This window comes from Vulpes vulpes, chromosome 2, assembly GCF_048418805.1.
Source record: "Vulpes vulpes isolate BD-2025 chromosome 2, VulVul3, whole genome shotgun sequence".
NCBI classification, from domain to species: Eukaryota; Metazoa; Chordata; class Mammalia; order Carnivora; family Canidae; genus Vulpes; species Vulpes vulpes.
This window is the reverse complement of record NC_132781.1, coordinates 124617335-124761513: the sequence shown is the minus strand read 5'-3', so window position 1 is coordinate 124761513 and position 144179 is coordinate 124617335. Positions and strand designations below refer to the sequence as shown.

General features: G+C 37.3%; 2 protein-coding genes across 5 annotated transcripts in view; one reads left to right on the top strand and one right to left on the bottom strand.

Annotated features, from left to right (window-relative positions):
- RBM27 (RNA binding motif protein 27) overlaps nucleotides 1-53864 on the bottom strand; it is a 73548-nt gene extending 19684 nt beyond the window's left edge. The window contains exons 1-14 of one of the 4 annotated variants that reach the window (XM_026018497.2): nucleotides 53533-53864; nucleotides 41350-41468; nucleotides 39676-39800; nucleotides 31679-31770; nucleotides 30832-31025; nucleotides 29810-30073; nucleotides 27317-27610; nucleotides 24972-25106; nucleotides 16365-16529; nucleotides 14549-14698; nucleotides 11483-11627; nucleotides 10513-10666; nucleotides 7524-7820; nucleotides 5807-5947 (exon numbers count right to left, since the gene is read on the bottom strand). In XM_026018497.2, coding sequence (XP_025874282.1) covers nucleotides 5807-5947; nucleotides 7524-7820; nucleotides 10513-10666; nucleotides 11483-11627; nucleotides 14549-14698; nucleotides 16365-16529; nucleotides 24972-25106; nucleotides 27317-27610; nucleotides 29810-30073; nucleotides 30832-31025; nucleotides 31679-31770; nucleotides 39676-39800; nucleotides 41350-41468; nucleotides 53533-53591 — 2334 coding nt within the window. In that variant the 5' untranslated portion in view covers nucleotides 53592-53864. The remainder of the gene's footprint in view (nucleotides 1-5806; nucleotides 5948-7523; nucleotides 7821-10512; nucleotides 10667-11482; nucleotides 11628-14548; nucleotides 14699-16364; nucleotides 16530-24971; nucleotides 25107-27316; nucleotides 27611-29809; nucleotides 30074-30831; nucleotides 31026-31678; nucleotides 31771-39675; nucleotides 39801-41349; nucleotides 41469-53532) is intronic. The other 3 variants (XM_026018500.2, XM_072749907.1, XM_072749908.1) reach the window with 3 other exon arrangements.
- A 14461-nt stretch (nucleotides 53865-68325) lies between these two features.
- Nucleotides 68326-143899, top strand: LARS1 (leucyl-tRNA synthetase 1). The gene is made up of 32 exons (XM_026018482.2): nucleotides 68326-68522; nucleotides 76752-76870; nucleotides 79723-79810; nucleotides 80201-80281; nucleotides 82571-82708; nucleotides 86169-86330; nucleotides 86888-87000; nucleotides 87832-87895; nucleotides 90055-90122; nucleotides 90228-90453; nucleotides 93418-93505; nucleotides 93588-93664; nucleotides 96189-96242; nucleotides 97187-97327; nucleotides 99107-99184; nucleotides 102112-102197; nucleotides 102299-102364; nucleotides 102466-102548; nucleotides 102962-103100; nucleotides 103441-103653; nucleotides 105549-105606; nucleotides 108326-108389; nucleotides 118363-118546; nucleotides 119571-119661; nucleotides 120629-120769; nucleotides 121836-121976; nucleotides 122232-122342; nucleotides 130030-130140; nucleotides 132401-132505; nucleotides 134043-134138; nucleotides 138803-138935; nucleotides 143504-143899. The coding sequence occupies exons 1-32, from the start codon at nucleotides 68517-68519 to the stop codon at nucleotides 143707-143709; spliced, it is 3531 nt and encodes a 1176-aa protein (XP_025874267.1). The 5' UTR covers nucleotides 68326-68516; the 3' UTR covers nucleotides 143710-143899.
- The last annotated feature ends 280 nt before the right edge of the window (nucleotides 143900-144179 follow it).

Below are 144179 nucleotides of genomic sequence, written 5' to 3'. Positions count from 1 at the left end.
AATGTTGTGTTTCAGGATATGATCACATTATTCCTCTTCTAGTTACATTTTTTTAATTAAGAGAAAAAGAATGCGGCCCCTTATATCTAGGAGCAGCCAGCCAACTACCCAGAGTCAGTCCTTACTGTCCTCCTGTTAAACAAAAACAATTTCATAAAAAAATCTCCAACAAGGCCACTCTTGAGACCAGGATGGGTCAAGGCATAAACAAGACCACAAGATCACTCCATAATCATGACCGAAGAGACAAAAAAGAGGAATCCTGTCTAAACAGTAAAACTGATTAAATCTCTCTCTAACCCGGCTAACAGGGATGACTGTAGCTTCTTTACCAATTATAGCTCTAGCCTCATCCTAGTTTTCCATCCTTTTAGGTTAAGACTAATTAAGACATCTGATCACAGAATTACTCATTTCCTTAAACCCTCCTCCAAATCAACTAACTCAGGATTAAGGTACTTTGTAATCATAATCTTACTGTATTTAATCAAGTGCTATATGAGTTTATAATCAAACCTACAACAAGCAGTTAGCTCACAGATCTGAGTAAAGTACTGGCCATCTCTACTGTGCTAGTTTTGTTATTTAGATTGCTTTCTCCTTCTGAACAGACCGTTCTCCAGTTAGTCTTCCCTTAAGGCACAGCAGAACTACATGATACAGTACTATCTCTCAGGTTCAAGTCTTTCCTAACACATTCTCCTCTTTTATTTTTTAATTAACTTTAAATATGTGATATAAGGGGCACAATATATAATATTGAGAAATTCACAGAAAACTCAATTGTGTGAATTCTATTAAATATCCATAATAAAATACAAAACTTCTCTCAAACAATAGTTAATTGTCCTCAAAATTAAGCTACTTTAACTACACAAGCGTCTGAAATACTGTAGGAACACTACACAGCTGAAATTCATATTATTTACTAACATACAAATGGCAATACCTACAATTTACTGAGCACTTAGTATGTATTAAATACCCCTGTTCCATGCTTTATGAATATGAAATTTTTCAATCCCACAGCAACTCAATTTATAGAAAAGGAAATCAATACTCTTGAGTTATCTAATATATCCAGTAAGAGGCAGGTCAAGTCAGTCACGTCTGTCTGACTTCCAAATCTACAATGTCTTTGTTTTGGTATCTTTTTATAATGGAATTTTTGAAACAAAAGAGTTATTACCAATTTGATGTATCCATTACCAAGCACCAACAGTTATCACGACATAAAATATAGTAGTTCCCCCTTATCTACAGTTTGGATTTCCATGGTTTCAGTTACCAGAGGTCAAGCGCGGTCTAGAAATAGATAACCTTCATCTGGCTCATCAGAAGGTCATGGGTAACCTAATACTACATCATAATGCTTGAATCATTCACTTCACTTTACCTCATTATGTAGGCATTTTATCATGTCACATCATCACATGAACAAGGATGAGTATCGTACAATATTTTGAGAATGACCTCTCATTTATTAAAGCATATTGTTGTAAATGTTCCATTTTATTATTGTTGTTTTTCCTTTCATTGTGCCTAATTTATAAGTTAAACTTTATTATGGGCAGGTATATACAGGAAAAAAGATAGTACACATAGGGTTTGGTATTATCTATGGTGTCAGGCATCCACTGTGGATCTTGGAAAATATCCCCCGCAGATAAGGGGAGACTATATAATCTTGTTTTACTTAAATCCCCAACTCCACACTCATACCAAACACCACGTTGTTTTATCTGTAAATATTACAGTTATACCTTTAAAAGATAACGCCCCCTTCCTTTTGTAAATATAACCCTATACCATCATCACACTTAAAAGATAGTAACTACTTAATATGATTAGATAGTCACATTCTAAACATTTCTTATCACTTGAATTGGGATCTATACAGTCCATCTACTGTCACTGGTTGTATTTCTTTTAAGTGTCCTGTGTCCTTTAATACCATTTCATTCCCCCCCCCCCTTTTTTGCAAATTGTTTATTGAAGAAACCACATCACTCATCGTGCAATATTTGCCACAGAATTCTAGAATACCCTGGTAACATGTTCCACTGTCCTTTGAATTTCCTTTAAATTTGTGAATAGATCTAGAGCCTTTATGACTACAGCTCATTCTCTGACAGGATTCCAGAATCTTTGACAACTTCATTTTCTGGTTGGATAAAAATATTCCAGGGTCATCTAGAACACTGTTAGACCCAGATCTGGGGTTCTTTCCTTGGACTGATTATTACTTCCAGACCTTTTCAGTGAGTAGAATTTAAGAAATGTCTTAGAGCTTTTTATTGCTTGTTTTTAAAGATAAAACAGTATCTGAAATTGTTATCAATACAGTTGATCCTTAAATAACTCAAGACTGACCCCACCCCCACCCCACAGTACAAAAATCCACATATTTAACTTTTGACTCCTCTAAAACTTAATAGCCTACTGTTGACCAGAAGCCTTACTGATAAAATAAACACATACTTGGTATATCATATAACTGTATTCTTATGATAATAAGCTATAGATAAGAAAATATTTTGAAAATCATATGAGAAAATAATACATTTACAGTAATTTACTGTACTAATCTTAAAAATCTATGTTTAAAAGGAGCAGGTGTCCACTGACGGATGGATAAAGAAGATGTGGTATTATGTATAAAGCAGAGTATTACTCAGTCATCAAAAAGAATGAAATCTTGCCATTGGCAATGATGTGGCTAGAACTAGAATGTATTTTGCTAAACAAATTCAGTCAGAGAAAGACAACCATATGATTTTACTCATGTGGAATTTAAGAAACAAAACAGATAAATAGAGGGGACAGCAAGGGAAAATAAAATAATCTAAAGACAAAGAGGGAGACAAATCATAAGAGGGTCTTAACTACAGAGAACAAACTGAGGGTTGCTGGAGGGGAGGAAGGTGAGTAGTGTGGGGTAATTGGGTGATTGGCATTAAGGAGGGCACTTGGTATAATAAGTAACAGGTGTTATATGCAACTGATAAATCACTAAAGTCTACCTCGAGGGTGTGTAGATGGCTCAGTAAGTTAAGTGTCTACCTTCGGCTCAAGTCATGGTCCCAAAGTCCTACTCTACTCCCTCTACTGCTCCCTCCCCCATGCTCTTTTGCACTCTCTCAAATAAATAAAATCTTTAAAATTCTACCCTGAAATTAATAATAGATTATGTTAACTAACTTGAATTTAAATAAAACCATAAATAAATAAATTGATTGACTGATCCATGTTCATGTGGACCTGGCACAATTCAAACCACGATTGTTCAAGGATCAACCATACTTTGAATTCAAAGCAGACTACGGTGTTTTTACTTTATCTCATCTACTGTATGCCTCTTTTCAACTGCACTAAATATATCAGTTGTGATTGACAATATTAATTCTTCATTTGATTTACCCTACAATGCTCACAAACTAGTTTCAGAATACCAACACTGCCAAAATCATGATTACTGAAAAATACTTTTTAAAATTGCTTTTTGGGGTTCCCCAGCAGGGAGCTTGCTTCTCCCTCTGCCTATGTTTCTGTCTCTCTGTGTGTCTCTCCTGAATAAATAAATAAAAATCTTTAGAGAAATAGAATTGCTTTTTGTGGGGCGCCTTGTGGTATAGCTTATTAAGCATTCACTCTTGGTTTCAGCTTAAGTTGTGATCTCAGGGTCACTGGAATTCAGCCCCAAGTCAGGCTCTAGGCTCAGTGTAGAGGGTGCTTGGGTTTCTCTCTTCCTCTCTCTACTCCTCCCCCACACATTTCTTTCTCTTTCTCAAATAAATACTTTTTTTTAAGATTTTATTTATTTATTCATGGGGGGGGGGGGGCAGGCACATTCAAAAGGGAGAAGCAGGCTCCATGCAGGAAGCCCTATGTGGGACTCAATCCCAGGACTCCAGGATCAGGCTCTGGGCTGAAGGCGGTGCTACACCGCTGAGCCACCCAGGCTGCCCTAAATAAATCTTTTTTTAAAAATTGCTTTTTGCCTCAGGCTTCATCTCATTAGGAATATATAGTCAAATAACTGTGTTTTTATTTTTTTTATTTTTTTTTTTTTTATGATAGTCATACAGAGAGAGAGGCAGAGACACAGGCAGAGGGAGAAGCAGGCTCCATGCACCAGGAGTCTGATGTGGGATTCGATCCCGGGTCTCCAGGATCACGCCCTGGGCCAAAGGCAGGCGCCAAACCGCTGCGCCACCCAGGGATCCCAAATAACTGTGTTTTTAAAGTACTCTCTAAGCAAACATGAATTCGTTTCACTTGTCTTTTTAATTTTTAGAGATTATTTTTTTTTCATTTTATCTTTTAAGTATATTTCACCATTTATATGGTTCCAAGACAAATCTACAAAGCAAGACATAGTCAAAGTTGTCTAGTTTTTTCGGTCCCTGCTGTAAACACCAAGATTTAAGTTTTAGGAATTAAAAGATTTTTTTAAATTAATTTTAGGAATTTTCATTTCTTCTAATTAGCAAATACATTATATGCAATCATTGGCCCTACTTGCTTACACTGACAGTTGCTTACTATACATGTTTTGTTCCATTTTACCTTTTTTTTTACCTAATATATCCTGATGATCACCTCATGGTACATATGAAAATATTCATTTCATTCTAAAGTTGCATATACACTGTTCTATGGATGTATTACTACTACATTTTACTAGTCCCCTACTGACAGACATCTGGGCTGTTTCCAGTCTTTTGCTATTAAAGAGTCTACAATTACCAGCTTTATACATACATTTTTTCATAGTTTGACAAATGTACTTTTAGCATACATTCTGAAAAGGAGGGTTACTGGTTTAGAATAAATGCATACATAATTGTGAGACTTTGCCAAATTTGCTTTCATCGGGGTTGTACAATTTAGCATTTCCATTGGCATCTAAATCTCAGATCTTTTTGGAAATTATCTTAATTATCATGTAACTTTAAAAATGGATCTAATTTTATCTTTTCTATAGGGCTATTCAGTTATCTAAACACCATTTATCAAAAAGTCTGTAGTTTCCCCACTGACCTAAGATACTGTTTTGACATCTAATAAATTCCTATTTGCAAGTGAGTCTTTCCGTCTGTTCCACTGGTTTCTCCAAGCGCCAGTCTCAACTGACTTGGTTATACAAACTTCATAATATTTTTTAATGTCTAGTAGGGCTAGTCTTCTTCCTTACTCTCTTTCAGAATTTTCCAGGCTCTCTTTGAAATAATCACCATTGTGTAAAGTCACTATGCAGATAAATTCCTTAACATAAAAAAACTACTTAAAATATATTTCAAGGGACGCCTGGGTGGCTCAGCGGTTGAGTACCTGCCTTTGGCCCAGGGCATGATCCTGGAATCCAGGGATCCAGTCCTGCATCGGGCTCCCTGCAGGGAACCTGCTTCTCCCTCTGCCTGTGTCTCTGCTTCTCTCTGTGTCTCTCATGAATAAATAAATAAAATCTTAAAAAAAAAATTTCAAAGTTTGACTTCTGATTATGAGAGAATCTTCATTATGTTCTTACTTAGGAAAAGAAATGGACTAAGAAAGACATTTATCTATTAATAAATGGTTAAAATTCTCAAATTCCTACTTAGCTTTAATAGGGAAAAAAATTTAATAGCCAGTTTCTGGCAGAATCCTGGAAATTAGCGAAGTATACCTGCCACACTTAGGTTAGCAGTCACATTTACCTTTAATAAAGAAATAAGACATTACAAATTTGGATGACTATCAATTTCTTAATTTCTCTGTGTCACTGAACAGCTTTAGATATATTTGAGGATGCAGAAATGCATACCTGGCAATCCTCTCCAGCACCACCTGACTGATTCAGTAAGTGTGATGTATCACTCTGGTTACCACTTGTATGTCCAAGACGATGTTTAACAGGAACTTTGTTAAGAACGTAGGTGCCTGATGTCTGTGGTTTACTCATCATCTGCACACACAAAATAAACACGCATGTGATAAAAGTTTTTAAAATGCAAATAAACACGCATGTGATAAAAGTTTTTAAAATGCCCATACAAATTCAGAGATTTTTAGAGATTATTTTTAGTGATTACCCTGGGGAAGAAAATAAAGAAATGAGAAGGGAGGGTGCTTCAATTATCTGTTAAGGCTTCCTTTTTTTAAGTTGTAGACATATAAATGACTGCTATTATCTATGCTTTAATGGATGTCTAAAAACTGTCTCAACATAATACATGATATATATACATATACTCAGATAAAATTTCTGATATTTTAAATGTTCCCTTTAAGGGATTTGGGGGTTTTAACTGCTAGTAGCTTATATCAATATGGACACACCAAAAATCAATGCAACCTTGGACTCCATTAACAGAATAGGGTCTAATAGATCACAAAGGTGACAGTACCACCTTTATACAACATTTGACCAACATCTACAGAAGCATTTGCCTTTGGGCTCTATCATGAAGTGGGACATAGACAAAAGAAATTCAGGCTTACGTGCAAATAAAAAGGATGATGACTGGAGTTAAGACTATGTACAGTAAAAAAAATCCCTTTTAAAAATCTGAATGCAGGGCAACTGGGTGGCTCAGTCTGTTAAAACAGCTGCCTTTGGCTCAGGTCATAATCCCAGAGTCCCAGGATCAAGCTCTGTGTAGTCAAGCTCTCTGCTTGGCAGAGAGTCTGCTTTTTTCTCTGCCCCTCCCTGCTGCTCTCTCTCTCACATCCTATCTCTCAAATAAACAGAAATCTTTAAAATAAATTTAAAAATCTGAATGCATTTAGTTGAAACAAGAGAACACCTAGGAAAAGGTTATCATTATCATCAATGTTAGAATGGCTCTAATGAATAGTAATTTGTTTATTCTTTCCTCCCTTCATCTATTCATTCAAGAAAATTGTGAGCAATATATGCCAGGCATTGTTTTAGGCACGGGACAGAATGAATAAAAGAAACAAAATTCCCATTTTCTTGGAGCTTATATTTCAGTTTTAAAAGCTTTTTAGAAGAGTTTTCTACATGGAAAAATTAAGACAAAAGAGTGGGTACAAGGATGACTGATTCTAACACAAAACAAAGGAAAAGTTAGGATTCAGAGTTGTTTGGAAGTGGATAGTTATTACATTTTAGTGTTGAGAAGAATCACTAGAGTATTTTTTTAAACATGTAGATTTATGGGCCTCATATCTAGAGACTGATTGTTTAAGTTTGGGGAGATAAGGCCCAGGAATTTGTACTCAGGTACTTAATTCCAGGAGAACAGCACTTATCAAACTTTATAATTCATAAAAATCACCTGGAGAGCTTATTAAAAAACTGATGCTTAGGCCCCAACCACAGTGATTCTGACTAAGGTGGGGTGAGGTCCATGAAACTGCATGTCTAATAAATTCTCAGGAGATGAGATGCTTCTGGTCTGCAGATCAAACTGAGTGGCTTTCCTATAGAAGACCTAAGGATCGCAAACTGAGAAATGATGGTCTAGATAGAGGGTGGGATTACAGGACCTCTCATTGCTTGTGAACCAGTGGATTACCTTCTGGATACCCCCATGTACTGTTGAGGGAGGAGACTGGGCCACCAGCACCTGCTGTTGATGAAGGTGCTGTGGCAGATGATGGTGCTGCTGTGAAAGGTGACTAAGTGTTTGCTGTTGTTGCAGGAGTAGCTGTGTTGGAGACTGTAATGCTGACTGCTCATTATTTTCTCTATGCCACAGAACTCGAATGAATCGGTTGTTTAGAACTGCTTCAGTGCTGGAAATGGCTTTCCTGGCCTCCTCATTGGTAAGATACTGGATGAGGGCTGCCTCTGGATCTCCCTTAAAAGCAACCTGTAAGAAAAAACAAAAGCATCAACAATTGGGACACCTGGGTGGCTCAGCGGTTGAGTGTCTGCCTTTGGCTCAGGGCGTGATCCCAGGATCTGGGATTGAGTCCTCCATCAGGCTTCTTCCAGGAACCCTGCTTCTCCCTCTGCCTGTGTCTCTGCCTCTCTCTCTCCCCACCCCCACCCCCGTGTCTCTCATGAATAAATACAATCTTTAAAAAAAAAAAAAAAAAGCAAGTAAATTATTGGTAAAGAATTCAGAATCATGGAGTGCCTGAGTGGCTCAGCTGATTAAGTGTCTACCTTCAGCTCAGGTCATGACCCAGGGTCCTGGGATCAAGCCCTGCATAGGGCTCCCGGATCAGTGGGGAGCCCGCTTCTCCCTCTCACTCTGTTTGCCTCTCTTCTTGCTTGTGTTTGCTCTCTCTGTCAAATAAACAAAATCTTTAAAAAATAAAAAATAATAATTCAGAAGTAGAAAACAGCCTGCTGAAATCCATTCTGAATGCTTTATAAAGTTCTCTCTCTAAAATATAATATGTATACTTTCTAAAATTATATCTAAAAGAGTATTAGACCATTCAATAAATAATCCTAGTAATGTTACCTAACCACTTGGGGAAAAGTTGTTAGATCCCTCTTGGATATCTTACATTCAAATAAACTCCAGACAAAGAAACTACTTTACAACAACAACAACAAAACAATAAAAACACGGAAGAAAAAAAAGGTAGATATCCGTATAATCTGTTTGGAAAATCTTTTTATGCATACCTATAAAAGTAGGATCCATAGAGACAAAGAGCAGTTAAGTTCTACCACATAAAACTTTACAATCTGTCAGTCCAAATACGCCCTAAGCTAAATGATGAATGGAAAAAATATTTTTTATATATATGATAAGCAATGGCGTGGAAAAGCACTACTGTAAATGCCTTCATAAAAAATGGGCAAAGACAACAGGCATATCCAAAAAAATCCCTGCAAAAGATCTATACACACTTGAATCCTATTTTAAAAAGTGTAAATTAAAACAAGCACAATTTTTCACTTATGAAACTGGCTAAAAAAATGTTAATGGATTCATATTACACTGTTGATGAGCTTCACACAGTGCATTTCAGAGTATTAATTGGCACAACCTTTTTGGAGAACAATTTGGCAGCTCAAATTAAGAGTCCTAAAATTCCCTTTAATTCAGCAATGCATCATAAAAAAAATAACGAAACGTTCAGAACAAGGAGGTTCACCACAGCATTGTTTTTATATAAAGTGACAGAAAGAAGAGAAATTCCCAACAACAAAAAACAGTAAATAAATTATGGCCTATCGCTACCCCTTTCCCAAATTTTTACATTGAAATCCTAACCAAATGTAGTGTGACTACATTTGGAAACAGGGCTTTTAGGAAGTAATTAAGGTTAAATGAGGTCATATCGGTGGGGCCCTAGTCAGATGGTACCCAAGGCCTTATAGAAAGAGAAAGATCTCTCTACCCTTCCACAATTCGAGGACACAGCAAGAAAGTGACCATCTGCAAGCAGAAGGAAAATCCTCATCAGGAACCAAACTGGCCACCTTGACTTTGGACTTTGCCCAAAATTTTTGTTGTTTAAACCACCCAGTCCCTGGTATGTGTCATGGAAACTGGAGGAGTCTCATCTACCAAACTACATTAAGCCATCCTTTTTTTCTAAATGCCATAAACAATAACGACCTAGGAAACATGTAAGAGAACAAAGGTAGTCAGAGACATACGGAATGATTTTGTCTTTTGTGTGTAGGTTACTTTTTTTTTTTTGATGTTTTAAAAGAGAACATGTATATATGTGCATATGTGTTCTTCCATATAAACAAACACAGGTCTTTTCATTAAAGTATTAGTAATTGTTACTGCAAAGTGGTGAGATCTAGGTGATTTGGTTTTGTTACTTTTGTTGAATGTATATCAAATTATAAAATTAAACATGTACTACATTCAGAGACAAAAGACTGCTTAAAAATCTCTCAAAAAAAAAATCTTTCAAAAAGAGTATTTTGGTTGAGTTCTTTGAAACATCAAATTTCCTACCACTAGTTTCTTAAACTCAGTTATATAAATCGTATTTTAGTTTGATGACAACACTAACCATCAGGGTGACTGACTGAAAGTAAAATTAATGAAACCTCAAGTACTGTCAATTACAGCGTAACATCCAACCACAAATTCATAAAGTGGAATATCTAGCAAGCAGAATACAAAAGCTACAATTTATGAAATATTAGATAATATGTTACACTGCATAAAATTCTCAAGATTAGAACCATCCTTAGCCAATTACTACTTGACTACAATAGAAGAGTCATTCAGCAAACAAAATTACAATCTTAGAAATTACCAAAAATCTCACCTACCTAGTTAGAATACTAAAGCAGATAAAGGAGTCATTTGTCCAGAAATAGCATCATGAACACAAATATACTAACTAGCCTCTGTGTCTTTCAGTAAGAAGTTGTGGATAAGAAACAAATCAATTTAAAAAAACAAATTCAGCCTAACAATTTCATCATAAAGTTAGGTATAGAGCTCTATAGTGGAGCCTAAAACACTTAGCAGAGATAATCAGACTAATTACTGGCTCATTTAAGCCAAGTGAACTGATTTTCAAAGATGCATAAAACAACATTAATTCTGTCACCAACCTAGCCACATTTACCTGGATGTTTACAATAGTTCCAAATTTGCTGAAATGTTCATTGAGCTTGGTAATGTTGTTCAATTCCTGAGGGATTTTCTTGACTTCTAATTTGGTGTTTGTATACTGATTCTTTCTCAAAAATCCTGGTTTACTCTGACTGTTATTTCCTTGCCTGAAAAGAATATTAATAGATATTGATTAATTCTCCCACCTTATGCCTAGACATGAGACAAATCAACAAATAATTTTTTACATGTATTAAAATGTCATCTGTAAGACATTCTTATATTCTTTAGAAATTACTATTTAATTTTCACATCATCCTTGTTACATGGGAACAGAACAAGTAGAAAGAAAGACTGAATGGCAAAATACTGCAAAATGAAAGAGGCCCAAATGAGACTAAAAATCATATGTTAAGGGGGCCCAGTTGGCTCAGTCAGTTAGGCATCTGCAATCAGTCAGGTCATGATCCAAGAGTTCTGTGATCAAACCCAGCATCAGGCTCCCTGTCAGCAAGGAGTCTCCTTCTCCTCTGCCTCTCACCCCATTTGTGCTCTTTCTCTCTCACACTCTCTCTCAAATAAATAGAACCTTGAAAAAAAAATCATATGCTAAAAAGATCCACTACAACTACCAAGGAGTCTAACTTTAAAGGAAAGAACATCACTGTTTTTATGGTGTGTTCTTCAACTTATGCAAAAGTACGTAATTTTTTCTTCTTTTCTATTCATTTCCAGTGTCTTGATAATTCTTAATATTGGGCTAGGCCTATGTATAATAAATATAAATTACTAATATCTACTATTGATACTGTTCACTCTTCCATTTTTAAGATGTTTTAATGATGCTTCTGGGAACCCTAACTTTCAGACACATAGTTTGAAAATCACTGATTAATAACAACTCTTAATTTTACAAATTTACTAATGCACACAAAAATAACAGAAACACCAATCAGATGTTACTAAGCAGCAAATTATCTTACTTTCCCAGCCAAGGTTTCTTTGTGAGTGGCCCTTCCAAACCACTTATAGCTCTCTTCCGGCTATCTGGTTCAAGAACTACTCTGGTTATGTTGCTATTAATTGAAACAGGAACTGGCGGTTCAGTCTGGATGACAATGTTAGCAGCTGTTGAAAACAAAAATTAACATTACTAACAATGTAGTATTTGGGGAATTTCAAATGATTAAAATATTTAACCTAAAAGCTAAAAAAGCACAGCAAATAGCACCCAACTCCCATTTCCTTTACTGAAATGCTTAATAGCAAGAAAAAATATCAATTGCCTTTTTCTCCTTTCTTAAAAATACAATACCCAAATTTAAGAAGTCATAGGCAACTGCAATGTAATAACTGATTCATGCAAGGATCATCAATTGATGGGGGAAAAAAAAAACCGACAAAAGACTATCAGAGAACAAGATATTTACATGGCGCCAAAGTAACACTCCACAAATGATTACATTACAATGGAGAGATCTAACAATTATCATCTCAGACAAGCAATCAAACTTAGCTCCATAAATAAAATGAAATTATTTAGATTCTGATGTTATTCAACAAAAAGTCCACCCGGGCAGGATATTCTCATGGAATTATGATTTTCTTATGTGTAGCAAAGATACTGTGTTTTTATAGGTCATCTTATTCTTGGATGTAAAATAAAGGCTCTAAGGTGCACAATCTATACAAATACTTGCAAGTAGTTCAAGAAAAAAATGAGAAGGGAAGAAGGATGAGAAGAATGTGCACTCACACCCAAAGGCAACCAAACATTAACAAATGGTGAACCTAAGTGAAGGTATTCAGTTTACTGTACTTCTTTTGATTTTTTTGGTAGGTTTAAAATTTTTCAAACTCATAAGTTGGGGGGAAAATCCAAAGAAAATACTATAAATTCGTATATTTTTTTCACAATAGTTAAGACTAAAATACTTAAAGAAACTGACCTTACAATGGCCTGTGTGTGGGAAGAGGTGTGTTGAATAAAAAAGTAACACCAATCTATGCTTGATATACTCTGAATATTCTCCTTAACTTTAGTGATTCCACCAAAAGTAAAACTAGCAGCAAAGAATAACATGTAGGGTTAGATGATAGGGTAGGTATGTCACTGTATGGAGGTATGTCACTGTATGACAGGAAAATTGTGAAGCAAGTTCACTCATTTAACATATATTTCTTCAGCAGCTGCTACAGCTCCAACAATTCTATTAGACCTTAAGGGTAAATTAGTGAATAAAGTAACTATGATCTTTGCCCTGTTAATGGCCTTTATTTTCAGAAGGCTAACGGAGGAGACAGCAATTATGATGGCATAAAGCATTCTAGAATTTGCCATGTCATTTCATCTTCCCTACAACAATTTTTACCTCCTAACATTGCCTAGTGCTTTTCTTTACTGAAGGGCTTTATAAGAAAAGGAGAGATACATAGCTAGAGCTTCAATGACTTGCCAACGTGACAAATCAAGCCTACTGTACAAAACCACATGATTTCTACCTGAATAAGATTATCCATGAACTGTATATGAATACACAGAAAGTCCAGACTAGTGGCAAAGGGAAAACATAAATTTCTGAGAATATGATCTTCCCATTAACTTCAAGTAATCTGGTAATAATTTATGCATTATAGCACAGAAGATAATAGCATATTGTTCAGATTCTAAATCTATGCCTAGGTTCAAATTGCAGTTCTGCCATTAATAATTATATGACCTTGGGCAAGGTCTTTAACTTCTCTCTAACCCTTAATGTGTTTATCTGTGAGAAGAGAATAAAAATAGTACCACTTTTAAGGAGCTATAAGAAAGGAATACAAGATATAATAATACATGTAAAAGCATTTGGTTCATCTCATCACAAAACTGTTAATATGTGTGATTAATATTTGTTATTACTACTATCAATGGTAACAATGATATTAATGGCTGTAAAGAAAAGTTAATAAAAGCAAGATAGGAAGAAAGGTAAGAACAAGAAAATGGTCACCACAGAATGAAATCAAAAAAATATTGTCAGGACGACCCATGGCCAGTCAACCAAATTAAAACTAAGTATTACAAATCCCAGGCACCTGGGTGGTTTAGTCAGTTAAGCATCTTCCTTTGGCTCAGGTCATGATCCCAGGGTCCAGGAATCAACCCTGAGTGCCAAGTATCCCTGCTCAGTGGGAGCCTGCTCTTCCCTCTCCTCCCCACTTGTGCTCTTTCTCTCAAATAAATAAAATCTTTTTTAAAATATTAGAAGTCAAACTGTAGTAAGAAAGAAGAACTGGTATGTCATCAAACTTTCTAACCCACCACTTTTGAGGGGAGGAGTATAGGAGGACATCAACCCATATTAAAGGTAAATGCTGGGGCACCTGGGTGGCTCAGTGGTTGAGCATCTGCTTTTGGCTCAGGTCATGATCTCGGGATCCTGGGATGGAGTCCCACTATAGGCTCCTCATAGAGACCCTGCTTCTCCCTCTGCCTATGTCTCTGCCTCCCTTTCTCTGCCTTTCATGAATAAAATACTTAAAAAAATAAAAAATAAAGGTAAATGCTTGCATTTTAGTCTTTAAAGGTTTGTGACTATGCTTTGTAAAGGTCCTAACATGACTGTAATCATAAATACTAAAAAAGATCAAATGATAATTTTATTCCAGTTTTTCAGAGTCTCAGTTATTAGTGTGAAGCACAGCACTTACGATACAAAGTAAGCCCTTAAGTGATCAGTTCTTTCAGGGCCAGGGACCATGTCATTTCATCTTTCTTTACCTAATACCTAATACAGTACCGAGTAAACAGCTAAAAGAGCCTAAAGGTCTAACAAAAATAGCAACTAAAAAATATAAGTATTGTTTCTTATTTTAAAATAAATATATTCTAATTATAGCTTTAAAATAAAATTTGGAGATACAGTTTATTTAAACACATTTATTTGAGATGATTATATGGCATTATTCAAAAAGATAATGTGTAAGTAATTTTGGTCTTAGTGAGGTCTAAACTGCTAAACTGAACTCCTGTGTAACAACAGCATCAAAGTATGAGGGAGTCTCACCTCTTGGATTTGCATCCATATCTCCAGATGTTAGGCCAATCAGGTTAGGGCGCTGTGTCTGTGTTCTTGAAAAGAACTGTCTGTACTGAGATCTACCAGAACTGGTAATACTAGGAGCTTCTGGATTATAACCATCTGGTTCATATGTATCTGGGGAGAAACAAAACAACAAAACACACAGCAAGTCAGAGAGAAGTTAAGTAATTTCTCATATATGAAACAAACAATTGCAAAAAATTAATTTTTTCTTTAACAAATATATCAACCTACACATACATATCTAATTTACAGTATATAGATATACCTGTTAGAAGTGAAAGAAATGAAAATGCTCCTGTCCCAAAACACAGATATACACATCAATTCTTCATTACAGAAATATTTCCAGATTCATTTACCTAGCCATTTTCATCCTCTATATTAATCACCTAATCCAAACGTCAATAAATATTTTTAAAAGAAACATGCACATACACTAATACTACACAGAAAGGACTGATTGAGTTTCCTCAGTTATCATGTCTCATCAATTTCCAGTACTCTTTTAATTAGGGGGAAAATCTATCTACTAATTTGGTTATCTAGACTTTAAAATGGAAATATAACAGCTGGTTTCATACAAAAAATATTTCAAATGTTTTATTTCAAATGGCTAAATAAGATAAATTTTATATTTCTAAACATAATCATGATCTTACTACCAACCACCTCATCAATGCTGCTTTTATCACGTTTCCTTTGTTTTCTCTAAAACTAAATACTTTTTAAAACTCTAATGCTAAATAACTATTTTGTTAGTGTTGAAGAAATTCTGTGTGTTCATCTCTAAATGGTATATATCCTCTTCATCCTATATAAAATGAAAGAACAGTTAAAATTAAATGAAGACACCAGTTTTTGCCACTGTGATTTAGAAGTCCTTGTATCTTTTTTTTCTTAGGGAAAAATTTTCTATGGCATTCATATTAAATTTCAGCTACAAGGTTAGGGACATTCAGATCCTTATTAATGGCCAATCAGTTCTATGATTCAAAGTATTAAGATCAGCAAATTATTATTAAAAAATTTTTCAGTTACCAGTTGGTAGTCTTGACAGATTTCCTATAATTAAATCTCCTATAGCTGCAGAAAGTTTTAAAGAAGTTGTATAATCAAATGACCTTGTTCTATAATTCCTGAGAAAACACAGAACCCCTAGAAACTTAAAAGTCCTTTAGTCAATTATGATGAACTCATATCTAAAGGCAAAGTAAGAAATGTTAAAAACCTCCTGAGATACCCACGAAGCACTTCAAATAGGTTATCAACATGTACATGTAGGTAGGAGGGAAGAGTTTTCAAGAAATCGCTACATTATACACAGCCAGTCCATACATGTTCATCCATTATCAGCAAGAAATCAGATGTTTTTGTTTTGTTTAAAAAAAAAATTAACCAAAAAATAAAAAATAAAAATAAATAAAAATAAAAAATTAACCTAGTTTTTCTTGAAATGTATAAATGATTAGAAAACATTCAAGTAGATACTCTCCTTCTATTTACTGGATTAGAAATTAGTTCAAAGAACTAACACAACTTTTGTTCCTAAGAAACTCAAAGTCAATATAGAGGACACCAGAGATGACAGACACACAGGAGGCCTCATCATCTAGCAACCACAAGGGACAAATCAAAGAAGCAGGGAAACAGAAAAGAAAACTAAGAGGGAATTAATGGGAATTTGTGACAGCAGATCAAGATGCCAGTCACCACTTAGGCTGGCAAGCTGTGGTACAAAAGATCAGAGAGGTGGATGGCCATTTGTAGCAAAGCTTACCTGGGACCAGAGGGGTGGGGCTGGAGACTGAGGTATGGTACCCAATGGAGGTTCCCATGAGGTTTCGAGGTGGCACCAAACGAGCTGCCAACAGAGGAGGCGGTGTCCCCAACTGAAGTCGCTCAGATGCAGCAGCACCATGTTCACGAGAGTACATGGGCTGTCCTACAGAGGAAAGAATAGGAGGGCAGCTGGGAATGAGAGTCACAAGCTTCTCAGGTAATGATGTACTTCCTGAGACTTGAGCCAAGAACAGAGAAAGTACACCAATGGGAATGGCAGTCGAGAAAGGTATTACTGAGATTCTTTCTAACTCAAGAAACAGTCATACAACTGGTTAGGATGCACTGAAGTATAAAGAAAGAGTAAGAATTAGGTAGTATGACTGTATAATCTCAATCTTTCATAACCTTAAATGAATAACTATGTGCCAACTGTACCCAAAAGTGAACAGTCAACCATAATCACACTATCAGACAAAGGTACCCTGAGCTATTATCCATGTAGTCTTGTATCCAATAAAAATCATGTAGTTTTGAAGACTCACACCCATTAAAAACAAAACCTCTTCTTTTCAAACTCACATAATTTCAGGTTCACACAAAACATATGCTCATACCTGAGAGCAGAAAAAAGAATAAAGAAATAAAAAAAAAAAAGGGAAACACCATAAGCATACCCTCACAGAGAATAAGAAATGTTCAAAAGAAAACAACTAAACGAGATTGAAAACTTGTTACTTGTTACCTACTTAGCAGATGGATAACAAGTACTGACAAAGAAAAAAAGGACAACACTACAGATATATAGATCAATCACGGTACATATGAAATTACTTCAGATATTAAAGAACCACTTTTTGAAAGAAAGAACATTTAGTGTTTACGTATATTAACACAAAAATGTCTGAAACAATGAAGTCAAATTTGGTAGAATAGGATTTAAAAAGAAGTATCAAGGAACAGGTTTTTTTCTTTTGTTGATCACTTAATAGTATCTGTTTTACCCCATGAGACCTATTTATAAGATTTACTCAATATTTTCTAAAGTCAGACATTCACTATGTGGCACAAGATAAAGTGAATTTAGAATTTTTTTTACACTCAATGAATGTCCTTAAAAGTTATACATTTCCAAAAGACTTTTTAAAATACACTTTAACAGAACAAGCCACAAAGCAACCACCTGATTTCATAGTAAATGTAGAAGAGAAATAGATGTACTAAATTTTACTATCCTTCTCTTCCTATATATGAAGCAAAGAAGCAAGTGACAAATCATATTGTACAGCAGACTGCAAAACTGCACTTAGCACCAATTCTTTCAATATTTACATTAAAACAAGGCTCTTTTAATTATTATGTTACAAAAACAATCAAAATATCATCAACAACCTAAAAATAGTTGTAAGAATGACCTATTGCGCAGGATTTCTTGAATGAAGGAGTATGCTAAAGAGAAAAATGGAGAAGTGCATTCTCAGTCCATATGACTGGTTTAAGTTTTTAAGACTGCACTCAATGTACCCAGTATATTTAACTAATAATTGTCTCAAAGTGAATTGAAAAGCTAAAGGCTTATTTGCACAATGTCCTTTCAAAATGAATGACAAAGAACAGGCATTTAATTTCTGAAAGATGGCTGTTTATTCAAATGAAGCCGGATGTTCAACAACATGCACTGAGATCTCTAAATACTATTTAAAAACAAAAGCTTCTTTAGATAAAAGGCTGATACTAGGCCTGAGCAGAAAATTAAGATGAATCTGGTTGGTATACTTTCATATATAACCTTGTTCTTCCAGAAACTATAAAACACTAGGTGTGTCAAAAACAAAATAATCTGCAGGAGCCAACAAGAAGAGGCTCCCACGGTCAAAGACAAAACAGTGTGAACACCAAAAAGGATGTAATGGGGTGAAACAAATCAAACATGTTAAAAATCCATGAGTTCATAATGATCCCCTCTGGAAGATACCAGGAAAGAAGGCCATTATTCTGAAAACTGATAAATAAAAGGAAACAAGCATATATCCTGTCTTTCCCATAAGAAAGACATTTCAAGTTAACCAAATGGTTAACACTACAGTTTCACTTTGTGGAATGCCAGGCAAGAAACGTAGAAGAAATTACAGAATTAGGATATCACACTTTTTATAACCTGTAATGAAACAGCAAATCTAAGGAGTGATCACACATGGCTGCTGAAACCATTTTAAAAGTTGATAAGATCAAATGGACAAATCAGAATGAAAACACCTGTAGACACTGATCAATATTTATAACAAAGGAAAAAACTCGACATTATGTACATCATGAAATATTACAGTAAGTACATCAATAAAATATTCATGACAAAAAAAACCCCACACCAAAAGCGTGAATCTAAAGTCTCCAAATTTAGCCCCCAAATTACAGGAAATAGAGGACTGAAGAATGTATTAAATGACATAAGGAGATGCAATATGCCAAGTCCAGAATGTGAAAAACTTCTCTAGGAAAATAATGTTTCTTAAATAAATGTCAAAGAAAAAAAAAGTAGGGGAAATTATTACATATTTAAAGACTTAAGAAAGGTATCTCCTAAGTGTAATATATAACACATACATATTACGTTACATTATTGTTTGGATGCAGCTGTAAATGATCCAGCTGTAAAAGGACAACTATGATACAATTTGGAAATAGGAACACTAAGTGGATATTTGACAATAGTAAATATAAATATTTTAGGAGTGTGATAAAGTATTTATTTAATCCTTATCTTTTAGAGATACATACTGAAGGTGTTATTGATGAATGTTATAAATGGAGGTTGTTCTAAAATAATCAAGTCAGGGATGAGTTACAGCTGAAGCAAGGTTAACCATATATATGTCGAGGTGTGCTGAAGCCTGTGAGTACCTGGAGAGTCCTGAAGAATTTGCTTTCTTTTTGTGCATATTTGAAATTTTTCATAAGTTTTTCCTAAATCAAACAGGTTACAATAATGGTGAAGGTGAGCTGGTCACAATTTATATTCATTTGGTTTAGTTCTCATTGGCATAGTGACTAGAGAATTCCAAACTAGAACCATCCCAAGTTCATGCTCCTATTTTATGTGTCTCATACATCTTACATGTCTGACAGCAAAATTTTCACATTCTTAATGTTAACTCTACTCAGGGGAAGAGTCTTTATGCAACTGACATTTTAGCTACTCTTTGGAACTTCCTGATTTTGTCATTAAGAATATTCCCAGGATGGGTCGCCTGGGTGGCTCAGCAGGTAAGCGTCTGCTTTCGGCTCAGGGCATGATCCTGGAGTCCCCGGATCAAGTCCCACATCGGGTTCCCTGCATGGAGCCTGCTTCTCTTTCTGCCTATGTCTCTGCCTCTCTTTGTGTGTGTCTCTCATGAATAAATAAATAAAATCTCTTAAAAAAATATAAAAGAATATTCCCAGGATAAAAATCTTAAGTTTTAAACTAAAAGTTCAAGTGGAAAACAAAAAAGCTACACCACCTTCCAATAATTAGCCGTATTTATCATGTATCTTCTGTATTATAATCCAAGGTCCCTGGCATACAATTTGAAGTTCCAGGGCCTAAATGATGCCTGGTACATAGTAGGAACCCTAAATAGTCACTTAAAGAAAGGATGAAAGCTTATGTATTAAAAATATCCCAACAACAAGTATTTTGGAGGAAAATTTGTATGTTGAAATGGGCAATAAGATAATGAATTTAAGACAAACCAAAGTAAAACACAAGGCAGAAGAAACCCAGACAATATTCAATGACTCTACTGGATATCGATATACTTTTCTAGACATCAAAATCCATGATTCTGCATTAAGAAATGTTATATATTACACAAAATTAAATGAGGAATCTCAAGTTTAGTAGGAATAGTGTTTCAATAATTTTTCATAATTGATAACAGGAAATATATTTTCAGAAAGATAAAGATTATTTACATAAATACATTTGAAGACGAACAACTGTCTTCAACCTAAAAAATCAGTCTGTAGAATAAAGAATGCTATATTCTACTATCACTTTTTCACACTTAACTAGAGTAGACTTAACAATCATAAAATATTTCTACTATGTTTTCTTCAAAGAAACTTAAGGGAACTTAAGGGGATGAAAGGATATACTTGAAAATGGTACTGTGCAACAAAAAAATTATACAGTGAGTTGGTTAACTCAAATTTGGGTAAAATATTTTAAGTACTTCAGAGGAAACAGTTGATTTTAAAAGGTGTTACGATATTACTCTCTTTGCATACAATTCTACCTATTAAGTCCTTTTCAGAGTATCTGTGACATTTTTAATTCAAGAAACAACAAAATATCAGTTTTTTTTTTCTAAACTATATCCATTTGACATCACCTTTTAAATAGCATTACCAGGAGCCACATATATTCTACCCACTTATACAGTGAGGATAATTACTTTTCTTCTGTTAATATTCAATTGTCCTATTCCAAAACAAGTAACCACAGCCGAGAGAATGGTTTTATTTTCATCAGAATCAGTTCCTTTCTCAACTGTATTTCTGAGCCACTCTATTCATCTAGTTATAATAGCAAAAAATACACCGTACTTGTTTTTTTGTTTTTTTAAACACATTTCTTTTCCACTATTAGATTTTTAGCTTCTTAGAAGAATCATTTATTCTTCTGTATATTCCTAGTATCTAGCACTGAGCAGACCCCCGTTTTTACCTCTAAAATTCCAGATTTCGTTTTTCTCTGTATATTCCAGGTCTCTACTGACATAATTTTCACAACCAAATACCATCTGATATGCTATACTCCATTTTAAACATTTTCTATGTTATGAATTTTATTTTTTTAAAAGCTTTTATTTATGAGAGAGAGAGGCGGGGGGGGGGGGGGCGCGGCGGGCAGAGACACAGGCAGAGGGAGAAGCAGACTCCATGCAGGGAGCCCGACATGGGACTTGATCCTGGTTCTCCAGGATCACACCCTGGGCTGAAGGCGGCGCTAAACCGCTGAGCCACCAGGGCTGCCCTATGTTATGAATTTTAAAGATAATTTTGACAATAAAATATCCACAATTTAAACTTTCCCAATTTAGGGCAGCCCGGGTGGCTCAGCAGTTTAGTGCTGCCTTCAGCCCAGCGTGTAATCCTGGAGACCTGGGATCGAGTCCCACATTGGGTTCCCTGCATGGAGCCTGCTTCTCCCTCTCCCTGTGTCTCTGCCTGTGTGTGTGTGTGTGTGTGTGTGTGTGTCATGAATAAATAAATAAAATCTTTTAAAAAATAAATAAACTTTCCCAATTTATTAAACTTTAAGAGCTCAAGTTCTCTAATACATGGTAAACACAGTTTTTTACTTTGTTTGAAGTTCTAATTTTTTTGGAAATTACCAATTACACTATTGAAGAAAGTATACTTGAACAATTTGATTCAATTTATCTGTCTAGAACAAAATTTAAAAACAAAAGAAACTTTATAAATCAAGTGAATAGAAAGATACAAAAAATTTATCACTAACAAACTACATTACACCAGTAATGTAGTTTTTAAACAGTAAAAGTTTTACTGTTTACACTGTGATCAGAAACTATCTCCTATGTTTTCAAAATTCTCTATAATTTTTAGAATCAAATTTTAACTTTTAAAAAAAGAAGAAAGGAAAATAAAAATAAAAATAAAAATAAAAAAAGAAAAAGAAAGAAAGAAAGAAAGAAAGAAAAAGAAAAGAAAAGAAAAGAAAAGAAAAGAAAAGAAAAGAAAAAAGGAAGAAAGGAAGAAAGAAAGGGAAGACTGGGTGGCTCAGTCGGCTAAGTGTCCAACTCTTGATTTCAGCTCAGGTCTTGATCTCATGAATGGTGGGATCCAGCCACAGCCACACATGAGGCTCCATGCTCAGCAGGAGAACTGCTTGATATTCTCTCTCTCCCTCTGCCCCTACCATTGTGTGTGTGCTCTTGCTCTCTAAAATGAATCTTTAAAATAAATAAGGAAGAGAGTACTTTGCATAAAAAACTTTGAATTGTTTGAAACAAATAATTCTGTAATATTTAAAACATTCAGTTGCCAGCCAAATAAATCTCTTTAAACTACTGATGCAACATCTGAGACTATCCTCTAAAGCAGGAATTCACAAATGCCAAAAGGACGTTATCATCTTTCACTGGTCTGAGACAAACAGAGGGAAAAAATGTAATTAGTATTTCATAAAACTAAATATAAAAGGATAGTCCTTTATCCTGGTGCTGTCTTTTTTTAAAGTAAAAATATATTTTTTAAATTGAAATGACCCTATATATTTTCATATACAATTCCTTAATGTGGCAAATAAAAAGTAGCTAACTGTACTGCTCCCCCAAATTTTCTTAAAAATGTTACCACCTTCTGAAAAAGAAATTTGGCACTGGTATTCTAAAAGGTCTTTACTAATACATCACAAGATATTTTTGCTTTTAAAAAGAGAAAAATGGTTTTCAAGTAAAATGAAGATTACCTTTTTCATCTTGGCTCTCAAGCATGTAGCACAATGCCTGGCACATATCAGGCATTCAATAAATATTTGCTCCATTAACGAATATGAAGCTAAGACACTAAAATAAATGGCAACTGTCAGGTTTTTACAAATTAAAATCAAAATGTAATTTTTATAGAGTGAGTCACGATGTTAAATTTAACAATATTAAAATAAATGGTAATTGCCAGACTTTTTAAAAAATTAAAAACAAAATAGAATTTTTATCGTGAGTTACAACGCTAAATTTGACGGTAAGAAAATGTGCCATCTGCAATAGTCTCAGATAAATAATCCATTTTTTGTACTTGTACATGTTCTCCATGTACTCAGAAGATTTGGACCTTGAAAGAAGAGAAGAGAGAGAGAGCAAATTATTAGAAGGGAAGACAGGAAAATAAAATTGAGTCACAACAGGGGAACTGACAAGGTATAATTGGCCTAACCAGAGGAGATATATGTGGGAGTATAGTGAAGAGATGACCAAGAAAGGCAGGGTAGATTATAGAAAGAAAAGCTTTAGAGAGGGATTCATCGATAGTTTAGAAGAGACTACTGAGTGGTTCAATCATTGAGACTCTTGATCTCAGCTCAGGTCTTATTTCATGTTAATGAGTTCACCTCTGTGTTGGGCTTCATGTTGGGTGTGGAGCCTACTTAATAAAAAATTATATATTTATAATTTAGGAGGAAATTGTGGCCACTGCAAAGTTCTGAGGTATGGTTGTGATTCGTTTTGTCAGGAAAATTAGCTCAGCAGCATTATATGGTGTGACTTAGGCGCAGTGAAACATAACAGAGTCAAGAAGATTACAGCAATAACCCAAATGTGAAGTGACCGAAGTGTCACAGTAGCAACAGAAAGGGCAGAAACCACAGTAGCAATAGAAAGGGATATTTCAAAGAGAGGATTTTTTTATTAACTAGATATAAATTAAGCAAAGCAATGATTCAATCACGTCAAGGTTTCAATTCTAGGTGATTAGATGGAGGTTATTTCAATTTATAAAGCCAGGGATAGTGGAGGTAGATACTTAAAGAGAAGGTAATTGTTTTATTTCAGAAAAGCTGAAATTTAAGGAGATAAGAATAACTACAGTATTATAAAAAACTAACCTTTATATTTAGCTTACTAGATGCCAGGTTCTATTCTAGATGCCTTAGATAGATGTATTAATGCATTAACTCCTCAAATACGCTTTTGAGGTGAGCAACATTATTCCCATTTTATAGAAGAGAAAACTGAGATACAAGGAGGTTAAGTAACTTGTTTAAAATCATAATGACAGTAAGTAATGAAATAAGGATTTAAACCTGGGCTTCATTATATTACCAAACTGCCTTACCGTGACATGATAAAGATGAAGAAGTGTTTATGATAAATACACTGCATAAAAGATGATTTTATCTATAAAGCTACATAGCTCTATAAAAAATTCATAATTTGACATTTTTAACAACCAATTATCTTATTTTTATGTTTTTGGAGAAAGGAATATTTTTAAAAGCCTTAAATAAGCAAAAATAACAAACACACCTAAGAAATCAGAGAGAAGTAGGATTTAAGAACAAATTATTATAAACACAAATGCTGTAAATAACACAGCCACTAAATATTATGGTTTAAATGATGCTATCATCACTCCAGTATACAAGCTAAATAATTATTTGGCATGCTTTATCCAACCTTTTGTATACTCTTAGAAGATAACCTTATGTTTTGGAAATTCAATCAGAAGAACAATTTTGAACAGAAGCTTCAAAATAAATTCCCTTTGGAGAGACAAAAGCTTCAAAATTTCCTTAAAAAGAGCCTAATGCTTCAAAATAAATTCCCTTTGGAAGATACTAAATGCTGCTACTTCATCTATAGCAGACGAGCCTTCAACATAGAAAGCCCTACCCTTCTCTTTCACTTTCACTAGCACACAACTTAAACTACAGCCATTTAGCATAATCAATAATCACACAGCAAGTTGTCTTGTGAATACACATATTTTTATACGGCACAGTGCCTAAGAAGAAAAATTATAGTTTTTAAAATTATGACACTGAAACTTAGCTTTTCTATACTCTAGCCATTTTAAAAGTCAAGCAATATTTACTTACGCTCTGATACTGTATAAAGGAGGTTCTGGGGTAAAGGAGGAGGTAGTCTTGCTCCCACTGGTGCAAGATTGGGCACTGCACTTGTCCCAGGCTGGTCACGGTTGTTTATCAAGCTTGACTGTGTTATGGGTGGTCCTAAAAATTTTAAATAAAGAAGAAGAAAAAAGGTTTGTTTCCTAACTAATAAAAATACTATACTAGAACTAATTTGTATAGTCATAATCAAAGTATCTACTTTGGCATAGAACAGAATTAAGGAATTTGATATATGCAGGTTTCAACACTATGAGATGCATAATTAATTAGGATGACATTTTAGTTCTACAACAGAAAAAACAATTCTAGGGTGGAAAAAAAGGCAGGATGCTTAGTTCTGGGGAACGGGAGTAAAAAATGGCTGAGAAGGAACTTGAGCAAACTTTCTGGGATAAAGTAAGTTCCTTTAAAAGAAAAAGATTCATGTATTTATTTATTTGAAAGAGAAAAAAAAAACGAGAGCGGGGGAGGGTGCCCTCGGGATAATAGAACTCTTAAGTTCTGCATTATGAATATGTTTAGATGTAGTGATGTCTGCAACATGCTAGGAAATGCATTAAAAATAATAATGAGGGGTGCCTGGCTGGCTCAGTCAGGTAAGTGTCTGCCTTTGGCCCAGGTCGTGATCCCAGGGTCCTAGGATCGAGCCCCGCTGAGCAGGAGTCTGCTTCTCCCTCTTCCTTAGCCCCTCCCCTCCTGCTTGTGTGCTTGTTCTGTCAAATAAATAAAGTCTTAGAGAGAGAAAGACACGTGATAATAGAAATATGGTAAAATATTAATCACAGAATCTAGATGGTGAATATATGGGAGTTTGGTGTACAATTATTTCAACTTTTCAGTATGCTTGAAATTTTTCATTGCAAAATGTTGGGAGAAAATGACATTCTTGGATTTCACTTTTAAACAGAAATGTTCCCACATATCACATCTTTTATAGTGGAAATTTCTATATATGAAGATGCTTCTTTATTTGGGGAATAAAACCTCAAGTTGAGCTTCACAGTTATACTATCTACATGACTACTAAATCTATGTATCCAATGTCTCCAAACCTTTATCAACTTTAATGTTGTCTATAAAGAACATTAATGCAGGAAAGCTAGGTGATTAGGTACATGGGTTCATCTTAAAGTATTTCTGCAAAGTTGTGAGTGTACAATAATTTCAAAAACAAAAAGTTTAAAATAAAAAAACTGAAAAAGTATCACTTAGTAAACTGAATAGCAATCATTTTAAAAATAACGAGTTGCCATCTCTTAACAATGTTAAATGTTTTCTTTTTTTTAAGATTTTATTTATTTATTGGTGAGAGACACAGAGAGACAGAGGCAGTGACGTAGGCAGAGGGAGAAACAGGCTCCATGCAAGAAACCCAATGGGGGACTCAATCCCGGGACTCCAGGATCACGCCCTGAGCCAAAGGCAGACACTCAACCGCTGAGCCACCCAGGCATCCCTGTTAAATGTTTTCAAGTAGATATTTTCTTCTATCTTTGCACACAAGTGAACTATTCACCAATTTTTTTTCTAATTATGAGAAAAATATAGTCTTACTTTTTCTGCTAAGCTGGTGAAATGATATGGCTTCTGGAATTTACTACAGCAAAAACAAACTCAAAGTATCTGTGTGCACATGCAGATACGATAGGGAAGGTCAGAAGAAATAAGTAAGACAAGAACAGGAGAATACTGATAATCACTGAAGTTGAGCGACAGTACATATGGTACACACATATTATTCTACTGTATATATCTGAAATTTTCCATAATAAAAGACTTTAAAAAAATTACTTTAATATTCCTGAAGAGCTTTTAAAAAGACTTATTTATTTGAGAGAGAGCATGCACAAGAGGGGCTGAGAGAGAATTTCAAGCAGACTGCCCTGAGTGTGGAGCCCGTTGCAGGGCTCAATATCAAAACCCTCAGATCATGACCTAAGCTGAAATCAAGAGTCGAAGACTTAACTGAGCGAGCCAGCCAGATGCCTCAAAGAGATTTTAAAGACTAGGAAATTTCATTAAACTACTGGCACGTTCCTTTTTCTGACATCTTCGTAACACTGGATTTCTTAAGATGTCATCAACTAGCAAGACATGACTCCCAAAATTTCTTAAAGGTACTATAAATAATGCAGTGCAACAATGGATAGAATAAAAAGAGCAACATTTTAATTATAAGAATATATTCTAAATTCTATATTAATTTATCTTTAAAAAACTTTAAATCTATTATCAAGTTAGTGAAGAAGTAGGTTCTTCTAAATAAAATTCTTTGCTAAAAATGAAATACTTAATGAACATATACTTACTTGGTATGGGAAGCACAACAGAAGGCGGAGGCTGGCCATGTCCCTGGGGAACAGGAAGTCTCATACTGTGGCCAGGACCTGGACCTGGACCTGGGCCTGGGCCTGGGCCAGGGCCTGGGCCTGGGCCTGGACCTGGCATTGGAGGCATTAACATTCCAGGAGGTGGTGGAGGAGGAAGCCCAGGAGGAGGTGGAGGGAAAGGAATCATGCTTGGCAGAGCAACTTCATCAACAACCAGGGGATCATTTCCATGATCAAACTGACAAAGGTCACCAAGTACACAAAATCCTCTTTCTGTAAGAATACAAGAAGAATCTTATTATGATCTAGAGTTCAGAAAACAAATAAAACAAGACCCTGAAAAGTCTACCAATCTGATTTATAAAGTAATTTTTCTCCAAAGAATTTAAAAGCCTTCTCAGTATTATTCTATTAATCGTCACATATCCCTGAGGTAAGGAGAGATGGAAATACTCTTTACTTTTTGAGACTATGCTTTGTTGAGGTAGCAAGTAACAGTTCCAAAACAGGCTATTAGCCACTATTAACCTATTTGCCATACATTCATTCTCATATTCAATCTCAATTCAGATTCAGGGGACCTGGCTGGCTCAGCTGGTAAAACATGTGACTCTTGGGGATCCCTGGGTGGCGCAGCGGTTTGGCGCCTGCCTTTGGCCCGGGGCGCGATCCTGGAGACCCGGGATCGAATCCCACATCAGGCTTCCGGTGCATGGAGCCTGCTTTTCCCTCTGCCTATGTCTCTGCCTCTCTCTCTCTCTCTGTGACTATCATAAATAAATAAAAATTAAAAAAAAAAAAAACATGTGACTCTTGATCTTGGGATCATGAGTTCAAGTCTTACATTGGTCACAGAGATTAAGGAAATTAAAAAAAAAAATTCAGCTTCAATTCAGCAAAGACAGGGTATGGGAGTAAGGGACTTAACTAGACAATCTAATTTCAGTTAACTATTTTCATGGTATTGTTCTAAATTCCACATTCTTGCTATACCTGCAATTAGAAACTCTAGTTTAAAATATTCAAGTGGGGGGGGTGGCAGGGTGGTTCTGTGGGTTAAGCTTTTGACTTTCTTTTTTTTTTTAAAGATTTATTTATTTGAGAGCAAGGGAGCGAGCACGCATGCGGGGGTAAGGGGCAGGCAGAGAGGCAGAGAGAGGGAGAGAGAATCCCAAGCCAACTCTGCACTGAGCATGGAGCCTGAAGCAGAGCTTGATCTCAACATGGGTCGTGATCTCAGGGTTGTGGGATCAAGTCCCACATTGGGTTCCACACCCATCTCCCTCTGTCCCTCCCCACTTAAAAATAAATAAAATATTCAAGTGGGAAGGGGTGCCTGGCTAGTTCAGTTGGTGGAGCAGGCAACCCTTAATCTCGAGGTTTTAAGTTCAAGCCCCACATTGTGTATAGAGACTACTTATAAATAAAATTAAAAAAAAAAAGAAAGAAAATATCCAAGTGCACATTATTTACTAGGTTATTCATGGCATCACTGTTTATAACAAAATATAAGAAACACCCCAAAAGAGCAATAGAGTTCAGTTAAACACATTTTTCTTCATACAGAATATTAAGAAACTAAAAAAAAGTATTAAGGAAACCCTCATGTATTAATATAGGATAACTGCTAGAAAATATTACTAAGTGAAAAACAACATCCAGGAGTATGAAGAGTATAGTAACATTTCCACAGAATACAAAATAGGGGAGACTATACATATTTGTTTCCATAACATATACACAGACTGTATTTGGAAGGATACACAAGAAATTAATAACATTAAATTGGCCTTGGAAACAAGAACTCTGTAACCAGGAGACCAGGGTAAGAAAGAGATAATGCTTGAATTATGATTTGATTGTATTTCCTACTTAAAAATACATAAAATGTAAAAAATATATATTCTACACTTATAGAGAAAACATTACAATGTCTGCAATTTACTTCAAATAATATAGGCCCAGGAGAAGCAGCAGAGAAGTACAGATGGAAACAAAATTGACCATGAGCTCCTAACTACTGATGGAAGACCATGGATACACTAGGGTTAATTATATTGTTTTGTCAACTTTTATTAATATTTAAATATTTCCATAATAAAAAATTAAAACACACACAGATTAAGTGGAATATCAGCATATTAATATTTTAAATAGGTTATAATGCTTAACAAATTCCTTGCACCAAACACTACACACAAAAAAACATAATTCCTAGCGTCTACCAAATTTTGTGGTATACTTATAGTGTCTAAGGAAACAAGAACAACAAAAAACAAATGAGTGGGTCAAATTTGAACATTCTCTTAACCAGAGCCAATCTACTAAATCAAGAAAGTAAATAAGCATAAACCAAAGGAGATTTTCCTCTCACTCATTCCTTTTAAAAAATCTGGACTATAATGAAAAGGTATGCAATATTAACATGTGCTTACTAATACTTTTGAATACAATATAAAAGAGGATTTTTACCATCATAATCTCTGCATCGCCTCTTTGGTGGTGGGTTTCGACCAAAAGAATTGGAAGAGCTATGATTGTTATAGTAATTGGACCAACTCTCTGTTGTGTTTTCTGAGTGGTGCGCAGGTGCAATCACAGTAACAGTGCTGGGAATAGACTGTGCCCCAGAGGAGTACTGCTCAGAAGAGCTCGGAGGTGGTGCAGACACAGGCACATAAGAACTCTCCAAGTCATTCCTCTCACTCTTAAACTTTGATCTTTCCCTGTGCTCTGCTTCAGAGGCAAAATAAAAACAAGAAACAAGATTAGACATTTTTGTTCTCCAACTATGTTTATCTTCTCACAGAAAAGGGAAGAGACTATTGCAATAAACTCACTGAGCTGTCCATATTTCAAAGTGCTCTCATTATTAATATACCCTAAAAGCAGGAACATCAACAACGTGACATATCTTGACCTATCTTGATATCTTGATATCTTGACATATCTTGACATATCTTGTGGAAAATAATTTCTATAACATCAACATCAATATATAATGAAGAGAGCCCAGCTTCTCCACTGATACTTGGTAAGAAAGCTATCCAAGAACTGACTTCCAAACAGATATCCTGATACATCAGTGGTTGGGATCCCAGTTATCTACCTAACTAAACTCTAGTCAACCTTAAAGCAAGTCCACTATTTTTAGTGAGGGTGTGACGGAGGGAGGGAACAGATAGTCCTCCTTCTCCAATGATAGCTTTCTTGATTAAAAGACCTTAGTTTCGATTGTACAAAAATGACTTTAAATCTAGACATGTACTATGAAATACATACAGCTTCTTTTTCGCCAAACTCATTTGACTTCATCCTAACAACAGAGCCCTGTCTTTGTAACAAATTAGCATTAGGTTTTTTAGACAATTCTAGATTTTACGTTGCTCAGACATGTTAAAGGTACACGTGGTGTTTAAGGGAAGTTCTGGTACCCTTATGACAAAGGAAGATAAGCAATATGGAGTTTTTAGGAGGAAGCCTCATCTACTCACCAACATTCCTATTTGGATCCCGGTCTTTGCTGCGCCCTCTACTTCGGCTTCGACTTCGACTCAGGCCTCGGCTCTTACTCCGACTCTTACTCCTGCCTCTTCTCCAGTCATATTTCTCACGGTACAGTTCATTCCGCTCATAGTACCGGTCATAGTCTCTCCACTTGCCATCCTCTCTTTTTTTCTCACGTGTCCTATAATACACAGATATAAAAGCCATACGTATGCTACAGAAACAAAGTATGCAAATAAATCAGGAGTATGAAATACCCTCCTTGATTCAGCAAAATTCATAATGTCTGTGCTTTTTCAGAAAGCCATATAACCACAACATAATTTCTCTGATCCATTATATAAAAAGAAAAAACATTCCCTCAAGTACACTGGGTGGGGAGAAATGAAAAAAGGAGGTGAATCCAAAGTATGAAGAGGGGTAGGAGAAAAACAAAAATTTAAAACTAGAAAAGAAAAAAGGCAGAAACAAAGTTTCCTAAACAAAAAACTAATTTTTTAATGGCAGCCTGATGAATCAACATATAAACTGAACTATTTGTAGTATAAAATACTACACATGATTTTAATAGTGAGCACCCCTAACCAAATGGAACATTTCATTAATATCCTCTAAGGAGACTACTCCCACCCCTTTGCTCTTGGGAAAGCACATAATGATGATTGTTTATAAGAGAAAGTATGACAAAGACAAAAAACACAGAATGGAGGAAGATAACCTTCTCTTTCTTTAATCAGTTTAGAGAGAGGCATCAGTACATGTTAAAAATTCCATAATGCCCTTACAGTAACTAAAAAGTGACTTATCAGAGTCTAATTAAATATACACACACACCTTCGTTCACTAGATTCTGAACGAGTCTTCTGGGGACTAGGATACTTCTTTTTTCTACCATCTCGTTCTTCTTCCGCTGGCTCCTGAAATACCTATATGAAAGCATTCATTAGGAACAAGATCAGCCCTTCTATTAATTATGAGACACATCTATCTGATAATCTTTTTAGTCAAGAGAGGGCACAAATATACTGAAATACTGAAGTCAAATTACATCCAAAAAAGGTAAGCCACAGGGAGGAGTAAAAAAGATGTGGAAATCATTTCAATAGTAATATGCTAATTTTTAAATGTTAATTTTTCTTTAAGATTTATTTATTTGAGAAAGAGAGAGAACACATAAACAGGAGGGATAGAGGGAGAGAATCTCAAGCAGAAACCATGCTGAGCATGGAGTCTCACATTGGGCTCTATCTCACGACTCTAAGATTACAGCTGAGCTGAAAACAAGAGTTGGACACTCAACTGACTGCACCACCGAGGCACCCCAAATGTTAATGTAAGGTAAGAATAGCAATGCAGGAGGAAAACAGCAATTCATCCCTTATAATGAAACCATAGAAAGAACAAGTCTCTGATTTAGAGATGATGATTTATGTTTTCCTAATCATAAAACATAATTTGAGGACTATAGATTTAAGAACAAATGTTACAGTTAACAAGCACCATGAACTCAGATTTCACAAGATTTACAGAAAAATGGTACTGGAATTAATGTCATAACAGTTAATACTGAACAGAAATAACCTGCAGTCTTATTTTTTTAAACAAAAGTTAATCTCAAAACCTATATAGTCTCTACTAGAGAAAGGCAAAATAAAGTCATTTGTTAAGAGCTAAACAACTATCCCTCTAATGGAGAAGCTCATTTAACAAACAGGAGTCAGTGCAAAAAACAGATAACAATTTAGTAAAATTTGGGCAACATAAAATGGTAGCCACCATATGGCAAGCATATGGCACTAGCTAAAACACTATACATTTGTTAAGACTATATTTAAAAATCATTTCCTTTACCTATTTACAGGAAATACAGAGCATATATTACTCCTCTGGGATGCAATCAACAAATCTACACAGTAAAAATCTCTATAGGACAAAACACTGAGTTCCTTCAATAAAATAAAATTTAAGGAAAATAAAGGGGTGAGGAAAAGACCAAGAGAAAGATATGGGTAGATTTAAAGAGTGATTTAAAGATTAAAAGAAATTTTTTTTTTTTAATTAAAAGAAACTTAAAAGACATTAGCTTAGAAATCTGTTTTCTTTTCTGTATTTTGCAAGGATTTTTTTTTTTTAACTTCTAATGGAAAAAAATATTTTCAAAAAGTTAAAGGATCCAAGGTGCCTGGGTGGTTCAGTCCGTTGAGTATCCCACTCTTGATTTCCATTCAGGTCACGATCTCAGGGTCATGGGACTGAGGTCTGCATTCTCTCTCTCTCAAATAAATAAATAAATAAAATCTTAAAAAAAAAAAAAAAAGCGAACACTTGGTACAACCAAATGAACCTTAAAAGCATTATGATAAATTAAAGAAAGGTGCCAGTCACAAAAGACTATGAATTGTAGAACTCTATTTATACGAAATATCCAGAACAGGCAAATCCATAGAGAAATAAAGTAGATTAGTGGTTGCCTAAAGAAGCGGGGAGGGGTGGGGGTGGGGGGGGTGGGGGTGGGGGTGCTGGAGGAGAAGGGTTGGAGGGGGATAGGTTAATGGGTACAGTGTTTTTTTTTATTTTGGATGATGAAAATGATCTCAAATGGATCATAGTAATGGTTGTACAACTCTGAATACAATAAAAACCAAAAAAAAAAAAAAATCACATTTGTACACTGTAAATAGAGGAGTGGTACAGTAGAGAAATTGTATTTCAATAAAGCTATTGAAAATACTCAAATGTACATTATTTTCTAGGTTATTCATAACAGCACCATTTTTAACAAAATATTAGAAACACCCTAAAAGACCATTAATAAAGAATTCAGTTAAACACATTTTTCTAGGGATGCCTGTGTGGCTCAGTGGTTGAGCATCTGTCTGGCTCAGGTCGTGGCCCCAGGGTCCTAGGATGGCGTCCTGCATCAGGCTCCCAGCAGGGAGCCTGCTTCTTCCTCTGCTTATGTCTCTGCTCTTCTCTCTGTGTCTCTCATGAATAAATACATTAAATCTTTAAGAAAATAAACCCCACATTTTTCTACATATAGAATACTAAGTCAGAGGGCATACACAACATGGCTAAAACTCACATAAAGAGTTAATGGGGTATGTAAGCAGCTCAGTTGGTGGAGCATGCAACTCTTTATCTTGGGGTTGTGAGTTCAAGCCCCACGTTGGGTATAGGGATTACTTTTAAAAAAAAAATCTTTAAAAAAAGGAAAAAAGGCAAAAACTGAAGGGATTCCTTTGACATAAAATGGAAAAAACAGGAGAAACTAGTACACGGTATTAAAGGAGAGAGTACTGGTTACACTGGAGAGAGGAAAATGAGAGTGAATAGAAAGAGGAAATTTAAAAAAAAATTTTTTTCAGGGCGCCTGGCTAGCTCAGTCGGTTGAGCATTTGACTCTAGGTTTCAGTTCAGGTCATGATCCCAGTGTCCTAAGATGGAGCCTGTTGGAGGCTCCACACTCCAGCACAGTCTGTCTGTCCCTCTCCTTCCCCTTCTACTCCTTACATCTCTTGCACGCGTGTATGCGCATGCACTCTCTCTCTCAAATAAATAAAGATCTTAGAAAAAAAAGAGATTTCAAACTGGTTATTTAGATCTCAGCTAAAATAAATGGGGGAAAATGGACATTTATGAACAATTAGAAATTTATTTAAGAGAGAAAGACCATGAATGTGTGGGGGTGAGGGGCAGAGATAGAAAGAATCGCACGCAGACTCCAGAATAAAAACTAAATTTCCTAAAACTCCCTGGTGGTAAGGATGTGTTTTTCCATAATTATTTCTAACCTAATCTAAAATGAGTTACTTGGCATTTTAATGGTCTACATACTGAGTTCATATTATATATGAAGACTTCAGAGCACCTGGCTGGCTCAGTCAGGAAGAATATGTGACTCTTGATCTCAGGGTCATTAGTTCGAGCCCCATGCTGGGTGTAGAGATAACTAAAAAAATAATCTTAAGACCATTAAGATTTCAATCTTACTATTCTAAGAATATGATAAGTAGACTTCTTTATAGAATCATGTTATGACCAGGCATGGTAATTTTTAGTTTTTCCTCTATGTTGTTCATCTGACTTAAAGTTTCTACTTCATATCCTCTATGAGAAATCTGATCATTACACACATATCTAAGTAGTTTTAATTATTCATTATCTTGGTCTATCATAACTACACAAGTCTGAGAGCCTCTATTCCACTGTGCCATCTTTGATAAAGTATACCAAAAAAACAGGGGATATGTGGGTGGTCCGGTCAGTTGAGCACTAACTCTTAATCTCAGCTCAGGTCTTGACCTTAGGGTCCTGAGTTCAAGTCCCAAGTTGGGCTCCATGCTGCGCATGAAGCCTACTGTAAAAAAATATATATATATACTAAACATTTGGTATTTGGTTGGGGAAGGACTAGCCACGGACTGATGGTTTGCTAGGGCTAAGTGACAAATACATAACAATTCATTATACTACTATTCCCTTTTGATGATGCTGCAAATTCTCTACATTATTTTTTTTCAGTATTTTTAATTAAAATGAAATAAAGATATTTTCAGACAAACCAAAGGAAGGAAAAACTGCTACATGTTCTCACAGTCTAGTCATAAATTCAAATGTAAGAAAAATTACCTTTAACATTTCAGATGATCATGGCCTAGTGTAAATCAGGAGTTACAGGATCAAAGATCTATTATCATAATGGAGGATTCTTTTGCTTGTTCATGAACTTAGGGTAAAGGGTTATTATAACAGCCAATTGTAACTACAGTAAATTAACAAGTAACTTTCCAACTACAGGTAAAATACATTGTGCTTCATAAATCATGGCACATATATATCAAGGGTTTTTCCTGCATCAGAATGATTTGTGCCAATGATTCAAATTCTTACCTGATTCTCCATGTGACCAGTAATCTGTTAAACAACTGATGGTACAATGTAACTGGGGATCAAGGAAGAAAGTTATAATGGCTAGTCCTTAGATGGATTTACATCTCTGTACACTGTCCTGAGCAACTACATCAATTTAGCACAGACCAGAAACAGAGCCAATTAGCCAAAGGTATGTGTTACCTCAAACCCCTTTCATTCCACATTATCTAAAAGAATTACTATACTTTGTTTATACACTATCACATGAGATATTACTTAAGTCAGTGATGACAATTAAGCTGTGTATAAAAATATTAGAAAACAAGAGAAATGCCAGAGAGTGTCATTTGGAGTATTTGCACACAGAAGCTGATACCCACTTTTCACAATTTTCAAAATCAGGAACTACTACAAGGATACAAAATGACATAATGCAAGAATTCGGGTTTTTTTTTTAAACTGTCCTTTCAAAACTCAAAATAATGCAATTTTTCTCTTATGTTCAAATCAGCTATCTTTCAAATGTACTTCTAGTCCACTGAACTTCAAGGACTTTAGAAAAGGACATATGGCACAAAAAAATTTAACTTTTAAAGATCTGGCCTAGGGGATGCGTGGGTGGCTCAGTGGTTGAGCATCTGCCTTTGGCTCAGGTCATGGTCCTGGGATTGAGTCCCACATCAGGCATCCCGCAGGGAACCTGCTTCTCCCTCTGCCTCTCCGCCTATATCTCTGCCTCTCTCTGTGTGTCTCTCATTAATAACTAAATAAAATCTTAAACAAAAAAATTAAATACAATAAAAGATTTGGCCTATACACATAGACCAAAAATTATACACTATGAAGTATGGTAGAAAAGTTTCCTCTTGGGACACCTGGGTGGCTCAGTGGTTGAGCATCTACCTTTGGCCCAGGGTGTGATCCCACAGTCCCAGGATCGAGTCCCACGTTGGGATCCCTCCATGGAGCCTGCTTCTCCCTCTGCCTATGTCTCTGTGTCTCTCATGAATAAATAAATAAACTCTTCAAAAAAATATATAAACAAAAATTTATTAAAAAAAAAACAAGGGAAGCCTAGGTGGCTCAGCAGTTTAGCACCACCTTCGGCCTAGGGTGTGATCTTGGGACCTGGGATTGAGTCCCATGTCAGGCTCCCAATATGGAGCCTGCTTCTTCCTCTGCCTGTGTCTCTGCCCACCCCCCGCCCCTGTCTCTCATGAATACATAAATAAAATCTTTAAGAAAATAAATAAAAATAAAAAAATAAAAAGAAAGAAAAGTTTCCTCTTACTTCCATTACTTGAAGTAACATACTGAGAGCCTCTATTTTAGTAAGATTTAATGAAAGAATCACAGGGCATGAGCCAAAAACAAAAATGTGACAGTTTTGATTGATCTGAAGTATAATGATATTTTATTTTCTTTTAATGATGGATCAATTCAATTAGCCTAGCATTTTAAGATGGAGCAGAAATGACAGCTAAATGCAATACATGATCCTTGGATTGAATCTGTACTGGAGGAGAAAAAAAAAAAAGCTATTAAAAAAAGGGACTTTTTGGAGGGGCGGGGGGGGGAGTAAGCAGGGGGAGACGCAGGGAAGGCACTGTTGGGTCAACTGATAAAACAAATACAGATAGTAAAGTGTTTTATGAAAATTAAATTTACTGAAACTAATAATGATGCTATAGCCATCTACGAGAACATTCTTGGGGTGCCTGGGTGCCTTGGTCAGTTAAGCATCTGACTCTTAATTTCAGCAACGTGAGTTCAAGCCCCAAAATGGGCTCCACACTGGGAGTGGAGCCTACTTAAAAAAAAAAAAAAAAAAAAAGGCAAGAGACTTATTCTAATGAAACGCAGAGTATCATCAGGTCACAATGTATCTAACTTGCTCCCAGATTCAGAGCAGGATAGTCTTGGGTATAGATATATAAAGAGAAGAAATGGGGCAGATTTTCAATAGGTGAAAAAAGACAGTGCATGCATCTGGTTTTAGGTACTATTCTTATCATTTCTATGTAAGCTTAAAATTACTGCCAAATAAAAAGCTTACTTAAATAATCATAATAAAATAAACGTTGATAAGTATTTCTCTATAATAACCAATTTTTATATGCCAGGCAATTGATTAGGATGTGTGTGTACATAAAATCCCATTTAAACTTCAATGAGGGGCAGCCCGGGTGGCTCAGCGGTTTAGCGCCGCCTTCAGCCCAGGGCCTGATCCTGGATACCCGGGATTGAGTCCCACGTCGGGCTCCCTGTGTGGAGCCTGCTTCTCCCTCTGCCTGTGTCTCTGCCTCTCTCTCTCTCTCTCTCTCTCTCTCTCTGTCTCTCATGAATAAATAAATAAATAATCTTTAAAAAAATAAATAAAATAAATAAACTTCAGTGAGGGGGCAACCCCAGTGGTGCAGCAGTTTGGCGCCGCCTGCAGCCTGGGGTGTGATCCTGGAAACCCGCGATCGAGTCCCACATCGGGCTCCCTGCATGGAGCCTGCTTCTCCCTCTGCCTGTGTCTCTGCCCCTCTCTCTGTGTGTTTATGAATAAGTAAATAAAATTTAAAAATAAAATGAGGGCAGCCCCAGTGGCGCAGCAGTTTGGCGCCACCTGCAGCCCGGGGTGTGATCCTGGAGACCCGGGATCAAGTCCCGCATCGGGCTTCCTTCGTGGAGCCTGCTTCTCCCTCTGCCTGTGTCTCTACCTCTCTCTTGCTCTCTCTGAATGAATAAATAAATAAATCTTAAAAAAAATAAATAAAAATAAAAATAAAAATAAAATAAAATATCAAATTTTTAAAAAAATAAAAAAATAAAAAATAAACTTCAATGAGGGCAGCGCCACCTTCAGCCAGGGTGTGATCCTGGAGACCCAGGATCCAGTCCCACGTCGGGCTCCCTGCATGGAGCCTGCTCCTCCCTATCCCTGTGTCTCTGCCTCTCTCTCTCTCTCTCTCTGTCATGAATGAAGAAATAAAATCTTTAAAAATAAATAAATAAATAATTAATTAATTAATTAATAAACTTCAGTGAGATAAGTACTACTATGATCATCATTTTCCTGATGTGAAAATGAAGCAGACAGGTAACTTATTTTAGAGCTATAATTTTAACTCATGCAGCCTGATTTTATTTTTTTTAAGATTTTACTTATTTATTCATGAGAGATACACAGAGAGAAGCAGAGACATAGGTAGAGAGGAAGCAGGATCCTCGCAGGGAACCCGATGTGGGACTCGATCCCAGGACCCCGGGATCACACCCTGAGCCTAAGGCAGATGCTCAACCTCTGAGCCACCCAGGCATCCCATGCAGCCTGGTTTTAGAACCCATATTCATCATCCAACACTATTGTCTATACATAAAAAGTATTACAAATAAACTGAAAAATTTTCTCCTTGGTTCAAACAATTAGATTACCATATATAATCAGGTTTTTATACTTCAACATCGTAAAAACACTTTTTTTCTTTTTTCTTTCATTAACAATGATATTTTGAACTCCTTTTACTCTTGCTTGAAATGGAGTATAATGTATGGTTAACATACATTAACTATAAAAAATACTCTGGTTAAAAAAGAGAAATTTGTTTGTCTATTATATGAAAACATGTTATTAATGATTTCTCTTATTAAAGTTTCATCAATATTTTACTTTTAGTCAAACCTCTACATTTAACTAAGTTTTCTTTTTCTAAAGTCACTGAATAAGACTTCTCTGAATTCCTCAATATTACTAAAATACTTCTTGGAACACTAAACAATCTGAAATTCTTCCAACATTTCAAGTCCAAAGAACTTAAAAGCCCTGATAAAGAATTAGGTATCATGTGCCAAACACAGAAACTTCAATCAAAGGATAATTACTTTTAAAGAGGTCAATCTCCAACTAAGAATGACACTAGTAATAGGATCTAAGAAGCCCCCACAAGCAAAAGAAAACTTTGCATTACCTCTTCTTTAATTTCTTCTTTTTCTTGGACTGATGGTTTTGGCTCAGGCTTCACTGGTTCCAAAGGTGGAAGATAGTTCTTAGTATAGAGACTTTCAAACAATTTATCCACAAAACCTGAAGTTTCTAAGGAAAAGAAATAATATATAAGTGTTGCACAAACACAGATGTTTGAAAATACATTCTACAGCAAAGGTGAAAACCAGGACATCTCAAATACCAGTGGTGGAACTAAAAATGAGCCTAACCCTTATGAGGGAGAATCTCATTTCTGGGTCCTGAAACTACTAGAAACCAAGTAATACAAATTAATATTTTTAGGAAAGAAAATATTCATCTAATACTGAAGAAAGTATTAGATTTTTTGTGTGTTAAATAAAAGCCTTGAAATTCACCAAAAAATATGTAATCCTATCTTTTCAAGTGATAAGTCATATTTACTATCTCATTTCTTTCCCTTCTCAGGAGAATTTGAATTAAAGGATATCTTCTCACACCAACAGATGGATCATGATCAGTAAGTGTGCATTATTATCCATATTCTTTTCATATATTCAACAATATTTACTGAATACCTTCTATGTGCCAAGCACTCTAGGTTCCAAGTCAGCACTCTCAACAAAGGGAAAAACAAACAGGAGGGGGAGGGAGAGCAACACACATAAAGAGATAAATAAACATATAACATGGCAAGAAGTGACAAGTGCCATGAAAACCAAAACGAAACAAGACTGGGAGGAGGAGAGGATGATTGGGGGCATGAGGTATAATATAGTGTACATAGTGCACTCGGGGGAAACTACTCTGAGAAGGTAACATTTGAGAAAAGACCAGAAACTGTAAGAGAAGAAACCATTTCAAGCAAGAGTAAAATGAGTTCAAAAGCCCTGAGTTGGGAACATGTTTAACATGCTGAAAAAAAGGCAATGGGGTCACAATGGCTAGAATGGAACAAGTGAGGGAGGGTGGTAAGAGATGAGGGCAGAGATTCAGCAGGGGAGGCCCCCAGGAAGCTCTGCAGGTCATGGAAAGTACTTTGGTAAGAAGATGGGAAGGCATAAAGAGAAGAGGATTATGCCCATTCTTCCTGTATAGCAAGAAGCTCCAGCCAGGGCGGGGCGGGGCGGGGGATGGGGGGTGGCAGATAGCTTCATTGTCCTAATAAACAGTAAGCCTAAGCAGCTACATTCTCCTCAAACTGTTACCCCCAACCAGCAACTGGACTCTGCCACAAGCCATAGAGGGCCCATTCACCAAAAAAGCAATAGAATTACAACTGCTTCAACACAGGAAAACAGCAGAGAAGGAAAGGAAAGGGGGGGAAAAAGTCTTCCTAAATACATGATAAGGGGGATCCCTGGGTGGCTTAGGGGTTTAGTGCCTGCCTTTGGCCTAGGGTGTGATCCTGGAGTCCCGGGATCAAGTCCCACATCGGGCTCCTGCATGGAGCCTGCTTCTCCCTCTGCCTGTGTCTCTGCCTCTCTCTGTCTCTCATGAATAAATAAATAAAATCTTTATTAAAAAAAATACACGATAAATAATTAATAGGAATAGATATAGTCAAATGTTAAAGGATGCTGACTGAATTCTTTCCTTCCAAGCTTTTATTTCCAAGATTTCATAAAGTTTTAAATTTAAAATCTTAAATATGTGGCTGAAAGCCCATAATAATTACCTTTTTGTAAAAAGACGTCAAGTTGATCAGCACAAAAGGCTTTCAATTCTTTCTCAGGTTTGTCCTTCTTGACCAGTGCTACAACATAGTTGGCTAAGGCTGAAGGGTCAGCATCACATCTAGTTACACAAAGAGAAAACAAAAATTTTTAAACCTTTTTTCTTTTTTTTTTTCAAATAGCGATATCATAAATGAAGTCACCCCTTTTAGAAAGCTAAAGGTCTTTAAAGTGACTGCAAACAAAGGCAACTTGTAACAAATAGCATGTACACACTGCAAACAAGATTGTCCTTTTCTGCTTATTTTTATAAAATTGTATCTCCTATTTTCAATGTTTTAAGTAGACCCAGAATTTTGGACCAATTCTACATTTATTTGCTTTCTCAATGGTAACAGGGAAAGGGTGGCAATTAATCCCTGAGTTGTAGTGCTGTAGAAGCACTGTTGATATCCTCAGGAACTACCTGTTGTTCCATGTGACCAATGATGAAGAACCATGCCAAGTGATGAGACATCTTTCCCCATTCCCTATAACCCCAGACACCAGCAACCTAAAACAGTGATCGAGTCCACTAATAATCTTAGTATCTTAAGGATCTCTTTAAAGAATAAGAATACAGGAAGGCTGACACCTTAAACATTACAGGCAAACATCCTAGCAGCTATAAGCCAGAAAGAAAAGATCTGGGACCTACAACAGAAAGAGAAACAATAGAAGGGCAGCAGGGACAACCTCCATCTATGTCTTTTTTTTTTTTTTTCTCTAGTCAGTAGTAACTGTCTTTTGACATTCACAATCATCTATGCCAGGGTAGCATATGTTCCCTGAGTTGTCAAACTCTGTAGCAATTTTCAGACCTAACGTTTTATCTATACTACAAAAAATGGAAAGTTTTTGTGCTGTAAATATATATATATATATATATATATATGGGAAAAATATATTTTTAATAAAGCTAATTCTTTGAACATTAATGCACATTTATGAATCAAATCTAAGAAAGCAAATCTCAATGACTCAATTTTATAAAACTCAGACCTAATAAAATGAATTGTGAGCAAGAGTCAAAGTGCAAAGGAAAGAGTGTAAGTGTCCCAGATGAGGAGCTACACAATAAAAACATGCAATTTAAAAGAAAGCCAGAATTTCTTAAGTAAAAAATGTAAATTACATTTTCAAACAGATTACCTTGGTAAATCCAACTGCTAAATTCTAAAATGGATATAGAGATCAATAATAGAAAAACAAACGATCTGATTTTAAAAATGAGCAGAGGGCCAAAAAAAACCCAAAAAACAAAACACCTGTCAACTGCACTTTAATTAAACAAAGAAAAAATGAAAAAATGAAAAAAAAAAGAAAAAAACTGGCAGATGACCTCAATACACATTTTTCCAAAAAAGACATGCAAATGGCCAGGAGGCATTTAAAAAGATGTTCAACATTCCTAGCCATCAGGAAAATGCCAATCAAAACCACACTGAGATATCAACTCACACCTGTCAGAATGGCTATTATCACAAAGACAAGAGGGGTGCCTGGTGGGCTCAGTCAGTACAGCCTGTGACTCGATCTCGGGGTTTTGAGTTCAAGCCCCATTCCGGGTAAAGAGGTTACTTAAAAAAAAAAATATCTAAAAAAAAACAAACCCAATTGTTGGTAAGGATGTGGGGAAAAGGGAACCCTCATGCACTGGTTGATAGGAATGTAAACTGGTGCAGCTCCTATGGAAAACAGTATGAAAGTTCTTCAAAAAATTAAAAATAGAACTATCACATGATGCAATAATTCCACTTTTAGGTATTTACCTGAGGAAAATGAAAACACTAATTCAGATAGACATATGTACTCCATGTTCATCACGGCATAATTTACAATAGCCAAGATATGGAAACAACCAAAAAGTTCACTGATAGATGAATGAAGAAGACAACATGGAATACATACATACAATATATTAATATTACTGGGCCATAAAAAAAGAATGAAATCTTGCCATCTGCAACGACACGGATGAACCTAGAAGGTATATGCTAAGTGTGCTAAGTCAGAGGAAGACAAATACCATATGATTTCACTTACATGTGGAATCTAAAAAACAAAACAAAACAGAAACACTCATAGATACAGGAAACAAACTGATGGTTGCCAGAGGGAAAGGGAGTTGGGTGGGATGGATAAAACAGGTGAGGGGGATTAAGAGACATAATCTTCCAGTTATAAAGTAAGAAAGACATGGGGATGTAATGTATAGCACAGGGAATATAGTCAATAACAACTTTTTATGGTGACAGACTGTAATTTGACTTATTGTGGTGAGCACTCCACAGTGTATAAATCAAATCACCACGCTATATATATGAAACTAAAGATAACATTGTATGTAAATTACTTAATCTAAAAAGTAATATAAATAATAAAATGAATATATAGCATTTATACCTTCAAAAATGTTACACAGGCCATGCCCATCTTGGCTTATCTATAAACACCTTAAAACAGAAATACATAGATAGATTTAAACTCACTCCTGAAAACAGTTAAGATATTTGATCAATATATTTCTAATCAACAAATGGAAAATAGATGGTAAAAAAAAGAATCTATCACATTTTTACCTTTACTTAGAAAGTTCAGATCCTAGATAAAGAAGATATTCTAAACACAGAAAGAAAAGGTTTTTTAAAAAAGTTAAGAATGGCAGGGGGCATCTGGGTGGAGCAGTCGGTTAAGCGTCTGCCTTAGGCTCAGGTCATGATCCCCAGGTCCTGGGATAAAGCCTCATGGAGTCTGCTTCTCTCTTTCCCTCTGCCTTACCCCCCACCCCCCACCATGCTTGCTCACTCATTCCTTCTCTCACGCTCTAATAAATAATTAAAATCTTTAAAAATTAAAAAAAAAAGTAAGAATGGTAGAAAGAGGCAATGTCATTTTTTCTGCTGCTATGAGAACCTTTTAAGGAGACTCAGGAACCCCAACAGATAGAAAGGTGGGTAAGGGTATGAGGTTTCTAGTGAGAAGCAGGCAAAATTTTCAGATTATTGGATAAATGAGGGGAGTTAAACAAACCCAGGTATCTTACACATTAATCTAGTATTCAGATTCTGAAAAACAAATGCAGAGTAAGGTTGCTTCTGATGAAATACATTTTGATGTGATGGTGTTAAGCCTTAAGAGGAACAGTTACAAGGTAAAAGAGCAGAAAAAAAACTAGACACCAAGAAAAGAGAGTGATCACAGATTTTAAATATCTGTGCAATATGAGTGAACAAGTTATTGTTAATAATAACAGATAGTTAAAATTCCGTACCAAATACAAAAGCATGTTTATAGCCAAAAGAATGGGACCATTTAAATTTAACAGCTCCTAATGTGCACCCATAAAGTGTACTATGAAGGAAATTGCTGGTCTGAAATAATAAGTCACACCAATTCAATGGTGAAACTTAAATACACCAGGGAGTTTTATGCTGTAATTTTCTGTACCTTTATGATTGTTCTTATTTATTCTTTCATCACCCCAACTACATAATCTTTAAAAACTGACAATTACAATACTGCAGTAGCTATGGCACTGAGGCTAACAGTAGCCCAACTAGACTTCCAGAAGTGTGTCACAAAAATCTCAGCATGACTAAGATCCTTGATAATTTACAAGACAAATTCAAGACCACTTCTTACTTCTCTTACCCCGAAGTATTTAAAATCTTTTAGCTATTTATTTGTAATCAAAGCTTATGGAAATTCATTCTGGCTTAACTACAGGGACAAGACTGTTTGGGAATGAAAAGGGTTTTAAAATTGTGGACCCATGGCTATGTTACACACATTTCTAGATAGAAAGAGACTTCTACTATAACAATGAGATTAGGGGGATCCCTGGGTGGCGCAGCGGTTTAGCGCCTGTCTTTGGCCCAGGGTGCGATCCTGGAGACCTGGGATCGAATCCCACATCGGGCTCCCGGTGCATGGAGCCTGCTTCTCCCTCTGCCTGTGTCTCTGCCTCTCTCTCTCTCTCTCTCTCTCTCTGTGTGACTATCATAAATTAAAAAAAAAAAAAATGAGATTAGAAAACAGAATAATACCTATCTAAAATTACTATTCTACTATAGACTTTAAAAGGCCTTAACAGTACAATGAACTACTATTTATTTTATAGATATCTATAAAACTTATATATAAATTTGTAAATATGTAAGACAAATGAAGTGATCCACTCAAGATAAGAAAGCACACCTGTGGAACACTCAGCTGCAATTCCACAGAGTAAAATCTATTTTACACTACATACACTTTACTAGTTTTGTAAATCTGCATGAGAATACATTCTACAGCTCAACCAGTAGTTACCTTCCAATTAAAATAAAGAATGAACAAAAGAAATTTTTTTAAGTTTAATGGAAATTAGGGCAACCCCGGTGGCTCAGCGGTTTAGCGCCACCTTCAGCCCAGGGCCTGCTGAGTCCCACATCAGGCTCCCTGCATGCAGCCTGCTTCTCCCTCTGCCTGTGTCTCTGCCTCTCTCTCTCTCTCTCTCTCTCTCTCTTTCTGTGTCTCTCATGAATAAATAAAATCTTTAAAAATAATAATAAAAATAAAATAATGGAAATTAGAAATATGAGGACTCCTTATAATCTACATCTTGCATTATAATATTCTAAGAAAATATTTCAATTTTTTTTATTTAAAAAATAAAAATGAACTAGAATGAATTTTTATCAGGGCAAGTTAATAGAAATATTGCCTTAAAAAATTTATCCATAAAAATCTCAAATTTGTCTTTTTCCTCCTTAATGAAATATCCACTGCAGGTACATGACACATCTGTTATCCTGGAACATCAGCTTTACAGATTTTAGACATATATCCAATCCCAAGACCAAAGAGTAAAGGTCTTACCTTAGGCCCTAAGCCAAGAAACACTACTTAAAAGTTATCAGAGTCTATTTGTTTTAGGAAAACACCAACACTACTTAAACCTTTTCCACTTTCAGGAAAATCTACAGGTTTCTGAATACAGGCTCAATTTTAAGTTCTACCTTAGTGTGACACTTGTTTCAGAAGTGACACTATTCATGAATATGCTACTGAGCCAGAGAGGGAAAAAACCTCCTGATCTTAATGTGCATCAAAAGCCACTAAAAATGTTCATATTCTTGGGGCGCCTGGGTGGCTCAGTTGGTCAAGCATCCGATTCTTTGTTTCAGCTCTTGTGATTTCAGGGTCTGGGATGGAGCCCCAAGTAGGGCTCTGAATTCAGTGGGGAGGCTCCTCGAGTTTTTTTTTTTTTTTAAGATTTTATTTATTTATTCATGGGACACAGAGAGAGAGAGAGAGAGGCAGAAACATAGGTAGAGAGAGAAGCAGGCTCCATGCAGGGAGCCTGATGTGGGACTCGATCCCAATCCCGGGACTCCAGATCATGTCCTGAGCCAAAGGCAGACAGACACTCAACCGCTGAGCCACCCAGGCGTCCCACTCGAGCTTCCCTCTCTCCCTTCACACAGGCACGCACAGTTACACACGTTCCCTCTCTAAAATAAATCTTTAAAAAAAAAAAAAAAAGGTTCATATTCTCTAATCAGTAGTTGCTAGTTATAGGAAATCAGCCTCAGGAAATAAAGTCAAATATAGAAAATACTGATACCTAATTAACACTAAATATATATAATTAAATATATATGGTATAAAAACAGCATTATTTTTAACAGAAAAAGTAAAGTCAACATAACCATTTCACTGTTAAATGTTTATGAAACATTAGACATCCAAAGTGAAGGTTATAAAAATAACACACAAATATGAAAAATGTTTCCTTTTTTTTATTTTATTTTTTATTTATTTATGATAGTCACAGAGAGAGAGAGAGAGAGAGAGGCAGAGACACAGGCAGAGGAAGAAGCAGGCTCCATGCACCGGGAGCCCAATGTGAGATTCGATCCGGGTCTCCAGGATTGCGCCCTGGGCCAAAGGCAGGCGCCAAACCGCTGCGCCACCCAGGGATCCCTGAAAAATGTTTCTGATGTAAAGTCAAATGGAGAAATCCAGATAAAAAATTTTACCTTTGATTGTGATAACAGCTACCTGGAAGTTTACATATACACAAGAGAAACTAGAAATAAATACACGCAAGTAATTGTATTATTTTTCTTTCTGCATTTTCTGTAATGTAATAAATAGTAATTTTATTTTTACTTTATAAGAAAAAAAGTAAAAAAACCAAAAAGTCTGCTTTTGTTATTCCTTTGGTAAAACAAAACTGGACAAACAAGTAAAGAAGGGGACACCTGGCTGATTCAGTTGGTAGAGCATGCAATTCTCAATCTCAGGGTTGTAAGTTCAAAGCCCATGTTGGGTATTGGGGTTACTTAAAACAAAATCTTAGGGCAGCCCGGGTGGCTCAGTAGTTTAGCACCGCCTTCAGCCTTCAGCCCAGGGTGCGATCCTGGAGACCTGGGATTGAGTCCCACGTTAGGCTTGCTGCACAGAGCCTGCTTCTCCCTCACCCTGTGTGTCTCTGCCTATCTCTCTCTCTCTCTCTCTATCTCTCATGAATAAATAAAATCTTTAAAAAAAAAAAAAACTTAGAAAAAAAAGAAAATAAGTAAAACCTGAGGTGACATTTTCTAATTGTTCATGTGAATAACTATTAAGTTCTAAAAATCTGTTAACACATACTAAAGAGAAGGAAATAATGGCACTTCTACTTCTTTTCAAATGAAAGCTTTCATCTTCCCCTTAATTAATTAGAGGCTTTCATGAACAGAAAAAAATACCCCTAGGTTTATTTTGGGTAAAAAAAATAATATTTAAACATACATCTGTCAGTTGCAAATACCACTTTGATATGTGGACTATGGCTCACAGAGCAGTAGTTACCACCTAAGTATACCCTGAAAATTAGACTATTAAGAAAAATCTTCCTTTTTAATTGTCAACCAACCTATATGTACATATAAGGACACTGATTCATTTAAACATTTATTGAATGTTCACTAAATGCCAAGCATCCTGCTTGGTAATGGAATTACTCTGAGCAAGACAGACCTTGCCCTGCAGTATAGTGGCCAAGAAATGAAAATAAAAACAAATAATTACAGTACAAAATAACAAATGATTAAAAAAAATTAACAACAAAGTAAGTAATAACCCTGTGAGGGGATGAGGCAAGGCAGTGATAGGAAACAGGGCTATAAAAGAAACTTCTGGCTTTTAGCCTACAGCAATTGGGCCAGGAAGAATGAAGTCAGACATATTTAGGAGGCAGACCAAAGGACACAAGAGCAAATATGTCCTTAACTTAGTATACTAAAGCATGCCAAGAAGTCTTCTGGTCAAAATAAGTCCTTTACTGTGAAATAGTTAATGGTCTCCTTAAACAAGTCTCACAGCACTTTGGAAGCACCTTGATTCTTGAAGCCACAAATCACATTAGAACTTCTCAGTCTTAAGAACATACCTCCAAAATACTCATTTCACCTTTGCAGTTATCTGAGATGTGAGGTCTCAGAGTCGTTAGGTGACTATTTTTTGTCCCATTAGAGCAGCCCCAGACATTAGAGTCTAATGTGATAAGGACTGCAAATCTATGGCAGCATGTAAACTCTAGAGTTTGTCCAAAGTATAACCCCTCCGTGACCACTGAACCAATAAAATGATCTCAGTCTGTGAAACTTATTGCTGCCTTATCCATCATACTCAGAGATGACAATACATTCAATCTCCTAGTGCACTTAAAAAGACCTTGATAAGGACTGAACTCACAGAATCTGCACATCAAAGCCATAGCTTTCACTAGCAATTCCCAGTCCTACCTACAGGGCCCGTGGTGAGACTAGCTCTGGCATGCACTAGTCTGGTACTTTGTAAATGGCAGTAGAGCTTAACATTAATAAGTAAAATATTTTTGCAAAAACAGTTTAATATATTTTCCTATTTCAAAAACCATAAAATTTCATTTATATTTAATGATTCTAAGGTACACAGACCTTTTTTATAGACTGCATATTAATATTCATATCATATCTGTGAGGTAGGTAGAAGGCTAATATGATTAACTGTTTAGAGAAAATTCAGAGAATTTCTAAGTCACACAGTAAATCAGAGATAGAGAACTAGAAACTAAATGCTCTGATTCACATAATGATATTTTACTACAATAGACAGATGCAACTGTCCAAAAAGTATTACAAACCCTATCACTCTTTTTAAAACATATACCAAGGCAAATTTTTATAATAAGCCAAACAAGCAGCCTTGAATTATATATATGCTTATATATATTTAATATATCTAGTATAAATAACCTAAAACATTTCCTTAAAAACGTCGTTGGGTAGAAATCCATGTTATTGAAAAAATGCTCGCCTGAACTTTTCCTAAACTTTTAATCTTCAGTGATTAATATATTCCCTAGATTTACTTAAGACTTTACTCTTAAAGGGCTCACATACTGAAAATGAGAAGTTATTTCTAATGGAAAGAAACCATGACATCTCCCAATTGTGCATAATCCCTACGTAGTCTAAGATATCTAGGATATCTGGAAGTGAGGGGAGATAAAGACCTCAAACAAGACTTCTGAGTTCAGTCTGTGAATGTAGCAGTTAGAAAAGAGATATAAAATTCTTGAGTAAGATGTTTTTTTCCCCTTGACTGCACTGCCAACGAGAATGGTACTAGGTTTTGTTCTAGCCAGTTAAAGGAGTCATTTCTTCCATGTACCCTCCTTCTGTCTTTCCTCTAGTAAAAGTAGTAAGTAGGTCCCACATCTACAATAGGAGCAGGAAGTTAACAGATAAGCTCTAACAGCATATGATATTTCTATTTTGTCTATAGGGAATAATTACACATAAACTGGCTTGGTTTAGAAATACCCCATTGCATGCCTTTGTTTCACCAGTGACAAGACACAACATGCTTAAAAATCTTTTATAAATTTAGTTAAAAATGCAACAGTGGATCATGCACAGGGATAGTATGAATCCAACATATCCATGCAACTCCATTATCTGAAAACCTAACAACTGCTCTGAAATGCTATATTTTAACATGCCAATCTGCCATGAAAATCTTCTTCAATCTGGAATATGCAAAAAGTAAATTTACAAATATAATCCATTTTAGCATATCACTTATTACATTTTAGGGTGTCTAAACAAACAAAAAATAATCTCCCACAACAACATACCAAGAATGAAAATACGTATATCTGTATTTGCTATTTCTTTTTTTTTTACATTTGCTATTTCTTATTACCAATTCCATCCAAAGCCATTACTACTATGAGTCAAAAATGAGTACTTTTATTTTGTACTTCTAGGAAAGCCAACCATATTATCAAAGTCTAAGCACTGATTTTAGCTCTTTTTAACCCTAAAGAAGAAATGAATTTATTTTAAAGAAAACAAGCATGATGTGTTTTCAGTTGAACACGAAACTCAAAACAAATGGGAAAACCAAAATCAAATAATCACTTTAAAGAGAATTTTACCCATGAAAATTACAGAATATCTATAAACTTATCTCTATAGCCAAATAAAAATAAATAAATAAAAAGTAAAAACAAAACCCAAGAGAAAACAATATTGAGAGGTTTAAGTTCCTATCCAAACTAAATTTTCATATTAATAAAAAAAACCAGGGCAGCCTGGGTGGCTCAGCAGTTTAGCGCCGCCTTCATTCAGCTCAGGGTGTGATCCTGGAGACCCAGAATCGAGTCCCACATCAGACTCCCTGCATGGAGCCTGATTCTCCCTCTGCCTGTGTTTCTGCCTCTCTCTCTCTCTCTCTCTCTCTCTCATGAATAAATAAATAAAATATTTAGGAAAAAAAAAAAAAAACAGTGGCGCCTGTGTGGCTCAGTTAGCAGTCAACATCTGTCTTTGGCTCAGGTCAGGATCCCAGGCTCCTGAGACTGGGCCCCGGGCTCTGCTCTCCTGGGGTACGACCTCTATGACCTCTCCCTCTGCCCCTCCCCTCACTCATGTACACACTCTCAAATAAATAAATAAATAATCTTCAAAAAAGAAAAAAAAAAGAAAAAACCAAGACCACTACCCAGAAGAAAACATTTTAGGGAGCTTAATAAAGACGGGCAACTAACTTTAACATCAAAACTTGTCACCTTCTACCAAAGACATACACATTTAATCCTTTTAGAAGGATCTTTACCAACAAACTCGGAGCCCGTATGCAAAACTGTCACACACACACAAGGGTTTATATTAAATAACATGAAGGTAAAGAATATTTTAAACACAGACTTTTTTCTTTTTTTTCAGCCTGTTCCATATATGGTCAATTTCACTAAACCTATTTCATTTATTTCCCACCTTGGTCACAATCCATCTCCTTCTTTGTGTTCCAAAACTTTACTGTAGAAAAAGTATGATGCACACTCAAGAGGCCCATATTCTTCCACAAAACTTTTAAGGAAATCATCACTAACATAAAACCCAAAAGTCCTTAGCGTACTTTCATTCATACCTGTACTCTAATCACATACTCCTCATCTTAAGAATGTAAATAGCACCTCAGACATCAAAATTCCCCTAATGCTGCCTCCTTTAACCATCCTACCTGCACAAGGCTGACACATCGGACTACAGATGACTCTCTTCCTAGGTGTTTACATCCAAGACATCAAGTAGCAAAACAACAAACAACGTTATTTAACAACATTTCTCCAGAGGATCAGGAAATAGATAATGGGGGGAAGTAGCTGTCTCCCAAGAGCCCCAACTTTACCGATAGCTCCATGCGTCCCAAACTAGCCCTCATTTCCACCTCTGAAAAACTTTTTTTTTTTTTTCACTAAAACGATCTTATCTAATGAATCATGGCCTGCCCATCTCTTCCTCATCACCCCTTTACCTTGGGCCAGTACCTCATCTCTAATAGGATAACTAAGGAGTAGAAAATAGGAAAGAAAGCACAGGAAATGATCCCTTCCCTTCCCTTTCCATGCCTTCTTTCCCAAGGGAGTTAGATATCGTCTCTCTCCAACCCTCCCTTCAGCATTCCCTCTCTTCCCTGTATGGGATGTTTCAGAAACTTAGCTATACCCCAGTATCCCAAATAAACACGCCACAATCCGACCCTCCAAAAATGGTTATAAAACGAAAAAAGCTCATATCTCTGCTATCCCATTAAACTGTCCCAATATTTCTACAACTACTAGCCAATATATATATTTTTTAACAACCAGCCCTTCTCTCTCTTTTCAGTTCCTCAACAAAAATCCTACACCTCAGCAGCCTCAGTGGCCCACACAACCCTGCAACAGTATTTACAGAGCTCTTAAGTCTTCCTGCTACCCCTTTTATTCCTCCAGGAGCTGGAACTAAAATTGCTTACATGCTATAGGAAAACCCCTTTCAAATACTCCTCCAATACTACTAAACTCCAGGGTAGCCCTTTCAGCCCTTAAAATTTAAAACCTCAATTTTTTTCCAACCCCTAATGGTATTTAGAAGTTATTAGTTCTCCCAGCATTAACAACTCTCGGATAGTATTTTAAAATCCCCTCAATATCCTTGCTATCATACTTAACAGCTTTCCAGTAATTCCCCAAAACACCTCAATGCCCACATAGCCCTTTCAACTAGCCCCATGTTTCTCAAATCCTTCAAAATTCCTGAATCCTTAGAGCTCATCAATAATCGCTATAAAGCCCCCAAGGTCCCTACTATTCCTTTCTGCCCTCACGTTTCTAAGAGGCCCTCAGTACTCTGCTCCTGGATCGTTTAGTCCCGTACGAATATTGTTTAATAAAGCCCTCGACACCCTGCTACACCCTTGGAGAGCCCAATATTCACATTTAAAAATCCCTCGATAGCCTGGAGATCTCTCGCAGTTCTCAAATAGCAAAATTGTGAATTCCCTCTGAGCGCCTGCTGCCCCTTCCAGCACCCCAGAATCTATATTTAAAAAGCCCTCGCCGTCCTTGCCGCCCCCCCCCCCCCGGTCCCACAAGCCACACCGCCGCTACGCCCCTGGCTCTCCTCCCCCCGCCGCCGCCCCCCCCACGACGGTGCTAGTACTACCGCGAAGACGCCGCCGGGACCTCCCGGCCGCGGCCCCTCCGCCCCGCCCTCCCCCACGCCGCCTCCCCTCCCCCCACGCCCCCGCGGCCCCCAACGCCCACGTTCGCCGGCCCCGGCCCAGCCTGGCTCACTCACATCGGCTCCAGTAACTTGGCCAGCCAGGACTTGAGGGCATCCACATCCTCTATGAGCATGGTGCGGGGAAGGCGGGCTCGGCCGCCGCTCTTACTCGGGCCTGCCGCGGGTGCCCCCTCGCCGCCTCCTCACGCCCTCTTCACAGCTCCCGGTGCCCCAGCCCACCGGGCATCTTAGGAGACTTCAACCTACTCCCCCGGCCGGGGCCTAACAGGAACTAACCCAAGAGCCCTCACTCAACCTAGCCCGACGGCTCAGGCGGGCGGGAGATAGCGCCGAGTGGCGGGCGCAAGAGCCAATAGAAGCAAGAGGGCCGTGCGCGCCGAGCCAATGACAAGGCTCGCTCGCCCCGCCGGCCGGCCGTACCCAGTTAGGGAGGAGGGATGCAGCAAGGTAGGTGGAGAGCTTACGTGAACTCCTGGTGCAAGATGGTATCTTGGAGAAGGTGCTGTGCCTCTTAAAGGGGCCGCAGCACGTTTTTTGACCACGCCGCCGCCCGCCGCGGAACACCGGTGCCTGCTACTGGGAGTGCCTGGGGGAACCCAGCGAGCCCCTCAGCCTGCTTCCTTCCTCTCGTTTTTTTTTTTTTTCCTGGAAACACACTTGTGTCCCGAAATGACTCAGCTGTAGTAAATCTGCAACACAACGTGCAATACGTTCACGTTCGACACATTGCACAGAATGCAAAATTTTACTCCCCCCCCCCCCCTTACACAATCATTTTGCTCAGCACACATGCTTGCATTTTTCGCCGCTGTGCTTAAGTTACGCAGAAGGTTTCTGACAACCATGCCTCGGACTCCCAATAATCGTCATTTTTAAAACGTGGCGCACAGTTGTAAAAGGCTGAGGCCATTTCAATTTTACCAGTATTTTTAATACATGCTTCACTTACGAAGAAAAACGACTCATATTTTTTTAAATTCTGTTTTCACCTTCTCACCTGATACTAAAATTCAGTAAGGTTTGTTTTTTTGTTGTTGTTTTTTCTTTTTTGGGCAGGGAGAATTTGGTCAGCAAAAAAGTTTTTAGAAATATTTTTTTTTCACTCGAAATTACCAAAATAGGCAACTTAGTTTGTACTGGATGAGAAATTCCTTTTAAAGTTTTGAAATTGCTAGCTTGCAACTGGTCTTACAATGCTTATTCAACAACGAATACTGAGCACCTGCTCTATGCCAGCACTAGGTGAGGAACTAACCCTTGGATTCCAAAGGTGAGCAAAACAGAGTCTCTCCCAGAGAGTTGAACAGTTTATGGGATTATGCATTACAATAACATTTTGAAAAATACCTGATAAGCACACCCGTCCTATAAAAGAGATGGATCATCCTAAAATAATCAGGTATGCTATCTATACATAGAGCAGGAAAAAGCAAACTTTCTAAAAAGGGCTAAATAGTAAATACCTTTGGTTTTGTGGACCGTGAGGTCTCTGGCACCCACTCAACTCTGCTCTCTTGGCATGAAACTGGCTATAGGGAAATGATTAAGGCTGTGTCCACATAAAACATATAAAATTTCCAATTTTAGAAAATTTTCAAATGTCACAACATATTTTCTTGATTTTTTAAAAACCATTTAAAAATGTAAAAGCCATTGTTACCTTGAAGATGAACAGAAGCAGGTGCCAACAGGGTTTGGCTTGCTGGCTGCAGTATATAGACCCCTTAGATAGAGTAATATAGGCAAAATGCACTTAGAAATCATCTAACAAGCCCCCTTCAGTGATACCTTCTCCCCAACTTTGCAAATGAAAGAAGGAGGCCAGAGACTGAGTGGTTTACCCAGAAACACATATCTGCAGGTGGAGCAGAATTTGCATCTAGTTCTTAGCAAGCCCAGAGCTTTCTCATATCCAACTGTTGCCTCTTCTCTTTCTCCTCCTCCCTTTTATGCTTATCCATATTTCCTCCACTTCTTCCTACTATATAGATGAAGTGTTACCCAAAAATAACAAATTAAAAAAAGAGAAACGTAAGTGATGTGATTGGGCCTAAGGCTAGGAAAGAACTTGATGGTAGTGTGATAGAAATGGAACAGGAATTGCTTTTATCACAAAAGTTTGAAAAGTCATATCCATTTATATCGATCCAGCCTTTTGGGAGCTCAGATTCCAGTAGCCTAACCGTCAGGCATTGTAAATAATAATCCTAGCCTCGGTTGTTAAGTACATACTCTGTGCTGGCCCTGTGCTAAATATTTCAGTGTATTGTTGCTTCTCCTCTTCACAGTCCCCCTGTACAGTAAACAATATTCACAGATGAGAAAATGGCATTCCAGAGAGATCATGAAACTAATCAGTGGAAAGACCCAGCCTTGACCATGTGTGTTTGACCACAAAGTCCACACCTATAACCTTCACTGAAATATCTTGCTAGCAAACCTTGAAATATTAACCATGTGGTTCATTCAAAATTCATCCAACAAATATGTATTGAGCTCATTACCATCTATTAGACACTGTTCTTGGGATAGCAGAGAGTAAAGCTAGTATTAAATAAATGTTCTTTCCTTAGTTAAGGTGGATGTTAAGATGGGTACTTAACAAAGATTGGCTTTTCTCTCAGTTTTATCTTCATAAGAGGAGAAAAAGGTGTCAATCTACTTAAAGATTATTATTTTTTTAATTTTATTGATTTATTCATGAGATACAGAGAGAGGCAGAGACACAGGCAAAGGGAGAAGCAGGCTCAATGCAGGGAGCCTGACGTGGGACTCGATCCCGGGTCTCCAGGATCACTCCCTGGGCCGAAGACGGCACTAAACCACTGAGCCACCCATGCTGCCCAAGAGAGATTATTAATATAAGGCACTGAAAAGAGAGTGACTACAAGAAGAATATACATCTAAACAATCCTTGTTCAAACCAAATTCCCTTTCTTGGCTTGAAAGTAACTAGGCCTCAACCAGGAAGAACTGTTAACTCTGCGATTTCACACAAGTGTTGACAAAGGTGGATAGGCCTTCCATCCTCACAGTGTATTTGCCCACAGTTTTTTTGTCCTGTTCTCTAACTCGTGACCAAGAGCAATCCCAGATGTATGATAAAAAAAAAGGTTGAGAGTAATTTTTCAGAGTTATATTTCTGTGTAATTTATAATCACAATATGTCTCCATTAAATGCAATTAGACAAAACTTTGGTAGAATTTCAAACCAGGAACTTCATAGTTACCAACAGACTCTCTTACGTCTCTGCATTTATAGATGATCATCTATTTAAACAACACATACATCAAAATCTAGTCTCTGTTGAGTCTGGGTCACCAGTAGTAACCCATCTGACTCAGAGAAAAGTCACTTAGGGGCACCCGGCTGGCTCAGTCAGTGGAGCATGTGATGCTTGATCTTTGGGTCCCACATTGGTCATAGAGCCTACTTAAAAAAGAATAAAAATAGAGAGAAATAATAAAACAATTCTAAGAGTTAGAAAAATAAAAAAATAAAATAAAAATAAATAAAAGTCACTTGAATCTTGGCTATGCGAAAGCAAGGTGAGTTAGCAGATAAATAGGATATCAGTTGGAACTGTCTCTCTTCCTTATGGAAATGTAGATTTGTTTTCTTAGGAGAACTATGTTATGAGGAGTTTTTTACAAAATTCTGTCACACTACATACCTATAAGAATGACTAGTATTAAAAAAAAATAGAATGGCTAGTATAAATGGTAAAATGGTGCAGCCACTCTGAAAGAACAGTTTGGTATCTTCTCTCTAAAAACAAGGGCAGCTATCATATGACCCAACAATTACACTCCTGAGAATTTATCCCAGAGAAATGAAAACATGTTCATGGACAAAAACTTGCATACAAGTATTTATAGCAGTTTTGTTTATCACAGCCCCAAACTGGAATCATCCCAGATGACCTTAAACACGTGAGTGGTTAAACAAACTGTAAGACTTAGATACCATCATACCCTGGAATGCTACTCAGCAACAGAAAAGAAGGAGCTATTGATACATGCACCAATTTGGATGAATTAAGTTGAGTGAGAAAAGAAGCCAATCCTCAAAGGTTACATGTTGTATGGTTCCTTTTACATAACATTTTGAAAATGACACAATTTTAGGAGTAGAGGACAGAGATGGGGATGTGGAGGGAAAGTTGATGTGGTTATTAAAGGCAGCATGATGGATCCTTGTGATGTTGGAAGTGTTCTGTATCTTTTTAAAAAGATTTTATTTATTTGAGAGAATGAGAGAGAGAGAGCAAGCAAGCATATACACAAGTGGTGGAGAGGAGCAGAGGGAGAGAGAAGCAGACTCTTCACTGGGCAAGGAGTCCAACACAGGGCTCCATCCCAGGACACTGGGATCATGACTTGAGCTGAGGGCAGACGCCACCCAGGCGCCCCAGAAATGTTCTATATCTTGACTATGGGGGTAGACATAAGAATTACAAAAAAAAAAAAAAAAAGAATTACAGAGGTGAAAAAAAAAAGAATTACAGAGGTGATAACATCATATAGAATCTAATTTATATATATATATATATATATATATATATATATATATATATATATATAAAACGAATAAGCGTAAAACCAAACTCATACTGATGTCAGTATTCTGACCGATGTTATACTATGGTTTTGCAAATACTACCATTGGGGCAAATTGGGAAGTGTGCAAAAGGTCCCCCTGCATTATTTCTTACAGCTGCATATGACTATACAAATACCTCAATTAAAAATAAAAAGTTACTTCCCACATCGAGGCCAGTGTCAGTAGGGAGAAAAGGTTGAAAGTACCATATCTGGGTATACACATACCAGAAATAGTCTTCACCCCATTCTCTGAGAGCTTCATGGGTTCCCACTGGACCTGTGTTAAGGACCCAGGTCTAACATCCTTGCAGATTAGAAGGGCATCTAGAGGAGGTGTTCAAAGCTCTATTGCCATAGAGACTTTTTTTAAAAAGCAAGAAACAGCAACAACGAACTGACTAGACTTTGGTTCCCTCTGGTTATCCTGGTTATATTAGAAGTGAACTGCCCTCTTTTCTTTAGCTAGAATAAGCCCCTTGGGATTTGGACACATCAAATAATAATAACTCATACTCTTGTGCCAGGAACTCTGCCAAGCAACTTTCCATGGATTAGCTTCTTTAAGTTCCTGCATTGATTAATTGATTGATTGATGGGGGGAGGTACTGAGGGAGAGAGAGAATCTCAAGCAGGCTCCAAGCCTAGTGCATAGCCTGATGTGGTACTTGACCTCCTGATGTTGAGATCATAACCTAAGACAAAATCAACAGATGTTTAACTGACTAAGCCACCCAGGTGTCCTCCATTCTGCGTTTAGTTTTTTTTTTTTTAAGTTTGTTTATTTTTTAGTAATCTCTATAGCAATCATGGGACTCAAACTCATGACCCCAAAACCAAGAGTCACATGCTCTTCTAGCTGAGTCAAGCAGGCACCACTAGCCTTTCTTTCTTTCAAGCAATACTGGGGGCACCTGGCTGGCTCACTTCATAGACTGTGTGACTCTTGATCTCAGGATGGTGAGTTCAAGCCCCTTTGGGCATGGATCCTACTTAAAAAAAAAACTTATTGAAAAACCTATAATATGCAAAGCACTGTTAAAGTTCCTGGGGATATAGCAGTGAAGAAAATAGGTATTCTTTTGGAGATCTATTTTATAGGGAGGAGAACAATGACAACAGCCATATAATATGTCAGGTGGGAGACATCCTATAAGAAAAAAAAAGGATCAAGTGTGAGGATAGAGAGTGATAGAGAACTTAAAAGCACTCTCTGAGCAGTGGTCAGGAAGCAGGAAGGGTGTTAGTCACATGGATATCTGGGAGAAGAGCTTTCCAGGGAAATGCAAAGGCCTTGAGGCAGGAACTAGTTTCCACATTTAAGGAAGCAATGGGGCAGCAGTGGAGTGAGCCAGGAGAAAAATAATGGTAGAAGAGGTTATAAAAGTCATGAGAGACCAGGTCACAGAGGACTTTGTTGGTCATGGTAAGGACTTCAGGTTCTTTTTTTTTTTTTCTTAAGATTTTATTTATTTATTCATGAGAGACACAGGGAGAGGCAGAGACAGAGGGAGAAGCAGGCTCCATGCAGGGAACCAGATGTAGGACTCAATACTGGGAGTACAGGATCATGTCCTGGGCCAAATGCAGATGCCCAACCACTGAGCCACTCAGGGGTCCCAGGACTTCAGGTTCTTATTCTGAGTGAGACTGGAAGACACGGAAGGCTTTACGCAGACGAATAAAATTATCTGCTCTAGCTTTTAATTTTTAAAAACAGTATTGCTATGGCTGCCTTATGGTAATCAGGCTGGAAGGGATAAAAGTGGAGGTAGGAAAACCAGTGAGGAAGTAATGGTCCAAGCATGGGATGTTGGTGGCTTGACTAGAATAGCAGTGAAAGAGATGGTAAGAAGTTGGATTCTGGATATATTTTGAAGACAGAGTCAATGAGTTCTACTGAGAGATTAATTGTTGGTATGAAACACAGAGATGAGTCAAGGAGGACACCAAGGGGTTTGGCCTGAGTAACTGGCCTGAGGTGGGGAAAACAAGAAGCAGATTTTTATTTATTTATTTATTTATTTATTTATTTATTTATTTATTTATTTATTTATTTATTTATTTTTATGATAGTCACACACAGAGAGAGAGAGAGAGGCAGAGACATAGGCAGAGGGAGAAGCAGGCTCCATGCACCGGGAGCCTGACGTGGGATTCGATCCCGGGTCTCCAGGATCGCGCCCTGGGCCAAAGGCAGGCGCTAAACCCTGAAAACAAAACCGCCTTTAGCCTTTAGCACCTGCCTTTGGCCCAGGGTGTGATCCTGGATTCCCGGGATTGAGTCCCACATCAGGCTTCCTGCATGGAGCCTGTTTCTCCCTCTGCCTACGTCACTGCCTCTGTCTCTCTGTATCTCTCATGAATAAATAAATAAAATCTTAAAAAAAAAAGATGGAGTTTTCAACTGTGTTATATGTATAGTTCTTGGATCAAGTAAAATGAAGATAAGGAATTGACCATTGAATTTGGCAACATGGAAATCATTGATGACCTGGATAGTTCCATGGAGTGGAGGGAATAAACACCTGATTGGAACAGGTTCAGGAGAGGAATTAGAGACAGAAGGATAGTTCTCTTAAAGAGTTTTACTGCAAAAGGGAGTAGAGCAATGAGGATACTAGAAGGCATTGTGGGATAGAGAAGATAGGGTTAGCTTGCATTTGGTTCTGTTTTTCTTTATTACTTCTTGGTCTGCTTGCTTACATTAGGTGAGATGATATACATGAATTCAGATGAGTATGTAATGGAGAAAGAAAATCTGATGATGTGAAAGGCAAGGTGAGCAACTGCAACAATAAAATCTCCTAGTGGGAAAAAAGATGGGATTTAGTGTGCAAATGTCATGTAGGTCTTAATTGGAGTTCTGATTGTTCATGATACATGTTGATAGAGGTAATAAATGTAATTCATGGACGTTATTTACTGATTGCTTCTATATTTTTGGTGAATTAAGAAGAAGTCATCAGTTGAATGTGGGGAGGGGCTGCTGGATGTTTGGGGAGAGGGCAGAGAGGACAAAGCATCTTTGATTTCTCAACCATTTCAAGGATCTTCTCACCTCAGAGCCTTGCTGGTACTTTTTCCTGGAACTCTTTTCCATACATATCTCCATGGTTGAGTTTTTCTTGTCAGCTCAAATACCACCTCCTTAGGAAGGCCTTCCTGGACCATCACATTTAAATTAACACCTCACTTCCCTTCTCTGGTTATTTCCTATTACATATTTCTTCTTTTTTACAGATTTTATTTATTTACTCATGAAAGACACACATAGAGAGAGGCAGAGACATAGGCAGAGAGAGAAGCAGGCTCCATGCAGGGAGCTCGATGTGGGACTTGATCCTGGGACTCCAGGATCGCACCCTGAGCCGAAGGCAGATGCTCAACCACTGAGTCACCCAGGCATCCCTCTATTAGATATTTCTGTTTTATCTTCCTTAGAGCATTTTTCATGGTATGAATTTTTTAATTTGTTTTCTCTATCTCTTCCTAACCAGAATATAAATTTTCATGAGGTCATGATTTTTGTCCTCCTTGTTCTTTAGCCCTGAAAACAAAACCTGGTAGGTAATAGATGTTCAATAAATATTAACAAATGACTAATATAACATTACAACAATATTACCAAATAAGTACTTTTATCACCATGTTACTGTCACAAAGGGGTTAAATGATTTGCTCAGGGTCATACAAGTTTGGAATAGAGAGGGTGGAGGGTATCCATGATTCAGATCCAGGCAATCTAATGCTAGAACCCACATTCTCAGATACTGTATGGAAGACCATCTAGAAAAAGATACTGATTTCTGGCTATTAAGATTTTGAGAGTCCGGCCAATTAAAAAAGCAGGACTATTGTGCCCCCAATTTGTATAGTTTAGAACAGTCTCATTTTACTGATACTGTAAAAATAGGAATCTTAAATGTTGTAAATGCACAAAATAAATTTTAAAAATGTACTTCTTGAGGGACACCTGGGCGACTCAGTTGGTTAACTGTCTGACTCTTAATTTTGGTTCAGGTCATGATCTCGGGGTCATGAGATCAAGCCCTGCATTAGGCTAGTGCTAGGCATGGAGACTGCTTGAGATTCTCTTTCCCTCTCCCTCGGCCCCTCCTCGCATTCCCCAACTCACTCATGTGTTCCTTCTCTCTCTTTAAATAAATAAATTCCTCAAAATTGGAATCTTAGTAATATGTAATCAGTTGTCTTTGGCTGTTCCTTTGCTTTTTCTCCTCCCTTTCTTCTTTTCCCCCTTCCTTCCTTTCATTCCCTAAGGAGCCCGAGGACTGCTTCATGATGCTGATGGTAATGGTGGTGACAATTTGGAACAGATAGGCTATTTAGGAACTACAAGCAGTGTTTTGATGACTCAGGGGTCACGTTTCCTATATGAGCCCATGACATGGCTGGCAATGCTCTGTGGAATGTTGACAAGATGGCAGGCTGAAGCTTGTGTGGTTCCTGACTCTGGAGTCATATAGCACGAGTGAGTGATTGTTATTCCTGAGAATTATCAGTATCACTGCTGTAGGAGAAATCTAGGCAACAGAGGTTTCTTAAAATTTTAGTACCTATGAAGTGCAACTTCTCAAATTTGGTTACAATTGTCTTAATATCAAAGTGTCCCTAATTAACATGGTTACTTGTTCCTAGTTCACGTCAGTCAGATTTAGAATGTCCATTTATTATTTCCTTTTGGGCTTCTCTAACAAAATACCACAGCTGGGTGGCTTATAAAGAACAGAAATATATTTCTCATAGTTTTGGAAACTAGAAGCATGAGATCAGGGTGCCATCTCATACTGGGTGCGGGCAGTCTTCTGGGTGCCACATTTCCCTTTGTTTCACAAGGTAGAAGGGGGTGCTGAGCTTATAAATTCTCTTTTTGTTTGTTTGGTTGTTTTTTGTTTGGGTTCTTTTATTTTTTAAGATTTTATTTATTTATTTTAGAGAGAGAGTGTGGAGAGGGGCAGAGAAAGAGGGAATCTCAAGCAGACTGCCTGCCAAGCTTAGAGCCTCAAGTAGGGCTTGATCCCAAGACCCAAGACCCCAAGACCATGACCTGAACAGAAACCATGAGTCAGATGCTCAACCAACTGAGCCACCAGGTGCCCCTGGATTCTCTCTTTTTTAAAAGAGCACTAATCCCATTTGGAAGGGCTCCATCCTCTTGACCTAAGCACTTCCTTCAGATTGGCCATTGGGATTTCTACATATAAATTTGGTGGGGGGAACACAAACATTCAGACCCCAAAACTGATCAAACTGGCTTCCAGTATTCCCCACTTTTCTTCCTTCCTTCTTTCTCTTTAGCTTAATATTTCTTGAACATTCACTTACTATGAACCAGGCACTGGTCTAATTGCCTTGCTTGGTGTAGCTCCTTTTATTCTCACAGCAAACTGAAGAGGTAGATATTGTCATTATCCACATTTTACACACAAGGATCCAGGGGCCCAAGGTTGAAGGAACAGAGCTAGTATGGGACAGGGCCTCAATTTAGACCCAGGCATCATACTCCAAAGCCTTTGAGCACAACCATCACAGATTCTTCCTCTGCTGCCCATTCATTGTCAAAGGCTGCACACACAGCAACCTCAGGGTCAGCTAAGCTCAGAAGTCCTAGAAGGATCCTTCCTTCTTTTCTTTATACTCATTGTTTGTATCATTACAAAAAAAAAATCTGTTCTCCATTTAGAAAGAATAAAAGTAAATATAGAATACTAATGTAGCAAAAACAAAAACACCAATTTATTATTTTTTTTATTTTTTTAAATATTTTATTTATTTATTCATAGAGACACACACACACACACAGAGAGAGAGAGAGATGCAGAGACACAGGCAGAGGGAGAAGCAGGCTCCATGCAGAGAGCCTGACGTAGGACTCCATCCAGGGTCTCCAGGATCACACCCTGGTTGCAGGCAGCGCTAAACCGCTGGGCCACCAGGGCTGCCCAACACCAGACAATTTAAAAACAAAAGGTGTCAGGGCACCTGGGTGGCTCAGTTGGTTAAGCATCTGCCTTCGGATCAGGTCATGATCTCGGGGTCTTGGGATTGAGCCCCAGATCAGGGTGCCTGCTGGGCATGGAGCCTGCTTTGCCCTCTCCCTCTGCAGCTCCCCCTGGTTGTGCCCTCTCTTTGTCAAATAAATTTTTTTAAATCTCAAAAAAAAAAAAAAAAACCCAACCCCAAAACAAAAAAAACAAAAGGTGTCTAATAGGGTAGGGAAGTGACAACCATATTCATTGAGTGCTGCATACTTGTGGAACAGAAGTATCAAATGAGGTGCCCACAATTCTTTCCTCTGATTCCGTCATCTTAAGAGGGAAGTTAGGTAAATATGCATGAAAAACAAACACAAAGGGACTCAGAGACAAGCCAAAGCTAATTATAGCTTTATGTATCTAAATGGAGAAGTGGTGATTCAGTTGAATTTAGTAGAGTGACTGGTGGGGTGAGTTTGGAGGAAAAAAAAACAAGAGGAAGTGAGTTCTGTTGTGGAGTTTTGAAGAGTGAGCAGTATGGCCTGATACTTTGAGAAGGTGTATCACAATTATATGGTAAGAAGTAGCTCAAGTTAGGGAAGGCATTAATACGGGGCACAAGTAAGCTTTTATATTATTGCTTATTTTTTAAGTTTTTTAAAAAATATTTTATTTATTTATTTGAGAGAGAGAGAGGGAGCATAAGCAGGGTGAGGGGCAGAAGCAGAAGCAGGCTCTTCACTGAGCAGGGAGCCCAATGCAAGGCTCCATCCTGAGACTCCAGGATCATGACCTGAGCTGAAGGCAGACGCTTAACCAACTGAGCCACCCAGGTGCCCCAGATTTTCTATTTTTATTCAGACTAATGTTTATAGACTAATTTCCCTAACATAATAATAAAAATAGCTGACATCTTAAAGTTCTTACTCTATGCCAGGCTTATACATATATATGTATACATGGCTTACACACATATTCTTCTATATATATATATATAATATACATATTATTTCTTTAATCCTCATAGTGATCCTATGAGGTACTTACTTTTATGACCCTTATTTTACAAAGTGGTTAATTGAATTGCCTGAGGCCACCCAGCTAGTAAAATGATGAACTTGGTCTGTCTGATTCAGTGCTTGAATTCTCATCCACTGTGCTACCTTTCTAATTTCATTTATCTAGAAAGGCTATTCCATATGGCATAGCAAAGAATTGACAATTCTCAATTACAAAGCCATATTACTAAGACGCAATAAATTTCACTCTCTAAATATCTCTTGAATCTGTTTATCTTTCTCTACATTGACTGCCATCACCATAATCTAAACCGTCCTCACCTCTTACCTGGACAATTGCAATAACTTTCTTCTTCCACTTTTGCTTTCTTTCAATCCTTCTTCAGGATGAATTTTCTATTACACAAATTGGACCATGTCTCTTCCTTGCTTAAAACACTTCCACAGGTTTCTGTCTCTCCATTTGCTTCAGTGTTTGCCTCTTCCACTAGACTGCAAGCTCTATGTAGGTGGTGACTGCGTCAGTCTTGTTCAAATGTTGTATCTCCAGGAGCGCCTGGCTGGCTCAGTTGGAGGAGCAAGCAACTCTTGATCTCAGGGTAGTGGGTTGAAGCCCCATGTTGGATATAGAGATTACTTAAACAAATAGTATTGCTTCTCCAGCACGTAGCATAGTGCCTTGTATGTAGTAGAAGCTAACTTAATTTTTGTTGAATGAATGGAATCCAAATGATCCTTTAAAAAAAAATGAATATTACTCGGGCAGCCTGGGTAGCTCAGTGGTTTAGCACTGCCTTCGGCCCAGGGCGTGATCCTGGAGACCCGGGATCAAGTCCCACATTGGGCTCTCTGCATGGAGCCTGCTTCTTCTCCCTCTGCCTGTGTCTCTGCCTCTCTCTCTCTCTCTCTGTGTCTCTCATAAATAAATAAAATATTAAAAAAAGAATATCACTCACTTATAGGAAATAGGTTAGTAGGGGATGGGGATGAGGACATTTATTTATTTTTTTTTAATTTTTATTTATTTATGATAGTCACACAGAGAGAGAGAGAGAGAGGCAGAGACACAGGCAGAAGGAGAAGCAGGCTCCATGCACCGGGAGCCTGATGTGGGATTCGATCCCGGGTCTCCAGGATCGCGCCCTGGGCCAAAGGCAGGCGCCAAACCGCTGCGCCACCCAGGGATCCCGACATTTAAATAGGGGATAGGTTTTTCACAATTTGTAATCATGTAGTAACTTGTTTATTTTCTTTGATGTCTCATGCCCTTTAGCTTGTAGGCTCCATAAGGGCAGGAACCACGTCTGTCTTGTTCCTTACTATATCCTAGCTCTATGTTAAGTTCACAGGAGGTAACCAAGGAATATCTATTGCATGAATAATTTCAATTACCAATGTGAATTGGAAGCTGATGAATCAAAGGTGACAAATAGCACTGATAAGGGCAGAATTGGAACAGGAAACTATAATCATAGTTATGGGAGCTGTGGAGGATGAGGATTCTTTTATTCATTCAATAAATGTTTATAAGGCCCCTTTATGTGCCAGACTCTGCTAGGCAACCTCTCTGCTATCATGTAGCTTCCAGTCTAGTGATAAATAAATAGGCTACTAAAATTCAATGAGGGGTGTCTGGGTGGCTTGGTGGACTGAGTGTCTGACTCTTGATTTTGCCTCAGGTCAAGAATTCAGGGTGTTGAGACCAAGCCCCACCTCAGCCCCAAGCTCAGCAGGGTGCTTGAGATTCTTTCTCTCTCCCTATGGGTGCAGGTGCTCTCTTTCCGTCTCTCAAATAGATCAATCAATCAATCAACCTTTAAAAAAATTCAGAGAGAGAAATTTCCCAAGGGAAGGCAGTAAAGGTGTGCTTCACCTTAGGAGGGGACATTTAACCCAGACGTGGGCTGTCAGGAAGTATATGTCTAAACTGTTTGTAGCTAATGTAAGAAGGCATGGAAAGTGATGGAGAGTATTTGCATGTGTAATGAGCCCAGAGGCAGGAGAGTCACTGGTAGGTTCTCCATAGCCCAAGTTTCCTTGTTCACATCTTTCATGCAACACATTTTGTTGAGTCTATACCATGTGCTAGGCATCATTTGGATATTATTTTTATTATTATTTTTAAAGATTTTATTCATTTATTCATGAGAGACACAGAGAGAGAGAGAGGCAGAGACACAGGCAGAGGGAAAAGCAGGCTCCATGCAGGGAGCCTGACGTGGGACTCAGTCCTGGGACTCCAGGATCACGCCCTGGGTCCAAGCAGGGGCCTAATCACGGAGCCACCCAGGGATCCCCTCATTAGGATATTATTAAATTTTTATCTCAAAACTAGTTGTTGAAAATGTATACATATACATATATGATTTTAAATTCATTAAATTTATTAAACTTTTTATTTAAAAATTATTTTTTCTCCCCTCAGTCCTTTAGGAAGACACATTTCTGGGCTGGGTACCCCACCCCGAAAATGCTTTGTCGATGCTTTATAAATATTCACTGAATTAATAAACAAATGCAGGTGAGAGCACCTAATCTGACCTCAGAAAGTAAAAGCCCGGATCGTTGCTCGTCAATACATCTTTCTTCCTATGACGGAAATGTCCTACATGTGCACTGTCCGATGATACCGTAACCACCAGGCACACGGACTACCGAGCACCTGGAAGGTGGCTACTGCGATTAAAGAACTCAATTTTAGATTTTACTGAAATTTTAATTTAAACGTCAATAGCCACACGTGATTCGTGACTTCCTATCGGAGAGTTCAGCCTAGAGTGCTGGCACAGTTGAAATAGGGTGAGCGTGGCACTGCAACCCCGTAGGTTTCCTTAAAAACAGATTGTTAATAAATGGCTATAAAATGTCTGGATTCTGGGCTGTTGAATGCCACCGACAGCACTAAAAATCTGTGCACAGTCGCAAGCCATAATTAGCACCTCGGTCACTGAAGGCTAATAAACCTTGCATCCCGGCTCGCCGACCGACACCCAACCCAGCGACGCGGGGTGAAAAGGTTGAAGGTCGGGGAACTCCACCTCAGCAGGGGCGCGCACGCGGCAGCCATCCCGAGCAGCCTCACGGACTTTGTAGTTCAACCTTCCCGTGACATCACTACCTGTGTGTCACCACAGCGTGACCCTTTGGGTCAGCTTCCGGTGGCCTGTTGCTCTCTGGGAATTGTAGTCAATGGGTGCCTGCTGGCCTTGGGCTCTAGCAGTCTGGAAACTACAATTCCCGGCGGGCTACGAGACGCACAAGGCAGTAGTTAGCAGGGAGTGGGCGATTGCCTCATCAGGTGTCGAGTGTGTGCCCTAGTGTCGTGGGAGGCCTGTCTGCCCCCCGGAAGGAAGGGAGAGGAGGTGACCACTACTTTGAGAGGATAGCCGAGGTCACTGTCGTGGTTTGCAGACGCGGTGCCATGGCGGTGAGTTCTGGCGGGAGGAGAGTCCGCTCAGCCCGGCCCTAGAACCCGGCTGAACTGTCGGCTTTTGCCAGAATCCAGGGGCTCCATGTGGTAGTCGTTGTCCTGAAGGGAAAAACCCTATTTCAAAGGAAGGGAATGCCTTGACTAAAATTGTAGTTTTACAATTAGGTGTGGGTGTTGTGAGGATGTGCTTTTTCTCGCCGGCTGTTGAGCTAGGAACGGGTATCTTTAACTTTACACCCTACTTAATGTAACGTGTGTTAGTTTCACGCAAGTGTCCAAAACCTATTTGGAGAGAAGGGAGTGGGTAAACCTTGTTCCTCCTCTTAAACAATTATGAGCACTTCCCGGTAAAACACTCACAAATCTCTACACTCATGGTGTTTACATGTGTGTGTGAGAGAGTTACAGACTAAAATATTTGGTGAATATGTCAGTTGCCAGTAAGTGCTATGGAAAAAAAAAAAAAAAAAAAGAGCAGGAACGGGAGACTACCGATAGGGTTGCAGTTTTAAAAGGGCGATCCAGAAAGGGTTTGCTCGGGATGGGATGAGCCTTGGGTGTTATATGCAACTGATGAATTCTTAAACTCTGCATCCGAAACTAATGATGTTGGCTAAGTGACTCTTAAAAAAAAAAAAAAAAAAAAAAAAAAAAAGGAAAAAGGAAGGCTTTGCTAAGAAGTTGGCATTGTGGTAAAGAGAAGCAAGCCAGGCAGCCAAATGGACCCAAAGACTTGCAGGCAGAAGCAACAATGTGAGCTTACCAGACTGAGCCTCCAGGATGGACAATTCTTGAGGGATTTTATAAAGGAGAGCAAAGGAATGGGGTGATAGGAAGGTCAAAAGAGACTTTTTTCTTTTTTGAAAGGTAGAAATTACACAATGCTTGTATGCCTATGGGAATTACCCCATAGAGAGGAAAAATTGATGTCCTGTTACTGAAGAGAGTAGAGGAGATAAGATCAAGTGCATCAGTGGAGAGTCAAGCAGAACCACACTCGTCCAAGTAACAGGAAACTGAAGACAGACTATGGGTACACATGCACGTGGGTAGGCAGACATGATGAGGGAGGTTGTAAACATTTTCTGTTCATTTCTGTTTTCTCTTTGAATTAAGAGCCAAGATTGTCAGCTAAGAATAACGATGGAAGAGGAAATGTTGGAGGCTTGAGGAGAGAGTCTTGTTTAGGACATTGCTGTCAGTAGAACTTCCTGTGATGAAGATGTTCTGTATTTGCACCAATTTGGTGCCACTGGCCACTTGGCGGCTATTGGGCACTTGAAATGTGGCTGGTGCAATGAAAGGACTGGATTTTACAATAACTTTAAAATTTAAAAAGTCACATGTGGCTAGCTCGTGGCTACTGTACTGGGCAGTATACACATTAAAGTTTGAGAAGCACTAGTCTAGAAGGAGTAAGTTAACTGAGTGGATTTCAGAAATTAGTATTGCTAGGCATCTCTTGACCTTAGTGGACGTGAATTTAAATTGAGGCCAGTCAACGTGAATGGTTATCTCCCGCCACTTTCAGCTGCCTGGTGGAGGGAACAGAGCAGGTGCATAGGAGGGTTGGAGTTTTGGCAGGCAGGGATGGTGAAGAGAAAAGTGAAGGAGGATGGATTTAAGGAATGGAAATAAGGACTTGGGGTAGGAGGGGCCTAAGGATTAGCGAGAATAGGTCCTGATCAGTAGGTCCTGCTGGAGTTGAAGAATTACTGGAGCTGGAATTCTAGTAAAGACCAATAATACCAATAACATTTCTTGTGTGTCATGCTTTGTGTTTAGCATTTTAGTTGAATTGTCTCATTGAGTCTTCACACTAATCTATTTGAGTTAGGCAGAGTGCTTAACTAACAGGTCCGACTTCTCATAACTAGGACAGGATGAAAGTGGATTAGAACTCAAAGAGATTGACTCATTTCTCAGTCACTGTGCCATCCTACTTTCCAGGAAAACACTTGCCTTCTGCGTCCTGGTCTAGGGCTTTTTCTTCTGTTCCCAGTTGCTCAATGCCTCCCCATCAACCCCCACTCTCCCATGGTGATAACCTTATCTGATGTAGCATTTGCAGATCTCTCTCTCTCTCTCTCTCCCTCTCCCTCCGTCCCCCTCCTTCTCCTCCTCCCTCCCTCTTTTCCTCCCTCTCTCCCCCCCCTTTTGGTGTTCATGGGAATGGGCTTTTCAGTTTGGAAGATTTTAATTATCTCTCTCTTTTTTTTTTTTAATTTTATTTATTTATTTATGAGAGACACACAGAAAGAGAGAGGCAGAGACACAGGCAGAGGGAGAAGCAGGCTCCATGCAAGGAGACCAACGTGGGACTCGATCCTGATCCCAGGTCCCCAGGATCACACCCTGGGCTGAAGGCAGTGCTAAACCGCTGAGCCACCCAGGCTGCCCTGTTTGGAAGATTTTAATACATTTTTTCCATCATTTTAAGTTTTATATAAGGAAAGTGGCAACATTTCTGGTAGATACAATTGTTTTACTTTATTCGCTTCTTGGCTTCTGAAAATGTTCGCGTTTTACACTGTTGTGATACTGGACTGACATTAAAGTTAGTTTTATTGGAAGAATCCAATAAGAGCTCTCTTTAGAAAGAACAAGTAACAATACAAATAAAACGTACTGATTATCTGTGCCATGCATTAATGTTTTATATAATTTTTCATCAAAATAACCCTATAAAAGTAGGTGGTATTATTATCCCCATTTTACTGATGTGGAAAATAAGGCATCACATCTAGCCAGAGGAGGAATTAGAATTCATTTGGTCCAATTCTGGAGCCCATTCTCTTAATCATCGTGCTATCCCCAGGTGTAAGCTAATTAGGAAATTTCTTTTGCAAACACCTCCCATAAGGAAACTTTTCTCTTTCCAAAGGAAATCTTAACAATACTGAAGTGTATAAGACAATGAACATGTGATAGCTTGAATATAATATTATTTTTATTTCATAATTAGATTTATAAACACCAAACTAATTTTTTTTTCATATCAAAGTAGTATTTATTTTTTAGAGCTTTTGAAAGTTTTAATCTCTTCTAGTTATATGTCAGACTTTTAGAGGGGATCTGGGGATGTGATATAATAAACATAATAGCCAACTTAGAAAATTATTGTTTTTAAACTTTCATTTGGAAAATTTAAATAGTAAACAAAACAGAGATAGTAATAGTATTAGGTACTTCTATCACTCAACTTCAGTAATTGATAGTTCAGGGCCATCTTGTTTTGTTTCATGTATCCCTCCCTTGTACCTTGTCCCTCCACTCCTCAGGATTCATTTTAGACAAGTTCCAGGTACCGTACATGTTTGATATATTTTAATATAAAGTTTTTACATCAATACATAGTTTAGTAAGTTTTTTTTTAGTATAATGATAATTTCTCTTAAAACAGCCCCAATGCCATTTTCACACTTAATAAAAATCACGTGATGTCAGGATGTCTGTTTGTGGTATTGGTTGACATCGTGCATTTACCATGGGTCTAGCACTATGCTAAGTCCTTCATGTGTATTAACTTTTTTAATCCTCATGTGAATACTACAAGGTAGGCATAATTTTTATCCTCATTTTATAGATAGGTAGAAAAATGGAGGCTTAGACAGTTTAAGGAATTTGTCCAGGATTTTACAGCTAGTAAGTGCTAGAGCTAGGAGATGGCCAGAATCCCAAGAGAAAGCAGAAAAAGAAGTCAGAAGATGAGGGTTTTGTCCAATTCGACCCTTTGGTGGCACAACAATCTCTGAGTTTCAGCTTTATCATCTTTGAAATGATAGCTGTTGGTCTACCCACTTCTTAGGGTTGTTGTTAAGATCAAAAAAGTTATTGATCGTAAAAGTTTTTAGCTGCAGGATACTACGAGTATATGAAAGAGTTTGTTATCTAGTTTAATGGTTCTTGACTCATGATGATTTTGTCCCCCTGAGACCATTTGATTTGGAGAGTGTTGAGATTGTCATAGCTAGAGGATGTGCTGCTGGCATCTAGTGGCTAGGAGTCAGAGATGCTTCTAAGCTTCTTACAATGGACAAGATGAAACACAAAAAATTATTTAGCTTAAACCATCAATAACTGCCAAAGTTTAGAAACTCTGATTTTGGCTAATAATAGCCTTTTAACTAATTATTATAACCAATTGTCTAGTTAAATAGCCAGTACAAAAATTAAGGCTTACATTGATCAGGTTACTTTCCCAACTTGTTATATAACAAGTTGATGCTGGGGCCAAAATCAGATTTCATTTTTTTTTTTTTAAGATTTTATTTATGAGAGGCAGAGGGAGAAGCAGGTTCCATGCAGGGAGCCAAAATCAGATTTCATTTTTTTTTTTTAAGATTTTATTTATGAGAGGCAGAGGGAGAAGCAGGTTCCATGCAGGGAGCTCGACGTGGGACTCGATCCTGGGGCTTCAAGATCACACCCCAGGCTGCAGGCAGTGCCAAACTGCTGCGCCACCGGGGCTTCCCTCAGATTTCATTATAATTGACCTTTGATGGGGGCACCTGGGTGGCTCAGTGGTTGAGCATCTGCCTTAGGCTCAGGTTGTGATTCTGGGGTCCTGGGATCGAGTCCCACATTGGGTTCCCCACAGGGAGCCTGCTTCTCCCTCTGCCAATGTCTTTGCCTCTCTCTCTCTCTGTCTCTCATGAATAAATAAATACAATCTTTTTAAAAAAGAAAAACAAAAACAATTGATCTTTGATGTTTTGAGGAGTGAATTTTTTGAGAAACAGAAACCTCAAAGAAGAGTTTTTGTGTATTTAGTGTGCTCAAAAACAATGAAAAGAAACATATAGTTCTAAGTAATTTGTGAAGACTTTGCTTTCATGTTCTTTGAAGTGGGTGACATGGTCATTTTTAAGCCAAAAATATTTTTACTATAACTTCTGTGTCTATGGCATTGGTATTTGGTGGTGAGATGACTATGAGAGATGTAAAATCTGCTGTCTGCCAGGAATTCACAGCTCAACTGGGTAAATGTCTTAGGGATCATTTGGTTGTATGCAATAGAAGCCAACTCAAGTTGATTAATGAGGAATTTAATAACGATACAGTGTGATTTCATATCACTCATGACCCGAGGGTAGGAGGTACAACTAGGCTTCATGAGCTAGGCTGTGTTGGTATGAAGACAAGTAAATTAGTATCACACTTTATTAGATGTATTTACAATATATTAAACTTTTTTCTTCAGCCTTCAAATTTGTTTTTTATTTCTGATTTTAGAATACATTAAAATTATTTTTGTGAACTCCAATAAGTATTGTGGGTCCAGGCACCGTGCCTACTCTATTTACCGATTAAGTCATCTGTTAGGCATTGTACAGGCTGGGTTTTTTAATTTTTTAATTTTAAGATTTTATTTTTAAGTAATCTCTTTACCCAATGTAGGACTTTAATTCCCAACCCTGAGATCAAAAGTAGCATGCTCTGCTGGCTGAGCCAGCCAGGCGCCCTGGCGTGGTGCAGGCTGTTTCAAAGGCTGAGTAGGATCTTCTGCCCCAAACTCCTTTGCTAGAACACAGCTCCAATCTAACTGGGACTTCATCTAGAAGCATGGAAGAGTACATTTAACCAGCTCCGATGCACTACTTTAAATAAGACTGGGCTTTTGTTGTTGAGAAAGAAAAAGAAGGAACAGGTATTGAGTAGGCAACCCGCTGTCTCTGCCATAGCTTGTCTTCAGATGGTAGTGTTTGTGTATTAGTATTGAAAACTGGTTCACGTGTATAGAAATAGACTTGTAACTTACAGGTTACCTGTTAAGAGGAGGGTTTGGTAGTAAGAAGGAGCACAGGAGCTAAGGGACTGAATGAAGGTGGTTAGCAGCAAAAATGGAAAGGAGTGAATAGATGAAGGCCCTTATTCTTCTCTGGAAAAGGAACTACCTTATGTAACCATACTTTTATGAAAATTCTTGGGAAAGAGTCCAAATTGCTTAGTACCTTGATTCAAATATGAATGTAGTTCTGCATTTTTCCAAATGTGCTAAGCTCCCTGTCTCACCTGAGCCTCTGTTCAGTGTAGTTTCTCTGTCCTCATGCCTCCCCAATCTCTGCCTTGCTCTCTCATCTTTCAGGTCTCAGCTAATCACCTGCATTGGTCATCAACAGGTTATGCTATGCCATCTTTAATATGTTCCTACCCACCAATATTACCTCTATGCCAGCACTAAACACAGGGTGGTGTCAATATCTGCCTGTCTTTCTCACAGGACTACTGAAGTTTGTTCATGGTAGGGACTGGTAACTTGCTTTTCATTATATCCTCAAGATACAGCTTATAGCAGGTTCTCAAAAAATGCCTGTTGAATATTTAAAGATTTTAAAAGAGAATTGAATAATATATTGCCCACTTTTGCATATTGTGGCCACAAAAAAAAAAATAACAGATTAGGAACTCAACCACTGAGCCAACAAGGCACTAAATCTTAATCTTAATACTGATAGTTATTTTTATTGCATAATACATAAAGTATATTTAGGATAGTTATTGGAGCAATAGAGTTAAGGTTGGGATATTTTTGACTGCACAGAATTCCTCTTTGCAAAGTGCGCAAATTTGTGTAACCATTTAAAAAACAGCAAAGAATCCAACGTATCTGTGATATGAATAGAAAGCTTTTTAAAATTTTTATTTTATTTTATTTTTTTAGTAAACCCTATGCCCATTATAGGGCTTGAACTCATGACCCTGAGATGAAGAGTCTCAGGGTCGTGAGTTTGTTCTGCTAAGTCAGCCAGATGCCCCAATTTTTAAAAAAAGTAATATAAAATGTATGTGTAAATATATATTTAAGCTCTGTCCAATGTGGGACTTGAACTCACGACCCCATGATCAAGAGTGTATGCTCTACCAATTGAGCCAGCCAGGCACTCCATTGAAAAGCATTTTTTAACTTATTGGGTGAAAAGAGAGGAGGAGGCATGATTAAAGGAGACTGAATTGCAGGTGTTAGGGTACTTAGCAGGGGCTCCTGGCTAGCCCAGTAAGTGGAGTATGCAACTCTTCGTCTCAGGGTTGTAAGTCTGAGCCCCATGTTGGGTGTAGAGATTTCTTTTAAAAAAATCTTTAAAAAAAAAAAAAGTATGAGTAGAACCCCCGTATTTTCTCATTTGAAAATGCTGCAGAATCTGGAAATGTTAGCATGTAGGAAGAGGAAGAAAATCTAATTTCAGTTCAAATAACTTTATACCAGAAAATAAAGTTTTAGAAACTAAAAGTAAATTTAAAAACAGAATTGGATTTGTATATTATTTGGTATCTAGCTTTCACAGTTGCCTTTTCTATTAGCATTCCATTCCACTCTAGCTTTGGTACACTTGCTCTTATAAGCTAATTTTTTTTTGTTTTGTTTTCTTTTTCACAGAGTCACAAACTGAGAAAGAAGTGCTAATTCTTTTTTTCTCAAAGATAGAATGATCATGGGTATTCTTTGCTTTCACTTTCAGTCATGAGTAGCTTACAGGATGATGGCAATGTTGCCATGTAGATCGGATATTACTAGAGACATGCTTGCTATTCTGTGTTTCATTTTAATTTCATATTAATAGTCTATTAATTATTTTGGAGAGAAGTTCATCAGTTTCCTTGAAAAAAAAATAGATGACTAATCCTCCTTCAGCATCTTCCAACTAGGTGTTAACATCCATCTTTGGTGGGGATAATTGTAGCCTGGCCAGCAGGTTACTGCTCCATCCTGTACTTTTCTAAGAATTAATGCATTTTAACTAAATGAGAACAGTATCTGTTTGACAGAAGTATCTGTTTTAGTCTGACTTTAAAAAGTATTTATATATTTAAATAATTCATTAACCATCCTTTTAGGTTTAAAGTGGACAGATCATGATAGCCCTGATTTTTAATCATGTTTGTTTAAAATTTGAGATAACCACAGAAAAATTGCCTATCCAGTAAACAGCTCGGTTTTGTTTGAACCCAGTTAAAAAAAATTTTTTTTTAAAACAAGCCTGTAGGGATCCCTGGGTGGCGCAGTGGTTTGGCGCCTGCCTTTGGCCCAGGGTGCGATCCTGGAGACCCGGGATCGAATCCCACGTCGGGCTCCCGGTGCATGGAGCCTGCTTCTCCCTCTGCCTGTGTCTCTGCCTCTCTCTCTCTCTCTCTCTCTCTCTCTCTGTGTGACTATCATAAATAAATAAAACTTAAAAAAAAAAATAAAACAAGCCTGTATAGATTATTCTCTTTTGTGTCTAATAGGAAAGAAAAGGAACAGCCAAAGTAGACTTTTTGAAGAAGATTGAGAAGGAAATCCAACAGAAATGGGCTACTGAGAAAGTATTTGAGGTTGATGCATCTAATTTAGAGAACCAGACTGGGTAAGTAATACTTTGTGAAGTTCAACACTTTGTGTTTCCGAAACTGTTGGCTGCAGAAACCACTTTATGGAAAGGATAAGACAGATTGTATTTATAATGTCTGAAACAGGCTGAAGGAGTAACTTCTACTTTCTGCTTTTGAAATTAGGATCCTGTTTCCTTTTGGAATTCCTTTTTTTTTTTTTTTTTTTTTAGTAGGCACAGGGCACCTGAGTGGTTCACTTGATTGTCTAACTCTTGATTTTGGCTCAGGTCATTTTTCAAGGTTGTAAATTGGTCTCTACACTCAGCTTAGAGTTTGCTTACGGTTCTGTTTCTCCCTCTCCTCCTACCCCTCCCTCTGTGTTGTGTTTTCTCTCTCTCTCCCTCAAATAAATTAATAAATAAATGAAATCTTAGATTTCATTTATTTATTAATGAGAGACACAGAGAGAGAGAGGCAGAGGCACAGGCAGAGGGAGAAGCAGGCTCCATACAGGGAGCCCAGTGTGGGAATTGATCCCGGGACTCCAGGATCAAGCCCTGGGCCAAAGGCAGGCACTAAACTGCTGAGCCACCCAGGGATCCCCAATAAATAAAATCTTTAAATAAGGTGAGCTCTGCTGATGTGTGGGGCCTGAACTCACAACTCTGGATTCAAGAGTGATGAGCTCTACTGCCTGAGCCAGCGGTGCCCCTCCTAGAGAATTCTTTTTTTTTCCCCCCCTATAGAATTCTTAAAGGACTTTTTCTACATAAGTTTTTTTTTTTTTTAAACTAGTTGTTTTTTTTTTTTTTTATATTTAGACAAAGGAGAATGTTTTGAAGTTTCGTCTTTGCTGACTGATGAAATCATTCTATTAGAGATTCATATTATAGTGACACAAAATATAAATTTTAAAGGGTTTCTGTATTTGAAGGTCTTATTTCATAAGTACTATATTGTCTTGATGTTAAGCATCAGTTATAAGACAGTCTACAGATAATGATTATGATACTGGGAAAAACTAAAATAACTGCCCCCAAACAGTACTGTAATAAATATATGGGTCAATTATAAGATGCGTTTTGATTTCAGATATGTTGAAATGTAGAAAAATGTCTTCCTACAATGAAGAAATAGATTGACAACAATTATAGTAGTAATCTTGAAAAGTTTTTGTTTGGTATGCAAAGAAATTAGAAAATACGCCATTTTTAGCATGCATATTATCATTTAATCTTCCTAATAACCCTTTAAGATTACCAACATTTTTAAATTTTTATTTTTTTTTAAGATTTTACTTATTCATGAGAGACACAGAGAGAAAGTCAGAGACATTGGCAGAGAGAGAAGCAGGCTCCCTATAGGAACCCTGATGCGGAACTCAATCCCAGGACCCCGATTTGATCCAAAGGCAGATCCTTAAACACTAAGCCACTCAGGTACCCCAAGATTAGCAATATTTTTATCCCTGTGCTATAGATGAGGAGACTGAGGTACAGGGAGACTAACCAGTGCAGGGTTATATAGGTAGGAATCAACAGACTCTGGACTACTTGTCAGGACTTTCTGATTTCTTTTTTTTTTTTTTTTTTTTAATTTTTATTTATTTATGATAGTCACAGAGAGATAGAGAGAGAGGCAGAGACACAGGCAGAGGGAGAAGCAGGCTCCATGCACCGGGAGCCCGATGTGGGATTCGATCCCGGGTCTCCAGGATTGCGCCCTGGGCCAAAGGCAGGCGCCAAACCGCTGCGCCACCCAGGGATCCCGGACTTTCTGATTTCAAAAGTGTGTCCTCCTTTTCAGCAACATTCTAATGGTTTTTTTTCTTTCTCTTTTCTTTTTCTTTTTTCAAAGAAAGTAAAAGTGTTGTTGTAATATAAAGTCTTTGATATTATACTTTGTAGTTTGAAGCTTTTGTTTGTTCTAGAATTTTAGCCAATTATAGGTAATTTAAAGTTATCAAGAATGAACTGAAAAAGCTTCTTTGTACAGTGAAAGAAAATGAACTGAAAAAACTTAGAAATGTAACATAGAGTGCTAAGTAATCTCTGTACCTATTGTGGGGCTCGAAATTACAACCCTAGGATCAAGAGTCCCTTGTTTCACTGACTGCACCACCCAGGTACCCCAGTATATAATTTTTTAATAAAGCTGACAAGTGAGCAGAACTAAATGATACACTGTTTAAGGACACAGATACATGTATAAGTGATTCAAAATCAAGAATATGACAAAATTAAATTTTAAGATCCTTATCTCTGGTAGGAGAGGGTTGAGGAGCACATGAATAGCTTCAGTGGATTCATCAGTTGGATAGTGTGCCTACAGGTGTTCATTTTTTTGTGCTTCATAACAGGTATGTATGTTACACATTTGATTCACAGGAAAAGAGGATATAATAAATTGAACAGCTTTAAAAAAGTGCTTTTAAACTTATTTTACCATGTATCTTATAATACTGAGGATATTTTATTTTACCTGACAGACTTGAATTGCTTTATGTGTATCTAATGAAGGCAGATCTCATTTAATTACTAAAACATTAAATTAATCCAGTATCCTAAGAGTATTAAAATTATTTTTAGTAAATTATCTTTACTCAGCATTTTAGCTTGTTAAACCTCTAGTATTTGCTACAAGGATATTTATTTCTTTAATATCTACCTATAAATATCTTATTCTTTCTAAATCAAAAGTAAGTTTCAATTTCAGAGGGCTTTTAATTTCCAGATCTATAAATTCAATTTTAAATGTCATTTTTTTAAGTAATAAAATTTAAGCAAGTTGTTTGTAGTACACATTATGTTCACTCCACCTCCCTACTCTAAAAGAAAGTTAACATTTTCTTCTCTGTACTTTATTTTTTTACATGATTTTTTTTCAGCAAGGGCAAGTACTTTGTAACCTTCCCATATCCGTATATGAATGGGCGTCTTCATTTGGGACACACATTTTCTTTATCCAAATGTGAGGTAAAGTTTCCTGTGCTTAATATAATGGGATGGAGGGTCTTTGATAAATACTATGTTGAAGAAAATGGCATATATAGAATTTATTTCCTGTTAAGGGAACTTAGAATTCCTTAATTTTAAGCATAATTTTAATACTTCTCTTAAATTTTCTTATATTTAACTGGCATATGCTGTGTATATATGTGTGCAGCAATCTAAGTGTGATGTGTAGTCATAAGTAATTTCTCGGTTGGTGAAAAGAGAAAAAAGGAACGGTGGGCAGAATTTTGGAATGACTTCTAAAGGAAGGGAGGTGGAGGAAAACTAAACTGTTGATCTTTGTGAAAAGTCAACATTTTGTATTTATCTAACATTTGAATTTGTAATTTAAATTTAGTTTGCTTTCTGTAGTTTGCAGTAGGATACCAGAGACTGAAAGGAAAAACTTGTCTGTTTCCCTTTGGTTTACACTGTACTGGAATGCCTATCAAGGTAAGATTGCTTTTGGGATTGGCTTCTACTTATTTTAGCTTAAAGCAAATGTAATATCCAATTTAGGAGTTTGGAATAGGGTTTTCAGATACTTATATTGCAGTGTTTTTTGAAATGAGTTGAATTTATTATAGTGAAAATTAATTTTTAGAAGACACTTTAAGAAGTGCTTAAAGAAAAAAAAGTACATAAAGGGCACACATTAAAGTCTCAGTGACCTCTAAGTAATTTTGATATCTTTATTGATGACCATACATACGGACATTTTTGCTTTCAAGTTAGGTAATAGCTTTTTTTTTTTTTGGTAATAACTATTAACAAGTAAAATAACATGAAATTTTTTGCACTCATGACATATAGGATATCGGCATCAAGAAATAAACAGTTTAAAAAAAAAAAGAAATAAACAGTTTTTTTTTTAATGTATAATAGCTTTTTTTTAGTTGTATAATATTTTGGTCATGTTTGCAAAAGTCTTCATCTGTCATAAATAGGTATTAGAAATAATTCTCAGAAAAGAAGGGGCCAGACAATTAGAGTTGAAAGGATTCCCTAAATATAAGAGAGTTGGGAAAATTAACTTCTATTTCTTTTGCTTATCCAACATTTTATCTTGAAAAATGTCAAGCCTGTCGAAGAGGTAAAAAAAAGGATAGTAGAATGAACACCCATAAGCCTTTCAGCGTAGTTACCAAGTATTAACATTTTCCATAATTGCTTTAGTTCACACACATGGAATATGTTCTCTCTTTTTCTATGAACTCATTGAAAGTAAGTTGCACCCCGCATGTTGTGCCACCTCTAACTACTTTAGCATGTATCTTTTGAGAACAAGGGCATTCCGCATCGTCAGTCTCATCGTCACTTCCAAGAAATTTAACATTGATATATTATTGTCATCTAATCTCTAGTCAGATGTCTCTAGTTGTCCCAAAATGTCCTTTTGATTAGATTTGGGTGAAATATTTTGACAAGAATATTACATTGGTGAGGTGTAAACCTGCTGTTGTATCATGGAAAGGCATATATCATCAGTTTGTCCCAGTTTAGTGATAGTAAGTTAACAACTCAAGATTTCTTCGTTCTGAGGGTGACTTTTTTTTTTTTTTAAGGTTTTATTTATTCATGAGAGACACACACAGAGAGAGAGGGGGTGGGAAGAGACACAGGCAGAGGGAGAAGCAGGCTCCACGTAGGGAGCCCAATGTGGGACTCGATCCTGGGACTCCAGGATCACACCCTGGGCCGAAGTCAGCCACTAAACCACTGAGCCACCCAGGAATCCCCCCTGAGGGTGAAAGTAACCTGTGGGTGATACTTTGAGAGCCTCTCAATATTTGGTCACTCAATAACCCATGGGTTTTAAGATCCTTGTCTATTTCAGTTATTGGATAAGTGGTTGTAAAATGGTGACTTTCTAATTGTGTCATTCTTTCCTCATTTATTTACTGAAATTCTTCTGCATGAAAGAGTCCCCCTAGGGGATCCCTGGGTGGCTCAGTGGTTTGGCTCTGGAGGTGGAACATAGGGGGCAGAGAGAATCTTTAAGCAGGTTCCATGTCTGGCATGGAGCACCAGCATGACTCAGTCTCACGACCCTGACATGGTTACCTGAGCTGAAATCAAGAGTTGGACGCTTAACCAGCTGAACCACCCAGGCATCCCTAAAATTCATAAATAATTTTGCATTTGTATTTTTCTCATAACGTTAGCACTACTTGGTATCTTATTTATTTATTTGGTATCATCTTTATTTTTGACAGTGGACTCATTATAATATAATTGAGGAGAGTTGGGGTGGAAAGCCCAAGTTCATGTGTAGTTCTGCAGCTTACTAGCTTTATAACTGGGTAAACCTCTTCATCTCTCACATGTGTTCTCTAACTAAATGCGTGTCTTCTCTGCCTGGCAAGCTTGAGATGATGATAGAAGATATAAGACAGTAATCTTTAAATTGAGAAATGCTGTTATTCATGTTGGTATTCAAAATGATAACACTGTATCTGATGTATCTTGCTACTTTTAATGTCTAACATATAGTATACTACATTGAGTACTTTGAATGTTGAATAAATACTTGTTGAATAAATGAAGTAAAATACTAATTGATAAATTAGTGAATTTTGATATACGTGAATTGTATCATATGAGTTTTCTGTAATGATCCACATGTGTATTGATGTATTATAGAAAATTTCAGAGTTTTAGTTTGCTCTTGAAATGCCAAAAAAATTCATATTGTTTCTACCTTGAATTTTGAATCTCACGCTAATGTTGTATTTGTTATAGGCATGTGCTGATAAGTTGAAAAGAGAAATAGAGCTTTATGGTTGCCCTCCTGATTTTCCAGATGAAGAAGAGGAAGAGGAAGAAATCACTGCTAAAACAGAAGAAGTAATAATTAAAGATAAAGCTAAAGGAAAAAAGGTTTGGTGGTTAATATTTATTTTGGTTAAAATTTTATATATATGTATGTCTAATTTATATTTGTCTTCCCAGTACTTGGCACGTAAAAAGTACTCTAATTTTAAAAAGTAACAAAGCCAAATATTATCCTCTTGATTTTTTTTTTTTTTTTTTTTTTTTTTTTTAACTTTTTATGATAGTCACAGAGAGAGAGAGAGAGAGAGGCAGAGACACAGGCGGAGGAAGAAGCAGGCTCCATGCACCGGGAGCCTGATGTGGGATTCGATCCGGGGTCTCCAGGATCGCGCCCTGGGCCAAAGGCAGGCGCCAAACCGCTGCGCCACCCAGGGATCCCTCCTCTTGATTTTTTTTAAAAAAGATTTTGTTTATTCATGAGAGAGAGAGAGAGAGAGGCAGAGACACAGGCAGAGGGAAAAGCAGGCTCCATGCAGGGAGCCTGATGTGGGACTCGATCCCAAGACTCCAGGACCATGCCCCAGGCCTAAGGCAGGTGCTAAACCGTTGAGCCACCCAGGGATCCCCTAGTCTCTTCCATTTCTGTCTTCTATGACTGACACTTTTGGAAACTACTGGTCAGATAATTTATAGAATGTCCCTCAATTTGGGTTTGTCTAATACTTTCTCATGAGTAGATTTAGAGGTGATGTATCCTCTTCAGTGTATCATATCAGTGAGTATATGGTGTTGATATCTTACTATGGGTGATAGTAACTTGATCATTGGGTTTAGGTGTTGTCTGTCAGATTTTTCTGTTCTAAGGATTCCATTTTTCCCTTTGATTAATGTATATTTTGAGATACTTAGAGGCTATGGGAATATCTTTTTTTTTTTTAAAGATTTTATTTATTTTAGAGAGGAGTGAGAGTAGGGGAGGGGAGAGGGACAGAGGGAGGAAGAGAGAGAGAATCCCAAGCAGACTCCCTGCTGAGCACAGAGCCCACTGCTAGGGTCAGTCTTATGACCCTGAGACCATGACTGAGCCAAAATCAAGAGTCAGATCAGATGCTTAACTGACTGAGCCAGCCAGGTGCCCCTGGAAATAATATCATCTTTTTAAATATTTTCTCACTAATTTAGCATTCCTCAGTGGATCTTGCCTGCAACAGTTATAACTGTATTGCTCTAATGGTGGTTTTCCATTTCCCTCATTCCTTCTATATTCTCTAGAATTCTTCTGAAAGGAATAGTTATCCTTTCTTCCCCCACTTATTTATTCAGTCTTCTTTTTACTATCTGCATGGAATCATGCATATTTATTTTATTCTTTGAGTTATACTCTAGTATTATCTGGTGTTTTGGGGGATTGTTATTGTTAGTGCTCAACTTGCTCTGGTTTTGGCCATTGAGAGTCTTTTAGGTAGGTTCTTATGTCCATCTGACATGCTCTCATCTTTTTTCTTTTCTTTTTTTTAGGTAGGTTCTTATGTCCATCTGACATGCTCTCATCTTTTTTCTTTTCTTTTTACTTTATAATTTCCTGTACCCAACATACTCCATGTTTATCTTGTGTTTTCCCTGTGACAGTCCTGGAATCAACCATTTATCCATGGAATCTGGTTTCCTCTTATTGAGAAATGATACTTAGAAATAAGTTCCAAATACTAAATACATTCATTGTCTGTAGTCCCTCTCAATAGAAGGAGCAAGGGAATATCTATCTATATCTATATCTATATCTATATCTATATCTATATCTATATCTATATCAAATAATATAATAATCCTGATAACTCACATATGTCCACCTGCCTATATTTCTTTACCTATCTCTATGTACATTTAAAAAGTTGATACTACGAGGTGCCTGGCTGGCTCATTTGGTAGAACATGCGATTCTTGATGTTGGGGTGGTGAGTTTGAGCCCTTCAGTGGGAGTAAAGTTTACCTTAAAATTTTTTTTTATACTGATAAAACCCTGGCTCCATGTTAGCACCATGGGGCTCATTTTAGCTTTCAACCTTTGCTAATTTGTGACTTCTTTCTCCAACAGTGAGAAACCTGGCTGTCATTATTTATAGTATGTAATTTGTTCAGTCCTAGTCTACTAGTAGTTTCCGAATTGCTAACCCATACTCCTGAGAGAAATAGTTTTACCAATGAAAGTAGTGTTCATATATACTTTTTGTCTACTTTTTATCCTTAGAATCTAGTCAACACATTCTTTTCCAAAGTTACTTCTTTCTTTTTCTTTTTTTTTTTTTTTTTTTTGAGTAAGCTTTCGATCCAGCATGGGGCTCAAAGTCATGGTCCTGAGATCAAGAGTTGCATGTTCTACCAACTAACCCAGCCAGACACCCCCCCATAGTTATTTTTCAAGCTCCTTTCTTTTTTACCCACTTCAAAGTATAGTTGTAGCATATATTTATAATACTGTTAGACATTTGTCATAGTCTGCAATTTATCTTTGATTCCTCCAACATCCTGGCTGATTTTTTTTAAACAAGTGTATATACAGTAAAATTCACTCTTTATAGTAGATAGCTGTGTTGGTTTGACACAGTCCTGTTTCTAGCACCGCAGCAGTTCTATCACCTCCAAAATTCCTTGCCCTGCTTTTTTATAGTTTTGGTTTTTTTTTTTAAAGATTTATTTATTTATTTTAGAGAGAGAGAAAGAGAGAGTGTGCATGCAGGGGGGTAAGGGTGGGATGGACAGAGGGAGAGAAAAAAATCTTAAGCTGACTCCTTGCTGAACACAAAGCTGGGTATAGGGCTTGATCCTACAACTCTGAGACCATGACCTGAGCTGAAATCAAGAGTTAGATGCTTAACTGAGCCACTCAGGTGCCCCTCCTTTTTTTTTTTTTTTAAGATTTTGTCTATTTATTTTAGAGAGAGAGAGACTGAACATGAACAAGGGGAGGAGCAGAGGGACAGGGACAGGAAGACTCTTCACACTGAGCTCAGAACCCAATGCAGGGCTCCATCCCACAACCCCAAGATCATGAACCTAGCCAAAACCAAAGCCAAGAGTTGATCGCTTAACCAGCTGAGCCAACCATTTTTGTAGTTTCATATTTTTTTAATGGTTTTTATAGTTTTTAGTTCAACTCTTTTATCCACCTGCATCCCCTACATTCGGGTTGCCTTTTTGATATTGGTAAATAGTTGAAAAGAACAATACTCTTGTTAGTAGCTTATTCATAACTAAAAAAAGGTACATGTGGTGTTAGGATAAAGAAAATGGAGATTGGTGCTGACATCTTATGTTTGATGATAATTCCTTATGGTTCCAATGGCTTAGTTATTTCTCATGTCAGAGTCTTAGTATCATATTATATGGTTTGGCAGACAAAATAGTACATCTAAATCCTTTAGTATTCTGACATACCAACGGCATGTTTTAGAATGTAAAAATTACCAAATGGAATTTTTCACTTAAAATTATTGTGGTCCTGGAATTTGCTAACTAGTTGTTGGTTGGTCCTTGATGGAAGTTTGTTTTTACTGGTTATTTTCAGAGTAAGGCTGCTGCTAAAGCTGGATCTTCTAAATATCAGTGGGGCATTATGAAATCCCTTGGTCTGTCTGATGAAGAGATAGTTAAATTTTCTGAAGCAGAACATTGGCTTGATTATTTCCCACCACTGGCTATTCAGGATTTGAAGAAAATGGGTTTGAAGGTATGTCCATCATCCCCATAGTTTAATAAAATATGAAGACACATTTGTGTTTATGATTATATTAGATTTGGACCACCTCTTAATTTAGAATAATGTGTTCCACCTCTGTTGCACTAATGAATTAGTATTGTTCTTGTTATGGGCCTTGATGTAAATAGTAAAGTACTTTATTATTTGTTGCATTGGAATATGTTTTAATATATTAGCTATTGGTAGAAGGGAATTCTGTTCAAAGAATATGAAGTAGCCAAAGTTTAGCTTGTATATTAGGACTATGTAAAGGTATTATTTAAGTGTTCTTTCTTAATTTATTATAATTCCTATATGCTTGTTATATGAATATGTATGTTTAAAAACTGACAAATTAAACACAAGTTATTATAGTTGTAATCTATATTTAATAGGTGGAACCCGAAAATTGTTTTCCTTTTAATATCTGATATAAATGTAGGCTGGAAAAAAGAAGAGTCGAAAAGTAAATAATTGGGTCAGTGGGAATTCTTATTCATAGAGATATACACGTTTCTCAAAAATACCTTTTCTTTTCTCTCCTATAGGTAGACTGGCGTCGTTCCTTCATCACCACTGATGTTAATCCTTACTATGATTCATTTGTCAGGTGGCAGTTTTTAACGTTAAGAGAAAGAAACAAAATAAAATTTGGGAAGCGGTACGTTTGTTGTCCTTTGGTGTAATACAGCAAAAATCATAAAATTCTTGGATTGTAATTCAGTGCTTGTTAGATAGCTTTCTTTTTCCCATTATCCTTTCTCTTTTTATTTTTCCTTTTTGTTCTCTTGTCTTCTTTGTTTTCCCTTTTGTCTTACCAATGTTTTAATGTTTCTGAGCTGCTTAGTATTTATGACAAATAAAGACAGGGATAATAGGAGTGTTTTTTTTTTTTTTTTTTTTTTTTAAGATTTTATTTATTTATTCATGAGAGACACAGAGAGAGAGGCAGAGACACAGGCAGAGGGAGAAGAAGACTCTATTCAGGGAGCCTAATGTGGGATTTGATCATGAGTCTCCAGAATCACACCCTGGGCTGAAGGCAGGCGCTAAACCGCTGAGCCTCCCAGCCTGCCCAGGAGTGTTGGTTTTATGATCTTCCTAAAGATTCTGTTCAGCATTTCCAGTCAAGCACAAAAATAATTTTATTTATGTGTTGGTTTATTTTTTTTCCCTATAAATTAAGATTCTTCCTTGATTCTGTGGATTAATTAAAAGGGACTGGTATTTCATAACTGAAATTATATTTTATAATCTTTTGTTTAATACCACAACACCAAGATTGGTATATATTTTTCAGGGGTATGACCTTTGATGAAGGCAGGAAGCTTTCATTAAATATCTAGGCTGGCAACTACTCAAAAAGCATATATAATTGATGTAGACATTTGTTCAGTTAGAAGTTTTAGTTAGAAGAAATATTGTAAGATATTAGCAACAAAGGCAAATATGTTAGGATAAATAATATTTGTCACTTACTATTTATTTTTAGGTATACCATTTATTCTCCAAAAGACGGACAGCCTTGCATGGATCATGACAGGCAAACTGGAGAGGTAATTATTTGTGACATAGAGCAGCTGTGAATTATAATTCTTAATATGGCCATAGAGTTTATAGAACAGGAGCCTAAAAATAATTTTATTCTAGTGCTGAAGTGTATTCCAGGGGCTGTGAAGAGGGAGGCAAAATGTCCCCTTAGGTGTCTGTGTCTTGTCTAGGACAAGACTCCAAGAGCCGTGCTAGGACCAGCTGTATATGCTTGTGATAGAAAAGTACATTCTTGAGCTTTACTCCCAGATTGCTAAATCAGTATCTCTGTGGTAGAGTCACAAATCTATCTCTTATAAGCTCTCAGTATGATTCACTTGCAGGCTAATGTTTGAGAAGCACTGCCTGAAGTATATACTGTTCTAAAATGAGAGCATGGGGAAGATAATGAGATGTGTGGCTAACTGATAGACGCAAACAAATTCCATTTATACTTGTTTGGATCATGTGCCTACTTGCTTATTTCCAAAGTACTTCTAGTCATGCATGACGTCATTTCATTCTACGTTCCTGTAAGACACATTAGTAGCATTATTCCTTGTAATACTTAGTAATTTGCCTAAATCCGTGGCACAGTGAATCAGCAACAGTGCCAGAATCTGACCTTAGAATTCCCTATGAGTGCATCTTCCTTTATTACCATATCTGAATGTATTTGTAGTCTAGTGACTACTTTTCAAAGTCAGCTTTCAATTATGATGTAACTTACCTAATAGAAGTGAGAGTTGATCAAAATTTTGAATTCAGAAGACCCATTTTATTGACTCTATTAAGTTTTAATGTAGTCAACACCACAGCAGTATCCTAAATATGACACAATAGTATGTCATAGTTTTTCTTTTTTTAAAGATTTATTTATTTATTTATTCATAGAGACAGAGAAAGAGAGAGAGAGAGAGGCAGAGACACAGGCAGAGGGAGAAGCAGGCACCATGCAGAGAGCCTGACATGGGACTTGATCCAGGGTCTCCAGGATCACACCCTGGGCTGCAGGCGGTGCTAAACCGTTGTGCCACCGGGGCTGCCCTGTCATAGTTTTTCAAAGCATTTTCTTGTTCATTGTCTTATGTGCTCCTCAGGATATCCTGTGTGAGTCACAGTACAATTATTTTACAGATGAAGAAATGAAGGCATAGAGAGATTGTGATTCCCTTGGGTCAAGCCATTAGTAATGGCCTAGAGTAGGTTTAAAAAAATTTTTTTTAAGATTTTATTTATTTATTTTACAGAGAGAGCACAAGCAGAGGGAGCAGCAGATAAATGGGGAGAAGCAGACTCCCCACTGAGTAGGGAGCTCAACACAGGGCTAGATCCCAGGACCCTGAAGTCATGACCTGAGCCAGAGGCAGAGGCTTAACCAACTGAGCCATCCAGGCACTCCTAGGCTAGGTTTTGAATGCACATCATCTGACCCTTAGTCCATTGTATTTCTTTGATGCCTGTTCTGTGGGATTGTTCGATTACATATTCTGACTCCCATTTTTGGTAAACACTGTTTTGGATGATTACTCTAAGTCATTCCCCCCCACCGCCCCCTCCTCTTAGCAGTCTGTTTTTTCTTAAGTAGTGTCTGGGCCTCCTTTACCAGTTCTGATGTCATGTGAGGTGAGAGGGTGGTCTTTCAAGTCACTTCTTTTTTTTTTTAAATTAATTAATTAATTTGAGAGAGCACGAGTGCATGGGGCAGGGGTAGGGGGGCAGAGTGAGAGGGAGAAGCAGAGGGATCATGACATGGCCTGAGCCGAAGGTAGCCACTTAATCGACTGAGCTACCTAGGCACCTCTTTCAAGTCACTTCTTATACATTAGACTTTTATTTTTTTTTAAATATTTTATTTATTCATTAGAGAGAGAGAGAGAGAGAGAGGGATTCCCCATTGACCGGGAGCCTGAGTTGGGGCTTGATCCCAGGACTCAGAGATCATGACCTGAGCCAAAGGCACACGTTTAACCATCTGAGCCACCCATGCGCTTCCATATTCAACTTTTATGTGAATATTGAATATAGTCAGCTCCCTACCAGCAATCTCCTCATTAGGAGAAAGAATTATTCTAACAATGCAAGAATCCATCTAAAAAATTTGAATCGGATCTCTCACATAGATTAGTGGGTTTAATCCAAGTCTTTTTTTCCTCTCAAAATTTTTTTTTGTTGATTTGTTTAGGGTGTGGGACCTCAGGAATATACTTTAATCAAGTTGAAAGTGCTTGAGCCGTACCCATCCAAATTAAGGTAGGTTGCCAAAGAGTTAATGCTTTATCTTTTTGAAATAACAGATGTGATAGAATCCACTTTTTTTTTTTTTTTTTGCATAAACATATATTTTTTTCTTCTTAGTGGCCTGAAAGGGAAAAACATCTTCTTGGTAGCTGCTACTCTCAGACCTGAGACCATGTTTGGACAGACCAACTGTTGGGTTCGCCCTGATATGAAATACATTGGGTTTGAGACAGTGAATGGTGATATATTCATTTGCACCCAAAGAGCTGCCAGGAATATGTCATACCAGGGCTTTACCAAACACAATGGAGTGGTGCCTGTTGTTAAGGAATTAATGGGAGAGGTGAGTCGAGTAGCACATTTTTTATTTTAGAGCTTAAATTTAGAGGAAAATTTCAACTATGACTTAAGGAAAGAGTATTGAATAAATCTTTTTAATGGAGGTATACATATAATGCAATGTGTAAATCCTAAGTTTTGTATTTTGGTGCATTTTTATACATGTGTACGCTCATTCAGGCACCACCCAAATCAAGATATAGAACAGTTCCAGTAGTACAGAAAGTGCTTCCTTTTCTATCATATTGTCAGTACTCACCTCTCTCCTGCAAAGGTAACCCCGGCTCTGATTTTAGTCACTAAAGATCAGTTGCTTTCTTGAACTTTTGGTAGTAGAATTATATAATCTGTACTCTTTTGTGTCTGGCTTCTTTTGCTCAGATTATATCTTTGAGATTCATGCATGTTGTGTGGTTTTGTTCGTTTTTTTTTTGCTGTGGAGTATTCATTGTGTAACTATATCACCATAGCATTTTTGAATCTTATGTTTTAGTTCAGTAACTTCTGGTTGAAAAATATAGACAGTCCTCCCTAAGAGATTTAATAGCTTCAGTAGAATATAATTACCTGCATTCCTGGTATAGAATTGCAACCATTTTTTTCTGAAGAATCTTGGTTGATGGTAACTAAATCTGGATAATTACACAGCTTTTATCCTTACAGTTTATTTATTTATCAGTAATTCAGAGTTTATTTTATTCCCTTTAGTGAATGCTGACCTTAGGTATCTTAATAAATAACATTTTATTTATTTATATTTAAAAATATTTATTTTTAAAAATATTTTATTTATTTATTTGAGACAGAGAGCAAGCATGAGCACAAGAGGCAGAGGGAGAAGGGGAGAGGGAGAGTCTTGAGTAGGCTCTTTACTGAGCAGAGCCTGATGTGGACCTTGAAATCATGACCTGACCCAAAACCAAGAGTCAGAGTTTTTTTATTTATTTATTCATGAGAGACACAAGGAGAGAGAGAGGGAGAGACACAGGCAGAGGGAGAAGCCGGCTCCATGCAGGGAGCTGGACGTGGGACTTGATCCTGGGTCTCCAGAATCTCACCCTGGGCTGAAGGCGGCACTAAACCGCTGAGCCACCCGGGCTGCCCAAGAGTCAGACTTCTTTAAGATTTTATTTATTTATTCATGAGACACACACACACACACACACAACACACACACACACACACACACACACAGAGACAGAGACACAGGCAGAGGGAGAAGCAGGCTCCATGCAGGGAGCCTGACATGGGACTCGATCCCGGGTCTCCAGGATCACACCCCAGGCTGAAGGCAGCACTAAACCGCTGAGCCACCAGGGCTGCCCAAGAGTCAGACTTTTAACTGACTGAGCCACCCAGGTGCCCCAATAAATAACATTTCAAAAAAAAAAAGATGAGTAGAATATTATCTCAGTTCTTTTGAATTGAACTTTTATTTCTTGCTTATTTTGTAAACTTACTTTTGGACTAGATTGTTACACATTCGTAGGACTCAAAATTAGAAAGACAAAAATATACAAAATATATCCCTAGTCACTCAGTTTCCCCTTCCATAGGCATTCACTAAAATTACTGTTTTATATATTCTTCCAGAAATATTTCACATACCTACAAGGAAATATCTGTGTATATATTATTTCTCCCTCTTTTTATTTTTATTTTTAAAAGATTTATTTATTTGAGGGGAAGCTGGGTAAAGGCAGAGGGGGAGAGAGAATCTCAAGCAGACATACCACTGAGCACAGAGGCCGACTCAGGCTCAGCCCTACCACCCCGACATCATGATCTGAGTCAAAATCAAGAGTCAGATGCATAACTGAGCCGCCCAGGTGCCCCTCTCTCTTTTTAATATACAAATGGCGTGTACATTATCACATTGTTCTGTATCTTGCTTTCTTTTTTACTTAGTTAATTCTTGGTATTTGCCTTATCAGCACAGAACTTCCTTGTATCTTATGTTTTCTAGCCATGTAGTATTCAGTTGTTTGGCACTACCAGAGCTTATTTAACCATTCTCTATAATGAATATTTGAGTAGTTTCCTGTCTTTTTCTTTGATAAGCAGTGCTGCTACATCCCATTAGTTCCTGATGATGGAGTTGTGTCTGAGATGTTTTTAGGAATAGTGTGAATAACACAAACTTTTTCTGTTCCTAGTGCAGTTTTTTTCCATGTAAATGTGAGCAGATTCTGGAGTGGCTGGTATAAATTAAAAAATAGCTTTCAGCCCTTAAGATTGTTCTGATCATTAGCCTTCACCTGTGTGACTATAAGTTCCATAAAAGCAGCTTCTTTATGAATAAAGCAGATGGGTGGGAACTGTGTGGAATTGAAAAGTACATTCCATGGACCAACAAGCACTGCAAGCTCTTTGTTGCCATTCTGAAAGTATGGCTTCAGTATTGTTAAATCTTTGAAAAAAAAATTTTTTTTAAGAGAAAGTGGTTATATCCTTTTCATTCATTTCATCTTCCTAATCATTGTTTTAAACATACAGTATTTTATTTTGTTGATATCTCATATTTTGTTAAGTGATTTTTTTATCATTTAAAGATTTACCTATCATCAGGTTTTGCCATTGTAGTTAACACTGCACTTGGACAGACTTCTCAAAGAAAAAAAGTTATTTTTTCCTTTGAGGTAAATTCCTAGGATTGGATTGCTGGCTCCAAGTGACGTAAACATTTTTGTATCTTTCGCTATCATTCCTATATTGTTTTCCTCAAGTTGTACAATGTCACAAGCAATGCATTTGTGTACTGATTTCCTCACAACCTCACTACATCACATTTGGGTATCGTAATTTTTTGCGACTATCTATAGTCTAGTATGTATAAAGGAAGGAGTTTTGTTTTGATTCCTGTATTTTTGAATACTAGCTTCTCAGGGGGTTAAAAGTATTAACACTTTTTGATTTTAATGGTTAAAGCAAGTTTTTTCACCTTTTTGCTGATCTTTTTGTTGCACAGGAAATTCTTGGTGCATCACTTTCTGCACCTTTAACATCTTATACGGTGGTCTATGTTCTTCCAATGCTCACCATTAAGGAGGATAAAGGTAAAGAGTTTCTTTCTTTCTAGAAATACTTTGGTAATTGCATTCTGGTTGTATTAATTCATTCCACACTTTCTTTTATAAGGTACTGGCGTGGTCACAAGTGTTCCTTCTGACTCCCCTGATGATTTTGCTGCCCTCAGAGATCTGAAGAAAAAGCAAGTGAGTACCTGAGTTTCATGTTCTTATTTCTTCTTCATCATCTAATTAGATACTGCTGAACTAACTCTGAAATTAGGCTAAAAAGCTATCATGGATCTTTGAACTATTATCTCCGCTTTGTTTCTTGATGTTTATGTTTTCCTTTGTTTTGAATATTAAGTAGAGTATTTCACAGAACCTTTTTCTTTAAAGACTTCTAGAGCATTTTAAGTTTACAGTAAAATTGAGAGGAAGGTACAGAGATTCCCCGATTACTCCCTGCCCCCACACATGCACTGCCTCCTCCATTATCAAAATCCCCAGCAGAAGGATACATTTGTTACCAAGATGAACCTGCATTGATATGTCATAATCCTCCAGAGTCCATAGTTTACCTTAGAGTTCACTCTTGGTGGTCTAATGTTCTTTGGGTTTGGACAACTGTATAATGACACAGATTCATCATTGTAATATAATAGAGTATTTTCATTGCCCTAAATATCCCATAGTGCTCTTTCTGTTCATCTCTCTCCCTTGTGACCCTGGCCATCACTGATCGTTTTACTGTCTCCACTGTTTTACCTTTTCTGAAAAGTCATGTAGTTGGAGTCATACAGTGTGTAGCCTTCTCAGATTGGCTTCTTTGAACTAGTCATATCCATTTAAGATTTCTCTATGTCTTTTTAATAGCTTGATTGCTCATTTCTTTTTAGCGCTGAATAATATTCTGTTATCTGGATATACTACAGTTTATCCATTCATCTCGTGAAGGACCTCTTGGTTGCTAATAAGCACTGGTAATTTTGAGTAAAACTGCTATATACATCCGTATGTGGGGTCTATTTCTGGTCTGTGTTGTTTCACTCAACTATTTGTCTCTTCCTTTGCCAATACTGCACTGTGTTGATTATGTAACTGTATAAGTAAATCTTCAAGTCAGAAGCCAGCTTTCTTCTTCTTCATTATTGAGTTGACTATTTTGGGTCTTTTGCCTCTCTGTATACACTTTGCAGTCAGTTTAAAAAAAAATTTTTTTTTTTTAAATTTATTTATGATAGAGAGAGAGAGAGGCAGAGACACAGGCAGAGGGAGAAGCAGGCTCCATGCAGGGAGCCTGACATGGCACTCGATCCCGGATCTCCAGGATTACGCCCTGGGCTGAAGGCAGGCACTAAACCGCAGGCAGGCACTAAACCGTGTGCCACCCGGGCTGCCCTGCAGTCAGTTTGTTGATATTTATAAAATAGTTTGATAGGACTTTGATTGAGATTACATTGAATCTGTAGGTAAGTCAAGAATTGATATCTTGACAATACTGAGTCTTCCAGTCCACGAACTGATGTCTCAGTCCATTTATTTAGTTCTTTGATTCTGTTCACAGAGTTGTGTGGTTTTTCTCATATGGATCTTCTGTATGTATTATTACTTTTGTACCTAAGTATTTGGTTTTGGGGGGTGCTAATATAAATGGTATTGTGCTTTTAATTTTGAATTCCACTTGTTCATTCCTAATACATAGAAATGCAACTAACTTTTGTATAATTAACTGTGTATCCTGCAATCTCGCTATAATTGTCTGTTAGTTCCAGGCGTTTTTTTCCCTTGATTCCTTTGGATTTTCTACATAGATGTTCAGTCCATCTTTGAACAAAGATAATTTTATGCCTTCCTTCCCATCTGTATATCTTTATTTTCTTTCCTTATTGAGTTAGCAAGGACATTCAGAACGGTATTGAAAAGAAGTGATGAAAGGAGACATCCTTGTCTCATATCTGATCTTAGTGGAAAAGCTTCAAGTTTCTCATCATTAAGTATAATGTTAGCTGTAGATATTTTGTAGATAGTTTTTAACAAGTTTAGAAGGTCTACATCTGTTCCTGTTTATTAGGAGTTTTTATCATGAATGGGTGTTGGGTTTTTTCAAATACTTTTTGTGTGTCTGTTGATAGGATCATGTGATTTTTCTGTTCTAATCTGTTTGATGGGTTTCATAAAACTTAAAAGTTTTCTGATGTTCACATTTTCATTGCAACCCAGAATATGAACCTCATTTTCATTGGGTTGTGTGTGTGTGTGTGTGTGTGCACGTGTGTGTGTAAATTTTGCTTTTGGCTTATTATTTCATCACTTAAGCCATTTACTCTAACTTAAACTGTTGAGTTTTATTTATTTTTTTTTTTTAAAGATTGATTTATTTATTCATGAGAGACACAGACTGAGAGAGAGAGGCAGAGACACAGGCAGAGAGAGAAGCAGGCTCCTCGCAGGGAGCCAGATGTGGGACTTGATCCCAGATCCGGGATCACGACCTGAGTTGATGGCAAGTGCCCAACCACTGAGCCACCCAGGCATCCCAACTATTGAGTTTTTAAAAGTCATAGATATGCTTGAGATATTTAGTAAAATTTAAAAAAATTCTCTGAAAAAAAATTTTCTGTATGGAGGGGAGAACAAATAATTTAAAGAAGTTTTGGAGTTGGCTCTCTCAATGATTATGCCAGTAAAGTGCTGATCATTAGTGTTAATTTGCAAAATTGTTTTGTAGGCCTTACGAGCAAAGTATGGAATTAGAGATGACATGGTCTTGCCATTTGAGCCGGTGAGTACATAGATGACTCAGAATATTCATACCCATCTCTTTATCAGTGAAAAAAAGAGTTACATTTTCCTTGTAACAATATCAATTGGTGAATATAAAAATAAGGGAGAGTTTCCATAAGAGTTGCTTCCTTTAATTTGGTACCTGTGATAGCAGTTAAGAGTGAGAGAAAGACCAATAATAAGCATTTTCTTAGCACCTGGCACCTGTAATTCTGCAACAAACAACTTTCTTAGCATAAGCAATTCTATAGTTGCTTATTTTGCTAGTATGGCCAATTTCCAAACTTCTTTTTTTAGTTATTTATTTATTTGAGAGACAGAACACAGGAGCAGGGGCAGAGGGAGAGGCAGACTTCCTGCTGAGCAGAGAGCCTGACATGGAATTTGATTCCAGGACTCCAGTTAAGGTAGACATTTAACTAACTGAACCACCCAAGTGCCCGGTTTCCAAGCTTCTAAAGACAAAATTTTGCCATATTAGTTATGAATGGTTATGCTTTCATATTAGTACCTGGAGAAGAAAAAAACTTGATCACTAACAAATAACTTTCATGAAGAATCTAGAAGACTTATCATAAACCAGAAATAAGACCATTCATAAATTTAGTTGTTTACATCATTTTCCTAGTTTCAAAATTTATTATTTAGTTAATTATATGCCAGTATAGGGCTGTGAGTTGGCGAAGGTGTGTTCTGTAGTGAAGGATGGACAATTTGGAGGTTGGTGCAGAGAATTTGGATAGTTCCTGTGGGGGGAGTAGGAAGACAAATTCACATCTGGATGTTAGTCACTGTGATTACTTGATGTGTGGTGCTTCTGTGATGATATATAAAATCTGAAATGACTTGACTGGACAGTAGAGGCAAAATGATTATGCCCCATAGGGCTGTTTTTATGTTCATTCAGTGTGAATAAGTTCCCAACATTGCTGTTCTTTGCAGGTGCCAATCATCGAAATCCCAGGTTTTGGAAATCTTTCTGCTGTAACCATTTGTGATGATTTGAAAGTTCAAAGCCAGAATGACCGAGAAAAACTTGCAGAAGCAAAGGAGAAGTTATATTTAAAAGGGTTTTATGATGGTGTAAGGATTTTTTAGTTTTGCTCTGTAATTTTTTCAATAATTTAGAAAAAAATATGAAAATCCAATATAGTTTCAGCTATATACTGATTTGAGAGAGATTAATATGAGACTGTGTTCTTCTGTTTCCAGATTTCTTTTTTAATCATTTTTTGTCCAAGAGCATTTACAGAAATTATATTTTTATGCCCTCTAGGAATATCTAAGAAATGAGTTTCCTGAGAAGATTATTCAAAGTTAGTTCATATTATTTTGCAGTAAATTCCACAGGTTTATTGCATGTATAATTTCTTGTTCCTTCTTTTGCTCTTTTAATCGAGGAGTTCATATTTTAAATAAGCAGTTTTATTCAGTTCATTAATTTACTCATTAATGCCTACTAAAAGCCAGGTGAGCACAAAAAACACGTTTAGAACCTCTCTTTTCTCCTTAACTATGCATATGTTAATATGGCTTACTTTTCCATGGAAAGAAGACCAGGCTAGAGAAAGTAAAAATCCAACCAAGTTGCTTGTGACTTGAGGTTGAAATGAAGATTTTTAAGGCCATGAATGAGAATTCGTTATTTTTACCTTTACTCTCATTTTTCTAGATAATCAACAAGTGGTTATATGTCTTTTTTGAAGTGACTTAAACATTTTGGGTGATAATAAAAGCCACCACTTAAATAGCACGTTAACTTTTTTAAATCTCAAAATAACCTTGTGGAATAGACACTATTCCATTTTACAGATAAGGAAATTGAAGCACTAAGGTATTAAGTAATTTACTCAAGATTAGCCAAGTAGGTAGCCAGTAGCCGAACTGCTACTCACATTGGGCAGTGTGGTTCTAAGATTTGTGTCTGCCTGTTTGCTTGTTTGTTTATTTATTTGAGAGAGAGAGTGTGTGTGTGTGTGCATAAGTGTGGTGTGACTGGGTTAGAGGGAGGAGCAGAGGAAGAAGGAGAGAGGGAATCTTAAGAAGGCTCCATGTCAGAGGCAGGGCTCAATCTTACAACCCTGAGATCATGACCAGAGCTGAAATCAAGAGTCAGACACTCAACTGACTTAGCCACCCAGATGCCCCTGGAGTTTGTGCTCTTAACAACTGTACCATAACGATCAATAAATATAATTTCATAATGGCGAATTAAGTAGGTTATAAAGCATTTTGGCATGTTAAAGGATTGGGAGATCAAAAAAGATAGAAGCTATTCCAGAGAGAAACAGGAGCCACATAGCTGGAGATAAGAATGTCAGCTAGAAGGGGATTGTGTGGCTTAGATCTGTGACAACAACAAGCAAGCTAATACTTAGCCCTAGAATTAAATTTCCTCACTATGTAAAAGGCAGAGTTGAAAAACAGGCCTTCCTGTAAGGGCCAGGTTTATCATATGGCCAAGCAGAGGAAAATGCTCGCTGGCAACAGGCAGAGTCTAAATGGGGCTGAGCTGCATGCACTTAGTTCATTTTCCCAAAGCCTTCAGGATAGGTGAGTGAGCATATTGAAATTCTCTCTACATGGAAACCTGAGAATTGGGAAGGAAGTGAGAGTTCCTTCCTAATCATGTTCATGATAGCTATCCTCATTACACCAAAAGAAAAACAAGTGTGTTATGAAAATCAGTTGTCTAAGCTATGGCAAAATAAAAACTTAAGATTATAGACATGATAAATTTACACTAAAAATATCTCAGTTGTGGATGTAAATAAATTTAGTTAGGAAAAAGTTTGGAGGGAACATCAAGTAAGTTTTAATTGTTTCGTCTGTGTTTTTTCTCCCTGTTTCTCATCCTTTTAGATAATGTTGGTGGATGGATTTAAAGGACAGAAGGTCCAAGACGTAAAGAAGACTATTCAGAAAAAGATGATTGACACTGTAAGTGATAGGTTGTCCTCTGACGGCTGGTTTAGAAGAAAACCTCTTATTTAATAGACTTCACAGTGTTAATTAGTAGTGAGTTCTGTAATAGAACCTGGAGCTGTGTTAAAGATAAATAATTTTGTGGCAGAAACTAGACTTATTTAGCAATTCATTTAACTTGAACATCCCACCTGTAATGTTGAACGTAGTGCTGTAAAGTTGGCATATCAAAGCCAGAGAACTTTAATGATGTTTCCTGGCAGTGGCCATTTGAGATACTGGTAGTTACAGTTCTCTTTGTGTAGTGCTTTGCTTTTTCACTTTCATCCTTCCTTCTATCTGTGTCTTTCTTTCTAACCTCACTGCATTTGTGTATACTTCTCTACTTTCCATCTTCCTAGCAAAGGTATATGATAACTTTTCTGAGAGCAGTAGTCATTGTGTATATTTCTGAGGCGTCACCTGTCTACAGTGAAGTGTACAATGAGAATTTTTCTTCTCCAGCTTTTGTTTACTCCTGGTGTTAGTAAAAATTTCTTTCCTTTAAAATGTAATTATTAATATTCCATCCCCAAACTCTACCCTAATTGTTTATTTCTTCTTCTCTTAATACTTTCACACATCAATATGCTATTGGTTCCATCTTGGAGAAAGTTCCCTCAATACCTTCTGGCCTGTTTTAGTCTGGACTAGTTGCTTACTGTCCTGGTGCACAAATGCCACCTTGGATCTTCCTCCACTATTCCTAAGAATTTCCTTTGTTTCTCTTGAGTTGGAGCTCTTGCTTCCTTGATCCCATGGCTGCTGCTTTATTATTCACTCAACTTTTTCTTCCTATAAATTTTTGTTTGTTAACTGTGTGTTTTTTATATCTGCTATTTGTGAGCATGTGGGAAAATTTTTTTTCTTGCTATGGAAAATCACAGATTTATAAAAAGTGGAAAGTAATATGAATTCCTATGTATATATTATCTACCTTTGAAATTATCAACTCAGGGCCAGTTTTAAGAGCTTATTTTTGCTATCTGATTGATCCTTTTTTAGGATTCTCTTCATTGTTTCATGGATGTGAAATCTTAATCTCTTATTTTTCTGAGGTTGCTGATATTTAAGAGTGAATACAAAGAGGTGATCAGAATCTTTTTGCATGTGAGTAGGGCTTTGCTGGGGGAGATCTAAAAGGGCTGTTTGGAAAAAAAAAATTAGAAGGGCTATTTGGGCCTTGGGAAAGCCTTTATGTTAGCCTTGATGTTAGTTAGAGCTTCTTGGATTTGTTAGATTTCTCTCAAAAGATTCTTCTAGTTTCTGGCTTAAAAATTCTAAGCTAACTGGGCTTCTGGGAGTTGAAAAGATTGCTAAGGGAAATACTAATTCCCAGTGTGCTGACTTTCCAGTTAATTCATCTAGTCTCTTTTTTTTTTTTTTTTTTTTAAATTTTTATTTATTTATGATAGTCACAGAGAGAGAGAGAGGCAGAGACATAGGCAGAGGGAGAAGCAGGCTCCATGCACCGGGAGCCTGATGTGGGATTCGATCCTGGGTCTCCAGGATCGCGCCCTGGGCCAAAGGCAAGCGCCAAACCACTGCGCCACCCAGGGATCCCAATTCATCTAGTCTCAATGTGATACTCATACCCTCAATTTTGGTTTTGGTTGAGTAATTCTGTCATCCTTTCCAGAGAATAAACTTTCATTGTTCTGCTGGCATACGGAGGGGCAGTTGCGTGTCTGTGTAGTGTGGGATTAGGTTATCTGGGGTTCTAACCTCTTCTTTAAAAACTTCAGTTAGTTCTTCTCTCTTCAGCCTCATGTTGCTTCCACTTCCAGAACCATCTTGTACCACTAACTGTTGAGTTTTTTGGAGGTTCTGTAATGCAAATTGGATTACTTTTCGCCTTTCTCTCTTGCTGGTTTATGATTCAGCTAGTTTTCTTCAGCCTGTTAATGCACTTGTTATTTATCCTGTTTTTTAGTTTCCAAAATTTGATTGATAGTATTTATTTCTTCTTCTATTCTTTTGTATCCATAAGTTCATGCCGTTGGAAAAAAGAAAAACTCTCTTTGTTGTCATTTCATTGGAATTTTGAGAGGCAGTAGAGTTAAATGTCTGTTTTTAATTTACCATTTTTAAACCAAAGTCCTGGCTATTTAACAGTATGAAGAATTACATTAAAAACACAGAAAAAGAAATAATTTTATAAATAATAACGTTGGATATATTTTTAAAAATAGCCTGATAAGTTTGGAACCATAATATGATAAGAGATAGTTATATTTGGTAGATGACTAAATTCATGGTTAGTTTTCTAGTGGGCATTTTTCATGACACTATAAATCTGTAGCAGTGACATTTTCTATGTTGAATTTTTGTGCTTCTGTTTTTTTTTTTTTTTTTTAAGCAGTGGTTCCATGGTTTTAATTTCATCTTTTTTTTTTTTTTTAAGATTTTATTTATTTATTCATGAGAGAGACAGGCAGACACAGGCAGAGGGAGAAGCAGGCTCCATGCACTGGGAGCCTGATGTGGGATTCGATCCCAGGTCTCCAGGATCGCGCCCTGGGCCAAAGGCAGGCACGAAACTGCTGCACCACCCAGGGATCCCCTAAATATTTTTATTCTAACAAGGATAAAAGGCTTCCACAAGCAGTCTGACCTCAAACCATTGAATTAGAAACTATTGAACATCTTTCACATTCCACTGAAAAGGAATAATCTATACTTAGGAAGATGATCCATTGACAAAGATACTCACCTTTTCAAAAGTAAATGTTGTGTAGAAAGAAAGGCAGATAGATGTCTTCTATTGGAAAGAGGGAAAACAATGAAAATGTGGAGTTAAAAAAAAAAAAGAAAATGTGGAGTTAAAGTTGTTTTTATTATCCCTGAGGAATAGAGACTGACTCAACATAATATCTGATATATATTTGTTTGCTTTTATGTAGGGAGATGCATTTACTTATATGGAACCAGAGAAACAAGTTATGTCCAGATCTTCAGATGAATGTGTTGTGGCGCTGTGCGACCAGTGGTTAGTCTCTATTACAACAAGAAATTTCCTTCAGTTGCTTTACTTATCCTTTGGACTTTTACTCACTATTATTTTTTTACATCAATCTGTCCACTCCCAAGGTACTTGGATTATGGAGAAGAAAATTGGAAAAAACAGACATCCCAGTGCTTAAAAGGCCTGGAAACGTAAGAAGGGAAAAAGGGATGAGGGGAGGGAGAGGAGATGAGAAACATGGGAAATAGTGAAGGCAAAGAAAGAAAGACTCTTTATCTTTTACTCTCTCTAGATTCTGTGAGGAGACCAGGAGGAATTTTGAAGCTACCTTAGGTTGGCTACAAGAGCATGCCTGCTCAAGAACTTACGGTTTAGGTAACACCTACTTCAAATTCTTCAGTTTGAATGACTTCGTCAATTACAGGGCAAATTAACACCTTTACCTTTTTCCCCCTCTTTTCTAGTATTTTTCTGAATTGGAAGTGAGAGGTTTCAGTTAGAGGGGGAGGGGAACTGGCATGTGGTGCTCTACTACTTACCTGGTGGTAGACGTATGCTTGAGTAATTAAACCCATAGCTTTTATGGATTTTTTTTTAATAGAAAGTTTCTAGTACTTTAGCCATTTGATTTTTTTATTACCGGTTTATTTTATTAATTATTCAAGCCAATTTGAGACGTTCTTAAATAAGTAGCTTTGTAAATACTATATATCTTGAAAATGTGGATTCTCTAGATGAACTGTCTCTTAAGTTTCTCATGCATTAAATTTCTTCATTTTATCTTGCAGGTACTCGTCTGCCGTGGGATGAGCAGTGGCTGATTGAATCCCTCTCTGATTCCACTATTTACATGGCATTTTACACAGTTGCACACCTCCTGCAGGGGGGTAACTTGCGTGGACAGACAGAGTCTCCACTTGGTATCAGGTTGGTAAATGGATAAGGGAAAAAAGTGTAGTTGGTTAGCAAGAGATGTGCTCTTTTGATTTACACATTGAAAAAAATTTTTTTTAATTGTTTAGTTTTCGTAAGAATTCATTTAGCAGAATTTTGTTAGGATGTTTTACTTTTTTGCTGCCGAACTGAGAAAAAGTAATAAATACCCCCTCTGTTATTGTTACCATCCCATATTCTTATTGGAGTCTATTGTTATTTGTTACCGTAACTATGTTAAGAAAGAGATTCCCACTTCATGATTAGATGAAAATATTGACTCTTTCAAAGAAATGATCTCTATATTTTGTTGTTTGTTTTATTTTTAACACAGACCGCAACAGATGACCAGGGAGGTTTGGGATTATGTTTTCTTCAAGGAGGCTCCATTTCCTAAGACTCAGATCCCAAAGGAAAAATTAGATCAGTTAAAGCAGGAATTTGAGTTCTGGTATCCTGTGGATCTCCGAGTCTCTGGAAAGGATCTTGTTCCAAATCATCTCTCATATTACCTTTATAATCATGTGGCTATGTGGCCAGAACAAAGGTGAGTACCTAAAAAGATATAGACTAAATTTATGGCTTATGGCTTCAAATATTTAAAAAGTTATTGTACAAGGTATAGTTAGGTTTGGCAGTTGCCTTCTTTTTCCTCTGTTAAATGTATATTGAAGCAGAAAGCACACCTTTTCCTATCTGTTATATCCAGAAATCCTCATACTTACCTTGGGCTCGCCAAAGCACATTTCAGGTACCTTGACAGCCTTTCAGTACTTTACTAGACCTATTTTGTGGCTCATTTGACCTCTTAGGTGCAGAAATAAAGGTGATTTAAGACAGAGCCTAGAACATTAGAATTGGAAGGAAACATCCTTCTAGAGCTGAGAGCCCCAACGTTACAGCATTACTTGGTACCTGTATTCCTTTTTTTTTGAGAGAGTGAGCATAGGATGCAAGGACAGAGTGAGTAGTGAGAGAATGTTAAGCCAGCTCCAAACCCAGCACAGAGCCTGACACAGGGCTCCATCCCATGACTCTGAGATTATGGCCTGAGCCAAAACCAAGAGTCAGATGCTTAACTGATTGAGCCACCCAGGTGCCCCTGGTGGTGGTATTCTGCCTAGAGTCATTTTTAATCCTGTATGCTCAAAAATAATCCTCCTATCATCTTCCCTCTTGATCCAGATATGTCTCTGTGCCTTTTCTTCCAGCCTCTCAAATAGCTGATAAAACAGACCCCTCCGTCTGTTCAAATTTTATTTCATATCAACAAAGCAATCTCATGTGACTTCTTATACTTAGAATGAGATTGCATTTTCTTTCTCAAGAATGAAAGGAAAGTTTTGAAGTAGAGGAATAAAATGAATCTGATGTGGTTCTTGTTATCCGTTTATTTTGTTGTTGAAAATCTATTTTGGAGGAGTTGGATATTGCAGAAATACTTGTTGGTGATATAGTTAAGTCTTCATCCCTTTGCATCAAGGGTTTTTTTTTTTTTTTTGCATCAAGGTTTTGACATGTATTAGGTTTTCATTTAGGTTTTACTTATAAGTAACTAATAACATGAAATACTTGTAAGTAATAATTATCAGTAACATCACGCACAGTTTTAATCACTTATAGCGACTCATTTAATTTGCACTACAACTTTTTAAGGAAGGTCTCTGATATCCTCGTTTTATAGACAACGAAACTTACTGAGGCATAGAGAGCTCAGATAATTCACCCTGAGTTGCTCTCAATGACTGTCCTCACATAATCTCATTGCTAGAATGATAAGTGGTCATGTACATAGTTCAGAAATTCAAACAGTTCATAAAAGAAAAATGTAAAAGGCGAACTTTTACCCTTGCCACCACATCACTCTACTTCCCGTAGGTGTCCCTCCTACTGCTTTCTTATGATTTCTTTTGGATAACATGTTTATGAATAAACGAGCATCAGATATCTTTATTTAAGTAATCTCTCTACCCAGCGTGGTGCTTAAACTCATGGACCCAAGACCAAGAGTTGTTTGCTCTTCAGATTGAGCCAGCCAGGTGCCCCATACTTATTTATTTTTTAATTTATCAAAGATGCCACATTGTAGACACTTTTCTTCCCCATGTAATATTTTAGTATATGTGCTGCCGAAGCGAGCACTTCCCCATGTAATAGTAAAGTTTTAAAAATCTGTTTATATCCACACATCTAGCCCTGCCTGTGTTTTTAAAATAGCCATTACATAGTATTTTAGTGTATACCTGGGCCATAATTTATGTAACCAGTCCTTTGCTAATGGACAATTCTTGTTTTCATTTGTTTCCTGTTATGAACAGGACTCAATACATTTGTATATTTGTCTTAGTAAACTTTTACAAATCGTTAGCATTTACCTCAACTTTTTAAGCTTAAACTAGAAACTTACATTTTGTTTTCTGTCTTAAATGTTTACCTATAAAGTGACAAATGGCCTGCTGCTGTGAGAGCAAATGGACATCTCCTCCTCAACTCTGAGAAGGTAAGAAAGTTTAAAATTCTGCAGAAAACTTTTCAAATTTAGGAAGTTGTATTTTTTAAATAAAGAGTATAAACATCAGTGTTAATTTTCCATTAGAAATGGTTAAGACTACCAGCATAAATTAGGGAGTGAATAAAGTACATAGTATTAACTGGGGGGAGGGACTGAGAAAATCTACTTATTTTTTAACATTTGTATTTAAAATGACAGAAGGTGACACTAATTGACTGGGGGAGAGAGAGGCAGACATGATAAAAAACATGAGAATCATAGTATCATGATCCTAGGAATATCTTTCTCATTAAGTTGAGAAAATAATTTGGTGGGATTTGTTCCAAACTGTGATCAGCCGCTGAATTAAAGTGATAGAATTTTGGAATGTGTAGGATTCATAACTGTTATTTAATGCTTCTTCCCAGGCAGTATAATATATTTCTCTATATTACCCCTGCTTCCAGTATTGTTAAAATTACTAATATATATATATATATACACTTATATATATAATAGTATATTATATATATGATTTTTATAGCTATATAAGACTTTATCTCATTAATCACTATCTTCAATAGGAAGATAGGTTAACTGAGGGGAGGTGATATTACACAAACCTCATGACAAAGCCCTTGCTTTGCCCCTGTGATGCTTTTGTGCACATTTGAAAAGGGTACCCCTCCTCACTTAAATGGAAAATTAAGTTGCCATGTTATTTATTTCTTAGTAATAATATTTGTAGCATGTTGATTTTGTTACAATCAGTGAATTTTGCCACAAATGATAGAATATTAATTGGAAAAGAGTATTCTTTGCTATAAATATCTGTCATAATGAAAATAGGTGTATATTTAAACAAATAGTAGCTGGTATGAATTGCAAAATGAAACATCACTTTTAATTGGTGCCCTAATATTGAAAGGAAATAAAAAAGTTCATTGAAAATAATCTCTATATTATTATTATTTTTTTTAAAAGATTTTATTTATTTATTCATTCGTGAGAGACACAGAGAAAGAGAGGCAGAGACACAGGCAGAGGGAAAAGCAGGCCCCATGCAGGGAGTCCGATGTGGGACTTGATCCTGGGTCTCCAGGATCACACCCTGGGCCAAAGGCAGGCGCTAAACCTCTGAGCCACCCAGGGATCCCCGTAATCTCTATATTAGACTGAAAAACAGCTCTTTGATTAGAAGCATAGGCTATATATAGATTTTGTTAGATCAGCAAGGACTTTTGATTATTGAACTCATTTTTTACTTTGTAAGGCAAAGTGACACTATATATATGTAAAAAAATATATATTTATATATATTTATATACTACTGTATACTATATATATAGTGTATATATGTGTATACATGTATATAAATTGTGTTATGACATTTTCTTTGGTTTCAGTGTTGTACTATACACTGTACTGATTTTATTAGAACTAGGTATTTTATTGCCATGTGGTAGAAAACTGGATTATCACCTCTCTTTGGTATCAGCAAAGTTATGATCAAGATGACAAATTCTTAAGTTGGAAAAATTGGTAGGCTGTGCACAGTGCCTCCTTAGATGTGGTGCCCCCAGGTAGAGCACAACTCGAACAACCAGTTATTGTGATGCCAGTGAAGTTCCTTAAAACCCTAACTCTGAGAACATATGGTCGTCCATTTGTTTTTGAATGATTCCAATTACTATAAAGCTCTTCTTCTTCTTTTTTTTTTTTTAGATTTCATTTATTTGACAGAGAGAGCACACACGTGCAAAATAGGCAGAGTGGCAGGCAGACAGAGAGAGGGAGAAGCAGGCTTCTCTGTTGAGCAGAGAGCCCAATGTGGGGCTTGATCCCAGGACCCTGGGAACATGACCTGAGCCAGAGTCGGATGCTTAAGCAACTGAGTGACACAGGTGCTCCTATAAAGCTCTTCTTCATGACCAGCTGAAATGTTCCAGTTATAATGGAATCATTATATATGTCTACAGATTCCTAGGGGGCAGTTTAGCCTACTGGAAAGAATAGTGCCTGAGTATCAGACTAGAGACCCTGTCCTAGCTCTGTCATTGCCTAGCAGAGTGACCCAGACAAGTCACTATATTAACTGGATTTCAGTTTCTACCTCTGTCAAATTAGTGCAAGATATCTTTTCCTTTCCCTCTTTAATTTTTTTAAGGATATTTATTTATTTGAGAGAGCAAGCGAGACAGAGTGTGTGTGAGCACACAAGCGGGGGAAGGGTAAAGGGAGAGGGAGAAGCAGACTCCCTGCTATAGGGAGCCTGACTTGAGACTTGATCCCAGGACCCTAGGATCATGTTTTTTTGTTTTTTTGTTTTTGTTTTTTTTGTTTGTTTGTTTTTTAAGATTTTTATTTACTTATTCATGAGAGACAGAGAGAGAGAGAAAGGCAGAGGCACAGAGCACAGAGAGAAGCAGGCTCCTTGCAGGGAGTCCTATGTGGGACTCGATCCTGGGGCTCTAGGATCACACCCTGGGCCGAAGACAGGCGCTAAACCGCTGAGCCACCCAGGGATCCCCAGGATCATGTTCTTTTTTGGGGGGGTGGGGATCATGTTTTGAGCCAAAGGCAAACACTTAACTGACTGAGCCACCCAGGTACCCCTTTCCCTCTTTAATTTTTTTTGTCTTTATCTGATTATGGCTAACCTACTTTGATTTGGTTTATTTTTTATATATGTTCATAATAATGCCTGATCATTGACTTTCCATTTCAGATGTCAAAGTCCACAGGCAACTTCCTCACTTTGACCCAAGCTATCGACAAATTTTCAGCTGATGGTGAGTATACTTTTTTCTTATTGCTGTTGTATAGGGTTTGATTCTCTTCAGATTATGGAAGGCAAGTTAAGCTGATTGTTTTACTGCTTTTTTCTTTCACTTTTACCAGCACTTTAAAATATTCACATTTTCTTTTGTGTACTACTTAAAACGTAAGAATTGGGGATGTGATCTGCTTAGGAACAAATTGAAGCTAATATTAGAGTCTTTTTAAAAAGAAACTCACTGTAATTTCTACCTGGCTTATTTTTAATTTCTTACTACTTCTTAAAGAGTTGGTTTGTAGAGATATGACTTTGAAGTTTTTCCAAAATATTTCCTTCATACTTGATATAAACATAAGTGACTTGAACCTGGGAGCATTCATTTTTTAGAGAACTATTTTCTCCTTGGCCTCAGTACTGTTCCATTTCATCATTCTTTTGTCAAGGGAAGAAATGCACTGTCTAACCCGCAGGAACCATTCATTTCTTTGGCCATCATGGCATGTCTTTCTACTGATCATGGCTAGTACAGTTTGAGGCGATGCTGAAGGGATTGGGAAAGAGCTAACCTAATTGGGATGCCTGGGTGGCTCAGTGGTTGAACGTCTGCCTTTGGTTCAGGTCATGATCCTGGGGTCCTGGGATTGAGTCCTTCATCAGGCTCCCTGTAGGGAGCCTGCTTCTCCCTCTGCCTGTGTCTCTGCCTCTCTCCTCTCCATGTGTCTCTCGTGAGTAAATAAATAAAATCTTTAAAAAACAAAAACAACTAACCTAACTGGCTTTGAGAAACAATGTTTTGACCAGATGCTGTAAGCCAAAAGGACTGCACACAAATACTGTAATTAGTAAGACTATTTCTTACACGAGGTCTAGGTTAGCAGTTCTAAAACTAATTTTATGTGTGTACTGGGATTGAACAAATAAATTTATTATAGACACGAGAACTCACTGTTAAAAAAAAAGATACAAATAAAGGGGGAATGCTAAAATGTACCCTGTGGTATTGGATTGCAATTGGCAATTTCCAGTGTTTAATTTTATGTACAGACAAATTGATATAAAAGTAAATGTCAATGTATGTGGTAGGTTAGTATATGTGCATATATTTCCCTAGCTGTGTCTGCTGAGAGGGCATATGAGCAGTGACACACTGGTAGCAGGGACACACCTGGCATTTAGATCTTGGTTTCTAAATGCCATTCTCCAATACATGGAACTAGAGTTCTTGAGAGAAGTGATTGATTTGCAGTCTGGAGTAGAGAAAATACAAGATGAGCATGGAACATCTTATGGTGCCAGTAAAGAAGGCAATGTTTTAGTAAGGATGGGGATATTTGAAAGGGCACAGATTCATTTAAGACAGAAGATCGCAGCAGAGTGGGAGGACCCTAGGCTTGTCTCGTCTCATCCATACAAGTAGGTAACTATCAAATCATCCTAAATACCCTAGAAATCTGTCTGACCATTGGCAGAACAAACTCTGCAACTAGAGATAGAGTAGAGGCTATAATGAAGAAGGTAGCAGATGCAGAGATGTGTTTTGGGAAACAGGTCATGGCCGCTGATGGCCAGTAGCCACCATTGTGGAGAAGGGCAAGAGACAAACTAGTACCCAGGGGAGTACACGAGGAAAACCAATCCCCTTAGCAATTGGCTTGGAAAGTGAGAAAGCCTGAATTTCATGAGTTCTTGAGACCAGTGGAGCTTAAAGCCTGGAATTTTAAAGATCACTGTGCTTGGCTCTGGAAGAGCTCAGAGGACATTGGTGCTGCTCTTGGAGAGAAGGCTGGCTGGCAAACATGGTGTTGACGTACAGCATGGAAACAGTGATCTGAAGAGTCCCTGGGGCACACAGTGGGCAGGTTAGTTGCTCATCTCATAGTATGTCATAGAGAGGCAGCATTCAGAGAGACCCCTCCAGGAACAAAGGAATTGGCAGGTGCCATTTCCCTCCCCACCCCTTAGCATATGCATAATGCCACCTGTGGGAAGTAGCACAGTGCTGACACTTGCCACCTTACTTGCTTTTACCAAGCTCCACCCCTCCATGCTTTGGTAAAACCACCCCTTCCAGTCATGCTTGTCTCAGTTTCAGTGTGGCAGAGTCACCTTCCCCAGAAGACCAGCTCAAACCCCTGCCCACAGTGTGTCCCTCAGCCTTAGAGTTTTATGTGCCTTGTTTCTGTCAGTGACAGAGCTCATTTCACAAACAGACCAGAGCACACCTAATTAAAAGTACCACATTTAGGCCAGGGTCCAGACACTGCCCACAAGTAAAGAGAGTTTCTGCAGATGACTGGGCTGAAGGATAAAGTGACCAGGACACAACAGCACATGCAGCACTCATTGGAGACACTCCTGGCTGGGAGCATTGGGCTCTGAAGAACAGGGGATACTACACTTCTGGGCGCTACAGTACTTCTTCAGAAGGCCATCACCCTTAAGAATAGGAGAGATAGCTGACTTTTCATACACACAGAAATAGGCAGAGAGACTTAGACAAAATGAGAAGACAGAAATTTGTCCCAAATAAAAGAACAGGACAAAGCCATAGCTGGAGATACAAGTGAAATAGATGTAAATAACATGCCTAATAGAGAATTTAAAGCCGAGATCATAAGGATACTCACTGAACTTGAGAAAAGAGTGGAGGACATCTGAGACCGTTAACACAGAGATACGGAATAAAACATAAGAGAGAAAAAGGGCTCAATAAACAAAATGAGAAACATGCTTGATGGAATGAACAGCAGGCTGGAAGAAGCAGAGGAATAAATTAATGACCTAAAAGAGTAATGGAAAGTAATCAAACTGAACAAAAGAGAGAAAAAAGAATAATGCACAATGAGAATAGACTTAGGGAAACTCAGGGACTCCATCAAACATAGTAACATTCGTATTTTTTTTTTTAACATTCGTATTTTTAAATAATCTCAACGCCCCACATGGGACTTGAACTCACAACCCTGAGATCAAAAGTTGTATGCTCCACCAATAGAGCCAGCCACACATTCCTACAAAAGACTCATTTTATATTTATTTATTTATTTATTTATTTATTTATTTATTTATTTATTTATTTATTTATTTATTTTCAAAAGACTCATTTTATTTTAAGATTTTTATTTATTTATTCATGAAAGACACAGGCAAAGGGAGAAGCAGGATCCCCGCAGGGAGCCCAGTGCAGCCCAAGGTCAGGCCCTGAGCTGAAGGCAGATGCTCAACCACTGAGCCACCCACACATCCCAAGAGACTCATTTTAGACCTAAAGACACCTGCAGATTGAAAGTGAGAGGATGGAGGAACATGTATCATGCAAATGGATGTCAAAAGAAAGCCAAAGGGTGGCGCAGCGGTTTAGCGCCTGCCTTTGGCCCAGGGCGCGATCCTGGAGACTCAGGATCGAGTCCCGCGTTGGGCTCCCGGTGCATGGAGCCTGCTTCTCCCTCTGCCTGTGTCTCTGCCTCTCTCTCTCTCTGTGTGACTATCATAAATAAATAAAAATTAAAAAAAAAAAAAAAAAAGAAAGCCAAAGTAGCAATTCTTATATTGGACAAAATAGATTTTAAAAATAAAGACTGTAACAAGATTTAAAGAAAGATAGTATATAATAGTAAAGGAGACAGTTCAACAAGAAAATATAAGAATTTTAAATATTTATGCACCCAAATATATAAAACAGCTAATAACAAACATAAAGGAACTAATTGATAATAATGCTGTAATAGTAAGGGACTTTCACATTCTCTGACATCAATGGACAGACCATCTAAACAGCTGATTATCAAGGCGACAATGGCTCTGATTGACACACTGGAACGGATGGATTTAATGGATACATACACAACATTCCATCCTAAAGCAGCATGATACACATTCTTTTCAAGTGCACATGGATCACACGTTCGGCCACAAAACAAGCTTCAACGAATTTAAAAAGATCAAAATCATACCATGTATCTTTTCTGACAACAATGCTATCTATGAAACTAGAAGTCAACTACAAGAAAAAATCTGGAAAGACCACAGATATATGGAGGTTAAATAACATGCTACTAAACAACAAATGTGTCAACTAGGAAATAAAAGAAGAAATAAAAAAATACATGGAAAACAGAATGGTTTAAAAATCTTTGGGACATAGCCAAAGCAGTTCTAAGAGGGAAGATTATAGCAATATAGGCCTACTTCAAGAAGAAATAAGTCTCACATAAACAACCTTATACCTACAGGAGCTAGAAAAAGAATAACAAACAAAACCTAAAACCAGCAGAAGAAAGGAAATAATAAAGATTAGAGCAGAAAAAAGTGATATAGAACCTAAATAACCAGTAGAACAGATCAATGAAACCCAGGAGCTAGTTCTTTGAAAAAAATTAATAAAATTGATAAACCTCTAGTCAGATTCATCAAGAAAATCCCAAGGTCCTGGGATTGAGCTCTGTGTTGGGCTCCCTACTCAGCGGGGAGCCTTCTTCTCCCTCTCAGTCCTTTTCCCCTGCTGTGCTGGCTCTGTCTCACTCTCTCTTTCTCAAATAAATAAATAAAATCTTAAAAAAAAAAAGTGAGAAAGGACCTAAATTAATAAAATTACAAATGAAAGAGGAGAAATAACAACAACAAACACCACAAACAATTAGATTTTGAAAAACTATATGGCAACAAATTGGACAGCTTAAAAGACATGTATCAATTCCTAAAAATACTTAACTTCCCAAAAGTAAAACAGGAAGAAATAGAAAATTTGAATAGACTGATTACCAGCAAAGAAATTGAATCAGTAATCAAAAAATTCCCAAGAAGCATAAGTCTGGGACTGGATATCTTCATGAGTGAATTCTACCAAATATGGATTGACTTTTATTTTATTTTATTATACACACACACACACACACACACACACACACACACCCATTGTGGGGCTTGAACTCAGAACCTTGAGATCAAGAGGCTTATGTTCCACCAACTGAGCCAGCCAGGTGCCCCTCCATGAAACGTTTAAAGAAGAGTTAATACCAATTCTTCTTATACTATTCTGAAAAAGAGAAAGGCAGGAAAACTTCCAAATTTATTCTATGAGGCCAAAATTAGCCTGATAGCAAAACCAGGTAAAGACACTACAAAAAAAGAGAACGACAGGCCAGTATCTCTGATGAATGTAGATGCAAAAATCCTCACCAAAATACTAGCAAACCAACCCCAACAATACATTAAAATAATTCATTCACCACGATCAAGTGGGATTTATTCCTGATGGGTCAGTATTCTCAAGTCAATCAACATGATACATCATATCAATAAGAGGTAAGAGCCATATGATCATTTCAATAGATGGAGAACAAGCATTTGACAAAGTACAACATCCACTCATGATAAAAACCCTCAACAAAGTAGGGTTAGAGGTAACATACCTCAACATAATAAAGACCTTAAATGAAAACCCCAAGGTAACATTCTTAATGGTGAAAAGCTGAGAGCCTTTCCCCTAACGTCAGAAACAAGGCAAGGATGTTCACTCTCACCACTTTTATTCAACTTAATACTGGAAGTCCTAGCCACAGCAATAAGACACCAAAAAGAAAAACTTGCAGATGACATGATATTGTATATAGACAACCTGAGAGACTCCTCCAAAAAACTACTAGAATTGATACACGAATTTGGTGAAGTCTCAGGATACAAAGTGAATCTACAGAAATGTGTTGTGTTTGTATATACTAATGATGGACCAGCAAAAAGAAATTAAGAAAACAATCCCATTTACAATTGCACTGAAAATAATAAGATACCTAGTAATAAACCTAACCAAAGAGGTAGAAGACCTGTACTCTGAATGCTTTAAAATGCTGATGAAGGAAATTGAAGCTCTCACAAAGAAATGGAAAGATATTCCATGCTCATGGATTGGAGGAACAAATGTTAAAATACCCCTGCTACCCAAAGAAATCTACACATTTAATGCAATCCCTAGCAAAAATACCAACAGCAGTTTTCACAGAGCTAGAACAAACAATCCCAAAATTTGTATGGAACCACAAAAGAACCTTAAGAGCCAAAGTGACCTTGAAAAAAGCAAAGCTGGAGACATCACAGTTCTGGACTTCAAGTTATATTACAAAGCTCTAGTAATTAAGAGTATGGCACTGGCACAAAAATAGGTACATAGATCAATGAAAAAGAATAGAAAATCCAGAAATGAACTCAACATTATATGGTCATTTAATCTTTGACAAGGCAGGAAAGAATGTCTAATGGGAAAAAGATAGCCTCTTCAACAAACAATGTTGGAAAAACTGGCTAGCAACATGCAAAAGAATGAAACTGGACCACTTTGTTAAAACATACACAATAAATTCAAAATACATTAAAGACCTAAGTGTGAGATCTTGAACCATAAAAATCTTATGAAAGAGTATAGGCAGTAATTACTCTGACATTGGCCATAGCAAGTATTTTTCTAGATAGATCCCCTAATGCAAGGGAAATGAGCAAAAATAAAATATTGGAACTACATCAAAATAAAAATTGTCTGCACAGAGAAGGATCAGTTGGCAAAACTAAAAGGCAACCTACAGAATGGGAGAGCATATTTGCAAATGACATACCTAATAAAGGGTTAGTATTCAAAATATACAAAGAACTTATACAACACCAAGAAACAAATAATCTAATTAGAAAATGGGCAGAAGACAGACATTTTTCCAAAGAAGACATCCAGATGGCCAACAGACACTTGAAAAGATACCATCACTCATCACCAGGGAAATGCAACTCAGAATCACAATGAGATATCACCGCACACGTATCAGAATGGCTAAAATTAACAATACAACAACAAGTGTTGGTGAGGATGTGAAAAAAAGGAACCCTTGTGCATTGTTGGTGGGAATGCAAACTGGCACAGCAGCCACTGTAAAAAACAGTATGGAGGTTCCTCAAAAAGTTAAAAATCAAACTACCATATGATCACATTACTGGGTATCTACCCCCCAAAATATAAAAACACTAAACCTTGGGATCCCTGGGTGGCGCAGCGGTTTGGCGCCTGCCTTTGGCCTGGGGCGCGATCCTGGAGACCCGGGATCGAATCCCACGTCGGGCTCCCGGTGCACGGAGCCTGCTTCTCCCTCTGCCTATGTCTCTGCTTCTCTCTCTCTCACTGTGTGCCTATCATAAATAAATAAAATTTAAAAAAAAAAAAAAAAAAAAAAAAAAACACTAAACCTGAAGGGGTATGCGCACCTCTCTATAGCAGCATTACTTACAATAGCTAAGATATGGAAGCAGTCCCAAGTGTCCATAAATTGATGAACGGATAAAGAACGTGCACACACACACACAGACACATCACACACACACAGGGATATTATTCAGCCATGAAAAGAATCTTGCCATTTGGAACCACATTGATGGAGCTAGAGAGTATAATACTAATAGAAATAAGAGTATAATACTAATAGAAAGACAAATACCATAGGATTTCACTCATGTGTAATTTAAGAAACAAAACAGATGAATCAGGAAAAAGACAGGGAAACAAGCCATAAGAGACTCTTACGATAGAGAACAAACTGATGATTACCAGAGAGTATAATACTAATAGAAATAAGTCAGAGTATAATACTAATAGAAATAGAGAGTATAATACTAATAGAAAGACAAATACCATAGGATTTCACTCATGTGTAATTTAAGAAACAAAACAGATGAATCAGGAAAAAGACAGGGAAACAAGCCATAAGAGACTCTTACGATAGAGAACAAACTGATGATTACCAGAGGGAGGAGGTGGGGGATGGCCAAAATAGATGATGCAGATTAAGGAGTCTGCTTGTTGTGATGAGTTCAAGTGATTAAATTAAAATTTATGTATATACATATATATATACATATATGTATATGATATATATATTTTATACATATATATAAAAAAAGGGTACAGGAACCAAGTGGAAGGAGCGCCCAATTATGCAAGCTAGGACAATTTAAGAAATAAATGATAGTGTTGGATTATAACCCAGTGAATAAGTTGAATATTTGTGAGTCCATACTGATAAAGTAATAGTCAAATAAAAGAATAAGTGGGTGAGTAGGGGCAGCTTTTTCCTTTCAGAAGAATTCATATTAATAAATGTATGAAGGTTGAATGAAATATAAAATCACCATTAGGCAAAAATCACAGTAATAATTGTTACAGACAAGATCTACCAATGATTGCCAAAATCAATGAGTGTACATTTCAGAAGAAACAAGATGTTTATATATTCTCAGAGTATTTCTACCAAGATACTTTGTTAATCACAAATGGAAAAACAGTTTACAGTCGAGAAAACTTGACACACTACCTAAGTGATAAAAGCTTGCAACACCAGTAATAAGTCATCAATATCCTGTGCCTCCCTGATAGTGATGCACTGAGAAGACCCAAAGCATCACCTTTGTGATTTTCTTGCCAGAGCTTCATAAGCTCAGTCTAATCATGAGAAAACATCAGACAAACCAAGTTTGGGGAAATTCTATTAAATAACTGTCTCTAGTACTCATCAAAAATGTCAAGGTCATGAAAGACAAAGAATGAGGAGCTGTCACAGATATGAGAGGAGACCAGCGAGATAAAATGATTAAATGCAATGTAGTTTTTTGGATTGGATCCTGCAATAGAAATAGGATATTGGAAGAAAAACTGGTGAAATTTGAATAAGGTCTACGGTTTAATTAATAGTATTTTTTTTTTTTTTTAATTTTATTTATTTATGATAGTCATACAGAGAGAAAGAGAGAGAGGCAGAGACACAGGCAGAGGGAGAAGCAGACTCCATGCACCGGGAGCCTGATGTGGGACTCGATCCCGGGTCTCCAGGATCGCGCCCTGGGCCAAAGGCAGGCGCCAAACCGCTGCGCCACCCAGGGATCCCCTAATTAATAGTATTATACCTAATGTTAACTTCCTGGTTTTGAAACTATGGTTATGTAAGTTAACATTAGAGAAGCCTGTTAAATGGTTTATGTCTATTCTCTTGCTGTCTTTGCACCTTTTCTTTAAGTGTAAAATTATTTCAGATAAAAAGTGTTTTGAGCTTCTTATGTATTATAAAGTATATTTAATGATACATAACAATGTTACATGTTCTCATCTCACCCATTTTAGGCACAGATGGTAGAAAAATAATACACACTCTTCTGAACTTTTCCTTTTTCACTTAACACTTCATATTTGAGATTGCTCCATATTGATACATAAAAGAGTTTTCCTCACTCTTGCAGAAATATAGTGTTCCATTGCAAGGATGTCCTATAATTTAATTAGGCTGTTATTAATTTTTTTTAAGATTTTATTTATTTGAGAGGGAGAGAGAGATAGAATACAAGCAGGGGGAAAGGCAGGGGGAGAAGCAGATTCCCCACTGAGCATGGAGCCCAACATGGGGCTCAATCCCAGGACACCAGGATCATGACCAGAGCTGAAGGCAGATCTAACTGACTGAGCCACCCAGTGCCCTAGAATGGAAGATTTTGGTTGAAAAGTAAAATTTTGTTAGAAAACATAGAAGCATCTGCTTTTAGAAAGAAGAAATTAAATACATTTTTGTACATGTAAGACACTGATGTGTGCTCTCATGCATTAAAATATAATTATGCTGCCACTAAGTGAGGCCGAAATGTTGATAGGATCTGTATTTCTAATTTATCATTTTCTTCCTGTCTTTCATTCAAGACCACTTTATCTCATTAACTCAATGTGCCTGGAAAGACTCTGATGCTAAGCATATGCAAAGCGATATAGGTGATTCAAATATTTGAACAACACTGTGGATCCCACTTTTGGTGGTAGTTTGATGGTCCATGGCAGTCCTTTAAAGCCTCCGCTATTTCTTAATTTCTGTGTAGCTTTTGCAGTAATACCCAACTGGACACATCATTGATAGTTACTAACTACATTTTAAAATCATCACTCGATCTTCTTCATCCCCCTCCTCTTCATCCAGGAATGCGTTTGGCTCTGGCTGATGCTGGCGACACTGTTGAAGATGCAAACTTTGTGGAAGCCATGGCAGATGCAGGTATTCTCCGTCTGTACACCTGGGTGGAGTGGGTGAAAGAAATGGTTGCCAACTGGGACAGCCTAAGAAGTGGGCCTGCCAGCACCTTCAATGATAGAGTTTTTGCCAGGTAATCTGTGGACTCCAGCCCTTGCTACTTTACAGTTGCTCAGTCCTTGTGCATTTTTAAGTTTTTTTTTTTTTTTTCCCTCCTAAAATAAATTAGATGTCAATAATAGCTACTGTCTGTTGCAGGCTTACTTGTTCTGGGTACTCTGCTAAGCACTTTGCACCCATTATTTGATTTTAGCTTCACAGCTTATATGATAAAGATAATGCTCCATTTTATAGTTAAAGAAAAGTGAAGCTTAAAAAAATTAAATATTAAATGCCTCAAAGCTAGTAATTTGTTTTGGGGTTTACGAATTTGCTTCTTTCTCCAAAGCCGTTCTCATGACTATTTTACCATGCTGGCTTGTGTTAGAATAGGACAGAATGGCTAAATGAAAAGTAGATTAGAAGAAAAAGAGAAATATCAATTTTTTCCTTTTAAAAAACATTTATCATCATCTTTGTATCAGGAGCCATCTTAAGAACTGGTGTTACAAAGATGGATAGGACTTGATCCTTCACTATAGTTTAGCAGGAGAAGAAAACACTCATTACTGAACTCATTACAAGTATAGTTATAGGGATAGAGGGAGATGGCATGTGTGTTCTGGGTTTCTTGAAAAATAAACGATTCTTACAGGGAGATAAGGAAGCCATGGAAAGAGTGATATTTATTTGAGGTATAGAATTTGGAGGGCAGAGTAGCACATCAAACACGCTGGGGCCAAATTATGAAGGGCCTTTGGTAGCATGAACAAATTTTTTTAATATCCAACATCATTTGTTTAAAATGCAGCAAGTAAATCTGACCACCTTTGTCAAGCTGTTTCCATGTCTTAGACTTCCTAATAAAGTTTCATCTAGAAATTTTTAGACAAGGACATCATCAACTGTGTTGTGGTTAACTGGTTTTGTGGTTGAGTGGTCTTCAGTGTTTCAGGCATTGATCTGATTTTACTGTTTACTAGTATATACGGCAGTTTTATATATCTTCATGTACTTGCATGTGAACTCAGTAATCTTTTTTTCCTCCTATTCTGTAGTGAGATGAATGCAGGAATTATAAAAACAGATCAAAATTATGAAAAGATGATGTTTAAAGAAGCCCTGAAAACAGGGTTTTTTGAGTTTCAGGTAGGCTACTCTTTTAGCTATAAAATTTGTTAGTGTGAATATGATGTATTTTGCTCTTTTTCCCTTCCTGCTATGACAAAATAACTCCTCTAAGATGGGGACTCCTCTAAAATCTTGCCAAGCAATTTTTAAATTCTTTAGTAAATTGTAGTTTTAAATAACTTTCTTTGATACTCTTTCTTTTGTGTTTGATATAAGTATTTCTGTCTCTAGTTGAGCTATGAGTTAGTAAAGGTTAAATCTAAAAATCAGCCACATTTTCTAGGAGAACATTTTTAAATTGATAAAATGTAAAGATAAAATAATTTGCTTAGTTTGAAAATAAGCATTTTCTGATGTTGCCCACAAGGTGTCAGTGTTTCCTCAAGTTTGGCAGTTCCAGGGCTTAAAGTGAAAATGTAGGTTTCCTCAATCAGTTGTGTAAAATATCACATTGGGATTTATGTAACATGGTTTTCATAGATGTGGTTAAATAAGGATAAGTGCTGAACATAGCAATGTGTCCTATTTATAGCCTTTTTTGATACTTAATATCTTATAGGCTGTTCAGAGTATCATCAGCCCTTAACACAGAGTTTAAATTGTGCAACTTTTATGTGCTACAAAATGTCTCTCTGAAAAATTTTTCTTGAGAATCAGTACTATAAAACCATGATATCCTTTGACAAGGATTGGTATACATTTAATTGCAAGTTGTTAAAAATGTAGTAAAACTGGGGGGTGCCTGTTTGGCTCAGTTGGTAGAGCTTTAGATTCTTGATCTGCAGATTGTGGGTTGGAGCTCCACATCCGGTATAGAGATTACTTAAAATAAAATGATGTAAAACCTTTATGAAAATTCCTTATGGAATTTTGAAAGACTAAAAGCTTAAAAATGCATTAACATTAAGGTACTGAATTTTTTTCTTTTCATTTTATTTTTAAAAAGTATGGGGAGAAAAATGGTAAATAATTTCAAATCTTACAGGCTGCGAAAGATAAATACCGTGAATTGGCCATAGAAGGTATGCACAGAGACCTTGTGTTCCGCTTTATTGAAGTTCAAACACTTCTCTTGGCTCCGTTCTGTCCACACCTGTGTGAACATATCTGGACACTCCTGGGAAAGGTACCTGTCTGTGGTTCAGATGTTGTGGGCAGTTTTGATTTGGCCTTATTAAGTAAATACAGTAATAATGCTACTTAAGAGGAAAAGACTGAAAAAAATATTTCAAGAATAATGTTGGATTCATCATTTCATGAAGCTACCTTCTGTTTAGACAAATACATCGCGTGTGTGCCTTTATTTATATACACACAGTGAATGTATTTTAAAAACATGTGACTGCATTTTCTTTATCACCTAATTCTTTTTTTTTATCACCTAATTCTTGTTAGGAAATGTTAAAATACATTTAAGTATATTTTAAAACTACATTTAATTAGGATTCATGTGTAACTAATACTGTTTTTCCAACTGTTAAAAAGGTGAAAATATTGAGAAAGATATAAACGACTGTTAGAGCAGCTCATAAACAAAGATAGAAGTGTATATTTGCATAAATATTTTTGTTTTATATAAAATTTCTGGCATATGTAGGGCTGAATATTCAGGGTTATTATATTAGCATCCTTACTGTGAGGATAGATTCAATTATTTCTCCTAGGCCTGCAGATAAACAGATTGGCTGGTTTAATAATTTCTTTTCATCTTTATTAGCCAGGTTCTTTTGTATTTTTTAAAACATGAACAATACAAAAAATGTACTCATGATACATATACTGAATAGGTATACTTTCAAGACTAAATGTATTAATAGGATAAAAACCAAGAGTGTGTATAATTTATGTAATAATGATTAAATTTAGGCAAATTAGCATTACATAATTTTCTTTGAAAGTGAACATATGTGTGTGGGTATTAATACGCTTGTACAAATGGATGCTAATTAAGAATGTAGAGTCAGACTTCACAGCTTGAATTCTAGGGAACATTAGATCAGGGACTGTGGAAGTGTGTTGTGGGTAGTCAGGTTTGAACTCTGAGCATGCAGTTACAGATGGTAGCCTTTGGGTTTTTTGTTTTTTTTTTTTTTTTTAGATGGTAGCCTTTGTATGGAACTGTAATCAAGAACCATAAAATAGTTGTGTGGTTTAATCCCACTGAACTTTTTTTTTTTCTTTCTTTCTTAAAGCCTGACTCCATTATGAATGCTTCATGGCCTCTGGCTGGTCCTGTGGATGAAGCCTTGATACGTTCCTCACAGTATCTCATGGAAGTAGCACATGACCTTAGATTGCGACTCAAGAACTATATGATGCCAGCTAAGGGGAAGGTGAAGGCTTTTTATTTTATTTTTTTTAAAAAAGGCTGTTCTTGTAAAGTTATTAGTCAAGTAACCTTTACTAGTAATGAAAATTAAGACTATTGTTCCAATGTGTCAGACTCTTTTTACTGCTAATTCAATTTTGTAGCATGTGTATGCTTCTTACTGTTAAAGGCAGTAGCAGTGTATACCAGGAGGGGGATCTTTCATTTTTGGTGTATACAAGAGTGATCAAATGTTTTCTCCCTTTCTTTTGCCCTGTAGAAGACTGACAAGCAACCACCTCAGAAACCTTCACATTGCACCATCTATGTGGCGAAGAACTATCCTTCTTGGCAACATACCACCCTGTCAGTGCTGCGTAATCACTTTGAGGTGATGCTCTCAGCAGACGTTCTCCCAGTGTTGTTGTGTGTGCCTGTGCCTGTTTTTAGGATGTTGGCAATGTCTGGGAGAAGGGAGACAGGCAGCTTTGTGTAATTACCCCAGGCACAGAGTGTTTTTTGTTAGCTGTGCTGGCTCTTAAATGAATACTGAGGGAAAAGTTGCCATCTTTTTTATCATTTCTGATGCTTTCATACAAAAATATAGTGGCTCTGGTCGTATGGAATTAAAAGGTGTGGGATTTTCTCAGATGTGGTTAAAATTATGAAGCAAAAGGACTGAGTTTGCCTTTTGGGTTTGTTAGGACTTGAACGCTGGAGTTCATGAAGCCTTAACCTCATTATGTTTAAAAAAAATTTGACGTTTGCCTATTGAGTAATTTAAAACAAAATGTCTATTTGATAGTTATCCATAGAAACGGAGAGCTGGATGTTTTTGGCTACATCAGGTAAAGGGCTGTTAAATATGATTATTGTGTTTGAAGGAAACAATACTTCAACATAGTTCTAAGTTTTCCTGAAGGAAAAAGTACATCTACCTTTTTCTTTCACATTCAAAATATGGAAACAAAGTATATGTTATGGAATTTTTGCTTAGGTTATTAAGAAGAGTTACTGGTAGACACAAATTGTTAGGGTGCACTTAAAGAAGAGAGAGAGACAAAACGGTGATTATGGGCAAAGCATAAAGTGATAACTGAAGGGAAAATCCTTAGCTTTGAGTTTTGAGAACTTAACTGAGATTTTATTTGAGAAATTTTCGTAGTTACTTAAAAAATACTCAGAAAAACATTTACATTTGGAAATTTGATGGAAAGAGAAGAGCAAGTGATTTTGTATTCTTTGTGAGCCTATCTTTATGGAGAGCTACTTCCTCATTTGATTGTATATAATAGAAATAGAACATATTCTATAGAATTGCTTGCAGATTTTGATGAATGGCAAGTAAAAAAGTAAAAGCCACTTTGGTAGGTAGAAAAATGATATTGTGCTTTAGTGGGTTGTATATTCATAACAGCATTTCTTTTTTTTTGTCTTTTTTTATTTTTATTATTATTATTTTTAATAAATTTATTTTTTTATTGGTCTTCAATTTACCAACATACAGAATAACACCCAGTGCTCATCCTGTCAAGTGCCCCCCCCCCCCCAGTGCCGGTCACCCATTCACCCCCACCCCCCGTTCCTCCCCTTCCACCACCCCTAGTTTGTTTCCCAGAGGTAGGAGTCTTTATGTTCTGTCTCCCTTTCTGATATTTCCCACACATTGCTTCTCCCTTCCCTTATATTCCCTTTCACTATTATTTATATTCCCCAAATGAATGAGAACATATAATGTTTGTCCTTCTCCTATTGACTTACTTCACTCAGCATAATACCCTCCAGTTCCATCCACATTGAAGCAAATGGTGGGTATTTGTCATTTCTAATGGCTGAGTAATATTCCATTGTATACATAGACCACATCTTCTTTATCCATTCATCTTTCGATGGACACCGAGGCTCCTTCCACAGTTTGGCTGTTGTGGACATTGCTGCTAGAAACATCGGGGTGCAGGTGTCCCCGTGTTTCATTGCATCTGTATCTTTGGGGTAAATCCCCAACAGTGCAATTGCTGGGTCGTAGGGCAGGTCTATTTTTACTCCTTGAGGAACCTCCACACAGTTTTCCAGAGTGGCTGCACCAGTTCACATTCCCACCAACAGTGTAAGAGGGATCCCTTTTCTCCGCATCCTCTCCAACATTTGTGGTTTCCTGCCTTGTTAATTTTCCCCATTCTCACTGGTGTGAGGTGGTATCTCATTGTGGTTTTGATTTGTATTTCCCTGATGGCAAGTGATGCAGAGCATTTTCTCATGTGCATGTTGGCCACGTCTATGTCTTCCTCTGTGAGATTTCTCTTCATGTCTTTTGCCCATTTCATGATTGGATTGTTTGTTTCTTTGGTGTTGAATTTAATGAGTTCTTTATAGATCTTGGAAACTAGCCCTTTATCTGAAACGTCATTTGCAAATATCTTCTCCCATTCTGTAGGTTGTCTTTTAGTTTTGTTGACTGTATCCTTTGCTGTGCAAAAGCTTCTTATCTTGATGAAGTCCCAATAGTTCATTTTTGCTTTTGATTCTTTTGCCTTCGTGGATGTATCTTGCAAGAAGTTACTGTGGCTGAGTTCAAAAAGGGTGTTGCCTGTGTTCTCCTCTAGGATTTTGATGGAATCTTGTCTCACATTTAGATCTTTCATCCATTTTGAGTTTATCTTTGTGTATGGTACAAGAGAGTGGTCTAGTTTCATTCTTCTGCATGTGGATGTCCAATTTTCCCAGCACCATTTATTGAAAGGACTGTCTTTCTTCCAGTGGATAGTCTTTCCTCCTTTTTTTTTTTTTTCATTTTTTTAAATTTTTATTTATTTATGATAGTCACAGAGAGAGAGAGAGAGGCAGAGACACAGGCAGAGGAAGAAGCAGGCTCCATGCACCGGGTGCCCGACGTGGGATTCGATCCAGGGTCTCCCGGATCGCGCCCTGGGCCAAAGGCAGGCGCCAAACCGCTGCGCCACCCAGGGATCCCAGTCTTTCCTCCTTTATCGAATATTAGTTGACCAAAAAGTTCAGGGTCCACTTCTGGGTTTTCTATTCTGTTCCATTGATCTATGTGTCTGTTTTTGTGCCAGTACCACACTGTCTTGATGACCACAGCTTTGTAGTACAGCCTGAAATCTGGCATTGTGATGCCCCCAGCTATGGTTTTCTTTTTTAAAATTCCCCTGGCTATTCGGTGTCTTTTCTGATTCCACACAAATCTTAAAATAATTTTTTCTAACTCTTTGAAGAAAGTCCATGGTATTTTGATAGGGATTGCATTAAACATGTAAATTGCCCTGGGTAACATTGACATTTTCACAATATTAATTCTGCCAATCCATGAGCATGGAATATTTTTCCATCTCTTTGTGTCTTCCTCAGTTTCTTTCAGAAGTGCTCTATAGTTTTTAGGGTATAGATCCTTTACCTCTTTGGTTAGGTTTATTCCTAGGTGTCTTATGCTTTTGGGTGCAAATGTAAATGGGATTGACTCCTTAATTTCTCTTTCTTCAGTCTCATTGTTAGTGTATAGAAATGCCACTGATTTCTGGGCATTGATTTTGTATCCTGCCATGCTACTAAATTGCTGTATGAGTTCTAGCAATCTTGGGGTGGAGACTTTTGGGTTTTCTATGTAGAGTATCATGTCATCGGCGAAGAGGGAGAGTTTGACTTCTTCTTTGCCAATTTGAATGCCTTTAATGTCTTTTTGTTGTCTGATTGCTGAGGCTAGGACTTCCAGTACTATGTTGAATAGCAGTGGTGAGAGTGGACATCCCTGTCTTGTTCCTGATCTTAGGGGAAAGGCTCCCAGTGCTTCCCCTTTGAGAATGATATTTGCTGTGGGCTTTTCGTAGATGGCTTTTAAGATGTCGAGGAAAGTTCCCTCTATCCCAACACTCTGAAGAGTTTTGATCAGGAATGGATGCTGTATTTTGTCAAATGCTTTCTCTGCATCTAATGAGAGGATCATATGGTTCTTGGTTTTTCTCTTGCTGATATGATGAATCACATTGATTGTTTTACGAGTGTTGAACCAGCCTTGTGTCCCGGGGATAAATCCTACTTGGTCATGGTGAATAATTTTCTTAATGTACTGTTGGATCCTATTGGCTAGTATCTTGTTGAGAATTTTTGCATCCATGTTCATCAGGGATATTGGTCTGTAATTCTCCTTTTTGGTGGGGTCTTTGTCTGGTTTTGGAATAAGGTGATGCTGGCCTCATAGAACGAATTTGGAAGTACTCCATCTCTTTCTATCTTTCCAAACAGCTTTAGTAGAATAGGTATGATTTCTTCTTTAAATGTTTGATAGAATTCCCCTGGGAAGCCATCTGGCCCTGGACTTTTGCGTCTTGGGAGGTTTTTGATGACTGCTTCAATTTCCTTCCTGGTTATTGGCCTGTTCAGGTTTTCTGTTTCTTCCTGTTCCAGTTTTGGTAGTTTGTGCCTTTCCAGGAATGCATCCATTTCTTCTAGATTGCCTAGTTTATTGGCATAGAGCTGTTCATAATATGTTTTTAAAATCGTTTGTATTTCTTTGGTATTGGTAGTGATCTCTCCTTTCTCATTCATGATTTTATTAATTTGAGTCTTCTCTCTCTTCTTTTTAATAAGGCTGGCTAATGGTTTATCTATCTTATTAATTCTTTCAAAGAACCAACTCCTGGTTCTGTTGATCTGTTCCACAGTTCCTCTGGTCTTGATTTCATTGAGTTCTGCTCGAATCTTTATTAACTCTCTTCTTCTCCTGGGTGTAGGATCTATTTGCTGTTTTTTCTCTAGCTCCTTTATGTATAAGGTTAGCTTTTGTATTTGAGTTCTTTCTAGTTTTTGAATGGACGCTTGTATTGCGATGTATTTCCCCCTTAGGACTGCTTTTGCTGCATCCCAAAGATTTTGAACGGTTGTATCTTCATTCTCATTAGTTTCCATGAATCTTTTTAATTCTTCCTTAATTTCCTGGTTGACCCTTTCATCTTTTAGCAGGATGGTCCTTAACCTCCACGTGTTTGAGGTCCTTCCAAACTTCTTGTTGTGATTTAGTTCTAATTTCAAGGCATTATGGTCTGAGAATATGCAGGGGACGATCCCAATCTTTTGGTATTGATTCAGACCCGATTTGTGACCCAGGAAGTGGTCTATTCTGGAGAAAGTTCCATGTGCACTTGAGAAGAATGTGTATTCAGTTGAGTTTGGATGTAAAGTTCTGTAGATATCTGTGAAATCCATCTGGTCCAGTGTATCATTTAAAGCTCTCGTTTCTTTGGAGATGTTGTGCTTAGAAGACCTATCGAGTATAGAAAGAGCTAGATTGAAGTCACCAAGTATAAGTGTATTATTATCTAAGTATTTCTTCACTTTGCTTATTAATTGGTTTAAATATTTGGCAGCTCCCACATTCGGGGCATATATATTGAGGATTGTTAAGTCCTCTTGTTGGATAGATCCTTTAAGTATGATACAGTGTCCCTCTTCATCTCTCACTACAGTCTTTGGGGTAAAGTTTAGTTTATCTGATATAAGGATGGCTACCCCTGCTTTCTTTTGAAGACCATTTGAATGGTAAATGGTTCTCCAACCTTTTATTTTCAGGCTGGAGGTGTCCTTCTGTCTAAAATGAGTCTCTTGTAGACAGCAAATTGATGGGTCCTGCTTTTTTATCCAGTCTGAAACGCTGCGCCTTTTGATGGGGTCATTAAGCCCGTTCATGTTCAGAGTTATTATTGAGAGATATGAGTTTAGTTTTACCATGATATCTATTCAGTCCTTGTTTTTGTGGATTGTTCCACTGAACTTCTTCTTAAAGGGGAATTTTAAGAGTCCCCCTTAAAATTTCTTGCAGAGCTGGTTTGGAGGTCACATATTCCTTCAGTTCCTGCCTGTCTTGGAAGCTCTTTATATCTCTTTCCATTTTGAATGAGAGCCTTGCTGGATAAAGTATTCTTGGTTGCATGTTCTTCTCATTTAGGACCCTGAATATATCGTGCCAGCCCTTTCTGGCCTGCCAGGTCTCTGTGGAGAGGTCTGCTGTTACCCTAATACTCCTCCCCATAAAAGTCAGGGATTTCTTGTCTCTTGCTGCTTTAAGGATCTTCTCTTTATCTTTGGAATTTGCAAGCTTAACTATTAAATGTCGAGGTGTTGAACGGTTTTTATTGATTTTAGGGGGGGAATCTCTCTATTTCCTGGACCTGAATGCCTGTTTCCCTTCCCAGATTAGGAAAGTTTTCAGCTATGATTTGTTCAAATACATATTCTGGCCCTCTGGCCCTTTTGGCGCCCTCGGGAACCTCAATTAAACGTAGGTTTTTCTTCCTCAGGCTGTTGTTTATTTCCTTTAATCTATCTTCATGGTCTTTTAATTGTTTGTCGCTTTTTTCCTCAGTTCCCCTCTTTGCCATCAACTTGCGCAGCCCCCTCCCCGCAGAGCCACGGCCCGAGCCCCTCCGAGCTGCTCCCGGGTCCCGCCGTTTGCGCGCTGCAGCCCTTAGGGAGCTCGGCGCACTCTCCCCGGGGCGCAGGTGTCTGTTAGTGTCCCAGGGAGCCTGAGGGCATCCCTGCCCTCCTGGGTCCTGCTGTAACTCCCTGAGGGCGCCTTTCCGCCTGGGAAGATTGGTGAAGCTCCTGCTTCTCCGGGAGGGGGCTCTCCTGTCCTGGGGTCACTGGCCCCGGCCTTAGCCCGGCTCCTCGCGGGGCCCCTCCCCCTTGGAGGCCTTTTGTTTCCCCGGCTTCCTACCTTGATAGAAGCGCGAACTCTTCTCACTGTAGCATTCCAGCTGTTCTCTCTTTAAATCTCAGGCCAAATTCATAGATTTTCAGGATAATTTGAAGGTTAGCTAGGTAATTTGGTGGGGACAGGTGATTTGGAGACCCTACTCTTCTGCCATCTTGATCCTCCTCCCCATAACAGCATTTTCAAGGAAGCAGTCGAGGAACCAAATATAAATTGTAATGTCCCAGATATTTAAAAATGCATCTTTTATTAAAAATTGCTATTCTTTTAGAAGTTATAGTTTATTTAGTAATTACTGACTAGATATATGGTTTCAAAATGATATCATCTTTTTGCACTATTTGGAATGATCAGCTTTCTTTTAAATTTTTGTTTTCATCCAAAAGAACTAAAAGAATGTTAGTTTATGATCACGGAAGATATTCTTACATTGTATGTGGCACCTTTTTGGTGATCTAATGGAAAGGAGTGTTTCCTACTCTTTTTTTCTCTTTCATATATATTTCAAAGCAGCACATTGATAAGTGGAGAAAATATTTTTTCCCTGTACTTTAGTAAAGGTTAGAATTGAAAGTAAACACATGATCAGAAGTCTTAGTATACATTGCTTTTCATTTAGATTCATTCCCAACCTTGGCTTTGATACCATGCTTTTACAATAAGGAGAAAATAACTCACCCAAAATTCTGAAAAGGCCACTTGTTTCATTTTTCACTCTGTAGAAGGGGACAGTTGTGTTTACAGAAATGAATTTAAAATCAGGCAGCACTTTTGGGACTCTGCCTATTAATGATACATGATATAGGTATTTATTTGTGTTTAGATAGAAGTGATACTATTTTTAACAAGTGGATGGCTAGAGATGATTTTTTTTTCACATTTATGGTAACAGTTTATAAGGAACAGTGTTCAAAAGCAGACATTATATAAATCTTGTATAATAGTTTTGCAGTTTCCAGATGACTAGTGAAGTGTTTTTATAAGTTTGAAGACAAACAAGATCTCTATAAGACTCTTTTGTTTTCTCACCTGGTAAGATCTAATGTTACAATCCTGGAGTTCTTAGTGTAAGGAAAAATTAAATATTCGACAGGACGAACCTCTTTTCTCCTTTACCCTAAAAATCATGTTATCTTTTAACTTTAGAGGGAATAGGTGACTTAGAGGGAGTCTCCTATTCCCTCTAAAGTCACCTTTCACATCCCCAGGACGTGTGGGGCTGCTCACTTTTCTCCTGTTTTCTAGCAGACTGGTAGAGGCCACTATTCTGTGTCTGGCCAACTTCCTGTGGGCACTCTACTATTTTGCGTTGTCTTTAAAATATTTTTCTCCACATTCTTCCTCAATGTTTTTTTAGGCCAACAGTGGAAAATTGCCTGATAACAAAGTCATTGCTAGTGAACTGGGCAATCTGCCAGAATTGAAAAAATATATGAAGAAAGTGATGCCGTTTGTTGCCATGATTAAGGTAAGCTGTGGACCTCGTGCAGCTGTGACTGTGAGTAATGGTTAGATGAGTGGAAGGAAGGGGAAAACTTTGCGTATAGTCTCTCCCAGGAAATCTGCTAAAATAGTTCTTCTCAATCAGTGATTGTGAGAAATGAGCGATCATTTTTGGGATTTATCTGTAAAATTGCTGAGTATTTGGAAATATGCATTATGGAAGAAAAATTGTGTTTACAATTGCTCACTAAATGATTCTGTTCATGTTCTACCTTCTTTTCTATTTGGCAGGGAGGCCTATTCTTTTGGCTTACAGTATAGTGTTTTTATTAGATCCTGTTACTGGAACCAAGATATTATATTTGTATAGGTTTGCCTTAACAGGATAGACATTGTTTATAGTGGTTAGACTAGAGTTTCTCAACAATGGTTCTATTGATACTGTGGGCTGATAGTTCTCTCTTGTGGGAGGCAATCCTATGCATTATAGGATCTTTAGCAGTATCTTTGTCTTCTACCAGTTAGGTGCCTGTAGAATATCCTCTTCACCCTCTCCAGTTGTGACAATCAGAAATTCTCTGGTCATTGCTAAATGTGTCTTGGGGGCATAATCTGTTGCTACCTCCCACCTCTGTCATTTGAGAAACATTGCAGTAGGCTTAGCTTTCTTCATAGAAATAACAGATTTCTTGTATTTCTTACAGAGAAACAGAAAGAAGGTTGTATGTTGCTTAAGAGCTCAGGCTTTGGGGTCAGACAGATCTTGGTTCAAATTCTTTTTGTCTGCCAGTTCTTAGTTTTGAGACCTTAGACAAGTCCCTTAAATTCTCTGGGTCACATGGTTTTTCATCTATTAAGTGAGGAAGTTAATAGAACCTATATTTTAGGAGTGTTGTAAGGAATAAATGAAATAATATACTTAACACACTTTAATGCTTTCTGTCAAAAAGTAGACTCGGTAAATGTTTTTTTAAAAATGTAAATTAGTGTCTTTCAGGCTGCTAGGAATGTAGTGGTTATTCTTGGAGTTTAGATTAATTCTTGAATCTTCTAGGCTACACATGCCTGCCTGAAGACAACTAAGACTTTTAGTTTGTCCTATATTGGAGTAGATTGTATTCTTAGAAAAGCCTTTTTGTTCTAGACCAGAATCAACTCTCAGAGCCTTACGGTCTTTCACGTTTCAGAAATAATTTAGAATCTTGGATTGACCTTCACCAATCAAGTTATATCTGCTGATATGCTTGTAATTCATTGATTCCCTACTTTGGCTATTGCCATTGGTCAGAATGCCAGATCCATTGTCAATATCTGGATCTAACCAAATATTTCATCGTTGATTGCAAAGTTTGATGATGTACTTTACAGAATCCAGTGAAACTGATTTGAAAACTTCTGTAGTTAGTTGAATCTTACTAGATTCAAGAGTTGGCTTTTTAGAAAAACAGTATTAGGCTTTTTTAGTAGTAATAAATTTTCTTCAGTAATATTAGGGATGTGCCATGCATATTAGTGGTTTGAAACTTCGCAAAGTTGTTTTGTAAACCTGAGAATAAGAAAATAGCTTCTAGCGCTTTTTCATAGGAAAAGAAACAACTTGGACAGAAAATAAGAATAGTGTATATTAGGAATCATGTCAGGTCACTTTCATGTCAGGATAGCACGTTCTAGGCAGTTAGCTATACTTGTTTATATGAATTTGGATCTCGATCATATTTTATGTGGCAAATATTTTGTTTCATTTTCAAGAAAATTAAGAAATTGTTTTTATATGCCACAGGATTATCTCAGTACCCATATGACTTAATTTTTTTTTTAATTTGTAGAAATTGTTTGTTTATTATTAATTCACCATTCTCTGAACTAGCTTTAAAGATGTGTTATCTTAGAAAATTAATTTTTTTTCTTTTTGGTTACCTGCAGGGATATTTCTGCACATTTGTTTGATTCCTTGTCAAAGTGAATTCTTTGGGTTTGCATATTAGTTCATTCTAAATAAACAATGATAAAATCATATTTCTTTTATAAATGAAAACCCTGTCCTTCCAGTCTTTTCAGTGTTGCCTTAATCTTATCATACTTCAAGTGATAATTATTCTGAACTAATAATTTCATTAACAAGCAAACATAGATAAGGGAAACCATGAGTCCAAGGCCTTTCCTTTAGCTGTTCAAATTTGAAGATTTTATCAGTTGAGGGAAGAGTGATTGCTTTGGAGGAAATGTATTCTTTTTAATGTATCCTTAATGTGATTTTTGTTTTTCAAAACTATTTTGGCTTTTAGGAAAATCTGGAGAAGATGGGACCTCGTGTTCTGGATTTACAGCTAGAATTTGATGAACAGGCGGTGCTGATGGAGAATTTAGTCTACCTGACCAATTCCCTTGAGGTAAGACAGGCCAATGAGTTAACTATAGTAAACATAATCCAGTTGTTTTATGATAAACCTTTTTGTAAACATCTCTGTCTTTAGTACCTTTACCAAATATAACTGTCAAAAATATTTTTGGAGGGAAAGAGAATGGTGGGTATAGAAGTTGCAGGAAGAAAAAAATAATGTGATCTTACTCAGTGTATCAGTTATTTTATACATAAAATACTACCTGTATGTGCCTGGATTCCCCCCCCCCCCCCCCCAAATTCTCTTTAAAAACAAAATGAGAGGAGATATTATATTCAGATACTTTAGAAATCTTTCATTTATGGAAGAATTGCTTCTTTTTTCCCTTCTTCCCATTTAAGCCTCAGATGTACAGGATCAACTTAATTGGATTCCTTTGTTCCCCAGGTGTTATCATAGGTCCCTGCCTGACCCTGTTTTGTGTTGTTTCAAAGTTAATAATGTAATGAACACCCGTGGATGTATTACTAAACTCAAGAACTAAAACGTTACCAATAGCTTTCACTTATCTGGGGAGTTTTTCCCCATTCTATTTTTCTACCTCAATCACTTCATATATAGATCCTAAAAAAGCTGTCTCTCAGATAACTTAGGCAGAAGGAAAGATAATTTGCTCTAGGAAACTGTGTTAGATGACTCAGAAAAGTGATTCTCATAATAATGAAGACACTTGACTTAAAAAAATGCAGGTTTAGATTTTGAATAAAATTGTTCCATGAAATACAGGAATGGAAGGAAGTTATTTCTAAATAAGCATTTTATGTCCTATAATTATAAATGAGTTAAATAATTCAATTACTAAATATTGGTAGGTATTTATTTTGTGTATAATTTCTAAATGTTCATATATACTCATGGAGGTCAAAAAAAGTTTTTGAATTTTTTCACTGGGACAATGGGGACCCCTTATATTGAGGGTCATCTTATATTGAGGCATATACAATATGCTACATTTTTGAGTTTTTCTGTTTATTTAAGTGAAAGTCTTTATAAAAAAATCAAAATTGAGTGAAGTCTTATTCTCAAATGCTAAGTTTCTGAACTTTCTTCATTCAAGTGGAGGTCTTTTATGCTGCTTTTCAGTTTCTCTTATACAGCAGATAGATGCCAGATTTCATTACAGAAAGTGGTAAACGTGACTATGTAAATAATAATACTATGAGACATTTAAGATGAGTGTGAAATAATTGACTGTACATTTCATTTAATTTTATGTGGAAAATAATAAAATCACGCAGACCATTTTCTTAAGACTTTTAATTAATGATTTTTTTAAATGGGCATTTAAATTATTTAGTCTTTTGCTCTTCAAACAATGTTGTGTGGGAGCATTTGATCCTGAATTTCATAGTGCTCTCTCAGTCCTGTCCTGTGCTTGGCTGGCTTTTTGAGGAACTCACAGACCATTTTGTGTTAAGTGGAGAACCTAGCTTTGCTCTTTGGGGAAATGAGGAAATGAGGTGATAGTTAATTTTAATCATATTAAGTGATACTGATGACTTTCATTTTCCCTCCTTCTCTTTAGCTAGAACACATAGAAGTCAAGTTTGCCTCCGAAGCAGAAGATAAAGTCAGGGAAGACTGCTGTCCTGGGAAACCACTTAATGTTTTCAGGACAGAAGTAAGTTGAAAAGATCTCACGGAATCATTGCATTTTAGAGCTAGAAGAGACCTTAGATATTACATCCACACCCATCATTTAAAGATGGAAGGAAGTGAGGTGCAGAGACGTGAAGTGATTGTTTTGGTGTAGGCTACATAGTTTGTTAGAAATGAAGCTGAGGGATCCCTGGGTGGCGCAGCGGTTTGGCGCCTGCCTTTGGCCCAGGGTGCGATCCTGGAGACCCGGGATCGAATCCCACGTCGGGCTCCCGGTGCATGGAGCCTGCTTCTCCCTCTGCCTGTGTTGTGTCTCTGCCTCTCTCTCTCTCTCTCTCTCTCTCTCTCTCTCTGTGTGTGTGACTATCATAAATTTAAAAAAAAAAAAAATGAAGCTGGGTTTGAACTCTTCCAATTCCCTGGTTGGTGCTATGTTCACTTTCCCTTGCTCTTGTGGGTGACATCGGATGTTAAAATAGAATTTTCAAAACCTGATTTTTTTTAACCTATTTTTTTCTTTTTTTAAAATTTTAATTCCAGTATAGTTAACATACTGGAATTGTGTTGTGTGAGTTTCAGGTATATAATATGGTGATTCAGCAATGCTATACATTAGTCAGGGCTCATCATGATAAATGTACTTAGTCACTGTCACCTCTTTCCTCCAACCCTCAACCACCTCCTATGGTAACCATCAGTTTGTTTTCTATAGCTAAGAGTCTGTTTTTTGGTTTGTCTCTTTTCTGCTTTGTTTTGTTTCTTAAATATTCCACACATGAGTGAAATCCTATTGTATTTATCTTTCTCTGACTGATTTATTTCCCTTAGCATTGTACTCTAGATCCATCCATGTTGCAAATTGCAAGATTTTATTCTTTTTTATGGCTGCGTAATATTTAAGTGTGTGTGTGTGTGTGTGTGTATGTGTATGTGTGTGTGTGTCCACACCATGTTGTCTTTATTCATTCATCAGTTGATGGACATTTGGGCTATTTCCATAATTTGGCTATTGTAAATAATGCTGAATAAATGTAGGGGTACATATATCTTTTTGAATAACTGTTTTTGTATTCTTTGCATAAATACCCAGTAGAGGAATTACTGGATCATATGGTAGTTCAACTTTTAACTTTTTGAGGAACCTCCATACTGCTTGCTTGCTTGCTTGCTTTTTTAAGATTTTATTTATTAATGAGAGACATATTGAGAGAGAGAGAGAGAGAGAGAGGCAGAGACACAGGCAGAGGGAGAAGCAGGCTCCATTCAGGGAGCCTGATGTGGGACTTGATCCCGGGACTCCAGGATCACAGCCTGGGCCAAAGGCAGGCACTAAACTGTTGATCCACCCAGGGATCCCCCTCCATACTGTTTTCTAAAGTGGAGGCAACAGTTTGCATTCTCACCAACAGTGCACAATGGTTCCTTTTTCTCCACATACTCACCAACACCTATTGTTCCTTGTGTTGTTGATTTTAGCCATTCTGACAGGTGTGAGATGGTATCTCATTGTCGTTTTTTGTTTTTTGTTTTTTGTTTTTCGTTGTTTTTCATTGTCGTTTTGATTTGATGAGTGATGTTGAGCATCTTTTCATGTGTCTTTTTTTTTTTTTAAGATTTTATTTATTTATTCATGAGAAACACAGAGACAGAGAGGCAGAGAGGCAGAGACACAGGCAGAGGGAAAAGCAGGCCCCATGTGGGGAGCCCGACGTGGGACTTGATCCTGGTTCTCCAGGATCATGCCCTGGGCTGAAGGTGGCGCTAAACTGCTGAGCCACTGAGGCTACCATCTTTTCATGTGTCTATTTGCCATCTGGATGTCTTCTTTGGAAAAATGTTCATGTCTTTTGCCTATTTTCAATTGGATTATTTGTATTTTTAATTGTGGTTATTATTGGTGTCGAGTTGTATCAGTTCTTTATGTATTTTAGGTACTAACCCTTTAGCCGATATGTCATTTGCAAATATCTTCTCCCATTTTGTAGGCTGCCTTTTAGTTTGGCTGATTGTTTCCTTCTCTGTGCAGAAGCTTTTTATTTTGATGTAGTCTCAATAGTTTATTTTTGCTTTTGTTTCCCTTGCCTCAGGAGACATATCTAGAAAAATATTGTTACAGCTGATGTCAGAGAAATTACTGCCTCTGCCCTCTTCAAGGATTTTTATGGTTTCAGGTCTCACATTTAGGTCTTTAATCCATTTTGAGTTTATTTTTGTGTCAAAACCTGACTTTTATTAAAAAATAGAATGGAGGGACACCTGAGTGGCTCAGTTGTTGAGCATCTGCCTTCGGTGTAGGTTGTGATCCCAGGGTCCTGGGATTGAGTTCCGCATCATGCTCCTCGTGAGGAGCCTGCTTCTCCCTCTGCCTACGTCTCTGTCTCTCTCTTTATGTCCCTCATGAATAAATAAATAAAATCTTAAAAAAAAAATAGAATGGAAATTGAAATGTAATTTTTTTTTAAAGTGAAGAGGAGCTTTCATACTTCAGATGAGTCTTGGTTTGATATTGTTATTCAAGACTTTTTGGCTTTTGGCATAAACCAGATTGATGAATCATCTTACTTTATACTAGAACTGCTTTTTCCCCCTTATTTTTTGGCCAGTATTGGTGAAGATAAGCAGATTTTGGAGTTTTGGGAGATTCTGTTTATTTAATCTCAAAGAACCCATTGCCCAGTGGAGTGCAATTGTGTCTATAAAGTGCCCTGTTTTTCTTGAGAAGCAGAAGACTAATAAGTATCCCGTTACTTTTACCATGTTTAATTGAAAATGTAACAAAGAGGAAAAGCCTATATTTTTTGAAAGAATAAGATAATCACAATCATGAATACTCCCTGAATTTATCATCGTGTTATGCATACTCTCATTACATTAAAATATGGTAGCTTTTTAAAGTGCAGTCCTTGGGCCCATGGATAGGTACATAAAATAGAGTTCCCCATATAGATTTTTTTTTTTAAGATTTATTTATTTTAGAGAGAGAGCAAGTTGGGGTGGGGGGCAAAGGGAGAGAAGCAGACTCCCTACTGAGTGCAGAGCCCAACCTGCAGCTCCATCTGACAACCCTGAGATCAGGACCTGAGCCAAAATCAAGAGTCGGGCACTTAACTGACTGAACCACCTAGGTGCGCCATAAATATGTTTCTTTCTTTCTTTCTTTTTTTTATTTTTAAGGATTTTATTTATTTATTCATGAGGGACACAAAGATACAAACATAGACATAGGCAGAGGGAGATGCAGGCTCTTCATGGGGAGCCTGATGTGGGACTTGATCCCAGGACCCCAGGATCACAACCAAGCCAAAGGCAGAAGCTCAACCACTGAGCCACCCAGCTGCCCTCTTTTGAATTGAACTACTTTCAGATATTTTATTAACCTATTATGTCTTTAAGTCTTTCATAAGACTTAGTTGACATTTTCTACTTAAAATAATGAGCAACATCTTTGACTATATATAGCTTTTATAATGTAGGATGTAGTATGGCATATGACTGAGGTTAATCCTGCCCCTGCCGAAAATTAACAAGGCAGGAAACAACAAATGTTGGAGAGGATGCGGAGAAAAGGGAACCCTCTTACACCGTTGGTGGGAATGTGAACTGGTGCAGCCACTCTGGAAAACTGTGTGGAGGTTCCTCAAAGAGTTAAAAATAGACCTGCCCTACGACCCAGCAATTGCACTGTTGGGGATTCACCCCAAAGATTCAGATGCAATGAATTGCTGGGACACCTGCACCCCGATGTTTCTAGCAGCAATGTCCACAATAGCCAAACTGTGGAAGGAGCCTTGGTGTCCATTGAAAGATGAATGGATAAAGAAGATGTGGTTTATGTATACAATGGAATATTACTCAGCCATTAGAAATGACAAATACCCACCATTTGCTTCAACGTGGATGGAACTGGAGGGTATTATGCTGAGTGCAGTAAGTCAATCAGAGAAGGACAAACAGTGTATGTTCTCATTCATTTGGGGAATATAAATAATAGTGAAAGGGAATATAAAGGAAGGGAGAAGAAATGTGTGGGAAATATCAGGAAGGGAGACAGAACATAAAGACTCCTAACTCTGGGAAACGAACTAGGGGTGGTGGAAGGGGAGGAGGGCGGGGGGTGGGGGTGAATGGGTGACGGGCACTGAGGGGGACACTTGACGGGATGAGCACTGGGTGTTTTTCTGTATGTTGGTAAATTGAACACCAATAAAAATTAATTTATTAAAAAAAAAATCCTGCCCTGCCTTTTATTGGCTATGTGGCCTTGAGCTACTATTTAAATATTTCTGGTTTTCAGCTTCTCATCTGTGAAAAGAGGTTTTAAAGAGCTACTTTTCAGGAAATAGGAATAATGTCTACAAAATGCTTAGTACAGTGCCTGGTACATAGTAGAAATTCAATAAATGATGAGAGTTGAAGAAGAGAAAATATAATTATTATTATCCATCATCAATATTTTTTATCATCAATATTAATATATTACTCAGTCATTTTTATGTAGGCATTTGGTTATAAGCATGAGCTTTTGTACATTTTTTTCTTTCATATTTCAGTATCCCTTGGTCTTGATTTTAGAATACCAGATTTAAATTTTTGGTTGGGCATTAAAATTTAGCAGAGATTTTTCTCTCCCTCAGCAGTATTCAGATTTGATTTCATGTAACAGTCATTTTCTCTTTATTTTCCTAGCCTGGTGTGTCAGTCTCCCTAGTGAATCCCCAGCCATCAAATGGCCACTTCACAACCAAAATTGAAATCAGGCAAGGGGATAACCGCGATTCTATAATCAGGCGTTTAATGAAAATGGACCGAGGCATCAAAGGTAAATGGTTTCCCAGAAATGCACATTTGGCAGTAGTTTGTGGATATGATGAGTTCTAAGCAGAGGGCAGAAGGAAGAGTAACTGGCCTGCTTAGGGACAGCAGTGTCATGTTGTCCAAACAGTATTGGACTCAGAATCAGAAGGCCTATGCTCTCTTTGGGACATTGTAGCTGTGTAGCTCGGTGACTTGGCCATGTCACTTAGACTCTAAACTGATCTCTCTTTTAGTAAAATGAGGCTACTGGATTAGATATTTTTCTAAGACTGCATCTAGCTTTAAAATTGTAACAAGCAATTTCTATCTCTTGGAGGTTTTGAGATTGAGGGCACATGGTATACTTAGTATGTTCAACTAACCTGCCTGCTAGGTCTGTTCCTGGGGACGGAAGAGAAACAGGGTAAAACTTGTTGAGTGTCTGCCATGTATTTGCAATTTAATCTTTTAATTGCCCGAGAATAGAGAGGGTATTACCATTCCCCTTTTACAGATGATGACATGGTGTGCAGAAAGGCTACATGACTAGCAGATTTCATTCAGGTGGTAAATGCTAGAGCTGGAATTCAAACTCAGGTCTGTTTGACTCCAAGATCATATTCTTTCTTCTAAACAATGTGTTTCCAGCTAAAATATGTAAATAATCTTAATTTCTTATCAAGATTAAGTCTAGATCTTCCACGATTAGACTTAATATAATTATTTATAGTTTCTTTTTTTTTTTTTTTTTTAATCACTCAGCCAGGGCTGAGGCTAAGCAGGGTGTGAAGGGAGTTAATGTATCTCTGTATTATTTTTCTTCCAAATTATAAAGACAAATTAATCTTGAGATTCCCTGTTGTGCATTCTCTCTCTTTCTCTTCTTGATGGCAATCAAGAGTTGATTGGGTCACATTCTATCAGTATAGAAATTTTCTGAAAAGGTTTAGAAATCCAAGACCTAATTTATGGAACTTTATTCAGGTCAGCAATATTACATTAACATAGAAGACTTAAAATAGCCTTTTGGAATTCGTTCTACAGGTATTTTTGTTCTCTTGAGGCTATTTATGCATCTTGTGTGGGCATTTCTTCAGACACTCTCAGTATAGTGTATGTAGTGTATATGGAGAGACTCTTCTGTATGTATGAGTGGTTTTGGGGGGCCCACAAAGTATTGTTCATTAGGAGATCCTGCATCTCTTGAAGGAGCAGGGCACTAAGCTATTCAAATACATGATCATAATCTAAGGAGGAACTGCTATGTACAGTAAGGGAGATGTAGATAAAGTTTTTAGCACAGAAAAAGGTGAGATTATTTACAGCTATGGTGATCAGGGATGTATTTACAGAGAAAATAACTGTTTGGATGGGACCTTGGAAATTATACCCAGGAGGGGATGTCAGCAGGATGGATCTCTCGTGTTTCACTGTCTAGCAGCAGTACATTAGGGTTAGGGATTTTTCACTTGTAAACATTTTTAAAAATTGTGGTAAAATACATATAACATAAAATTAACCATTTTGGCCCTTTTTAAGTGTATAGTTCAGTGGCATCAAGTACATTTGCATTGTTGTGTGATCATCAATATTATTCACCTCCAGAACTGTTTCATCATTCCACACTGAGACCCAGTACCCATTAAACAGTACCTCTCCAGTCTCCGTCCCTGTAGTCCCTGGTAACCACTATTCTCCTTGCTGTCTCTTTATATTTGACTATTCTGGGTACCTTGTGTAAGTGGAATCACAAAATGGTGAGTAAGTGTCTTATTTTGCTTAGCAAAATGTCCAGGTTCATCCATGTTGTTAAAGACATTTATCCGTTCCCTTGGTAAACCATGTAGTGCCATCCTTAGAACTTAGAGGCCACAGAAAGCAGAACTTGAAAACTTTGAAATATGAACATACAGGAAGCCATTCTGTGACCTTCCTTTTGGCTTGTTTTCTGCTGCATATACTTGGTCATGAGAAGATTTTGTAATAGGAAGAACACTGATATTTAAAGAACAATATGGTGGCTTTTAAAGAAAATAGATAGTTCTGTGCAACCACTAGGTAGGATTATTATGAAGTTGTAGCATGTGAGAGGATGTTTTCCTATATCGAAAACTGTAATTTGTAATGTTACAAGTGCCTCCCTTTTAAATACGCTCAGATATAGGACTGACAAGGTTCTTCAGGATTGTATTGGAATGTATTTTCTGTATCTCGTCTTTTCTCTCTGAGCCTCCGGCATAATTCTCACATCCTTTGTCATACTAGCTGTGAATAATATTATCATAAAGTGCTTTAAGTTTGACATTCGTAGCTGCTATGAATTTTTTAGAGTGGATAGAAATGTTAGGGTGGAGTTTGAAATTGATATTCCTTCAAGTATCTTCAGAAGAGCGCTAACCTTGAGACTTCTCCAGAAGCCCTCAGGATGCTTTGATATCTAAGGGGGCTAAGTGTATCGAGTGTATGAGACGGGAAGGGAGTGAAATTCAATAACATATTTCTTAGTCTGTTTGCTGCAAAAGCCAGTTAGTCGTCCAATTAGTGCCAATTGCATGGAGGGTGATTATGATCTAGGTCCAGGAGGAACTGGAGTGAAACCATTTCTCTCCACAAAGGCCACTGAGCAACTATTTGATGATAATGACTTTAAATCACTCCCAGCCCATGCCGCATGTGAACTGATAACATGGAGGTGAAAGGCTGCATTGCACATTATCAATCCCTAGGGACTTTGAGTCACTCTCATCTTTTCTCTAAGTGCCTCAATTCTTGTGTAGTCGCAGACTTAAACTTCTACATTTTCAATGATGAGAGAGGTCTGCGATAAGAAAAGAGAGTAAAACCACTAAGAAAGCTCCAAGAATTATTGGCAGTAATGAGCTACATGGTGCAACATCAAAGCAAATATGTTTTGTCACTTAGATGCCTGATTGAGTATTAAGGCTTCTTTGAAATAGTTTGATTCAGAATTGCTGGGAATGATGAGGGAGGTCTGTTTCAGAGAAGAAGGGAAAAAGAGAGGAGGATAAAGAAGGAGAGGGAGACAGAGGGAGGCGTGGGAAGGGTGCAGATCTGTAGTAAAAGGCCTCATGCATAAAATCCGCTGGCTGAACTTCTCACTGCTTCCATAGCAAAATATTTAGTATCACCAGTGTGCATGTTGAATTGTAATAGCTATTAAAATGAATTGTATTCTTGCTCCCAAATAAGACTCTGGCAGGGTTTGCCTTCATGGTAGTCTCAGGTAATTATTCTGTAAGCTTCAATATCCCTACATTAAACTTGAAGTCTTTCAGTCTTGTTTCCCAAAGAGAATATAATGCCTGGATAACTTGTACTCCTGGCATAGCCACCAGCTGCATTAATGTCTGCTTTTATGTCTTATCCCTCTCATGCTAAGCTTCATAGTCAAGGCAGCATGAGGGAGTGTAGCTCACGGACCACCTAGCAGCCTGCTTTAGGAAGGGGTGGGAGCTAATTCAGAAAATACCTCCTATTTCTGTAGATTGGGTTAAGTATAACTAGCCATGCTACATTTAGAATGAGATATAAGCCCAGAATCAGCATTTGTAGTCATTTATGATGTTTTTCTACTGTATAAAATAAAAGCACTTGATGTCGGGATATCTCAAAATTGCTGAAATAAATAAATTTTTTTCAGGCTCGGTTGTTGGCAGGATTGTTGATCATAAATTTGTTCAAGGGGCAAATGCTTTCTTTGCCAGGAGCCATCTTATCAGCTTGCACAAGAGCAGATCAGGAAAATCTCAAGCAGGGCAGAGTTGGAGCTCATCCAGAAGCTCAAAAGTCTGAAAGCTGTGCCCTTTCCCCCTGTCCTTCTTCGTCTCTCCTTGTATCTCATCAGCTTGGTAATACAAATAACTTTTCATCCTTTGAGCAAAACAAGAAACTGGCAATGCTATTTCTTAGAGTAGTAATTGTTTCTCTAGAAGTATCTTTCAAAAAAAAGCTACAACTCTCACAGTTTTAATGTATCCCAGGAACCAAGACAAGAAAGAGGAAAGAGTTTTAGACTTACTGATGGTTAATTGAAGCATATAGAAAGTGATTTGAGAAACCATTTAGGGCAGCCTGGGTGGCTCAGCAGTTTAGCGCCGCCTTCAGTACAGGGCCTGATCCTGGAGACCCGGGATCGAGTCCCACGTCGGGCTCCTTGCATGAAGCCTGCTTCTCCCTCTGCCTGGGTCTCTGCCTCTCTCTCTCTCTCTTTCTGTGTGTGTGTGTGTGTGTGTGTGTGTCTCATGAATAAATAAATAAAATCTTTAAAAAAAGAGAGAGAGAAACCATTTAGGATAATGCTCAAAAATATACTCAATCCTTCCTCTTGGTTTATAATTCCAGGTGTAACATAGAATCTCTATCTCTGAATCTTTGATCTGGGTAGAAGCTGACAGCAGGAAGATTTGTCACATTTAGCTTTGCTTTCTGAGATTGAGTGTTATTTAATAATCTCATGAAAGTGTCTTTTAGATAAAAACCAGTGTTTTTTAAACTTGAATTGTCAGGCTTAGGCATGGGTTTGAGTCAGTGGCTATAGGTAAATGCTCATATTGGTCATCTTTTTTTCTGTAGACCTTTCTAAAGTGAAGCTGATGAGATTTGATGATCCACTGTTGGGACCTCGGCGAGTTCCTGTCCTGGGAAAAGAGCACACTGGGAAGACTCCCATTTCTGAGCATGCTGTTTTCCACGTGGACCTCATGAGCAAGAAAATTCATCTCACTGAAAATGGGCTAGGGGCAGATATTGGTGATACAATTATCTATCTGGTTCATTAAACTCATGCAAATTGGAGATACATCCTGGTTTCTAGGGACATAACTATTCTGTGTCTTCAGATTAGGTGTGAGAACCTTAGACTGGACCTTAATAGACTTCATTTCTAACCATCAAATTCTGCCTGTAATCATATTTACACCAAGTCATCTTGGATTCCTGAACCTAATAAATTTTTTTTTTTTTTCCTTCTTGGGTCCTCAGAGAAGTAGTTTGTACCATACTTTTTTTTTTTTTTTTTTTTTTTTTGGTCTTTTTACAAATTATTGCTATTTCCCAGAAGCTTCTGGTCTTTCAGATTAACACAAAAATGACAGCATGTTTCTTTTTGAGGTGTACTTTATACTACTTATGAAGGCTAAGGATTATCTAATTTTTTATGTTATATCATTATGGAGTTAGCTGTATTTCTTTTTTTAAAATAAAAACTAAATTAGACAGCTAGTTTTAATTTTTAAAGAACATAACTCAT

Excerpts from the sequence above, each read along its gene's own strand:
- LARS1 (XM_026018482.2), top strand. Across the intron at positions 90,454-93,417 it reads TTAAGGAATTAATGGGAGAG|GAAATTCTTGGTGCATCACT; the intron begins GTGAGTCGAGTA and ends TTTGTTGCACAG. Across the intron at positions 97,328-99,106 it reads TAAAAGGGTTTTATGATGGT|ATAATGTTGGTGGATGGATT; the intron begins GTAAGGATTTTT and ends TCATCCTTTTAG.